The 144179-nt window shown below is 40.3% G+C and overlaps 4 protein-coding genes and 5 non-coding genes across 14 annotated transcripts; 1 reads left to right on the plus strand and 8 right to left on the minus strand.

The window, feature by feature from the left end:
* Positions 1-14030: 14030 nt before the first annotated feature.
* LOC115774611 (moronecidin-like) lies at positions 14031-32782 on the minus strand. Its single transcript, XM_030721967.1, has 6 exons — positions 32740-32782; positions 32510-32610; positions 31812-31830; positions 31659-31720; positions 24239-24243; positions 14031-14120 (listed from the first exon to the last, which is right to left on the minus strand). Exons 2-6 carry the CDS (start codon positions 32607-32609, stop codon positions 14031-14033), a joined length of 276 nt encoding a protein of 91 aa, XP_030577827.1. The 5' UTR covers position 32610; positions 32740-32782.
* A 13077-nt stretch (positions 32783-45859) lies between these two features.
* On the minus strand, positions 45860-45932 carry trnaa-agc (transfer RNA alanine (anticodon AGC)). Its single transcript has one exon. It is a non-coding gene; the product is annotated as a tRNA-Ala (tRNA).
* A 15316-nt stretch (positions 45933-61248) lies between these two features.
* On the minus strand, positions 61249-62875 carry LOC115774704 (moronecidin-like). Its single transcript, XM_030722088.1, has 4 exons — positions 62811-62875; positions 62574-62674; positions 61719-61737; positions 61249-61614 (listed from the first exon to the last, which is right to left on the minus strand). Exons 2-4 carry the CDS (start codon positions 62671-62673, stop codon positions 61494-61496), a joined length of 240 nt encoding a protein of 79 aa, XP_030577948.1. The 5' UTR covers position 62674; positions 62811-62875; the 3' UTR covers positions 61249-61493.
* A 32929-nt stretch (positions 62876-95804) lies between these two features.
* On the plus strand, positions 95805-95877 carry trnaa-agc (transfer RNA alanine (anticodon AGC)). The gene has a single exon. It is a non-coding gene; the product is annotated as a tRNA-Ala (tRNA).
* Positions 95878-96494: 617 nt separating this feature from the next.
* trnaa-agc (transfer RNA alanine (anticodon AGC)) lies at positions 96495-96567 on the minus strand. The gene has a single exon. It is a non-coding gene; the product is annotated as a tRNA-Ala (tRNA).
* Positions 96568-96984: 417 nt separating this feature from the next.
* Positions 96985-97057, minus strand: trnaa-agc (transfer RNA alanine (anticodon AGC)). Its single transcript has one exon. It is a non-coding gene; the product is annotated as a tRNA-Ala (tRNA).
* Positions 97058-97316: 259 nt separating this feature from the next.
* On the minus strand, positions 97317-97404 carry trnay-gua (transfer RNA tyrosine (anticodon GUA)). The gene is given in 2 exon segments: positions 97317-97352; positions 97368-97404. It is a non-coding gene; the product is annotated as a tRNA-Tyr (tRNA).
* A 1371-nt stretch (positions 97405-98775) lies between these two features.
* tmem214 (transmembrane protein 214) lies at positions 98776-114990 on the minus strand. The gene is made up of 17 exons (XM_030721879.1): positions 114736-114990; positions 106643-106836; positions 106271-106421; positions 106012-106146; positions 104986-105068; positions 104636-104741; positions 103889-103970; positions 103571-103672; positions 102968-103109; positions 102424-102515; positions 102196-102244; positions 101942-102049; positions 100933-101050; positions 100754-100850; positions 100322-100490; positions 99840-99991; positions 98776-99198 (listed from the first exon to the last, which is right to left on the minus strand). Exons 1-17 carry the CDS (start codon positions 114887-114889, stop codon positions 99069-99071), a joined length of 2064 nt encoding a protein of 687 aa, XP_030577739.1. The 5' UTR covers positions 114890-114990; the 3' UTR covers positions 98776-99068.
* Positions 114991-119478: 4488 nt separating this feature from the next.
* Positions 119479-129249, minus strand: LOC115774425 (microtubule-associated protein RP/EB family member 3-like). 6 transcript variants are annotated; one of them, XM_030721707.1, is made up of 8 exons: positions 129133-129249; positions 126166-126233; positions 124897-125021; positions 124513-124658; positions 123876-124035; positions 122254-122387; positions 121510-121662; positions 119479-120248 (listed from the first exon to the last, which is right to left on the minus strand). In XM_030721707.1, the coding sequence occupies exons 3-8, from the start codon at positions 125015-125017 to the stop codon at positions 120180-120182; spliced, it is 783 nt and encodes a 260-aa protein (XP_030577567.1). In that variant the 5' UTR covers positions 125018-125021; positions 126166-126233; positions 129133-129249; the 3' UTR covers positions 119479-120179. The 6 variants fall into 6 exon arrangements, with proteins under 6 accessions (XP_030577567.1, XP_030577564.1, XP_030577569.1 ...); XM_030721704.1 differs by having other exon boundaries at positions 124897-125024; XM_030721709.1 differs by lacking the exon at positions 129133-129249 and adding an exon at positions 128797-129106.
* Positions 129250-144179: the final 14930 nt, after the last annotated feature.

A 144179-nucleotide genomic window follows, 5' to 3' on the forward strand; every position in this document is an offset into this window, starting at 1 on the left:
TAGTTGGTCAGAACATGACTTGGTTAAATTTTATTGTGATGACCTTCAAGAGCTGATGCTTAATGTCACAGTTCCTTAACAATTTACAGTGGCTTGCAAAAGTATTCATACCCCTTGAACTTTTCCATATTTTGTCACATTACAACCACAAACATAAATATATTTCACTGGAATTTAATGTGAAAGACCAACACACAGTGGTATACAATTGTGAAGTGGAACGAAAATTATACATGATTCAAAACATTTTTTACAAATAAAAAACTGAAAAGTGTGGTGTGCAAAAGTATTCAGCTCCCTTTTCTCTGAGTGCAACCAATTGCATTCAGAAGTTGCCTGATGACTGCTAATGACTAAAAAGAGTCCACATGTGTGTAATCTAATCTCAGTACAAATACAGCTGCTCCATGACGGCCTCAGAGGTTGGTTAAGAGAATATTGGGGAGTAAACAGCATCATGAAGTCCAAAGAACACAGCAGACAGGTCAGGAATAAGGTTGTATGTTGGGCATCCAGCTCAGTGAATTTAAGATGGAAAAGTTTATTCTGGCTCTGGTAATGATGTTAACTTTGGAGTTAACGTTTTAGTTTTTTATGGACTGAAAAAGTTTTGAGCCACTGGATGAGCTCGAGTTCCTGTTGTGCAGAATGTGTCCACCAGCCTTAAAGTTAGTAGACATCCCCTTCTACATTTTTCAAAAATGTTTATCATACAGTTTAGGAGCAAAACAAACTGCAAATGTTAATCCAAAATTATACTGAACTTGAACAACAAAAAATATAAAAACCTCAGTGAAGGCATGATGTATCTAAAAGTGGAACTGGAATTGGTTTTTGGCCTAGAAAAATATATGGAGGGGATCTGTTATGTCTGACATAGCTTTGGTTATTGTCTCCAATATGGATGTCACAGACTTTAAAAAACTCACATTTCTGCAGCAGTTGTGATGTCACTGACAACAGGATGTTGTGAACAAACACTTGGATGTTCTTTCAGGTGACCTCATTTGAAAAAGAGAAAATCCAGGTTTACCCACTTTGTCGCATGTTGCACCAAGTGACAATTTAAGATGACAGCAACATATTTTCACCCAGAGCATCACAAATGTCTTGTGCGTGTTGGATCTCAGTGTCTTTAGATCTCAGCAGCCCATCAGGCATGTACAACTAAAGACACATATTGTAGATCTGTAGGTGTCTGCTGGAGTCTCCTCATTCCTGAGATGGTTTTAATGCACTCTCCATAGTTTCCTGCATGTCAGGTTATTTTAACAGCATCCTCCTGTTTCTATTTCTATCTAGTTTTATTGTTTCTATAAGGGCATAAAGCTCAAGTGTGGCGTGTTGGATCTCAGTGGGTTGATGTTTAAAACTTGGTCACATTCTCTTTTTTTTGAAATCACAGCACTTTAGCTGAGTCATAAACAATGTATTTTTATTTTTAAAGTCCAGTTTAATCTTATACATATTACTTTATGAATGGTTTGTCTTCTTCTCGTGTTTGTCTGTGCTGCCTGGAGCTGCTGTGAAAGTCACTCACAAGCATTGTGTTTGGTGTGGAATGAGCTAATAATGTCCCACTACTGAGTGAACTACTGCAGACCTACTTTATGAGCAAATGACACAGCAGCTCAGGAGACTACTAACTATAGAAAAATCCCAATATCATCAGAAACACTGTATCTAATATGTAACTGTTCTACATCAGAATAACCTGCAGGAGGTGCCAGTATAACTCAGTTGGTTGAGCAGCTACTGCAGCGGCCTGAGCTCAAGTCAACTTTGGGCCATGTCCCCTACTCTCTGTCCATTTCATGCATGCTCTGCTTTCCTGTCATAAAAGTAATAAAGGCCAAAAATAAATCTTAAAAAAAGAATAAACTCTAGGATGAAATTCAACATGCAGGCCTGGCAAAATTTACAGCACACTGACACCATAAATGTTCCTTTCTTTTTGCATGCTAACAACCCTGATGGGCGAAGGCAAAAATTATATAAAAAGATCTTTTCAAAAACTGTACAAATTGCCAGACAAAGGACACTAGAATTAATCTGAATATGCAGGCAGAGAGTCACTACTCTATCTGTAATGAAAGGACAGGAGCACAAGAGTGTGCTTCCATAAGTGTGTGCTGGATAGTTCATTGTTATTGGAGAGTTGGGCACAATAAAATTAGCAACTTTGAAAAACTTTATTTGGAAGGCAGAGGAGGTGCCAAACAGTCCACTCAGGCTGTACATAATGTCTGCCATGTGCATGTGTAGATGTCTGCTTACCATATGCATGATTTAGACTCTAGTATACCCAGCTGATATCATTTTGTTAACTGCATGTGCAGTTTCTCATCCTTCATAACCAGCTAGAAACAACATTTACACAGAAGACGTTCCATGTAAGATGCATAAGAACAACAACTCGACAAGCATGTGCCGCTCCATAAGAACAACACTACAGTGATGTTTCCACCCTTTGACTGAGCAAAAAGAAGGCAGATACTTTCAGTGGAACAGAACCTGTGTACTCTACATATTTAGTCACATTTTGGTTAAAAATGAATTTGTGTATGATATAATTGGCACACTTATAGGCAGTGGAAAAAAGGAAAATGCTAGTGGTAAGGATGGTTTGAGATTTTGCACAAATATTTTTCACTATTAAATTTTGGACACATTCTGCACAGCAGGAACTCGAGCTCATACAGTGGCTCAAAACCTTTGCAGTATAAAGAAGAAGCTCCAAAGTTAGCATAATTACCAGAATAAACTTTTCTTTCTTAAATTCGATAAGCTGTATGCCCAACATACCATTAAACATACTCATGGCTGATGGGCTGTGATGTGCTCATGCATGTTCTTCATTAGCAAGCTGTGAAGCAAGTGTAAAAAAAATTAACAGTAAGACTAGAGAAAGATGAGTTTATTATTGTAGGAATAACAAAACCAGTGCTACAATGCAGAAAACACAGCACAATACTTGGTGACTGACTTTATCATTATCTTTCATAAGATCCACTGTATTTCAAAGGGGAAACATTTTGTTATGCTACTCCATTTGTCTTACAGCTTTAGTAACATGCAAGTGATATGGAGAGGTTTTAAAATGTTTTGCTTTGCTATCAATTAATCCATATCAGTATAGTCAAGTACAGCTGAAATAGTGGATCACAGAAAATTAACTAACAATTATTTTATAATTATTTGAGGCACTATTTCATTTCTCAGAAGTGAGGATATTGCACTTTTCTTTCTGATTATTTCAATACCCCTTTCTTCATAACTTGAAGTTTAAATTTGTTTGGGGAACTGATTGCACAGCATTGCCTTACATTTTACCTGTGGTTTCGATGTTTCCTTTCCCACCAGTTAACACATGCTGAGTTCATGCATGTCCTCCTGTGGTAATCTCTGCCTACACTGATAACACTCTTGTAGGTTTTGTGACTTTGAAGACAAAAATATTTATATATTATATATATAATGGCTAGTTGTATTTTAATACCTGATAATCAATTTGCAAAAATGTTCTTTTTATTATTTTTTTTATCTTGCGATCAAAATATACTGTTTGAGTGACATGATGGTAAACTCTTGAATCAGTCAGTTATTCCCATTTGTTGTCAGTTATTCCTAACTAGCTCAAACTACAGTAGCCCATGATATACAGGGTAACCGGTATTACATGAGTTAACCTGAAATGAAGTAAACAAAATGCAAGAGAACCTGAGGATTGTTTACTAGATCATTTCTAGCTATTTATGTGAATTCTTGTCCTCCTCAGTTATTTGTGGTAAAGTGCAATTTGACAGAGCCAGCAGAAAGGGGGCTCACGCCTGGACATCAACAAATGTATAAGAGAATATTCTAAAAACATACTTCTGGGAAGAGTAAAGTGCTCTGGAAATCATCATATATGATCTGATAACATGATTATATAGGCATATTTGTATGAAAATATTTGTTTACATCTTGTCAAATATAGAACACTTCTTAACGCTTCCATGAATAAACAAATGCAAAAAGAGTGAAAAATGATTTATATACAGATTGATAATATGTAATACTATTTCTAGAAAACTGAACCAGAGAAAAAGAAAAGCAGAGAGAGACTATGCTAAAAGCTATGCTACTGGGAACTGTGTTTCCTCATCTGATGACTTCATGATATCTGTGCATAACTGCAAAAACAAGATACTTTCAAGAGATAAACTCTTGTAATTCTCTCATTTTTTTGACATAACCTTGAATAACACACACTTTTGTGATCATTTAACCAGCTAACTCCTGATGTGTTTTAACTGTAGTATTACTCCAAGGACCACTTCAGGAGTCAGGACCCACTGTTATTACTGTAAATGCCTTCTCGTCATAATGATTGATAATACATCACAAAATATACCAAATATAACAAAGTGGAAAACATTGGGAAAGACAGCAACTCAGCCACAAAGTGGTCAGTGGATGCTGAGGTGCAGAGTGCACTAATTTCTGCACTGTTAATCAATGCAGACCTCCAAACTTCATGTGGCCTTCATTTTAGCTCAATATTGCATAGAGAGATTTGTGAAATGGGCTTCCATGGCCAAGCAGCCAAATCTCAGATACTCACCTGAGGTAGTTAGAGCATAAAAGGAAGCCAGTTCCTTTTAGAGGTGTGTGTTGGTGTTCGTGAATCTTAAGTCTCATAATTAAGGCCAAAAGTTGGTGGATGTGTTTTATTCCAGCCTCATGCCTTTTTGTTTAACCCTCCAGCTATCGTCAGCTAAACTGACATATGGAAATAGCCAGCCATTAGCACAGCAAAGTAATTTCACGTAATTATCTTGTCTCAACAGTGATTATGCCTCAGTTATATCCCATTGTAATTTATGTAAACTGGTCATAACAGGCCAAACACTAGGGGTAATAATGTGGAAACAACCAAATCCCTATGAGACAAAACCAATTAGCAATAATATAGTAATATTTTAGTAACAATATAACATGCTAGCTGTCGTGAATAATTTTTATATACTGACTTGTGGTAGCAACCTCATAATCATAAAATAATATTAACTGATGGTTTAACATATTAGGATAGTATTATCATATTATAATAATGGAAATAATCCTACCATATGTCCCCAACATTCTTCTTTGTTTGAAGATAAATATTATGTTTACTGGTGTGGTTTATTACCTACAAAGACCTGTGGTCATTTTTGTTTAACAAACAGAAATCAGGGCTGCAACATTGATTACCAGGTTATTTGCTTTAGTATGTTAAATTTATATGGAATTAGATAGAAAACGGAAGTTGTGCATTTGGCAGCTCCTCCGCTAAGCATCATGGAAGGACAGGCCTCTGCACGGCATGTACCACCGGCAGATTGAAGAAGTGGCTGACATAGAAAAAACCTACCAATGGCTGGACTGACAGACAGCACAGAGGCACTAATCATGGATGCACAGGAACAAGCTGTGAGCACAAGATCGATAGAGGCTGGGGTCTACCACACCAGGCAAGACCCCAGGTGCAGGCTGTGCAGAGATGCCCCTGAAACAATCCAACACATAACAGCAGGGTGTAAGATGCTAGCAGGCAGGGCAGACATGGAACGCCATAACCAAGTGGCCGGCATAGTATACAGGAATATCTGTGCTGAGTATTACCTGGAAATCCCGAGGTTAAAATGGGATACACCCCCAAGGGTAGTTGAGAACAACAGAGCTAAGATCCTGTGGGACTTCCAGATACAGACAGACAAACTTGTGATGGCTAACCAACCGGACATTGTGGTGGTGGACAAAGAGAGGAAGAAAGCCGTAGTGATAGACATTGCAATAGCAAGTGACAGGAACATCAGGAAGAAGGAACACGAGAAGTTCGATAAATACCAAGGGCCCAGAGAAGAGCTAGAAAGGATGCGGAAGGTGAAGGTACCAGTAGTCCCCGTGGTAATCGGATTACTCGGGGCAGTGACCCCCAAACTGGGAGAATGGCTCCAGCAGATTCCAGGAACGAGATTTCTGTCCAGAAGAGCACAGTCCTGGGAAATGCTAAGATACTGAGCAGGACCCTCAAGTTCCCAGGCCTCTGGTAGAGGACCCGAGTTTGGAGGACAAAGACCCACCCACAGGCAGTTTCTATAATTTTTTTTATAATTTATAGAAATTAATGCACATATATTACCATTTTATTGCCAGCAGGTTATCATATTGGTACCAAAATATTATTATACTGTTACTAATGGGTTTTGCTATATAGGCATACATTTGCTTCCACATTATTACCCATTAGTTGCTGCTCTGTTATCACCCAGTTACATAAATGTCAGTGTAAGATTACTCAGCTACAACCACCGTGCTATTTCTTAATATTCTTATTATTTATTACTACCTTTTTTTCCACCTTATTACTCTGTTATTACTACATTATTATGAGATGTAAAAGGAAGTGCTACCAAGATTTGGGCTGATATAATTATTTTTTATTTCATGTATTTAGTATGTTGTGATTTTGTGGCTTTTGTCACGACGAGCCTGTTTTTCCAGATTCCTCTTTGGGAAACTTAAAGAGATGCAAAAAGCAGCTCAGTGCCTGCAATGATCACCATCAGCATCAGTGTGAGTCTGACTAGACTCAAGAGAGTACTGGAAAGTACTGACATACTCAGCCACTCATTTTATGAAAATATGTTTGATAAATTACTTCACTGATGACGAAACTTTGTTGCCTTCAATTTGGTGATATGTCTGTTTCTGAATAAATTTTGCTTAAAGGATGCCAAAACATCTCTCTTGTCTTGTATTAAATTTTTTTTTGCAAAGTAAGGTGATAATCCAGAAGGCTGTAAAGAACTTTTGTGTCCCTATCAATAGCACGCAAAAGATACAAAGAGCTCGTAAAATAATCATCTTTATTGTAACCTACGATATCTAGCAGTAAAAATAATGAATTAGTAGAAAATTGACAATTTTAATAACTGAATCATTATTTCATTCTCAAGCTTGTCAAAACTAAAGATATTCTACTATTCTTTGTATTATTACTTTAAATATGGACAGCTGGGCTTTTTAATTGAAGAACGCTATAAAATATTTAAGTTTAAAAAATGCCAAAAGAACTTTGAAACAAATGTTTGTTTGTTTTTTAGCTGTTTGACTTTCAACTCACTCACTGTTGGTTTCTCTGCTCTTGCAACACAGATCTGTGTTGCAAGAGCAGATGAAACAGAGCACAGTGGAGTAATCAAACTATTAACGTGTCTTACACAATGATGTGACCATGAAGAACTGAGCATGGGAAAGTAATCAAACTATGAATATGATACAGCAAGGACTTTGCATGGTCATTGCTGTTATTCTATCAAAAGTATAACACAAAGATGCAAGCATGTATTGTTAAATACAGATAAATCTCCTGGGGCAGATGAACTGTTTTGAATGTACAGACTGGCAGGAACTCTGCAGGCCTCACGGTGAGGACATCGACGACCTCACCCACTGCATCACAGACCACATGAACTTCTGTGTGGAGAACACTGTGCCAACCAAGAAGGTACGGTGCTTCTCCAACAATAAACCGTGGGTGACCCCAGAGCTGAAGGCCCTGCTGAACGAGAAGAAGAGGGCCTTCAGATCCGGAGACCAGGAGGAACTGAGGAGAGTGCAAAAGGATGTAAAATACAAGATCCGGAGAGGCAAAGAAAGCTTCAGGAGGAAGATGGAGGAACAGCTCCAACATAACAAAGTCCGAGAAGTCTGGAGAAACATGAAAAAAATCTCTGGCCACTTTGAGGACAATGGAGGAGCCACAGTGTCTGCTGACCGGGGGTGGGCTAACAACCTGAATCTATTTTTCAATAGATTTGACTCTGGGTCGTTGACCACCTCCCCCACCCCTCAGCTCCCATCTGCCCCCCTCTCTCCTGGTGCAATGCCATCATTGCCTGCACTCTCCTCACCCTCACCCACAGCGGAGCCAGCCCCATCACCCACCCCAACCCAGCCTCACATCCACCTCACACCTGATCAGGTGAAGGAAGACAGCGGGTCCAGATGGAATCAGCTCCAGACTGCTCAGGGACTGTGCAGACCAGCTCTGTCAGGTGGTCCTGCACATCTTCAACCTTAGCCTGAATCTGGAGAGGGTTCCTGAACTGTGGAAGACTTCCTGCATAGTTCCAGTGCCAAAGATCGCACATCCCAGGGAGTCCAACCACTACAGACCTGTGGCCCTGACTTCTCACCTGATGAAGACCATGGAGAGGCTCATCCTGCACCACCTCCGCCCGCTGGTGAGCTCAGCGCTGGACCCCCTGCAGTTCGCCTACCAGCCCGGCATCGGGGTGGACGATGCCGTCATCTACCTGCTGCACAGATCCCTCTCTCACCTAGAGCAGGCGGGGAACACTGTGAGGGTCATGTTCTTTGACTTCTCCAGTGCTTTCAACACCATCCAGCCTGCACTGTTGAGAGGGAAGATGGAGGGAGCCGGAGTGGACAGTCAGCTAACGGCATGGATCATCAACTACCTCACCAACAGACCACAGTATGTGAGGTGCCATGACTGTGTGTCTGATGTAGTAGTCTGCAGCACGGGGGCGCCACAGGGCACGGTCCTCTCACCCTTTCTGTTCAGTCTGTACACCTCAGATTTCAGGTACAATTCAGACCATTGCCACCCACAGAAGTTCTCAGATGATACGGCCATCATTGGATGTGTATCAGATGGGAACGACCAGAAATACAGGGGGGTCATCAGTGACTTTGTCGGCTGGTGTGAGAACAACGCACTGCAAATCAACGCCAGCAAGACGAAGGAGATGGTTATAGACTTCAGGAGGAAGCCACCCCCTACAGCACTGGTGAACATCCAGGGAAAGGACATTGAGACAGTGGTCTCTTACAAGTACCTGGGTGTTCATCTCAATAACAAGCTGGACTGGAGTACAAACACAGACGTCCTGTATAAGAAGGGCCAGAGTCGACTACACCTGCTGAGGAGACTGAGGTCCTTTGGTGTCTGCAGGACTCTGTTAAAGACCTTTTATGACTCAGTGGTAGCATCTGCCCTTTACTACGCAGTGGCCTGCTGGGGGGGTGGATGCACCGAAAGGGACAGGAGCAGGATCGACAAACTGGTGCGGAGGTCTAGCTCTGTGTTGGGATGTCCTCTAGAGTCTGTGATGGTGGTGGGTGAGAGGAGGATGTTAGCAAAGCTGACATCCATCATGGACAACCCCCATCACCCTCTGCATGAGACCGTGGGTGAGCTGAGCAGCTCCTTCAGTCAGAGACTGAAACATCCTCACTGCAGGAAGGAGCGCTTTCACAGCTCATTCATCCCAACAGCAGTTAGACTGTATAACACATCATAATGTCTTGAGTCACTTGAACACTTTACCTCCTCTGCCATCACTTTATCCATACAGTCCAGATACATTTTATTTATTACACTCACCCATATAATGCATACCGTGTAAATATCAAAAGTAATTCCTTCATTAAAAAAGAAAAAAAGCCCATTTACTGAAACAAATTGTTGACCAATTAGTTTATTGCCAATTTTGAGTAAAATTATGGAAAAAAATATATTTGAACAAATTAATACTTATTTTGTTGAAAATTATCTTTTTACATAGTACCAGCATGCTTATAGAGCAAAACATTCCACTACCACCACACTAATCCAAATGACAGATGATTGGATAAAACAGATGGAGAATAATAATATAATTGTAGCAGTGTTATTCGGTTTTTCAGCAGCTTTTGATATTATTGATCACAAAATTTTATTAAAGAAACTTGGATATTACAGTTTTGAAAAATCAGCTTTGAAATTTATCAGGAGTCACCTTAATGATAGAAAACAGCTGGTTTACTGTAATGGTTGTTATTCAAACATGAAAAGCGTCCAATATGGAGTACCACAAGGCAGTTATCTTGGTCCAATTTTATATCTGATATTTACAAGTGACTTACCATTAGTGGTAAATAAAGCAGGCATTTTGATGTTTGCTGATGACACAACAGTATATTTAGCTGCAAAGTTTATAAAAGAAATTAAAACAGAACTTGATCAAGACATGAAACGCATAATCAATGGGGTGGATAGTAATAAACTTATTTTAAAAGTTCAGAAAACAATGAGTATTGTAATTAACACAAATTATTTGTTAAGAAATAAACCTCAGTTTGACCTCTCAATAAAGGAAGTATGTAAAACAAGTGGAAGTGAAGCTATTGGGAGTCATTTAGGATAATAAACTCTTTTGGGATGAACACATTCAGAAAGTAATTTCAAAAATGGGCAATAGTTTATCTGTAATCAAAAGGTGTTCTACATACTTAACTAAACAAATAATCCCAAAGGTTATTCAAACTCTTGTATTGTCTTATCTAGACTACTGTTTGGTTGTGTGGTCCAATACATCATTTAGAAATATTAAAAAATTACAATTAGTGCAAAATAAAGCAACAGGGGTGGCTCTAAATTGTGGTATTAGGACAAATATTGGAAAAATGCATAACCAACTCTCTTGGTTAGGAGTGAAGGATAGAGGGTTATATACACTGATTACTATGTCATTAAAGCAGGAATTCCAATGATGTTGTATCAAAAATTAAAATTTAGCAGAGATATTCATAAGTATTCAACACGGCAAGTGGCCAGATTATGCTTTATTTTGCCTAAATCTAAGACTAATGTGGGTCAATGTAAAATTATATTTAGAGCTATGAATGAAATGAATTTATTGCCATTGCAAATTAGACAAAGCAACAACAGTAGTTTTAAGAACAAACTGAAGATGTATTTTTAAAAAACTCAAGATGAATTTGATGAACATAATGAAATTGGTATAACGATGACTATTGTTTTATAGAAGTGGTTAAGGTATTGTCTACGTATAAGCTGATATATTTTTGAATGAGTGTATTATCATATATGTATCAGTATATGTATGTATTGATGCATGATTAATGATTATGTGGTATGAGTACTGACGTATGCTTAATGATGATGTGGTGTATTATTAGATAGAAATTTTAGTGTTGAAAGCTAAAATTGTAAAAGTACAATGTTCTTAATAAAAATGTAATTGTTTTTATGTAAATTGACCCCAGGAAGAATAGCTGACGCAGCATGCTGCTGATGCTAATGGGGATCTAAATAAACAAACAAACAAACATAAACCACCACACAACCTGGTTTTCTGCTTGTTTCTTTATCCTTTTTTAAGTGTTTGGTTGCTGGTTTCACTGAGATGCATTTTTCTTTATTTTAAGGGATTTTGAATATTGGAGAAGCACACATGTATGTCTTCACAAAAGCATGCAACAAAGTGCTGATGATGTATCAGAAGAATAGCAGGTTACAGACATCTCAACCTGGAGCTGGTGGTACATATGACATCTCAGCTTGGTACCAGTTTCATCTACAGGAGTGGGACTCCTGCCAGTACTTTCCAGGCAGGAGGCAAAGAGGAAGACCTCAGAGGAAGTTCATGGATGTCGTGAAGGGGGACGTGCAGAGGGCTGAAAGAGGAAGATGCAGAAGATAGGGAGAGATGGAGGCAGACTGACTGTGGTGACCCCTAAAGGGAGCAACCGAAAGAAGAACACAGTGTGTTATAGGAATATACTATTACTATTAATATTAGTTCGTATATTAGTATAAAGATCACGAGCTGCTCCTTTCCTTTCCCATACCTTTATTGTCCCATCATTCTTGTAAAAGTGAATCTTGTTTTTGTTTTCCAAAGAATTTTTCACCAGATCTGTGCAGGCTCATTTACAGTTTTTCTAAATTGCCAAAACACTAAACCCTGTTGTCTGAACCTGCTGTCAGTGCCCTGAACCCATTTATTGAAATGGTCACCTTTTTTGCCAGAACCTTAAGCACTTTTCTCCTAGTTAGACACGACTTGCAAACATATTTTCACCCACTGAAACTGCATGTAACTGCATGTTCTTTTTGTAGAATTGCCAGATTGCCACATCAAGAGGATTGCCAAGAGATCCTTCTTGTTGACATGGTCCGTCAGAACAATGCAATAAAACTGCATGAAATACAGCAGAAGATCACTGAAAACCATGTGAATTTTGAAGGCATTAACAGTGTCAGCCTTCTCACCATTGCTCGTGTCCTAAAATGCAACAGAATGCAGATGAAGCAACTGTGCAGTGTACCCTTTGAGCACAACTCAAAGAGGGTCAAGGAGCAAAGATTCCAGTATGTACAGGTAGGTGTTCAATACTGCATAGGTCTGTCTTTCTGTACCACTTACAAAGCTATATGTATTTTTCCATAGAGTGTTTCAACTGGATTCCTTAGAATGACCACATGAATATATTTATATGGATGAAGCTGGGTTCAATCTGACCAAAAGGAGGAGAGGCCGGAACATGATTGGCCCATGAGCCAGCGTGGTGGCAATGTCACTTTATGTGCTGCCATCAGCAATAATGGGGTTCTCCACCATCATGCCACATTGGGGCCATACAACACTCTACATCTCCTGAAATTTTTATGTGATCTTCAGGATATTGTGTTAGGGCGTCAGTAGCAGGATCATGAACAGACAGGGCATCCTGGCTATGTCACTGTGTGGGGCAATGTGAGTTTTCACCATGCCATGCAGGTCAGAGAGTGGTTCATTATAAACCAAGAATTCCTGAATGTTTTCCTTCCACCATACTCTCCTTTCCTCAATCCAGGAGAGGAGTTCTTCTCTTCATGGCGTTGGAAGGTTTATGACCGGCAACCCTACACCAGGGAAAATCTCTTGCAGGCCATGGAACTGGACTGCAATGACAAAGGTGTGGATGCATGCCAAGCATGGATCCGGCATACCAGGAGTTATCATGCTGCCTGGCAAGGAGTTTTGTTTTGAACAAGCATTTTTGTAAACAGTAAAGATTATTTCTAATGAGTTTATGATCTGATCGTTGTGTTTTCCTTTTTTTCTATGTTGTGTGTAATGACTGTTCAGTGGTGTTTTTCATTTAGATTGACTAGGTGGCTGATCTGACAACACTGTTTGCTTTTGAGCACTGTTTGAACTGTTTTGAGGCAATAGTTTGGTTTTGCAGGAAGAGTCAGAGGTTTTATGAATGTAGTTTGAAAATTGAGTTTTACAGTTTAGAGACATGGAGGGATGGTTTCAAGAAATGTGTCCTGGCAATTGAGCAAAACTGTAGGTGTTTACGGGCACAGTGTAGTCTGGTTTGAAAAGCTACCAAATGCAAGATCAGTTATTTTATGTTTTTAATTTGCTGTGGAATAACAAACAAACAGGTCTCACCTAGCCATGAAACAGCTCGTCAGTAGTGATTTTCCAGTTAGTTTTAAGCTTCTGAAATAGGGAATTATGCTTAAAAATGTCTATAATTCCATTTTGTCACTTCTTGTAGTCATTTTGTCACTTACAGGTGAAAGTCTGCACTTTATTCACATCTTTGGCAAAATTACAAAAAAATGTAGCAGTGTACAAAAATGTACGGAAAAAATAACTATGACCTAAAGAGCATCTCCCTATACTTAATTTAATTCATTTAAATGTTTTTGTTTCTTGGCCAAGTGCAAAAACATTAATCTAGGAAACATAATATAATTTAAAGGATATAATAGTTTGTGCCATTCAAGTTACAGAAATAATAGCAAAAATGTGAGATAAAAGCAAAATGAATTTCATTAAATCAGTTCATATAGCATTCACAGAAATAGTGGCTATGACTATATGAAGGTATTTCCATAATGATTCATACAGATCTAACCTTCAAATCAGACAAGGGACAAATATTTTCATGCATAAAAGGAAGATTTATTCTCTTTCATCAAAATGCTGGCCAAGCAAAAAAAAAAAAATAAATTGTTTTACACATTACAAGTGTTGCAGAAGATTTGATCTTATTGAGAATTTATTCAAAACAGCTGATATGTCTTTTAAAATATAAGATTCAAGCATGTTATAAAGCCATGGCAACCCCAGCAGGTCATTGTTTTAATAGTTTATGTTTTCAGAGGAGCAGTAAGCATTTCTTTTCAACTAAAATAAAGCATTGAAAGCAGCCCTCTCTTGCTTGAGCTGCTCTCGGTTAAACAAGCGCTGGTTTAGCTGCTGTTGCTGCTCGAACTGCTGTTCCCCATGTCTCCTTCTATGGATGTGCCTGTTGGTCAGAGAGACAATTGACAGTTAAGCTCCAGATGCAACACAAGTGGTACTCAATCGTTTGAAGTATAATTGTAGAAGCACAAGTTCTTATCAGTGGATAGCCTTGTCAGCTGAATAAAACAGAAAACAGAGTTTGAATTCCACACATCACATCATAATGTGTATATATACATATACACATATATATACACACACACACACACACATATATATATATATATATATATCCTCCAAAACACCCCAAAGTGGCTCAATAATATTTAGATCTGGTGATAGTGTTGTAGTACTCGAGATCGGTCTTGGTCTCGAGACCGGTCTCGAGACCGGTCTCGAGACCGCTTTTTGATGGTCTCGGTCTTGTCATGGACTCGACCGCATTTGGTCTCGGTCTTGTCATGGACTCGGACCTTGCGGACTCGGGATTTTATTTCAAGACCAGTCAAGACCACAGCTGTGGAAATATCACTAAATTGCCAGAATACTGTCCAATTTATTTGTTAACATCTTTGCTTTTATTGGATGCAAAACGTTCTGATTCAAATCCAACAAAGATTGCGCTCCTCTGCCTCTCAAAGGAGCGCACCTCACAGACTCCGCCCCAGCTAGGTCGCTGCTATTATCGCTGCTTACGCCTGTATCATTTCACCGCAGTTTGCAATCTACCACAGAGCACGGACAGTTTCATTCACAGTGTGTACGTTTGATCTCACTATGGTCACGCGTGTGCTGCATAAATCGAAATAACAACCGGCATGAACACGAAGAGAAGTAAGAGGGAAAATGACGATCAAAGGAAAATTTCAGGCTTCCGATTCAACAAAAAAAACCCAGCATGAAAGGTAAATACCAACCTTCATGTATTTTGATACACAAACTAAAAATTTAATGCAAGTTTTAGGGCTGCAACGATTCTTGGAATAACACAATTCGATTATTAAAAATCCTCGACACAAATTTGTTGCTTTGATGTTTGGTTTCAGCTCTGCAGCTCAGGTGTCTCCGTGTAAGCGGAGCATTTCCAAAAAAACAAAAACGAGCCTTTAACACGAGTGGATCGCTGAGATGTTTTTTCACGCCCCCACTTCTCTGTGCTGTGAGTGCGCATGTTTGAATGTGCGGGTGTTGTGCAGAGGATGTCAGCTGTTATTTTTTTCTTTACGTCAGCTGTAGCCACCAGAACAGATCTATAACCACAGTGTACTGGGGAAAGGGGGGCTGCCATTAGCACTAGCAATCGTTCGGTGCCCCCCCACCCCCTTCAGTACAGAGGGGCTCCGTCAAAATGTTTTTATCAACCACCTGATCAGCAACATGAAGAACAGAGAACTTTGTAGCTGCTCCATCCACCCTGTTTGTTTCACACAGAGAAACATCTGCAGTACGGAAGTTAAAATATGCTGATGAATTGTTAAAATGAAAAATTATTTCTTATCCAATTACTTGATTAACTGACGGAGTAATCAACTGAATACTTGTTTACTAAAATAATTGATAGTTGCAGCCCTACTTGTATTCAGAAAGCCATAGTCAAACATTAGTTTTCAGCACCCGTAGAGCTATGAGAGGCCTTCAAGAATAAAATACTACAGTTCCCAGCAAGATGATGTCACTTCCTATTGTTGCATTAAAAACGTGATAGTTTATGCTCACAATATGGTGGCTGATATTCAAATGTAGGAAATGCTATTAGCAGCCGAGGAATCTGGATTATGTTTTTGTTGTGTATTTTTTTATGTGATTTCTGCAAACACAGTGGAAGGAAACGGCACTCTGGGACACATTAAATGCGTGATGTATAAATGTAACTTTTCTGGATTATATGCAAAAATGATCATTCTATCAATCTAATAAGGCCTGATTTAGAGTTCTGCATTGATCCTTTGTGTATAACTGAAAATCCTCTCTGAAGCAAACCTGACATGCACCTCGAGAAATGTAACTACACGTCCAAAAAAACTGATTACTGCTTTCTGGTTATGTCTTAGGCCCCATCACTCAATTAACAAGTGGGAGCGGCATTTAGTGGTTAGTATTAGCTTACTAATTAGCATTAGCATTAGTGCTGGGGTGAGAAATATTTCTTGCTAGAACCCGGAAGTTACCATGGCCACCACCAATGGTAACAGCAGAGAAGTAAGTAAGTTGTTTCTCCGCCATTAGTACATTGAGCTAGTGGTGGGCATATCGATCCTGATATCGATAATATGGATGCCAACGTTGGTATTGGTATTGATCAATATCAGTGTGATGAGATCGATACTTTGGCTTGAGTTTCTCTCCTGTATGCAGTGCTGCGGTTTCATCAAAGATGCAGATTGACTGTCTAAGTGTCGCTCCTGTCACAGCACAGAGCACTTTGCTCCTCCCCTCCCCACAGTGTTTTGTTATACTGTCATGTGATGCATAACATATTTTATTTGGGAAAAAAAAGGATTTTGCTATGAAACATTTAAAGCAAATTTAAATTTGTAGAAAATTAGTGAATGAAGGAACATTTTTTATTAAATTTTTTTATTATACTTTCTGAAAAATCTACCTGGAAAAAAGTTTGCATTTGTTCTTGAGTGATGATTTTGTACACTTAATTTATAAAAAAAAATCCAGACATCAATTTATGGGGAAAATTGTTTTGTTCTATTGTTTCAGAACAATAACTTTTATTTTGATAAAGTATTTTCTACTTACATATAAACTTTGCCCAATTCTATCCTGGGTTTTAACTAATTAATGATCCAAAGGAAAAAAATCTCAAACCAGTTAAACTTCATGGAAATTCTTCATAATTATTAAAAAGTATTGGTATCAGTGTCGGTGATAATGGCCCTGTGTTTACTTTACATAGGATCGATACCAAATTATGAAGTGTTGCACACAACTACACTGAGCAGCATACACCAGGAGTGATTGACAGTGCTAAGACCCTCCTCCTGGCTCTGACTGGTTGTTTTTGACTGGGAGCGGTTCAGGGAGGAGGTGGATGAGCTCCATTTTTTTCGCAGATTATCGGTCTCATACTGTCTGACATGGTGACAGTTTTAACAAATATGTAAAAACCAGATTTTTTATAAAAGTTACATCCTGCAGCTTTAATCTGTATAAGATTAAAGGCTTTAGTTCTTACTGTTGATGAGTGTTTGCCATTTTTTCAGTTTTACACATTTAGCTATGTGGTTTTGAAAAAGCACCCATTTTTACAAAGGTTGTTGGTTTAAAAACAACACAACTTTATGCATAGTTTATGAAAGGCAGAGAAAAGTTAAGACTATTGTGATGAACTATGAATAATTGTTTTACATTCTGTGATAAATGATGGAAGTCACCCAGGAGTATTAAATAAAGATGGTTATATTTATTTGAGCTGTGAGTGTTTAATATCAGGATGATTTTATGGGAATGTGGATCTTTCAGATCAATTTGAGAAGTGATTTTGATCATGTTTCACATTTTATTGTGTCATGTAGTGTCAGGCACTGGTCTTGGTCTTGTCTCGGTCTCGCCCCCCCTCGGTCTTGGTCTCGACTGGTCTCGGACCCTAAAAGTCTTGGTCTTGTCTCGGTCGCGATACCCTCTGGTCTTGGTCTTGTCTCGGTCTTGGGTTAGGTGGTCTTGACTACAACACTATCTGGTGACTGTGCAGGCCATGGGAGATGTTCAACTTCACTTTCATGTTCATCACACCAATTTTTCACCAGTCTTGCTGTGTGTATTGGTGCACTGTCATCCTGATACACGGCACCGCCTTCAGGATACAATGTTTGAACCATTGGATGCACATGGTCCTCCAGAATGGTTCGGTAGTCCTTGGCAGTGACGTGCCCATCTAGCACAAGTATTGGGCCAAGGCAATGCCATGATATGGCAGCCCAAACCATCACTGATCCACCCCCATGCTTCACTCTGGGCATGCAACAGTCTGGGTGGTACGCTTCTTTGGGGCTTCTTCACACCGTAACTCTGTGGGGAAAACAGTAAAGGTGGACTCATCAGAGAACAATACATGTGTTCACATTGTCCACAGCCCAAGATTTGCGTTCCTTGCACCATTGAAACCGACGTTTGGCATTGGCACAAGTGACCAAAGGTTTGGCTATAGCAGCCCGGCCGTGTATATTGACCCTGTGGAGCTCCCGACGGACAGTTTTGGTGGAAACAGGAGAGTTGAGGTGCACATTTAATTCTGCCGTGATTTCTGCACCCGTGGTTTTATGTTTTTTGGATACAATCCGGGTTAGCACCCGAACATCCCTTTCAGACAGCTTCCTCTTGCGTCCACAGTTAATCGTGTTGGTTGTGGTTCGTCCATCTTGGTAGTATGCTGACATTACCCTGGATACCGTGGCTCTTGATACATCACAAAGACTTGCTGTCTTGGTCACAGATGCGCCAACAAGACGTGCACCAACAATTTGTCCTCTTTTAAACTCCGGTATGTCACCCATAATGTTGTGTGCATTGCAAAATTTTGAGCAAAACTGTGCTCTTACCCTGCTAATTGGACCTTCACACTCTGCTCTTACTGGTGCAATGTTCAATTAATGAAGATTGGCCGCCAGGCTGGTCCAATTTAGCCATGAAACCTCCCACACTAAAATGACAGGTGTTTCAGTTTCGTTGTCCAACCCCTATATATATATATATAATTTTGTTTTCCTTTTTCAGTTCATAATCCTCCAACCAAATCTGAGAATGGCTGTTATGTTTAAATACATTCACAAAGCTGTCTTTTTCAGAGAGAGTGGTACTCATCCTGTCTAAGGTCCCCATGTAAAATCATTAATGTACTTCTTTATGTTATTGTCCAAACTTGAACACAGGTCGAGTCTTTCTAAGATTTCAAACGTGTGTGTATCTGTTTATGTGTTTCATAAACATGATTTATATTAAAGAAATCAGTTAAATAAACTGATAAACATAATTTAAGTGAATTTAATCATTCATTTAAACAAAATTTACATTAAATACATTAATGTTGTTACAGTAATTACTCATCTTAATTTCTACATTTTCTGCCAAGGTGTTTGTTTTGAAAATATGAACAGAATTAGTTACTGCAAAAATTTCTTCGTGGGAAACGAAAGGGACGTCTGAAGGTATCCCCAGGTTCGGCCAGGTTTGTCCAGTGTCATATGTACCACCAGCTACAGGTTGAGATGTCTGTAACCTGCTATTCTTCTGATACATCATCAGCACTTTGTTGCATGCTTTTGTGAAGACATACATGTGTGCTTCTCCAACATTCAAATCCCTTAAAATAAAGAAAAATGCATCTCAGTGAAACCAGCAACCAAACACTTAAACAAGGATAAAGAAACAAGCAGAAAACCAGGCTGTGTGGGGGTTTATGTTGTGAGAACACAGCCACTCTGAAAGTCAACGGAATAATCTGAGGCCAAACATCATAACAGAAAGTGATGAGAGCCACAGAGTATAAACCAAACTGGATGTGTGATAGCTCCTGTGACATCATCAACTGTGACAGATTACACACAGCTGGCCACCATATTGTTTCACTCCCACAGCAACATGAACAAACAGCTGCACATTTTTATGAGGCTACTTTTCCCTCCTGAAAGCAATTTAGTTAACCAATTACAATTAGTCATATTCCACTGTAAGCGGGGCCAAGGGTTGCTAGCTGAGCTGAATATAATCTCTTGTTGTCTGAGTCAATGGAGGAAGCTCTGGATTAGTATGCAAGGATGAATAGATGCATGCTCTAATATCTGTAATAAAATGTTATAGTCAACAGTATCAAAAGCTGCACTGAGGTCTAACAGGAAGAGAACAGAGATGAGTCCACTGTCAGAGGCCATGAGAAGATCATTTGTAACCTTCACTAATGCTGTTTCTGTACTGTGATGAATTCTGAAACTCTTCAAATAAACCGTTCCTCTGCGTATGATCAGTTAGCTGTTTTACAACACCTCTTTCAAGAGAAAAGGAAGGTTAGAGATTGGCCTATAACTAAGACAGCTGGGTCAAGTGATGGCTATTTAAATAACGATTTAATTACTGTCACCTTAAAAGCCTGTGGTACATAGCCAACTAATAAAGACAGATTGATCATATTTCAGATTGAAGAATCAATTATTGGAAGGACTTCTTTGAGCAGTCTATTTTCTCTGCACTTCTCTCTTTGTTAGAAAAATAAAGTATAAATCAGTTAACATTTCCACAGCTCATGGTTGTCCCTCAACATTTAATTTTCCTAAAGCTTTGACCTGTGTGCGTATGATCAAAGCTAATAATTACCTTAACCACATAAGTCATTATTTTCACAAATGAAAAGAAATCAGCAAAAGAAATGCACATCAGAAAGTACTAAAACTCATTGCACTGAGAGATGAGTTCGCATGTCTCAAAACTCAAACATAGACAAAACTTATTATAGGCTGACATTTATTAAAATCTATTTTTAACACTGGCCACAAAAATATGTTAGGGATGTCAAACTCATTATAACTGTATCTATCTGTAGCCTTTTCTGGAACACTTCTGATGGAAGTAAATTAACACTGCATGGGAAGTGTGATCAAGCCTTTACCTCCGTTTGTCTCTTACTCACTTTGCGTCAAATTGTTAATCAGCTTCAATGTGTGTACTGTTGATAAGTGAACTTGCACAAGCACTGTGGGTTGACATCTGACCAGATGACCAGCTGCACATTTCCTCTGTTTCTATGTGTTTCACACCACAATGAAATTAGGACTCCTTTTGAGGTCAAGCTTTCGACACAGATGTTACTATTGTTTAACATTTTAGTTACAATTTAAATAAGAGCTCTCAGTGTTAACAACTGGGGCTTTTACAAAAGAACACCTTCCTATCAGTAATGTCTAAAATAATATATTGTACAATGTGAAAACTACAATTAGCTTTATAGAACTGGTAATGACACAACAGGCGGAAAACTAGAAACACTTGGTAGAAGGTTCTTTGTGTCATTAAGTGAAAATGCTGTTAACTACACTTGCAAAGTTCCTGCAGAACCTACAGTAATAACCACACATGCTCAGAAAACGGTATGTCCAGAAATCAGAGAAAACCCAGTGACTCTTGTGTGGTTTCATGGATGGCAAACAGCAGCAGTGGCAGACCCTCATCCCACTCTGTACTGGACTCAACACAGTATTCACGTAGCATGGATTTCAGTGTCTGGTGAAATCTCTCCAGTGCACCCTGACTCTCTGGGTGATAGGCACTAGACACTTTGTGCTCAATAGCCAGTTCTAACATGACCTGGGCAAAAACTTTAGATATGAAATTAGAGCCTTGGTCCATTTGAATACTTTTGGCAACCCAAAAGTGGAGAAAAACTTGACCAGCACTTTCACCACCACATTTGCCCTCAACGAGCGCAGTGGGACGGCCTCAGGAAAGCATGTGGCACACATTATGGTTAGCATTTATTGATGACCAGTCTTGGTTTTTGGGAGTGGACCAACACAGTTTATGATAACATATTCAAAGGGCTCACCCATTACAGGGACGGGATGTAAAGGAGCTGGGGGAATGGTCTGGTTTGGTTTACCAGCCACCTGAAAAAGTAGCGGAGCACTCTACCATGAGTTTTCCTGATTCCTAAATGGCCAGTCAGATGCTGATCATGGCCCAGACTATTGGGGTGATAGTACTGTATTATCCAATAGAGCACTTGGCTCTCAGACTGCTGGCTTACTTGGGGTTCTCATGATCCACTAGTTCTTTTTCATTCACCTCTTTTCACTCTGTTCATACACCACTCTGCATTTAATCATTGGTTAATGTTTTTTAAAAAAAGACCCAAAAAAACTTAGCAACAAATGTTTCTCTTTTTTAGCGGTCTGACTTTCAACTCATTCACTGTTGGTTTCTCTGTGTTGCAAGAGCAGACCAAACAGAGCACAGGGGAGTAATCCAGCTGTTATTGTGTCTTACACAATGATATGACCATAAGGAACTGACCATGGGGAAGTAATCGTGAATACTACAAACACTGTGAATACTGATACAAGAATGTTGAATCCTCATTGCTGTGCTTACATCAAAAGTACTACATAAAGATGCAAGCAGGTATGCATTACACCCCTGAGAGCATGACACAAGAAAAAAAAACACCAACAGATGTTCTATCTTCTTTTTTTGCGTGCTTGCATATAATTTTATTTTTTAAAATACAGTCATGACATAAGTAATGTTCTCAAAGGGGCACTATGAGGATCAGAATCCATACTACAACAAAATAGTTGTTTTAATGGTCTCTTTCTTCAGTTCAGTATCTCTGTGGCATCAGCTGGAGGCAACACTGGGCTGCATCAGACAAAAGACTAACTCTACCTCTCACCGTATGACAGCAACTGTTATCAAATCCAGAGATAAGTTTGGAAGAACATGCAGTTCACTTTACAAGCTCTATACTTTGATATATGACACATGACTATGCAATTCTGTGGAAAACTAAGTACACCTGTACTGCCTCCATAGAATTTAAGAGCATAACCAGCAGCCAGGTGCTACCCCTGTTGTGGGGTAAGGGGCTGCAATACAAAATTTAAAAGGGAGTCACATCAGGAATAGACAAGAACATGTACAAAAAAGACTTCAAGGGCTTTATTTTAGCACCATTTCCCCCCTTTTCTACTGTTTAGATGAATACTTACATTTAATCCCTTTAATGCGTTCAATGTCCATTTTTATGCAGATGCCACACAGTAACATACTGACTCTGTCTTAAGAAATTAAGGAATTCTCTTTGAGCAAATTAATACTGAAATCTTTCATGTATTGATGTAGAGATTATTAAAGAGGAAATTTGCAGTTGCTGCTCTGTCAGTTAATATGAGAGTCAACTAAAGGTCTGTCATGTGTAAAATTTCTATGCCATACAGTGTTGGGGTCATTACAAAAAAAAAAAAAAAAGTAGGACACACATAGGAGCTTTCTTTTAGTGTTTAGGTATGAACAGAAAGCAAATTCAAAAACCAGCTCAAAGAAACTTCAAAGCGATCGTCACAGTGAAGCTTCCTTAAAAGCATGAACAGGTAGAAATGGAGGCTGCAAGCCGGACTGCTCTTCACTGCCTTTGTTACTATTGATGATCAGCCTTAGGTTGCTGGGCTGGAGTCAGCATGCACTCAGCTTTAACATCACTCTGGGTTCTTTTGTGTTAGCATGCTGTCTGCGCAGATGCTTGCAAAGAGCTGAAGTTTGTTAGCAATGTAATGTGGTTGTTTCTGCCCTGGACACAATTTGCACTTTACCATCGTGCTCGTATTCTTTTGTACAATAAAGATAAAAGTAATGTCCATATTGCCACTCCTCAAAATCTGTAGACCGCTCCACTTCTTCCTACACACAAACTGAAATTAGTTGATTGTAGCTCACTGTGGGCGGGAAGAAAAAAATTATTTCTGTTATTTTTTTCCTTTCTGTCAACTTGTTGTAACTTTTGTAATTTGACTGTAATTTAATGACTAAATTTAGTCCAGTAACATGTTATATTACTGTGTTATTCAAAAAATATAATGTGAATACAGAAGGGCATGATACCCGACACTGCATACAAATCTGGGACTGAAGTTGGTGGCATGTCCAATTGTCCAATCTTTTGGTTAAAAAAAAAATCATTATAGTAATATAGAACTTCTGCTTGATATAAACATTAATTTAAAAATGATTATCAAAACCTTTTACCATTATTTTAGGGTCAGTGAAAAATTACTTAGTCTAATTGTGTTAGTGTAAACTGAAATTGCAAATAGAGGCTTTTTTAGTTGCCTTTCATAATAGTTTAGCACTTTTAGTACTGTATGTACTGACTCCAGTTGACAATTATCTTGGCTGAAAATACTAATGATTTCTTACTCTATGTGTTTATTTTAAATAGCTGGAATGTTTGTCCATAGATAAGGAAATTTCTACTATTGATATTATTATTGGCATTGTTAACCACTGTGGCATAGTTTTGTCTAAACTCAAGGGGCCTCTCTGAAGTTTTCTCTCTTTTTTTTGAAAAAAAGATGAAAAATAAAGGTTCTGAATTCAGTAGAAATCAAAGAATTATGATCAATAGCTTGGATGCGTTTTCTGCTTTACTTGAGCACTTTGACTTCTGAAGAAGAGTAAAAAGGAACTACACTGCTCAAAAAAATAAAGGGAACACTCAAATAACACATCCTAGATCTGAATGAATGAAATATTCTCATTGAATACTTTGTTCTGTACAAAGTTGAATGTGCTGACAACAAAATCACACAAAAATCATCAATGGAAATCAAATTTATTAACCAATGGAGGCCTGGATTAGGAGTCACACACAAAATTAAAGTGGAAAAACACACTACAGGCTGATCCAACTTTGATGTAATGTCCTTAAAACAAGTCAAAATGAGGCTCAGTATTGTGTGTGTGGCCTCCACGTGCCTGTATGACCTCCCTACAATGCCTGAGCATGCTCCTTATGAGGTGGCGGATGGTTTCCTGAGGGATCTCCTCCCAGACCTGGACTAAAGCATCCGCCAACTCCTGGACGGTCTGTGGTGCAACATGACGTTGGTGGATGGAGCGAGACATGATGTCCCAGATGTGCTCAACCGGATTCAGGTCTGGGGAATGGGCGGGCCAGTCCATAGCTTCAATGCCTTCATCTTGCAAGAACTGCTGACACACTCCAGCCACATGAGGTCTAGCATTGTCCTGCATTAGGAGGAACCCAGAGCCAACCGCACCAGCATATGGTCTCACAAGGGGTCTGAGGATCTCATCTCGGTACCTAATGGCAGTCATGCTACCTTTGGGGAGCACATGGAGGGCTGTGCGGCCCTCCAAAGAAATGCCACCCCACACCATTACTGACCCACTGCCAAACCGGTCATGCTGAAGGATGTTGCAGGCAGCATATCGCTCTCCACGGCGTCTCCAGACTCTGTCATATCTGTCACATGTGCTCAGTGGGAACCTGCTTTCATCTGTGAAGAGCACAGGGCACCAGTAGCGAATTTGCCAATCCTGGTGTTCTCTGGCAAATGCCAAGCATCCTGCACGATGTTGGGCTGTGAGCACAACCCCAATCTGTGGACGCCGGGCCCTCATACCATCCTCATGGAGTCGGTTTCTAACTGTTTGTGCAGACACATGCACATTTGTGGCCTGCTGGAGGTCATTTTGCAGGGCTCTGGCAGTGCTCCTCCTGTTCCTCCTTGCACAAAGGCGGAGGTAGCGGTCCTGCTGCTGGGTTGTTGCCCTCCTACGGCCTCCTCCACGTCTCCTGGTGTACTGGCCTGTCTCCTGGTAGCACCTCCAGCCTCTGGACACTACGCTGACAGACACAGCAAACCTTCTTGCCACAGCTCACATTGATGTGCCATCCTGGATGAGCTGCACTACCTGAGCCACTTGTGTGGGTTGTAGAGTCCGTCTCATGCTACCACGAGTGTGAAAGCACCACCAACATTCAAAAGTGACCAAAACATCAGCCAGAAAGCATAGGTACTGTCATGGTCCTGGGCCGGTGGCCCAGTGTTTTGCGTCAGGTATAGTTCTGTTTATTGTGGTTCTTGTCTCCCCAAATTTATGTGGTGTTCCTTGGTGTTTAATCTCTGTGTACTCTGTTTGGTTCTTTCCTGTTTTATTTTGGTAGGTCTTTTGTCTGTGCACTTTGGGTTTAGTTGTGCTTCCTGTGTTTCCCTCCCAGCTGTTTCCCATTCGCCCATTACCTGCTGTGTATATATTGTCTTGTGTTTTCCATGCTCGTTGTCGCGTCATTGATGGTTGTTGTCCACTGTCCTGTGTCTCGTTCTGTTCATGTACAAAGTCTGGTCTGTTTCGCGTCTCTCCCCCATCTGGTGTTTTTCCGGGGAGAGCTCATGGTTATGACTTTTGTAAGATATTGTAAATAAATGTGTGTGAGAGTACTACACCCGCACCGAGTCTGCATATGGGGGTCCTCCTTCCTACCCGCGCAGCGGCCAGCCATGACAGGTACTGAGAAGCGGTCTGTGGTCCCCACCTGCAGAACCACTCCTTTATTGAGTGTGTCTTGCTAATTGCCAATAATTTCCACCTGTTGTCTATTCCATTTGCACAACAGCATGTGAAATTGATTGTCAATCAGTGTTGCTTCCTAAGTGGACAGTTTGGTTTCGCAGAAGTTTGATTTACTTGGAGTTATATTGTGTTGTTTAAGTGTTCCCTTTATTTTTTTGAGCAGTGTATATAAGAACCATTCCATTTACCGTGTGTCTTATACTACTATATGTAGTATTACCATAACTTAAACTACCAAGAGTCCCAAATGTCTAAAGTCTTATGATGAAATTCTGTAAATAAATTACTTACTGTTGTTTGTATGGAAGATGCCACCTTTCAGGCAAAAGGTCAGCAACTGCTCACCAAGTGGTTGTGAAACTGAGAAGAGTTCCATGCAAACCAGAAATGGAGAACATTCACTTCAACCATTTTGTTGAATGTTATCAACCATTTTTGATAACATTTAATTTAACAATAATGGATTACACAGTACTGGGCGATAAATTTAATTACAGTAGAAGTCTTTCTGAATGTGCTTTCAATAAGTTTAAGGGAGGGATTCCTCTGCTGTTATCTTCTTCAATCCCATGTGCCAACACAATGCAGAACAACTACCTAAACTTTAATCCCACAGAGCCATTATCTTTTTAATAGTGCTACATCCATGCTACATACATGTTGTGCACCTTAACGCACACTGTAAAGCAGATAATGGGTAAGCTAGAGAGGAAATGGTGTTACACTCATTTATAAGAGCTTTGTTTGACTTGGAAAGATAGTTTGTTCTATAAAAAAGCTCTCCATGAAGCTGGGCCATCCTGTCACTCATCCCTGACTGATGAAAATAAGAACAACCCCAGGTTTCTTTTCAGCACTGCAGCCAGGCTGACAGAGTGAGAGTCCTGTTGAGTCGAGTATTCCTTTAACTAGCAATGATTTCATGAATTTGTTTACAAATAGATTTTAACAATTACTGAAAAAAATATTCACAGCCATCCCACAGATGCATCGTTAAGGACAAGAACTTTAATATCTGCTGGTATTTACTTGGACTCTTTCTCTCCTATTGATTTTTCTGAGATAATCTCAATACATTCTTCCTCTAAACCATCAACGTGCCTTTAAGACCCCATTCCTACAAGACGGCTTAAAGAGGGTTTACCATTAATTAACCTTATAATCTAATAATATAAAGTGCTTTGAGTTGACTGCTGTTATGAAATGGGATTATATTATAAAAAACCTGAACTGAACTGAAAAGTAAAAGTTACACCTTTTGAAACATGTTTCGGCAGTAAGATAAATAAATATAAAGCGCCTTAAGGGGACTGTTTGTTGTGATTGTGTGCCATATAAATAAAATTGAAATGAACTGAAGGACACAGGTTTTACTTTGAAGGGTTCTGATATGCTGGGGGAGTTGTTGGTGCAGCACATCTTTGTGACTGATTTGAAACAGGAAAAAAACTGACACACAAATCCCTAAATGCAGGAAAGGGGAGCAGTGTAGTATAAACAAAAATAATGCAACAGTAGAACAGAGGCCAAAAATGCGATATTTTTATGACAGCGCCATCAATCTAACCTTTGTTAACCTTAGCTTATGTAAGTCACTTAAGACATGGTAAGGTCTATCAATAGTAAAACCACTAAGGGCATTGTAGTGGGTATTTCTGTGTTGTATTGCTCAGAGATAAGAGTTATTTCTTCTTTCAAAAGTCACTCCGCCTCATGTTAATGACTGACTGTAATAGTGGCAGAAAATGTCCCTGCCATTGCATACGCTTGTTCTTTTGTATGCATGCTTAACCTATAGCCAATATTTCTCAACACTTTGTGGTTCAATTTGATGTGTTAATAAGCAGTAATTGGATTTTGTCATGGCAAAGTATTCTTCATTTTACTATTGCAAGTGTAAGACAAAGGAGTGTTAAAGCTAACATCTGGAAGACACAACATCAATCAGCAGAAGATGTTTTACATTTTTGCTTGATTAATAATATGATTTAAAAAATTATCAAAATAGTTTTCCAGTAATTTTATGTCCACTAAAAAAATTAATGTCTAATTGTATCAATCGTTTGGGTTAATCTGCCACTTATATATGAGGAAGTGATAGGAAGGGTGACCTGTGTGAGCTCACATGACAGTGAGGCTTTGTGTACTCTTCCTGTAGCTACTTTGCATTCAGTCCAGCAAAGTGCTTTTGGAGAAATTTTTTTCGTGGAGGTATAGTTTGTTTTTGATATATTATGTTTTAGAAAAAATGTTGACACATGACATCACTAAATTGTACTGACTGTGCTGCTAATTATGTTTTCTTCTTTAGTGTGTTTTAGTTAGCTGGAAAAATTCTCCATAGTTAAAAGAGCTGCTATAACAACAACAACTGCACAAACAATAATTAAAAGTTGTAGTAGTAGTGTAATGCAGCTTTTCTGTTGAGATGTGTCTGCTTTTCTTCCACCAGGGTCATCCATGGAAAACTTTTAAACAAAAATCAGCAACAAGCTCAGCAGGTTAACAATCCTGCAATCGTTTACTACCAACGTCGACTTGATGTTGACTAGATTCATCCACTGAAGATATGCTTTGAAGGAAAAAGAAAAGCTTTGCGGCCTTTAATATAAGCAATAAAATATTAAAAAATGCAGCCAATTATTTCTTGAAAATATATTTTGTGTCACTTTGCTTGATAAAGTAATCCTTCATCCTTTCTTTCTGTGAACTGTCAGATGCTTAATAAATTCATAGCATGCAGAAATTGTGTGGCTTGTCTTGTTTTAATGTAATTACAATACATCAAAAGAAGTCAGTTAAGGTGGTTCGGGCATCTGACTAAGATACCTCCTGGGTGCCTGAGGTGTTCTGGGTATGTCCTACCAGGAAGAGGCCCCGGGACAGACCCAGTACACACTGGAGAGATTATATTTCTCAGCTGTTCTGGGAATGCCTCTGTGTCCCGTCAGATGAACTGGAGGAGGTGGCTGTGCAGAGGTAGGTCTGGGCTATCATGTTCAAAATAAAATTCTCAATACAATTAAGCAAACTATACAATATATGCATCACTGCAGCCACAGCCTCAATCCGTTTGCCAGCTTTCCTCTCCCAGGCTCCACTCAGCAAGTTAAATGTATCAGACAGCAGTATTTAACAATGCACACTTTCCTTTAAAAATATAAAACATGTGCAGTACATTCAAACTAATGTTTAACAAAACATTTGAAGATATCACAGTCTTATCTCTTTAACATGACACAATTTTGTTCTTCCTAATGATACCTCATAAAAAACACTAAGGCACAATAAACAGGCATGAATCATCACACATGAATGACTCAAATGTATATTACAAAGCATTTGTATATCAAAGGACAAAAGACATGCTGTGGAAGAGAGCCGGATATTAATAGTAACTAATGTTTAAATGCAGTGTGCTGTATAAAAAGAGCAATAAAAGGTTAGCGGAAAAAAAACACTCAGTGCATCATGGCAACCTCAGCAGCTTGGGCCCATTGCAGCATAGCTAAGGGATGGTTGAGGGTGACCTGATCCAGCCCTAACTATAAGGTTTATCATAAAGGAAAGTTTTAAGCCTAATCTTAAAAATAAAGAGGGTGTCTGTCTCCTGAATCCAAACTGGGAGCTGGTTCCACAGAAAAGGGGCCTGAAAACATATGGCATAGAATCTGAAGACTAAACAGTATTACCTGAAAGCCCCCTCCTGTCTGATCATTTCTTAATGACATTTACATTTACTCTAATGGATTACACAGCAGTGGGGAATAAGTTTTATTACAGTAGAAATCTTTCTGAAAGTGCTGTAACTAAGTTTAAGGATATAATTCCTTCAGATAAGATGGGGTCTGATTTCTCAAGGCGTCTTTTGTGAGAAGAAAAACTTTTAATTCTATTATAGATTTAACAAGGAGCCAATATAGAGAAGCCAATATGGGAGACATATGCTCTCTCCTTCTAGTCACTGTCAGTACTCCAGCTGCAGCATTTTGGATCAGGTGAAGGTTTTTCAGGGAGCTTTTAGGACAGCCTGATAATAATGAATTACAATTGTCCTGACTAAAATGTGCCATAAACTTGGGAACAACCAAGATGACCATATTTAAGATGAAGAGTCTTTCCTGAACAAAGTCCATGGATCAACTTCAAGTGCTTTATCAGGGAATTAGTGTTCAACTGAGGGCTTTTGCAGGTAACATCTTAATTGCAACCAACGGCATCAACGGTATATAGAGATCTGTTCCAATATAAAGCTTTTATTATGGAATTTGAATAAGGAGCGCAGTACAAAGCTAGTAAAACAGATTCTTTGGAACAGTTCTTAAGTGGAAAGCCCAGGGAACTTTCGTTCAGCTCCCAGCACATGGCTCCTGAATGTGGCTACATTGTGGCAAAACATCTTCTTCAAGAACATTCTGGGAGATATCTATTGATCTATTGTATATATAGACAAAGCTTTAGCCCAGCCATCAATAAAGTCTGAGGATGTTAAAGTTCTAAAAGCTTATGCTTTATTCTTACATGGATAAAGCATAAGCTTTTAGAACTTTAACATCCTCAGACTTTATTGATGGCTGGGCTAAAGCTTTGTCTATATATACAATTCCAAGCTGCCATGCAAACTCTGGGAACAATGAAGAGCAGTTGCTTGTGGCATTATGGAAACATACAACCAGAGACCTCATTACATTGATGTGGTTGTATTTCTCGAGAATCTTTGGTGTCATTCGGGCACATGTACCACAAAATATAGCTTGTTCAAGACCTTCCAGCAAGTTCAAGCTACAGTCAAAGACCAGAGTGAAAGAAAGTGGTTTTACTGCTACAGTAACATCAGCGGATTCCTCTGAAGATAAAACTATGACAAGTAGCTCAAAGATACCAAGTCTGTACTGTCATTGTGCACTGTTTCTGTTTTTTCTTTGTTTTAATTTTAGCAATACCTGTAACAATACTTTATGTTTTTTGTTGGTGATACATGCAGCTACAATGTGTAGTATACAATTATTCAAATGTTCATGTGTGTGCACTTTGGAAGATTTGACATTCTGGTTTTTTTTTTCATATTTCATTTTCCTGGAATGAATTGTTAATATCCACAGAGCTGATCTCTCCCTGATTCATACACATCTATCCTTCAAATCAGACAAGGGACAAATGTTTTCATGCATAAAATGAAGATTTATTCTGTTTCAGCATTACATCAAAATGCTGGTCAAGCAATAAAGTTGTTCTACACATTATCAAAGTGTTGCAGAAGAATTGACCTTATTGAGAATTCATTCAAAACACCTGATATGTCTTTTTAATGTAAGATTCAAGCATTAAAGCCATGGAAACCCCAGCAGGTCATTTTTTTTTATTAGTTTGTGTTTGCAGAGAAGCAGTAAGAATTTCTTTTCGACTAAAATAAAGCACTTTAGACCCGCTCTCTGAAAGCAGCCCTCTCTTGTTTGAGCTGCTCTCGGTTAAACAAGCGCTGGTTTAGCTGCTGTTGCTGCTCTAGCTGCTGTTCCCCATGTCTCCTTTTCTGGATGAGCCTGTTGGTCAGAGACAGAATTTGACAGTTAAGTTCCAGATGAAACAATTATCAAGTATTTACAGTATAATTGTAGAAGCACAGGTTCTTACCTATGGATAGCCTTGCCAGCTGAATAAAACAGAAAACAGAATGAAATATCCTAGTTTGAATTCCACACATTATAATGCATTAACTTATAATATATAGAAAATAATAGAAAATGTGAAATGCTGTTACAACACTCACAGGGAATGTGTGTGTAATTTTCTTACATCCCCCAATTTAGATTTGTGCCTTGAGGCACTATATGAATAAATTTTATTGATATGAATTGAATTGAAATACTGGTATTTAATACCAGTACCAAATATTTTTTGGCTAGTAGCAGGCTTTGAGGAAGCTAGCTATTAGTATTTTGGGGTTGTATTGGGATTAGGCTTTGTAATTCCACAAAAGAATGGTACACAATAGAGACAGAATTTTAATAAAACAGAGTTGAATTAATTAGGCAGATGTTTCACAATTATTTTACACAACCACAATTGTTTGTTTTTTTCAGTTCATGAGCCTCCAACCAACTCTGAGAATGACTGTTATGTTTAAATACATTCACAAAGCTGTCTTTTTCAGAGAGACTGGCACGCATCCCGACTAAGGTCCCTATGTAAAATCATTAATGGGCTCCTTTTTGTTACTGTCCAAACTTGAACACAGGTAAAATGTCAAATGTGTATGTATCTGTTTATGTGTATCATAAACATGATTTATATTAAGAAACTGAAACATAGTACTGAGAGTCAATCGTTACCGTGAATAATTCCACCGATAATGTGGGAAATAAAGGCATCCCCGGGTTCGGCCATGAGGACAACCATCGACAGCACAAGGAACAGCACTGTGCACTTCATCCTAGAAATAAGAACCAAAGAAATCATAGTAGAACATTATACTTAAATGAAATGTCTGTTTTCTGAGTTACCAAGGTTGTAGTTTTTTAAGCACGTAGATTTAAGTAAATAATGGCATATTAATACATACCTTTTGATTGAGAGGGAACTCAACTGTTGTCTGAGGAAAGTATGTGATGTAAGGGCTACAAGGCTACAAGTAATCTCTGTGTGTTTGCGCATCGCTTTATATATCAGGTAATGAATCATTTATGTGTTGCTTGTGCAATATAGAAAGGAAACAGCAGAGGATTACGTGGTATTTTGCAATGCATAAATAACTAAATGAATAATCAATGAAGCAAAGTCACTCTCCACAGTCTATGATCATGTAATTATCTTTGTGCTCAGTGTCACACATTTGAACAAAATATCCCACTGTTTACAATATACTGATTAGGTGTGCATAGATTAATGTTTTTGTTCTTGACCCAAATACAAAAACATTTAACTTAATTAAGTATGCTCTTTAGCTCAAGGTAAGTTTTTGGACAATACTACATTTTATTTGTAATTTTGCCAAAAGGTCGATTTCTGAATAAAGAACAGTCTTTTGGCTTTAATTGGCAAAATTATCACAATAACTGATAAAATGGATTTATAGCCATTTTTAAGCATAATACCCTATTTTCAGAAGCTTAAACTAACTGGAAAATGACCACTGACAAGCTGTTTCATGGCTACGTGAGACCTGTTTCCTGTTACGGCAAATTAAACACATAAAATAACTGGACTTAATTTCAAATGGTGATCTTGCATTTGGTAGCTTTTCAAACTAGATTACACTGCGCCCCCAAACAGCTAAAACGGCCTGCACAGGTCTGGTGAAAAATTCTTTGAAAAACAAAAAACAAGACTCACTTTTACAAGAATGACGGGGCAAAAAAAGTACGGGGAAGGAAAGGAACAGCTCGTGATTTTTATCATAATATTATACTAAATAATATTAATGAATCATATTATTAAGGCAGCACGGTGGCGTGGTGGTTAGCACTGTTGCCTCACAGGTTTGAATCCACCTTGGCCCGGTGGATCACACATCAATGTAATGAGCTCTGGTTGTATGTTTCCATAATGTCATGAGGAACAGTTCTCCATCATTCCCAGAGTTTGTATGGCAGTTTGGAAATCACCACTTTCATATTGCTCGGCAGAGCCAACTTCTGCATATAATGAAGCTTTTCTATCACATTATAGCATCCATGTAAGAATAAAGCATAGGCATTTAGAACTTTAACATCCCCAGACTTGCCAGGCTAAAGATTTGTCTATACAGTATATTCAATAGATGTCTTGTACATGTTCCCACAGCACTTAAAGTTGATCCACAGACTTTGTTCAGGAAAGACACTTCATCTTAAATATGGTCATCTTGGTTGTTCACTAGTTTATGCCACATTTTCTGGATTTCAAAAACATCTTAGTAAAGCACATGAACCTTGTTCTGATCCTGGTGAAGGCCCATCAAAAAAACTTCCTGCTGACTTGCCATCAGGCTTGCCATTGCACATTTAATCTGTTATTAGACTGTTATCCACCTACCTTGGATGAAAAATCTGATCCAATTGTAACACATTTCCAATTAAATGTGATCGCATAAGTCGGATCAGTTTAGCGCTAAAGTCGTCCTCAGCTCCCATCATGTCCACTTCCGTGCATCAGCTCATTCATGCACAACTACACACACCAACAGCGCCTGGTGATCACTTAAGTATCTATACAGTCAAGTCATGTCTGGATTGGCTGCACTTGGCAAATCAGTTCATTTCAAAGGAGACAGTCATGGTAGGCGCAGGAGTCAAGTGTAAGCTACAACCTCACACTTACGAGCAAAAATATGAGATGATAAACTCCAGGGATGAAGCAGAAAGCCATTGCTATGAAATTTGATATTAGACCCCAAATTCGTCTAATATTTTGAATAATTTTGAAGAATCATATTTTATCCAACTTACACTTAAGACGGAATTTTTACAAGTCGGATAAAATTCCATGGGCCTCTTTTTTTGTATTCTATGAAGAATAGTTTATTCGACATTGCTCTGTCAGCAAACACTTTTACAGAGCGGATTGATGCAGTATATATGTAAAATAGAGTGTTCACCAACAGAGCAACAAAGTCAAATAAACTATTCTTTTCAGCATATCAGCAATTTTCAACATGCAATCCTTGAGAAACGGCCCTTCACAGAGTGGCTTTCCCACTTTGGCGATTAATTCAGTGACCACATCACCTGCTTCAGCTGCAGCATCAGCATCCTCACCAGCTTAGTGGAAAGGTTGTTGCTGAGATAGCAGTCCTCTTTGTAGATGCTTGGCTAGTTTTTTCCTGTCATCTACCTTGTTCTTCTCATCATGCTGTCCGCGTTTAGTTGCATAATACTGCTTGAGATTAAAGTCCTTCAGAACGGCAAGTTTCTCCTCACATATGGATACATATGGTTTCCACCAAACTCAACAAAACAATTATTGAAAAAAAATTTGGGAAATTCTCTGTGTTCATCATCCACTTTTCTTTTGTGTGGAAACCAACATTTTCTGCTGCTTCTTCTTTGCGTTATCTGCCCTGATCTCATCAGAAAGTCCACTTACTTTGCAACTATTTTGCATTTTAAAAAATGCTTTTTTTTTTTTTTTTTTTAATACATCCATCCATCCATTCGCTTCCGCACATCCTGTTAAGGGTCGCGGGGGGGCTGGAGCCTATCCCAGCTGTCATAGGGCGAGAGGCAGGGTACACCCTGAACAAGTCGCCAGCCTGTTGCAGGGCCAACACAGAGGGACAGACGACCTTTCACACCACATTCACACCTATGGGCAATTTAGATTAGCCAATTAACCTAACCCCAGTAAGTGCATGTCTTTGGAATGTGGGAGGAAACCGGCGTACCCGGAGGAAACCCACGCAAGCACGGGGAGAACATGCAAACTCCACACAGAGAGAGAGAGCGAGGCCTGGGCCAAGGTGGAATCGAACCCAGGCCTTCCAGATGGTATTCTAACTGTGAGGCAGCAGTGCTAACCACTACGCCACCATGCTTTTTAATACAATACTTCATAATTTAAATTACACAAGAAATGGTTGTCTTAAATTGGAGTAGGGCAAAGTTATAAAAAATTAGTTGATTTTAAAAAATGAATTTAAAGGGCCAAATTTTATCAGAATTTTGTCATCAATTTGCGGGTAGAAGTCTACATTCCCTATCATCATCAAGTCACATGGTCCATTCACATTCAGGTGCCTTCAATGACCTGTAGGACCAACCATTAACACAGAATTACATACATAATATTACTGTCACTGAATTAGCAAGCTGGCACGCATTTAACGTTTAGTATTAGTATGCTAATTAGCATTAGCAAGCCAACACGCACACCGGGCTGAATTTTTTTTTTTTTTTGGCTAGAACCCTGGTGATGTTAAAGCCGAGTATGTGCAGACCCCTGCTCAGCAAGCAGAGCCTGATCTTCAATAGGTAACAAAGGCGTAATGAACAGTCAGGCTAACAGCCTCCATTTCTACTTGTTCATGCAGCTTCACTGGGGTGATCGTGAAGTATCTTTGGGCTGGTTTTCAAATTTGTTTTGTGTTGTCAGCTGTGTGATCATACTTAAACTCTAAAATGTTTCAGTGTAGCATAAAGCAATACTGGACAGTTGGCAATATCAAGGTGCAATACCACATTATATACATTTTATATCTTCCTTTGTCTGTGCTGTATCTTTGCTTATTATTTATCAATTTATTAATTTGTTTGTACATTTCTTGTATATTTCTGACTGAAATTTAGAAATTTAGAATGCAGTTAAGCAAAATTACCATTTTCTTTCTCTCTCTTTTTTTGTGAATGTATGTTGATTAACGCTAGTAGTAAAGGCTATGTTTACTGACAAACTCATGATCTTTCCTGTGGCTGCTTCATGATCAAAGTCATTTCAGTTTGTTTGCCGGTTAATTGCTGCTGTGTGATTCAGCAGTGGTAAGAAATGCTCAATTTGTATTAGCAGTAACTGATGCAACACTTCCTGCAGACATCCAATTTCTTACATGTAGATACAGGACAATACTACTGTGTTAACTAATACATTGATACAGACAGACAGTTATTGGCTATTTTCTGTATCAAAGTAAGTTTTTGAATACAAGACAGAACAGGGTCCCAGGGGGGCTGGAGCCTATCATGGGTTTCCAGGCAGGTGTGGCACAATGATGCAGTGGTTAGCACCATCACCTCACAGCAAGCTCTTGGTGTAGAGTTTGCATGTTCTCCCTGTGCCCTTTCCCGCTCCATGTGCCTGTGCAGACTTGTTCGGGGTGTACCCTGCCTCTCAAACAGTGAGGGCTGGGATAGGCTCCAGCCACCCCGTGACCCCAAATTGTAAAAGCAGAACAAAATGAATGGAGACAAAACAGAGGTTTTAACATACTGCAAGGGAAATTTATATTTTATATATATATATATATATATATATATATATATATATATATATTAGGGCTGGGACTTTAACATGTTAATTTCGATTAATTAATTACGGGGAAATTAACGAATTAAAAATTTTAACACACTTTGCACCGTGGAACGTTTCTCAGTGCACGAGTTCCCGGCATACAGATTATATCGACGCACAATGTCCAAATTCAGGGGCCGCATCCTGCGAAGGACCCGGCCCACGTCCTTCAGAGCCCACGAAGACCACAAAGGGAGGATGTGAGCGGCTAGCCTTCATATCAGCTGCCGTCACCTCTGCGTAGCTCATGTCGCCTAGCAATCGTGAGTGCGAAGCACAGCTGTGTAAAAGCAGCTGGTTAAACAGAGAACGAACTTTTTCTCCTTTTCGTGGTTTAATTTTAAGTCTTTTATTGAAAATAAGCTGTTAAAACAAGCATGACACATTTCAACATCAAGGAATACAGCTGAGAGAATGATTGATTAATTTTCAACTATATTAAGTGAGACATTAATGTTGAATAAAACTATCCAGTTATGATGCTTAACTTTAATTTCAGGAGTTTGCTTATCACAGGAGCACTTCCACCCTTCATTGGTCTGTGTAGTAGACTGGTGGGAAAATAAACAAAATTTTGAAGTTTAAGCTTATGTATATTGATTCATTCATCAACCAAACTTAAATTAATATTTCTCATGTCAAATATTGAAATGCGATTAAAATGCGATTAATTTCGATTAATTAATTACAAAGCTTGTAATTAATTCGATTAATTTTTTTAATCGAGTCCCACCCCTAATATATATATATATATATATATATATATATATATATATATATATATATATATATATATATATATATATATATATATATATTAGTTCAAAACTATTTTCACAGGGTTTCAGTCTTTCACCACTTCCTTCTGTTCAAATTTTCAGTTTTTAGGATTTACTCTATTATGCCATTATAAATTAAATAATTATTTTTTGTTGTGTAAACATTGTTTATTCTTCACTATGATCCTGGGTTTAGGAATTTGTATGTGTTTAGTCTTTCTTACCTGTAGTCTCTAAGTAACAGTGCCACCTAAAGATTCTGCTGCTAGGAGGCTGAGGGGTAGTTCTAGAAGCTGACAATATTTTTGGTTTGCAAACATTATTTCACTTACAGTGGGTACGGAAAGTATTCAGACCCCTTTAAATTTTTCCCTCTTTGTTTCATTGCAGCCATTTGCTAAAATCAAAAAAGTTAATTTTATTTCTCATTAATGTACACTCAGCGCCCCATCTTGACAGAAAAAAACAGAAATGTAGAAATTTTTGCAAATTTATTAAAAAAGAAAAACTGAAATATCACATGGTCATAAGTATTCAGACCCTTTGCTGTGGCACTCATATTTAACTCACATGGTGTCCATTTCTTCTGATCCTCCTTGAGATGGTTCTACTCCTTCATTGGAGTCCAGCTGTGTTTAATTAAACTGATTGGACTTGATTAGGAAAGGCACACACCTGTCTATATACGACCTCGCAGCTCACAGTGCATGTCAGCGCAAATGAGAATTATGAGGTCGAAAGAACTGCCCAAGGAGCTCAGAGATAGAATTGTGGCAAAGCACAGATCTGGCCAAGGTTACAAAAGAGTTTCTGCAGCACTCAAGGTTCCTAAGAGGACAGTGGCCTCCATGATCCTTAAATGGAAGAAGTTTGGGACGACCAGAACTCTTCCTAGACCTGGCTGTTCAGCCAAACTGAGCAATCGTGGGAGAAGAGCCTTGGTGAGAGAGGTAAAGAAGAACCCAAAGATCACTGTGGCTGAGCTCCAGAGATGCAGTAAAGTTCCACAAAGTCAACTATCACAGCAGCCCTCCACCAGTCGGGGCTTTATGGCAGAGTGGCCCAACGGAAGCCTCAGTGCAAGACATATGAAAGCCTGCATAGAACACATGAAGGACTCCCAGACTATGAGAAATAAGATTCTCTGGTCTGATCAGACAAACATTGAACTTTTTGGCATTAAGTCTGAGCAGTATGTGTGAAGAAAACCAGGCACTGCTCATCACCTGCCCTATACAATCCCAACAGTGAAACATGGTGGTGGCAGCATCATGCTGTGGGGGTGTTTTTCAGCTGCAGGGACAGGACCATACCTGTCAAGTCTCCCGGTTTGGCTGGGAAATTCCTGTATTTTACCCCTCTGTCCCGGCGTCATCCTGTATTTTTATTTTCCCGTATTTTTCCCGTATTTTCAGTTTTCAATTTTCATTTTTTTTAAAGCATTCCTGTGCCGCTCCAAACTGAATTGTCACCATCACTAGGTTAGTGCCGACAATTGGAACAACCCCGTAAAAACAAATGGACCTCAGTGCGCCCTTTTCACAGAGTTCGGTGACGTGTTTCTGGTTTAGTTTAGCAGCATAAACAAAGCCGCGCTAGGGTTCAGTGTTGCCAACTTAGCGTTTTGGGGTTTTTTTTGCCCCATAAAGCAAAATAGCGACAGCGAAATCCTCCGCTGTCACCATGTTTTGTCTACATAAAGCCTTCTTACTGCGTCCCTTCATACGCTTTGGCATCGCCCAGACCTCACTTCGTCTCCACCCTCCAACCCCTGAACCTCACTTAAACACCAAGCCTGCCTACCCGCTCCCTCCCTTTGAGACAGCCGACAGCGAGTTTTCTTACACAAGTTGGCAACAGTGGCCCAGAAAAAGGAGGAGGACTGAATGTAGCTAGCAGTCTCACCCCACAGTGTTTTCATTAAATTTGATATTCTAACAATAAACAATACAGGACCAAATTTATCTATGTAATGTGGGTCTAGGCAAAGCATTAAAGTTATCAAGTTATTTCATAAAGTTTATTTTTATATTTATGGTGCTTTTTTTTTCTTCACTTTTTGTCTCTTCAAAGATGTTTTTCCTCTCTCTTGCAGCCTCGATTGCAACTACAGTACATCCAAATGAACAATTATGCAAATTAGCTGATGACATCATATAGTGACCTCTATTTTCAGCAGCGGAAAATTTCCCGTATTTTTAAATACAAAACTTGACAGGTATGGACAGGACGACTGGTTGCAATTGAAGGAAAGATGAATGTACAAGAACTTCAGTTTGATCTGAATTTAGAAGCAGGAAATTAGAGGTCATCCAGGTCTTTATGTCTTTAAGACATTCCTGCAGTTTAACTAATTGATGTGTGTCACCTGGCTTTATGGATAGATAAAGCTGGGTATCATCTGCATAACAATAAAAATGTATGCAATGCTTTTTAATAATACTGGAAGCATGTATAATGTAAATAGAATTGGTCCCAGTACAGAACCCTGCGGAACTCCATAATTAACCTTAGTGTGTAAAGAAACTCCCCATTTACATGAACAAATTGGAGTATATTAGATACATATTATTCAAACCACTGCAGTGCAGTACCTTTAATATCTATGGCATGCTCTAATCTCTATAATAAAATGTTATGTCAACAGTATCAAAAGCTGCACTGAGGCTAAGAGTACAAGCAGATATGAGTCCACTGTCAGAGGCCATAAGAAGATCATTTGTAATCTTCACTAATGCTGTTTCTGTACTGGGATGAATTCTGAAAACAGACTGAAACTCTTCAAATAAACCGTTCCTCTGCAGATGATCAGTTAGCTGTTTTACAACTTTTAAGAATTTTTGAGAGAAAAGGAAGGTTGGAGATTGGCCTATAATTAGCTAAGACAGCTGGGCCAAGTGATAGCTTTAGAGGAAGTAACTATTGAAGTTAACTCTGAAAGATCAGTCTGAGAGAAAGTCCAAACAAATATGAGCAGATTTGAAAGCAGCTGAACATAAAGATGTCTTTGAGATGGTTAGACACTGCAGGAGCAGATCTACTTTAGTGTGCTTGCTCATAAAAAAGTTCATGTGTTTCTGTATGCCGTACAAGGTGGATGATTCCTATGCCTGTTCAGATTAAATACACTGATACTAAGCGATCTCTACCATGTCCTAACAAACCAACAGGCAATAAGAAGCCAAAACCTGAGCAAAAAAATCTACTTGTGCATAGTATCACACCCAATAATATAATAACATTCACAGTGAATGGAGAAGACCAAAGAGTTATAATAAAATAAACTGAAAGCAAAAATGAGAACCCCCAAATATCAGTAAGAGAAAATGAGAAACTATGTTCATTTAACAACTTTAATATGAAGAGCTTTTAAAATGTTATACTTTGCTATAAATTAATCCATCTGACAGTATAGTTGAGTACAGCTGAAATATTGGATCAGCAGAAAATTAACTAACAATTATTTTATAATTATTTGAGACATTATTTCATTTTTCAAAATGAGGATATTGTACTTTTATTTGTGATTATATCAATACCCCTTTCTTCATACCTTGAATTTAAATTTGTTTGGGGAACTGACTGCACAGCATTGCCTCACCACTTTAGCTGTGGTTTTGATGTTTCTGTTCCCACCAGTTAACACATGCTGAGTTCATGCATGTCCTGCTGTGGTAATCTCTGCCTACACTGATGTAACACTTTTGTAGGTTTTGTTACTTTGAAGACAAATATTTATATATATATATATATTATTCGTATAATGGCTAATCAGTTTTATGAAATCATTCTTTTTATTTTATTTTTAATCTTGCAATCAAAATTTACTGTTTGAAGGGTTTGAAATCATGTCAATCATTGATTATTCCCATTTGTTAGTAATTCCGAACTAGCTCAAACTACAGTAGCCCATAATATAAAGGGTAACCAGTATGATAAGAATTAACCTGAAATTAAGTAAAGTGCAAGAGAACCTGAGGATAGTTTACGACATCATTTTTAGCTGTTGATGTGAATTCTTGTCCTCGTCAGATATTTGTGCAGTTTGACAGTCAGTTTCCATGGCTGAGCAGCTGCATTCCAGATCCTCATCTGAGGTAGGTAGAGTTTAAAAGGAATCCAATTGCTTTTAGGGGGATGTGTTGGTGAACTCTAAGTCTCATAACAAAGCACGTTAATCAAATATGTAGGACCGCTTTTTTGCATTTGCTCAATATTTCCAAATTTAGAAACATCCTGTCTCAGAGTGATGCTGAAAAGCTAATTCATGCATTTATTACTTCTAGGCTGTGTTGTAATTTATTATTATCCATCTGTCCTAAAAGCTCCCTGAAAAGCCTTCAGCTGATCCAAAATGCTGCAGCTAGAGTACTGACAGGGACTAGAAAAAGAGCATATTTCTCCCATATTGGCTTCTCTTCATTGGCTCCCTGTTAAATCTAGAATAGAATTTAAAAATCTTTCCTCAAGTTCTTGAATAATCAGGCCCCATCTTATCTTCAAGACCTCATAGTCCCATATCACCCCAACAGATCACTTTGCTCTCAGACTGCTGGCTTACTTGTGGTTCCTAGGATACTTAAGAGTAGGATGGGAGGCAGAGCCTTCAGCTTTCAGGCCCCTCTTCTGTGGAACCAGCCCCCAGTTTGGATTCAGGAGACAGACATCGTCTCTATTTTTAAAACTAAGCTTAAAACTTTCCTTTATGATAAAGCTTATACACTGCTCAAAAAAATTAAGGGAACACTTAAATAACACTTCCTAGATCTGAATGAATGAAATATTCTCATTGAATACTTTGTTCTGTACAAAGTTGAATGTGCTGACAACAAAATCACACAAAAATCATCAATGGAAATCAAATTTATTAACCAATGGAGGCTTGGATTTGGAGTCACACACAAAATTAAAGTGGAAAAATACACTACAGGCTGATCCAACTTTGATGTAATGTCCTTAAAACAAGTCAAAATGAGGCTCAGTATTGTGTGTGTGGCCTCCACGTGTCTGTATGACCTCCCTACAATGCCTGGGCATGCTCCTTATGAGGTGGTGGGTGGTCTCCTGCGGGATCTCCTCCCAGACCTGGACTAAAGCATCTCCTGGACAGTCTGTGGTGCAACATGACGTTGGTGGATGGAGCGAGACATGATGTCCCAGATGTGCTCAATCGGATTCAGGTCTGGGGAACGGGCGAGCCAGTCCATAGCTTCAATGCCTTCATCTTGCAGGAACTACTGACACACTCCAGCCACATGAGGGTAGCATTGTCCTGCATTAGGAGGAACCCAGGGCCAACCGCACCAGCATATGGTCTCACAAGGGGTCTGAGGATCTCGTGCTACCTCTGGCGAGCACATGGAGGGCTGTGCGGCCCTCCAAAGAAATGCCACCCCACACCATTGCTGACCCACTGCCAAACCGGTCATGCTGAAGGATGTTGCAGGCAGCAGATTGCTCGCCACGGTGTCTCCAGACTCTGTCACGTCTGTCACATGTGCTCAGTGTGAACCTGCTGTCATCTGTGAAGAGCACAGGGCACCATTGGCGAATTTGCCAATCCTGGTGTTCTTTGGCAAATGCCAAGCATCCTGCACGGTGTTGGGCTGTGAGCACAACCCCCATTTGTGGACGTCGGGCCCTCATACCATCCTCACGGAGTCGGTTTCTAACTGTTTGTGCAGACACATGCACATTTGTGGCCTGCCGGAGGTCATTTTGCAGGGCTCTGGCAGTGCTCCTCCTGTTCCTCCTTGCACAAAGGCAGAGGTAGAGGTCCTGCTGCTGGGTTGTTGCCCTCCTACGGCCTCCTCCACGTCTCCTGGTAGCACCTCCAGCCTCTGGACACTACGCTGACAGACACAGCAAACCTTCTTGCCACAGCTCGCATTGATGTGCCATCTTGGATGAGCTGCACTACCTGAGCCACTTGTGTGGGTTGTAGAGTCCGTCTCATGCTACCACGAGTGTGAAAGCACCACCAACATTCAAAAGTGACCAAAACATCAGCCAGAAAGCATAGGTACTGAGAAGTTGTCTGTGGTCCCCACCTGCAGAACCACTCCTTTATTGAGTGTGTCTTGTTGATTGCCAATAATTTCCACCTGTTGTCTATTCCATTTGCACAACAGCATGTGAAATTGATTGATCAGTGTTGCTTCCTAAGAGGACAGTTTCATTTCACAGAAGTTTGATTCACTTGGAGTTATATTGTGTTGTTTAAGTGTTCCCTTTATTTTTTTGAGCAGTGTAGTTAGGGCTGGATCAGGTGATCCTGAACCATCCCTTAGTTATGCTGCTTTAGGCCTAGGCTGATGCACTGTGCTTTTCATTCACCTCTTTTTACTCTGTTTGTACCCCACGCTGCACCTTGAGGTGACTGTTGGTTGTGATTTGGCACTATATAGATGATTGTGGCTGTGTAAAATAAGTGTTTTAAATGTGGGTTCCAGTATTTCTGAAAGTTGATTTATAAAAGTTTATAAAATTGTGAAACATGTGCCTAATTAAGTCAACTGTTTTATTAAAATTCCCTCTTGTGAGTGCCAGTGTGTTATGGAATTACAAAGCCTAATCACGATACCCCACAAAAGTACTAATGGCTAGCTTCCCCAAAGCCTGCTACTAGCTAAAAATAGGTTTTATATTTGTGTGCTGGTCTCAAATACCAGTACACAGATCTAATTTAGGAGATGTAAGAGGTATAATTAACCACACACTCCCTGTGAGTGTTGTAATAGCATTTCACATCCTCTATTATTTTGTCTATACATTATATGCATTATAATGTGTTTTCCTTCTGTTTCTGTTTTATTCAGCAGACAAGGCTAACACTCGTGTTGCATCTGGACCTTAAATGTCAATTATCTCCATGACCAACAGGCCCATCCGTGGAAGAGGAAATGAGGAGCAGCAGCAGCTCAACCAGTGCTTGCTTAACTGAGAGCGGCTCAAACAAGAGAGGGCTGCTTTTAAAGAGTGAGTCTAAAATGCTTTATTTTAATTGAAAAGATATGCTTGCTGCTTCTCTGCAAAGATTTAAAAAAGTGAACTGCTGGGGTTTCCATGACTTTGATGCTTGAATCTTACATGATTTATAAAGACATAACAGGAGTTTTGAATAAATTCTCAATAAGGTCAAATCTTTTGCAACACTTGTAATGTGTAGAACAACTTTATTGCTTGACCAGCATTTTGATGTAATGCTGAAACAGAATAAATTTTTTATGCATGAAAACATTTGTCTCTTGTCTGATTTGAAGCATAGATCTCTATGAATCATTATGGAAATGATGTGAATTGTTGTTCAGACCTTCATACAGTCAGAACCAGTTTACAAACATTTCTGTGAATGCTACATGAACGGATTCAATGAGATTCATTTTGCTTTTATCGTGGACAACCAGTTATTTATGTAACTTGAATTGTACAAACTAATGTATCCTTTGAATTGTGTTTCCTACATGCAGGTGTAGCAATTCATATCAGCCATAACAGTTTTCCTTGGCTTGTCATGACATAGATATGATTGAAAAAGTACAAGTCAATAAAATGCGTTTGAGTGGTCTGGACTATGAGACATGTAACCCTACTCACATGAACATGTGCAAATAAATAGATAAATGCCTCTTAATGCATGCTACTAAATAATCAAAGACAGACAATATCCAGTATTTCTATACAAGATATTGTGTGGCTCAGAGTACACAAAGTGTGCAGCTATATCAAGCACATGCACAAGCATGCAACATGGGATGGATGGATAGATTGATGTTTATTGTAGATAGCAGCAAGAAAATGGTACAAAGTGAGAGCAACAATGAGAGCAACACTATACATATATAACAGTGATTTAAAAAAATAATGTAGGTAAAGAAAATCAATGTGAGCGCAGCTTTTGCGTTGTAGCAGTTATTTAGATACTGGAGGATGCGGGCATCGATCCCGCTACCTCTCGCATGCTAAGCGAGCGCTCTACCATTTGAGCTAATCCCCCTGTCTCGCGGAGCTGACGTCATGTGATGACCTGGTTAAGTACAGCAAAAAATAAAAAAAACATTCCAGGTCATGACAAAACTCAGTCACAGCAGTGTGATGAAGTGATCTGTGTTAAAACTTCATATGAATCTTAAACTTTATAATATGATTGTACATTGTGGCTCCCCAACAGCGCTCTGAAAGGGAGACTCCTACGAATACATGGAACAACTTCAAAAATAACAGTCCCAGATTTACTAACACTACACTGGAGTACAACCCACTTTTTGTGTTAAAAAGCTGTTGTGCCTTACAAGCGTGGGCACAGCAGGTGTTTTTACGGCAGGCCTCATTGCATGCGCGTTTGTTGGAGGTTCCACAGCGCGAAATCTTTGGGTCAGCTTTCAATGAATCATACAGACGTGATTTACTGAGGGTTGCTGCACGCATTTTAAAGATACATTTAAGGACGCGTTATTATGGTTGTGAGATTTGTCACAATTGGCTTGTTTATTTATTTGGAATAAGAGGGGTAATGTTACCGGAAAGTGTACGTAACTGTGACGAGCTGTGAGTGTCTTGCTAAAACTTTGGCTCTGCCCTCCAACTCTTCACTGTCCACAAAGAGATTTTATGTAATTTTGTTTCCCTTCTCACTGTCGGAGCCATGGGTACCACATAAAAATGTCTGTCATAACGCAGCTGATAACGACTGCGTTAGCGTCTCAGACTTGAAGTACCTCACAGTCTGCAGAAAAACAAAAGAGCAATGCGCGTATTTGCGCACGTGGCACAGTAACAGTTACTACGTGGATCTTGGGATCTGATGGTAAATAATGTTTTTTGTTCTTGTGTACATGGCATAAATTAATGCTTACACTCAGATTTCAAGTTTATACGGTGGAATAGTTTGTAAAACTGCAGTTCTCCTCTGGATAGTTCATGCGCTCCGCATGAGTCTCAGTCCTCAGGACCTCACACACAGTCTCAGCAATTTATTACAGACAAATAAGAAACACGTTTAACAAACGTGTGAAACCTGCGCTTGCACTACATTATTTTGGCTAATACGTCACCCCTCCCTCACACTCCCTCGCCGGTGCTCGTTTTACGTGCTACTACCATGGCAGGTAAATACTGAAATTAACTGAATACATCTTTGTATATAAATTATCGCAGCCAATAGAATCACCCAAAGAAGTTTCCACTCCGATAAGCGCATCTAACTGTTCTGCACAGCCGAGAAATAATACTGCACACAATTACGCACAATATTTTAATAGGCAACACAATAATTAAACCACTGTCCCGTGATAGGACGTATACGTCAGACACATACACACAGGTGAACACATTTATTATAAAACCATTGAAAGGTATGCCACACGTTTGGCCAGATTTCTAGAAATAAGAGTTGCTCCATCTACAATGTATTTGTTATAGATGCCAATGTTCCTTTATCATCTTTGTTACTCCATCATCATTTAATCGTTTGTAAGCTCAACAGACATCTGTATGTACAGAATATTTTGTGGATATAAATGTTACATATAGCTGTTTTTCTCCCTGTTGTGTCATTACCAGTTCTAAACAGCTAATTTTAGTTTTCACACTATAACATATTATTATTATTATTATTATTATTATTATTATTATAAACATTACTGATAGGAAGATGTTCTTCTGTAAAAGCCCCAATTGTTAAAACTGAGAGCTCTTATTTAAATTTTGTGACTAAAGTGTTGAATGATAGTAGCATCTGTGTCGCAGCTTGACCTCAAAAGAAGTCCTAATTACACTATGTGCTCTGAAACACGTAGAAACGTAGAAGAAATGTGCGGCTGGTCATCTGGTCAGATGTCAAGTCACGGTGCTTGTGCAAGATCATTTTATCAAAAAAACACACATTGATGCTGATGAACACTGTGACACAAATTAATCCCACAGTGAGTTTAGAGACAGACAGAGGCAGTAAAGTCTTGAACACACTTCCTGATAATTTACTTTTGTCAGGGGTGTGCCAGAAAAGGATAGAGATAGATACAGTTGACATATTTTTGTGGCCAGTGTTGAAAATTGTTTAATGTCAACCTGTAATAAGTGTTGAGTCTATTTTTGAGAGCTCATATCTCACTGCAACTCTGAGTTTTGATACTTTCTGATGTGCATTTCTTTTGCTGACTTCTTTTCATTTGTGGAAAAAAAATGACTTGTAGTTAAGGTAATTATTAGCTTTGATCATACGCACACAGGTCAAAGCTCTGGGAAAATTAAATGCTGGGGGACAACCATGTACTGGAGAACTGGAGAGGTGGGTGGGTCGATCTAGATACTGATCATATCGATGCCCATCTTTGCACTTTCCATACAAAGAAACTCAACTTGTGTCAGGGACTGCCTGTTCTCTGTGCTTGGATTTGTGCTCTGCTCTCCTTCTTTGCTCTCTCCCTCTCCTCGGTGGTCTGTGTAGCTGGAGCCGTGCCGTGGTATTTCCAGAAGCGGGGTTTCCCTGGACCCTGATTGCACACCTGGAGATGATGATCTCACCTGTGGCTCATTATCCCTTGTTTGCTGTGACTTTCAGTCAGCACCGGATTGTCAGAGTAGTCACTTTAGTATATGAGCTCCTGTATTACTGCCTGCACCATCGAACGTGAAAGCTGTGTCACGCACCTGCTCTTTCTCTGCCTGCACAGAAATACCAACGCCTACCTGAAAGCGAGTTTTCCCCCTGAGAGAGACGAGGGCGAGGGCTGGTCTTGGAGAATACATCTTGGAAACCTGAACCCCCCACTGGATGTGGAAATTCCCTGTTCTGTCCCCTGAATCAGTATTGGAAAATAAACTTGTGAACTTTTCAACAGAATCCTGCGTTTTGAGTCCCACTAGTTCACTGAACACTATGACAACTTGTTTTGTTAGCTGTAAAGTAACCAGTCACAGAGAAAGTTAGAAACTAAAGTATCTTATTCTAGGGTCATGTGCGCTGATCAGAAACGTGTAACCTACATGGAATACCCAGTTTATTAAGCTGCAGTTTTGCCCACTGCTGTTCTTCTAATTAGAAGTTTGCAAGCCATTTCTTTTAATTCATTGTTTGTTCTGTGGCAAAGTGGTCAGGCAAAAAAATAGTTATTAAATAAAAAAAATCATTCTGGTACAGGGTAATCATGGTGAGGTTCTAACCTGGTACTTTCAAGGTGTACCTAATAAAGTAGCCATGGAGTATACATCAAATTGTTGATAGACCAACTAAACAATAGGAAAACATTATTTTGTTCACATTTTCAGTACACCGTTGAGTTATTTTTATCAGAATCTTGCCATAAAAGGTTTTAGTTCATGTAATAAATTTTAAGAGACTCGGTCTTGCCATCTAAGCTCACAAATTGTATTATTAAAGATGCATCATATTAATAACAAGCTTCTTTTTCTATTTTTTCTTTATTTCTTTTTTTTAACCAAAACACAGAAAGTTTCTGCGTTTATGTTGTGTACAATCCAGTAGCTCACGAGTTTAACCCATCAGCTTAAACAAGAGGTGAAACTTTTAACTTTGGAAAGTACTTTTGCCATATTATAGTAGTTTTTTTCAATTGCAGCATTCTGCTTCCACTTCGGTTCATCTAACTTGATGTAGCTTGCATAATGTTTTTAATGTGTTCATCAGTTTTTAATATCAGTTTGAAAAACTGTAGATCTACTATTTTATGAAATAATCAGTTGCTTGATTTACCTATAAAATGTCATACCTATAATGAAAGGTAATAAAATATTAAAAGTGACTTATAGTGTCCCACAGTCCAAAATATTGTATAAGGAGGGGAAGATGAAAAAATGTTTAAAAAGTTTAAGTGATCATTATCAATTTATAGTTGCTAGTAAATCAGCTAATTGTTGCAGCTTTAAAAATAATAATAATAATAAAAAAAATACATGTCAGTAATTTTTGGCCTTAAATTTATCATCTAAATGTCCTTACCTTTCTGATTAGTGTCATGCAGCATAACCATTAATGAAAAAAAACATGCTGACATATTTTTGTAGAAAATGGGGAAAAACATTATTATTCAACATTAAACTATCACATACTTTTAATTTGTCTTTGGTGAAGTGCTTATATCTCTCTCTCTCTCTCCAGTTACCCAGTGTAGACGATTTTAGTTGTTTTCATTTTTTTAAAAATGTGCTCATTAATCACGCTTTAGCGTGTTTGTGGTAAGACTTTATCATTAAGGGACTGCAACTAGCAAAAGTTCTTTGGTAAACTAAAGAGAATACAAGCAAACTGACTCCTCACACTTTCAACACTGCACATTCACTCATTCATTGTGTTACACTTGATGTTTGAGGTAATGCTATTTCTGCTGTCCCTTTCTACTTCTTTGGGGGGGTTTTCACCATTGGTTTTGTTACATTTTAGTCTTTACACATCAGCTGCACTGCAGAGTTTGTGTGCTGGTTTGTTTGTTTGTGTTTGTTTTTATCATGCCAATCAGTAAAGGTGACCTATAAAGTTCAGCAGTTACTATTTTGTGTTGTTATTAGGCATTTATTACTGTGCAAAAGGTTTTTACATAAAAGCTCCAAAAGGAGCTCTTTTAACTCTTAAAAGGAAATAATGATGTGATTTTATTAGAGCAGTGTATTTACCTGTAGGTGTATTTACTTGTAGGTTCCTACTTTAAACATCAGACTAAAACATTTTTGGAACTAATTTCTGACTTAGTTGAAGTAAGAACTCCCCCGATGGTAAATGGATATAACACTTTTCTACTCTTACTGAGCACTCAAAGTGATTTTTGCACTGCAAACAAATCTCACACACAAACACACACACCATTATATACAAAATAAGGCATAGAATATGGTGTGCCATGTTTGTCTAGTGAAATCTAAAAACAGATATAATTTTAAATCTACAAAAGCCTTAATGTGTCTCTTTTGTTTGCATATATCTTTTAAATTGCTGCCATCTTGTGGCTGCAGTTGCCTGTTGTCTCTGGAAGCAGACTGAAGCCACTGAGTCCTGTGGCACGTGTCCTTCTCTTGGGCATGTCTGTGTCCTGTGAACAGTTGAGTTTGTCAAGCTCATGCTTGTTGTTTGTGTATGTGCGTTGTGGAAAAACCTCTGGTCTTTGATGGGGAAACTAATTGGAGGCCAGTTTGCTAGACGAGCTTTGCTTTCACTGCTCTGAGATCAGTTAGAAGCTGCACGTTGAGTTTTTTTTTTTCAGCTCCTCAGTGGAGACGGAGGCATTTTTCTTCTCTCCCCAACCCTTCCTCTTTACCCTGCTTTATAGATTATGCATTATAGAGTCTCTCTTCACACAACTTCCGAACTGGAATTTATAATTATGGATCTGGTCAGCTGGTCTCTCAGCGCCATTGTTTTTGATAAAAGTTTCACCTGGAGGAGATTGGGGAAAGGAGAACCCTATTCCCTCTTATCCAATTGACATTCCTGGCTACGCTACTGTGTGGGTGGAAGATGACTTGCCTGGCCGTCCTGTCAATGGAGGACATACACATTTGGCTTATTGACACTAGGATCTCTCCGAACTGGACCTGGAGATACCTGGCTTGTCGTTACAATTCGGGAAGTCTGGTCAGCTGTATGGGCCTTGGTTAGGCTGCTTATGACGGGAACGCAGGAAGCAGAGCCGTACCGAGGCTGCATAGGGCCCCCTGGTCGTCAGGGGGCCCCAGGCTTGCCCACATTTGTCATGAAACTTTTTTGGTTTGTTTTAATTTTTTGCAAATGCCAATTTCCTTAAAGAAAGAAGAGATTATTCTAACTGTCCACTAACTGTCCAGATTTGTACACTTGTAACAACACTAATTTAATGAGTAGGCTACACTCTAATATTTCTGTCTCAGAGTGATGCTAAAAAGCTAATTCATGCATTTATTATTTCTAGATTAGAGTATTGCAATTTGTTATTATCAGGCTGTCCAAAAGCTCCCTGAAAAGCCTTCATCTGATCCAAAATGCTGCAGCTAGAGTACTGACAGGGACATATTTCTCACATATTGGCTTCTCTTCATTGGTTCATAGTACCGTATCACCTGAATAGAGCACTTCGCTCTTTCAGGCCCCTCTTCTGTGGTACCAGCTCCCAGCTTGGATTCAGAAGCCAGACACCCTCTCTATTTTAAAGATTAAGATAACTGTTGGGTTTTCTCTGTAATTATTGTAGGGTCTTTACCGTACAGCAGGGGTGTCCAAACTCGGCCCGCGGGCCGCTTCCAGCTCCACCCCCTACTTCCGCTCCACAAATTGATGTTAAAAATAACATACAATTTGGCCCTTTAAGTTCCTTTTTTGACATTTGGCCTTCCCCTCCAATTAAGAGGGTTAAGCGAAATGTCAAAAAAGTAATTTAAAGGGCCAAATTGTATGTTATTTTTGACATCAATTCGTGGACCAGAAGGGGGCGGGGCCAGGAGCAGCCCACGGGGCGCAAGTGTGGGCACACCAGCCTTACAGTATAAATTGCCTTGTTGTGAGGTGGCACTGTATAAATAAAATGGAATTGAATTGAAAGATTTAATTGAAAAGGCTGAAACAATAATACATCCTAAAACATTTAATAATCAACCATAACCCTCCAGCATTAATAGCCATTAAGTTCAGGGGACAATGAAATGGTATGAAGGGGGCCCCAAATAAAATCTTGCTTAGGGCCCCTTCAAGGCTTGGGCTGGCTCTGGTACCCTGACAGTATCTACTAATCCTAATGTAATAAAATATCTATTACAAACATGATTTTTAATTAAAGAAGGTTTTATCTTGGAATTTCCCCATGTTATCGAGAAAGCAGGGCTTGTTTTTGCTTATTTCTGGCTATTGGGATTTTTCCACATTTTGCGTAAGCTTTGTGTGATGAGTAACACAGCGCCCACGCTCTTTCTTAGTTGCGAACACCACATTATTTTTTCCATGTTAAAGCATGGAGTGGTGACAGTGTGATCAGCTGACACTGAGTTTTTGTTGTTTTTGATTTACTGTTACAAGTAAGAAAAGTGTGATGCTAGTATATATTTACTTATCTATTACTGCATTAATTCTAATGTTTTTTAATTTGTGAGACAGTCACACACATAGGCGTAAGAACCGGGGGGGGGGGGGGGGGGGGGGGCTGTGCCCCCCAATATTGGAGACAGACACATTTGTCCCACCTCAGAGTATTTACGGATCTGTTAGGTTTCCAATATGTGGCCCCCCAATAGTAAACTCATTCCTACGCCATTGCCTTTATCATATTACTGTCACATCACCATGCTACCTGTGTCGTGTATTGTGTGGACCCCAGGATGCAGACTCAGACAGAATTGGACTGAAAGGTGGTGAATGAGGAAAGAGAAGAAGCAATAAACTTAGCTATAGTGGAGTTGGCCAGGTGCCAGAACTAAGTACAAAACAATGGCGCAGGGTAGTGATGAGAGTGTGTAACAGAAGCTTCGATACGTGCTTTGAACCCTGAGCTTACAACGCCAGAGAACCACTGCTTCGCAGCTTGCTTCAAGACGAAAAAAATCACGTGACATATGACGTCCGAAGCAGCAACTGCTTCGGTCTCGGAATGAATCAGCTGACTGGTTCAGGTGATTCGCTGGTTACAAGTGAAGGAGCGAGAGCGAGACAGTGAGCCAGGTTCATATTTGCACAGTTTTACCGTTGTTATAGCCAACAGTTACTGCTGAGTTATGAGGCCAGCCTTTGCTGGCTCATCCTTTCAACGTGATGCCGGACGCTGTCGTATCAAGATTAACGCAAAAGCGGTAGTTACACAAGCACAGCCAGTTAATGCCATGTTTTCTCAGCACTCTGCTCAATAACACAACACACACATTCATTCATCCTTATTTGTAAATAGAACCTGATATCATGATATTTGGTCATAACGTGCGCGCCTGTTCAAAAACAGTGGAAAAACTCTTATTCCTAAATAAAAACCTCTGAATTCCATCCCTGAATTTCATGACTGAGTTATACAAGCACAACCCATCTTCCCTGCACCTACTTTGTTTCCTAAAGCACACTCTCAGATACTTGCCAACATGTCTACTGAATCAGCTGAACATATATTGACAGTGTTTGTTGTCTACTCTTTCACCACTAGATGTCACTGAAATGAACCTTTGACTGAATGAACCCATGTTCAATAAAGCAGTTCAATACTGCTTTATTGCTTGATTTGAGCATGACTAGCACAGGGACACGGACACGGACACACACACACACATACGGACACACACACACATACGGACACACACACACATACGGGGACACACACACACACACACACACACACACACACACACACACACACACACACACACACACACACACACACAGAGGGAACACTGACGACAACGCGACAATGAACAGAAGAAAACTGAGGGATTAAATACACATCAGGTAATCAGGGCAACAGGAAACAGCAGGGCACAGCAGGTGAAGCAAATGAAACTAATAACAGGGGAAGCAAAACTAAACACAGGGAACACAAGACTGTCAAAACAGGAAGTGACTAAACAAGGTATACACATGTGAGGGAGAAGAGTGGCATAGGTAAAAGAAGCCACCACCACCCCCTCAAAATTATTTGATTTTATTATAAATGTTGTGGGAGAAAATATGTTGGGTCTTTTAGTTGTATATAAACAAACTGTGTTCCAGCGTCAGACATGGTACTACACGAGCAGCTATTCTCCTGCTGTGCCACAAGGGGGAGCATCCGCATGGAGAGCAAGCTACGCAGGGGTAAAGAGGGCTGGGCCACTCCATGTAGGCAGTACGCCTAGGGTGAGCCCAGAGGGAATATGAGCTGCGAGTAACTGTGCTGTGTCTGTGTGTTTACAGCATTAAAGATGGGCGTACTACAAAACACACTGTTTTATGGATTTTAATTCAAGTGTGCAACACACAGACTTGACACGGGGACCTGGCACACAGAGAAAACTAAACAGGGACCACGGCACAGGGAAAGAGACAAAGAAACTCAGACACGGGAGAGAGAGACGCAGACTCAGTGGCGGTCCTAGCCTGTTTGGCGCCCTGGGCGAGCATCCCTGCCGGCGCCCTCCCACCCCCACCCCAACCCCCCATAGCAATCGCGCAGCAGCGCCTACCGCACTACTCCACTTGGGGGGTAATGAGCACCTGCTGTGTGGTGCATGTAGCTTTCTGCCATGGTCTGACAGACAGCTTTTAACTGAAGGTCTCCCCACCATCACAGGCACACTCAGAATTTCTTTTAAATTTTATTTGAAAAAACATGGAAGAAACTGAAATATTACACAGCTTCTGCTTACCTTCATCTTTGCTTATTTCTCCTGTTGTTCTTTTCTCTTTTTCCTAAACTGCACACCTGATGGCTTTGACCTTTTCCTTTCCATCTGCCGTAATTTGCACTGAAGCTGAATAGGTTATAACCACCACCCATCCACAGGGTTGTTAGATCTGACTGACAGTTGCCAGCCCAACACAACAAAACCTCCATTGAAACTCATGTTAATAGCACCAGGTGTGATATATATTTAACTAGAAGCACTCAGAGAGCGCAAACCTCCGCCAAGGCCATAGGGTCACTGACGCTGTAATACGTGTATCTAAATACTTTGAAATAATCTTTCATCTTTCCCAGACAACAATAACCCCCTATCCCGCAATAGTGTGTTACCTCGACCAGATCGCGGCTCCTAACCTAGTAGGGAGACCTCTGGTCTCTACTTCGCTTGGCTCGTGGCTGGTAACTAACTTGCTCATCCATGTGGGTCACCTTTAGCAAGGCGGAGAAATGCAGCAAGTCGAAGGATTTTAGCAACAGAACTTTTATTCCTTTTTCCACCGCCACCGAACACACTTTTTCCCTCGCGCTCGTCTCCCACGCTAGCCCGCATACACACACACGGGGCAGAGAAAAGTGTGTGGTGTCTCTTAAAGGGGAAGGCTCTGCCTGTATCCCGCAATACTGAAGAATCCTTAAAAAAATTCCTGGATCCAGATCGTGATTTGGATCGCCACCAAAATTTAATCACTGCTTCCTCTTGTCATTTCCAACCGCTCCACAAAATTTCAGTGACATCCGTTCATAACTTTTGGAGTAATTCTGCTGAAAAACAGACAGACAAACAAACAACGCAACCGAAAACATAACCTCCTTGGCGGAGGTAAATATACAGAGCTTTGGGTGAGTTGCCTTTATTTATAATTCAGCAGTTACTGTTGGCTGTAACCAGGCCAAAACTGTACAGGCATGAACGAATGAACCCGGCTGACTGTCTCACTCTCACGCCATCACTGCTTCACTTGACTCGCAGGAGAAGGGGGCGGGGCAGCGCTGTGTGTGTGTGACGATCTAGTGAAGCAGTGACAGCGAGACAGAGAATCCCCCGCCTGCCCCTTTCCTTCTGTTACAACCTGTCTGACCATTGCAGAAAGCTACATGCAATACACAGCAGGCAGAGGGCGCCCATTACCCCACAAGTGGAGTAGTGCGGTAGGCGCTGCTGTGGCGATCGCAATGCATTGGGGGAAGGGGGGCGGTCATGCCGCCCTAGATGAAATGCCGCCCTGGGCGGCTGCCCATGTCGCCCATATCAGAAACCGCCACTGCGCAGACTAGTCACAATACTGGGAATAAACCTCAATATGAAAACACAGGAGGTCAGGGTCAAGACAAAAGGACAAAACAGACACAAGAACACAGACGCAGGGGAGACAGGAACAAAGGAAACAAGAAAACCACAAATGTTAACAAAGCCAGAACTAAGATGAACAATGAAAACCAAAAAAAAAAACTAGGAAATAATAAAACTTAGTGAAAACAGAACTAAACACAAAACGTGGGCAGATGGCCCATGATGTTTAAATTAATTATTATTTTAAGTTAAAGGAATACTCAGCTCAACAGAGCTCTGACTCTGTCAGCCTGGGTACAGTGCTGAAAACAAACTTGGGGTTGTTCTTATTTTCATCAATCAGTGATGAATAGTAAGATTTCCTAGCTTTACAGACAGCTTTGTTTTTATAGAGCAACAAACTCTTTTTCCAGGCTAAATGAGCATCTTCTAAATTAGTGAGATGCCATTTCCTCTCTAGCTTACGGATGATCTGCTGCTGCGCATTTGTGAATTATACCACAAAGTCAGGCACTTCTGATTTGAGGCTCTCTTTTTCAGAGGAGCCACAGTATCCAACGTCATATGCAGTGAGGATGTAAAACTATTGACAAGATAATCTACCTCACTGGGAGCAGAGTTTAGGTAGCTGCTCTGCACTGTGTTGGCACTGAAGAGTGCAGCACAGTGAAGCTGACAGGAAGGTATGCAGTACAACACAAGAAGGGCTGTACTTGTGGTACTCTCCCTTTTTTATACACACACACACACACACACACACACACACACACACACACACACACACACACACACACATACACACACACACACACACACACACACACACACACACACACACACACACACACACAGTGGGTACAGAAAGTATTCAGACCCCTTTAAATTTTTCACTCTTACTTTCATTGCAGCCATTTGCTAAAATCAAAAAAGCAGAAATGTAGAAATTTTTGCAGATTTATTAAAAAAGAAAAACTGAAATATCACAATATCACATGGCCATAAGTATTCAGAACCTTTGCACAGTATTGAGTAGAAGCACCCTTTTGAGCTAGTACAGCCATGAGTCTTCTTGGGAATGATGCAACAAGTTTTTCACACCTGGATTTGGGGATCCTCTGCCATTCTTCCTTGCAGATCCTTTCCAGTTTCGTCAGGTTGGATGGTGAACGTTGGTGGACAGCCATTTTCAGGTCTCTCCAGAGATGCTCAATTGGGTTTAGGTCAGGGCTCTGGCTGGGCCGGTCAGGAATGGTCACAGAGTTCTTCCAAAGCCACTCCTTTGTTATTTTAGCTGTGTGCTTAGGGTCATTGTCTTGTTGGAAGGTGAACCTTCGGCCCAGTCTGAGGTCCTGAGCACTCTGGAAGAGGTTTTCTTCCGGGATATCTCCGTACTTGGCCGCATTCATTTTTCCTTCAATTACAACCAGTCGTCCCGTCCCATGCTACTCTCCTGTAGCATGATGCTGCCACCACCATGTTTCACTGTTGGGATTGTATAGGGCAGGTGATGAGCAGTGCCTGGTTTTCTCCACACATACTGCTCAGAATTAACGCCAAAAAGTTCAATCTTTGTCTCATCAAAACAATAATATTCACTTCAATAATGCATAATTCTTGATGTGATTTGGGGCTAAATAAATAACATTGAATTGGACAGCAATCAAAAAACAAAGACTAAGAAATTAGATGTATAAATCTTTAAATTCAAACATTAATAAAGCAATTGGGCAAACAAAACAAAATTTCTTGTCCTGCCTTTTTTTTGTATGTCCTGTGATTAGCGTTGCATTTCCTGTTTGGGTGAAACAGCTGAATTATTTGCAGCAGCTGCTTCTTCGAGGAGCAGTGCTGTTTACTCACTGTCAGAGGCCATGAGAAGATTATCTGTAATCTTCACTAATGCTGTTTCTGTATTGTGATGAATTCTGAAACCTGTATGAAACTCTTCAAAACAAACCGTTCCTCTGCTGTTGATCAGTTTCAAGGATTTGTGAGAGAAAAGGAAGATTGAAGATTGGCCAATAATTAGCTAACACAGCTGGGTCAAGTGATGACTTTTTAAGTGATGCTTTAATTAATGCAGCCCTTAAAGCCTGTGGTACATAGCCCATAGACATGTTGATGGTTTGGAGGAAGTAACTATTGAAGTTAACTCAGAAAGATCAATTGGAGAGAGAGTTTCAATACATACCAGCAGTGCTGAAAGCAGCCAAACAAGAAGACGTGTGGTTGAGATGGTTATGAATCATTTTTTCTCTAATGGTTAAGAATTTTATTTGTGAATAAAATCACAAAGCCTCTAGAAAAAAACATTTCCTGCAGAAAATGCAATGTGAATGCTGAACGCTGAAAGATTTGAGCTGAAATGCCTAAAAAGGCTTAAAATAGCTCAAACTTGATTTGCTTAAAGAGTTTAACCAATTTGAAAAGCTAAAATAAAGAAAAGAAAAAGTAAGCAATGAAATGACAGAGTGTGGTCAGTGGATACTGAGAGGCATAGTGTGCAGAGGTCACCAAACTACTGCAGTCAATCACTACAGACCTCCAAACTTCATGTGGCCTTTAGATTATCTCAAGAACAGCACATAGAGAGCTTCATGGAATGGGTTTCCATGGCCGAGCATCTGCATCCAAGCCTTAGATGACCAAGCACAATGCAGAGTGTTGGATGCAGTGGTGTAAAGCACACCGCCGCTGGACTCTAGAGCAGTGGAGACGTGTTCTCTGGAATGATGAATCACTTAGTTCCAGTGAAAGGAACTCGTAATGCTTCAGCATACCAAGACAATTTGGCAATTTCATGCTCTCAATTTTGTGGGGACAATTTGGGAATGGCCTCTTTCTGTTTCAACATGACTGCACACCAGTGAACAAAACAAAACAATATATATAACAATAAAACCCAATAGAGGGCCTTTGGTATGAATTTGAGCAGAAACTGTGAGCCCGGCCGTCTCAGTCAAAATTTCTTAACATGATTGGCCGGATGAGCTGTTCTTCCAGCTGTGTTTTTTTGGCCTACAGGGCAGTGATGGAGGCCTTGAACCTGTTCTTCACAGAACCCTCCAGTTCGCCAAGCTTGGCCCACAGAGTTCCTTGTTTTGATACTCCCATTGTTGGCGAGCATTTTCACTTTTCTGGGCTGTGCTGCTCTCTGAATTCAACTCTGTAGTCAGAGTGTCTACCTGAGGGAGAGTGAAAAGGGCGCAGTAAAAATCTGCACTGGAAAAACAGAGAATCCAAGTGGACAGGGATCGAAATGTGTGCAAAGTGTGCACACAGGCTGTGGTTCCTCTGACATTTGTCCATCTTTAGTTTTACAGTGATTTGTTGGGAAGAGTTTAAAGCAATTACAGTTAACAAGCTGCAGTCAGCTAAAGCAATGTTATCTTTATACTCTCTGCTGTTTGCACTCTGCTATGGTGATACAAAGAGCAGAATAGAGAAAATATAATTCTAAATACAATCAAACAGCATTAGCTGAAATTAAACAAGCGCACATACATACATACATATATACATATATACATCTTCAGTGGTTAGCAGTGAATAGGGAAACATTGATGTGGCAACTCACTAATTAAAAATTCTTAAGGCTCAATAAACATAGTATTAGTCCTCCAGTGAAAACAAGGATGAGTAGGGTGGCTGTAGCTCAGGAAGTAGAGCGGCTCATCTACTGATCGAGTGTCTGAAAGTGAATTCACCAATCAGAAATAAGCTGCTTCAAGCTGCATCTTTACCACAGGTTACCACACAAAAACTGTAGGTCCTGGTGGAAAACGTTTTACACTATGAACAAAAGGAGATGTTACTAAAGCAGTATGTATGTTTTTTATGTCTATACCACAAAAATTGAGAGAGAAATGGGGGTTTAAAAAGTGCCTCAGTTTTGGCTTTTGCCCTAAAAAGAAGAGAAAAATTAACACTGGAGTGATTACTAATGTGTTTATTTTTAATTAAGTATTTTTAAATGTAGTGCATTCAACCCCCCAAAGCTGTGATGTGTTTGAAACAATTCTTTGTCTTGAAGTTTCCCTTTCTGGGTGCCGAGACAGTAGGGTTTGATTCTAGCGTGTTTCTCTCTATTTCATTGTTACAAACCTGGCTAGTAAGAAAAAGGTTTATACGTGGCAGTTTAGCGGGAGATTACTAATGTGATTTTTAATTAAAGTATGTTGTTGTTTTTTTTTTAAATGTACTGCGTACAATGAGTAGTGGTACAATGTTTTTCAGTGTTAAAACATGGAGTGTCGCTGTGTGATCAGCTGACACGGTGTTTTTTGTTGTTTGGATGAATGTGCAAAAAACTCATGGGAGTGTTCATGTCAGTGTTTATGTGTTCAGCTACAGACTTATCAGCTATGTTGTGCTGGTCTCTCATCATTATTATTAGTTTGAGATGTGAATTACACACATTGTCTAGTATGAAGGGTGGAACACCGTGACTGTCATGGCTGTAGCAGCTAATGGCCTGCAATATATATATATATATATATATATATATATAATCAAAAATGTAAGATAAATGGAAAATGAACTTATTGTTATTAAATCAGTTCATATAGCATTCACAGAAACTGACTCTGACTATATGAAGCTCTGAACAACAATTCGCATAATTTCCATGTTTCATACAGCTCTTTCCTTCAATTCAAACAAGGGACAAATGTTTTCATGCACAAAATGAAGATTTATTCTGTTTCAGCATTACATCAAAATGCTGGTCAAGCAAGTAAGTTGTTCTACACATTACAAGTGTTCCGGAAGATTTGACCTTGTTGAGAATTTATTCAAATCACCTGCTATGTCTTTTTAAATCATGTAAGAGTCAAGCATCATTTAAACTCATGGCAATCCCAGCAGGTCATTTTTTAAAAATTAGTTCATGTTTGCAGTATACATTTCTTTTCAACTAAAATAATGCATTTTAGACTCGCTCGTTGAAAGCAGCCCTCTCTTGTTTGAGCTGCTCTCGGTTAAACGAGCGCTCGTTTAGCTCCTGTTGCTGCTCCAGCTGCTGCTCCTTATTTCCTCCTCCATGGATGAGACTGTTGGTCAGAGACGGAATTGATAGTTAAGCTCCAGATGCAACAGTTATCAAGCAGTATAATTGCTATAATTGCAGGATAATTGTAGAAGTACACATTCTTACCCATGGATAGTCTTGGCAACTGAATAAAACAGAAAACAGAAGGAAAATATTCCAGTTTGAATTCTAGACATTATTATGCACATCATATAATATGGAGAAAATAATAGAGCATGTAAAATTCTATTACAACACTCACAGGGAATGTGTGGCTAATCATACCTTTTACATCTCCTAAATTAGATCTGTGCACTGATATTTGATACCAGTAACAAATATAAAACCTATTTCTGGCTAATAGCAGGCTTTGGGGAAGCTAGCTATTAGTACTTATTTGCAGTATTGTGCTTAGGCTTTGTAATTCACACTGGCACTCATCAGAGACAGAGTTGAATTAATTAGGCAGATGTTTCACAATTTTAGAAACTTTTACAGATCAACATTCAGAAATCCTGGAACCCACATTTAAAATATTCTTATTTTACACAACCACAATTCTTTCTTTTTTTTTTTTTTTCGTTCATAAGCCTCCAACCAAATCTGAGAATGGTTGTTATGTTTAAATACATTCACAAAGCTGTCTTTTTCAGAGAGATTGATACTTATCCAAACTGAGGTCCCCATGTAAAATCATTAATGTGCTCCTTTGTGTTATTGTTGAAACTTGGAACACAGGTAATTAAAATTAAAAAATGAAAGTAAAATTTCAAACTTGTGTGTATCTGTTTATGTGCATCATAAACATGATTTATATTAAAAAATCCAGTTAAAGAAACTGATAAACATAGTATTGAGAATTTAATCATTCAGTTAAACAAAATTTACATTAAGTACTGTAATGATGTTACAGTAATTACTCATCTTAATTTATACATTTTCTGCCAAGAAGTTTGATTTGAAAATAAAAGAATTAGTTACCGTGAACAATTCCACCAAAAATGTGGTGAATAAAGGCATCCCCAGGTTCAGACATGAGGACAACCATCGACAGCACAAGGAACAGCACTGTGCACTTCATCCTAGAAATAAGAACCAAAGAAATCATAGTACACCATTAAACTTAAATTAAATGTCTGTTTTTTGAGTTACCAAGTTTGTTTTTATTATTTTTTTAAGCACCTAGCTTTAAGTAAATAATGGCATATTAATACATACCTTTCTGATTGAGAGGGAACTCAACTGTTTGAGGAAAGTGTGTGATGTAAGGGCTACAAGGCTACAAGTAATCTCTGTGTGGCTGCACATCTCTTTATATACCAGTTGATGAATCATTTATGTGTTGCTTGTGTAATATAGGAAGGAAACGGCAGAGTATTATATGGTATTTTGTAATGCAAAAAAAAAAAAAAAAAAAAATCAAGGAAGCTAAAGTGACTGCATAATCTATGATCATGTAGTTATCTTTGTGCTCAGTGTCACACATTTGAAAAAACATCCCACTATTTACAATATACTGATTAGGTGTTCATAGAGTAATGTTTTTGTTCTTGACCCAAATACAAAAACATTTAACTTAATTAAGTATGCTCTTTAGCTCAAAGTCATTTTTCCATAAGTTTTTGGACAATGCTACATTTTATTTATAATTTTGCCAAAAGGTCAAGATGTAAATAAAGTGCAGCTTTTCAGCTTTAATTGGCAAAATTATCACAATAACTGATAAAATGGAATTATAGCCATTTTTAAGCACAATAATCTATTTTCAGAGGCTTAAACTAACTGGAAAATGACCACTGACAAGCTGTTTCATGGCTACGTGAGACCTGTTTCCTTTTACAGCAAATTAAACACATAAAATAACTGGAGTTAATTTCAAATGGTGATCTTGCATTTGGTAGCTTTTCAAACTAGATTGCACTGCACCCCCAAACAGCTAAAACGGCCTGCACAGGTCTGGTGAAAAATTCTTTGAAAAACAAAAAACAAGATTCACTTTTACAAGAATGATGGGGCAAAAAAAGTACGGGGAAGGAAAGGAACAGCTCGTGATTTTTATCATAATATTATACTAAACTAGAAGCACTCAGAGAGTGCAAACCTCCGCCAAGGCTATAGGGTCACTGACACTTCCTCCTCTTGTCATTTCCAACCACTCCACAAAATGTCACCGAAATCTGTTTATAACAGTTCCATCTTTATTGGTTCAAAAGTTGTTGCATAAAATCTCTTTTTCCATAATGGCGGTGTTCTTCTGGATCTAAGATTAAGATTAAGATAGTGTTTATTTGTCACATGCACAGTTATACACAGTACAATGCACAGTGAAATGTAGTTTGTACCTGCAACCATATATACACACACATATAAATAAGAAGAATAAAAAAAAAAAAAAAAAAAAGTAATTCACACTATACACTATACTCTATATACTATACACTATACACACTTTTATAAATTATAATATTTACATTGCGCAATAATGGTCCAGTTAGGGCTCAGAGTTGAGCAGACGGATGGCTTGTGGGTAAAAACTCTTCTTCAACCTTTCAGTCTTAGCCCTCAGGCAGCGGTAACGCCGGCCTGATGGGAGCAGGGAGAAGAGAGAGTGTCCGGGGTGGCTGGGCTGTTTTAGGATCTTCATGGCCCTCAGCCTGCACTGCTTGGTGTAAATGTCCTGCAGGTTGGGGAGGGTGGTTCTGATGGCCCGTTCAGCTGAACGAACCACCCTTTTTAGGGCCATGAGGTCCTGCTTGGTGCAGTTTCCCATCCAGGTGGTGATGCTCCCACGCATGATGCTCTCGATGGTGCAGGTGTAAAAGTTCCTGAGCACCTTGAGTGGGAGCTTGAAGTCTCTCAGCCGCCTGAGGAGGTAGAGACGCTGTCTGGCCTTCTTCACAGTGATGTTTATGTGATGAGTCCAGGACAGGTCCTGTGAGATGGTCACTCCCAGGTATTTGAAGGTGTCCACTCTTTCCACCTCAGCACCACTGATGACAAGTGGATGGTAGTCCCTCTGCTGCTTCCTGCTGAAGTCCACGATCAGTTCCTTCGTTTTGCTGACGTTGAGCAGGAGGTGGTTCTCCTGGCACCAGTTCTCCAGGCGGGAGACCTCTCTCCTGTAGGCTGTCTCCTCATTGTGAGAGATTAGTCCCACAACAGCAGTGTCGTCAGCAAACTTGATAATGACGTTGGACTCTGACGTGGCCTCGCAGTCATGGGTGTACAGTGAGTACAGCAGAGGGCTGAGCACACAGCCTTGGGGGGATCCAGTGTTGAGGGTGAGGGAGGATGAGGTGAGGTGACCCACTCGTACCACCTGTGGTCTGCTGGTCAGGAAGCTGTGAACCCACCTGCACAGGGATGGGCCCAGGCCTAGGTCCAGCAGCTTAGAGACCAGCCTGGAGGGAACTATGGTGTTGAATGCTGAGCTGTAATCTACAAACAGCACTCTCACATAGTTCCCCTTACCAGTGTCTATGTGTGAAAGGGTCTTGTGGAGGAGGAAGGATATGGCGTCATCTGTGGATCTGTCTGGCCGGTATGCAAACTGTAGTGGGTCGAGGGTGGTGGGCAGTGAGGAGGTGATGAATGTCTTGATGAGTCTCTCAAAACACTTCATCACCACAGAGGTGAGTGCTATGGGCCTGAAGTCATTGGGGCTGCTGGGGTGTGGTTTCTTTGGGACAGGGACTATGATGGACTTTTTAAAGCAGGTGGGAATCACACACAGTTTCAGTGAGAGGTTGAATATCAGTGTAAACACAGGTGCCAGCTGGTCAGCGCAGGTCTTAAGGACACGTCCACTAATACCGTCTGGTCCAGCCGCTTTCCTGGTGTTTACACGTCTAAACGCCCTCCTCACGTCGCGCTCCGTCACAGTGAGTGTCTCCGCCCCTCTGGCCGGGAGCGCAGCGGGCTGTCGGCTTCCCGACTCAAAGCGCGCAAAGAAGATGTTGAGTTCATCAGCCAGAGAAGCGTCGGCACTCACCGGGTGTGTGTGTGGTGCTTTGTAGTCCGTGATGGTGCGTAGTCCCTGCCACAGTCCCCTGGAGTCAGACTGTTGTAGTTGCTGTTCCAGTCTGCGGCCGTAGCGATGTTTTGCCTCTTTCACCGCTCTGCGGACGTTGTATGATGCAACCTTGTAGTCCTCCATGTTCCCAGAGGCGAGGCCGGAGTTGTAGGCAACGGTGCGGGACCTCAGGGCGTCGCGGACAGATTTATCCACCCACGGCTTCTGGTTGGGAAAAGTCCTGATGGTCCTCCTAAGTGAAGTGTCTTCAACAACTTTCCCAATAAATCCCACAACAGTTTCCGTAAACTCCTCGATGTCTCCGCCCGCGCTGCTGCGAAACATGTCCCAGTCGGTTGAATCCAACGCACCCTGCAGAGCGGCCTCTATTTGATCAGACCACCGTGTCACTTCTCTCACAGCAGGGGGTTCCTGCCTGAGCCGTTGTTTGTATTTCGGCATGAGAAGGACAGAGGTGTGGTCAGACTTCCCAAAAGGCGGAAGAGGCTTTGCTTTGTAGCCCTCTTTGAATGGAGAATAGCAGTGGTCTAGGGTCCTCTCTCCTCTGGTGGGGCAGTCGATGTGTTGAATCAACTCCGGTATCAGCTTTTTCAAGTTTGCACTGTTAAAGTCCCCGGCTACGATGAGAGCCGCATCACGCTGGTTAGCCTGATAGGTGGAAATCGCCTCATGTAGCTCGGATAGTGCAGTGTTTGTGTCCGCCTGAGGTGGAATATAGATGGCGCTGAAGATGACCGAAGTGAACTCGCGGGGCAGGTAGTGGGGACGGCATTTCAGGGTTAGGAGCTCCAGGTTAGGTGAACATGATTGTTTCAGAGGGACAACATTCCTACTGTCACACCAGTTGTTATTAATCATTAGGCACACACCTCCTCCTCTTGATTTTCCAGACTCACTCGTTCTGTCCGTGCGATGAACACTGAAGAACTCCGACGGCTGTACGGCGTGGTCCGGTATGAGGGGGGTCAGCCATGTCTCCGTGAGACAGATGATGTTGCAGTCCCTTATGTCCCTCTGAAACTGTATCCTGGCCCTGAGTTCGTCCAGCTTGTTATCCAGTGACTGGACATTAGCCAACAGGATGCTCGGCAGTGGCGTTTGGTGCGCTCTGCGCCTCAGCCTCTCTCTTACGCCGGCTCTTTTCCCTCGGGGCCTTGTCCGTGACCTGGGCGCTCCGCGCCGTCCTTTGTTTGAGCTGGCCCACTGGAAACGCAGTATCTCCTGAGGCCAAGTCGGGTCGGGAGAAAAAGGTGTCAGAATACAGCCAGAGTGCTGTATTCTGATATTAAAAAGAGTCTGTCTGTCATATGTGATATGACACAGAGCAGGCGGATTTATAAAGTCCAAAATTAGAGCTAAACCTAATATATACAAACAAAGCGTAGGAGCAGGTACGACGGCTGCTGACCTCACCGGCGCCATCTTGAAATCCATAACAGTTGGATCCATAACATAACAAATCCTAGTTTCTGGTACAGGACCTGTGATGTCCCTTATTTTGCCATAGACATCGTCAATATCATACTGGAGGTCATTAATTTTGGTCATAACCACAATTAATGACCTCCAGTGGTTATGACCACAATTAATGACCTCCAGTGGTTATGACCACAATTAATGACCTCCAGTGGTTATGACCACAATTAATGACCTCCAGTGGTTATGACCACAATTAATGACCTCCAGTCTGATATTGACGATGTCTATGGCAAAATAAGGGACATCACAGGTCCTGTACCAGAAACTAGGAGAAAAAATGATGCATGCTGGGCAATCACTAAGATTGCTAATGAAAAGGCTGAACTCTTTCTCAGCGGAAATGGTCACCATGGAGACATACCCTGGCCAGATGCTGAGTCAGTGTTTGACACCACAGTGTCCAGTGTCAAGTCAACAAACACCAGAAAGCAAAAACTGTTTCTGAAATGTCTAAAGAAGCTTCCTGCGAGACACTGCAAAAGAGACAGCAAGCTGCAGCTGAAGTGGCAACCACACAAGAGGTGATCAAAATAATGGAAGCACAACATGAATGTGAAAGAGAAATTCTGAATCTAGAGGCAGAGGACCACAGATTAATAGCTGAAAAGGAAGCTGAAGAGAAGGAAATTGAAGCACAAAGAGCTAGAATAAGAGCTAAGTATGTATCAGAAAGTTCTGTCAGAAAGTTGAGGTTGGAAGAGAAAAGGAAGGAAGTAGAGAGGCTGATGGAAGTCAGGAAGCACAATGCAGCTCAAGCAAGGCTCCATGTCTATCAAGAAAGCAATTATAGTGACGAAGCAAAATCCCTGCAACTTCCTGCTTCCCTGCAAAATCAACAAGTCCATCACTCACAACCAGTCAACTCTGCTCCTTGCCCTCAACCTTTCACACTCCCTTCTCTGCAGCAAACCACGTTTTCCCAAATCCCTGCCACTCCACAGACTCCCATCACCCAAGCTTTTGCCACTCAACCAGCCATACTCACTACATCTTCCAGTGACTTAGTGGCAACCCTTGCTGAAGCAATTATGGCCAATCGTATACCCATCCCAGAACCTGCTGTTTTCTTAGGAGACCCACTTAAGTACAGTGACTGGAAACTGTCTTTCCAGACACTAATCGATCGCAAGAACCTGCCAACTCAAGAAAAACTCTTCTTCCTACGCAAGTATGTTGGTGGCCAAGCCAAAAGAGCCATTGAAGGGCATTTCTTAGTTGGAACAGAGAATGCATACCTTTCTGCATGGGCTATACTTGATGACAGATTTGGCAATCCATTTGTAATTGGCAAATCATATCGTGACAAAATACAATCGTGGCATAAAATCGGCCCTAAAGACAGCAATGAGCTGCGTGAATTTGCAGACTTTTTGTGCAGTGTTGAATCAGCCATGCCCCATGTTCAAGGTTTACAATCTCTAAATGACTGCATTGAAAACCAAAAGATTGCAGCCAAATTACCAGATTGTGCATGTTCTATTCCAGCGTGAACTCAACCAAAGTTCCAAGATGAATACAAAATATTCCCTGATTTCAGATATTTTGTAGAGTTCCTAAAGAAAGAGGCTAGAATTGCATGCAACCCCATCACATCATTACATGCAGTGAAGCCAGCAGAGTCAGAAGGATCGAGGCTGACAGGTCAAAGTAAATTCAAGTCTCAATGCAGCCGCAATCCTGGAGCCAAGACATTCACTATAAGCTCCAGTGAAAGGACAAGCATGATGTGCAGCTTTTGTAAAAAACAAGGCCATACGCTCCACAAATGTCGCAAGATTATGGAGAGGCCAGTTGAAGAAAGGCTTAAGTTTGTACAATTGGAGAAGTTGTGCTTTGGCTGTCTTAAGCCGGGCCACTCCTCTAAAGGCTGCACAACCAGGAGTAAATGTGACAAATGTGAGAAACGTCATCCAACATGTCTGCACCAGGATCGAGAGAAAACTAACCAAGAACCAAATTCAAGACCCAGTCTAGAACAGTTAATGGAAAGCCACTCAACAAATGAAAGGTCTGAGTCACAAACAAGACAAGAATCTAATCAAGCAACCTCTAACAGAGTGATCCAGGAAAGGAGCAATAGTCATACTTCATCAATTGTTCCAGTGTATGTTTCAACACTTCCTGAACCAGATAAGGAAGTTCTAGTGTATGCGTTGCTTGACACCCAGAGTGATACTGCCTTTATCCTAAGGGATGTAGCTGAGGAGCTGAATACCAAGAAAGAACCAGTGAATCTCAAAATTTCGACAATAACGTCAAAAACAAAGGTCATTTCATGTCAAAAAATGACAAGACTGCAAGTAAGAGGCATCAAGTCTGACACAAAAATCAAGCTTCCAGTAACCTACACTAGGGATCACATACCAGCAAATAGATCCCACATATCTACGTGTGAAACTGCAAGGTCTTGGCCACACCTCGAACAGCTCGCAGATGAAATGCCTTCTGAGCTTGACTGCGAAGTGGGATTGTTAATTGGTTACAACTGTCCTGAAGCCCTGCGTCCTAGAGACGTCATTAGTGGCGAGGAAGATGAGCCATTTGCACTGAAAACAGTGTTGGGCTGGAGCATTGTTGGTGGTGACAACTCCAGCCATGACTATGAAGATAAAATAGGTGTGAGTCACCGTATTATTGTGAGTCAAGTTGTACCAGAAGCTAAACAAGTCTGTAAGCTGAGGTCTGAAGTCCATTTTGTGTTTAGAAACCAAGTTACAGAAATGTTTCCTCCAGCAGACATAATCAAGGTATTTGAGTCAGATTTCTCTGAGAAGACCAGTGAAGAAGTTTTGGTGTTACAGGAGGATGATCAGTTCCTGACAAAACTGAAAGAAGGAATTCGACAGAAGCAAGATGGGCACTATGAAATGCCACTACCCTTTCGAAAAGAGAGCCCTAGCCTGCCAAATAACAAGGTTTGTGTTGAGCATTGACTGAAATCCCTGAAGCGACGGCTGACAAGAGACAAACAGTACCACAGTGACTACACAGCCTTCATGAAGGACATGATAATCAGAGGTGATGCTGAAAGGGTTCCAGAGGAGGATATAAACAAACAACCAGCATGGTATATCCCTCATCACGGGATCTACCACCCCCAGAAACCAGGCAAGATCCGCGTTGTCTTTGATTGCTCAGCGAAGTTTGAGAACACATCCCTTAACGAACATCTGCTCACTGGACCAGACCTCACAAATGCCCTCATAGGGGTCCTTTATCGTTTCCGGAAGGGACGAGTGGCCATCATGTGTGATGTGGAACGAATGTTTCACCAGTTCCATGTTGCACCAAGGGATAAGGACTACCTCAGATTCCTGTGGTGGGAAGAAGGCAACATAGAAACTCCACCATCAGTGTTTCGGATGACAGTGCACTTATTTGGTGCAGCCTCATCTCCAGGATGCGCAATTTTTGGACTCAAACACCTTGCTGCACAAGGTGAAGGCAGGTTCAGTCAAGACACAATAAGGTTTATACAACGCAATTTCTATGTTGATGACGGCTTGGCAAGCGTAGACTCTGAAGCAGAAGCCATCCAGCTTGTCCTAGAAGCAAGGGAGCTCTGCAGCACTGGTAGGCTTCGCTTACACAAGTTCATCACTAACAGTAAGGAAGTGAATGACACAATTCCTAAAGAGGAATGCACAGAAGGTGCAACTGACTTTGACATGGCCCTTGGCGAACCCAAGATGGAACGGGCACTTGGAGTACAGTGGTGTGTGGCCTCAGACAAGTTCAGATTCAGAGTGCTAGTAAAGGAAAATCCTTTTACTAGAAGAGGAGTGCTTTCTACAGTGGCCTCCATTTTTGATCCTCTTGGATTTGTGGCCCCTTTCATTCTGATTGGGAAGAAAATCCTTCAAAGAATGTGCCAAGATAAGGCAGGCTGGGACGAGCCTCTTCCTGATGACCTCAGGCCTCATTGGGAAGCTTGGCTGCAAGACCTTCATAACCTCTCTTTAATAGAGATACCACGGTGGTATATACCATTTACGTCTAAAGAAGTTCAGCGGTATGAACTACAGCATTTCTCTGATGCAAGTTCATCCGGCTATGGGGAATGTTCGTACCTCAGAGCAGTGGCTAAGTCTGGAGAGGTCCACTGTGCTCTTGTCACAGGAAAGGCAAGAGTAGCTCCAACAAGGGTGACAACAATCCCACGATTGGAACTTTCAGCAGCAGTTGTAGCAGTAAGGATGAGTGACCGTCTCAAGAGAGAGTTAGAGTTGCAGGAAGCTCAGCAATACTTTTGGACAGATTCCAAGGTTGTTCTTGCTTATGTCAACAATGATGCAAGGCGGTTCCATGTATTTGTGGCTAACCGAATCCAACGTATCAAGTCAAGCACAGAACCTCATCAGTGGAGATATGTTCCCTCTGAGAGCAATCCAGCAGACCACGCCTCCCGTGGGCTCTCTGTAAAGGAACTTGTGGACTCAAATTGGTTCTCAGGACCAAGCTTTTTATGGCAAGACAAACTTCCTGAAGATGTGGGGATTAAGATGAGAGAGATTGATAATGAGGACCCGGAACGTAAAGGGACAAATGTCCACACTATCAAGGCCAAAGAAAGGAGTCCTCTGTCAGACTGTTGGCAAAGATTCTCAAGTTGGAAGAACCTGGTGAAAGCCATAGCAAGACTCAAACGCCTGGCGAGGAAGGCCAAAGGGCTGGAAACCAAACTCAATGACACCACTACACTTGAGGAAAGAAATGATGCTGAACTGTTCATAATTCGTACAGTTCAGGAAGAAGTGTTCCATGAGGAAATTAAATCACTAAAGAAGAGGAAAGAAGTGGCAGTGAACAAGTTTTCCAAGTTGAACAGATTAAATCCATTTGTTGACAGCCATGATGTCTTAAGGGTGGTAGGAAGATTGACACAAGCAGCACTTCACCCTCATGTCAAACACCCAGCCGTCCTTCCTAAGGGACATCATGTTTCTCGCTTGCTCATAAGGCATTTCCATGAAAGGGTGCAACATCAAGGTCGTGGAATGACCACTAATGAAATTCGCTCCAATGGAATTTGGATTCTTGGATGCAGTAGTGAAGTGTCATCTCTCATCTACAAATGCATAAAGTGCAGGAAATTTAGGAAGAGCAATCAAGAACAAAAAATGGCTGACCTACCTCCACAAAGGATGGAAGCTACCCCTCCTTTCACATACTGTGGAATGGATTGCTTTGGGCCATTTTATGTTAAGGATGGCAGGAAAGAGCTGAAGAGATATGGTCTGTTGTTCACATGCATGTGTTCAAGGGCTGTACATCTGGAGGTTTTGGATGACCTCACTACTGATGCCTTTATGCAGGCGCTCCGGTGCTTCATCGCTATACGTGGCAATGTGAGTCAAATTCATAGCGACCAAGGGACCAATTTTGCAGGTGCAAAGAAGGAATTCCTGCAATTAATGAAAGGAATGGAGCAAGAACGCATGACAGAATTGGGATGCAGCTTTGTCATGAACCCACCTTCTTCCAGTCACATGGGTGGTGTTTGGGAGAGATTGACACGAACCATAAGGAATGTTTTAATGTCAATCATAGAACAGTCTGCCAGAAGGCTAGACAACTCTTCCTTAAGAACATTCATGTATGAAGCAATGGCTATAGTGAATAGTCGTCCATTGACCACAGAACACCTCAATGATCCAACAGGGCCAGAACCATTAACGCCAAATCACTTGCTGACAATGAAGTCTGCAATCATTGCACCACCACCAGGAGAGTTCATGAGGGAGGATCTTTACCTTCAAAAGAGATGGAAAAGAGTGCAATTCCTGGTGAATGAATTTTGGACAAGGTGGCGAAAGGAATACCTGCTGAGTTTACAACTGAGAAGCAAGTGGAACAGAGACAGGAGAAATGAGAAGATTGGTGACATCGTTCTGCTTCTAGATGATGCTGCACCACGTAGTCACTGGAAGATGGCAAAGGTAGTTGATGTCTTGATGGAATGGTGAGAAGAGTCAAACTACTGATGAGTGATGCAACACTAGATAGCAGGGGCATACGCACAAGTAAGCCAGTCTATTTAGAGAGGCCCATACACAAGACAGTGCTATTACTTGAAGCTGATTTAAGTTTAAGCTAAGTTGTTTAACTTTACTTCACAAGGCTAAGTTTGGTTCTTATTATGTTTTTATGATGTTCTTTCAGTGACTTGATAAGTTTATTTTATGATCACGATTTGCGTGATGGTGGGAGTGTATCTGCCGCTATAGGCATCCTGTTTGAATTGTGCAGTGTTTGTCAGTGACCACTGTGTGGCACCAAGGAGTCTTAGTGTCGTGTATTTAATTTACTATTGTTAAGTTTAATTTCGTTTTAAAACGTTTGTGTTTGATTGTATTACAGTTCTATCACAAGAAGTAATCAAATTTTATGGATATATATATAAGTTTACAATTTTTAATTATTTACTCTGAAGTGTGCATGATCTGTATGTCTCTTCCTGTTGGCGTTGCTACGCAACAGCTGGTGTAAACGGCTGGTAAAACGGTAGAAGGAGTAGCGCTAAGAAGACGGATCACTCAAACAGACTTTCTGAGTTAAAGGACAAGAATATTGAAGAAAACCCCTCTCTTAGCTCACAAGCGGGCAAAAGTGGTATGATTTAATAGTTTATTTGAATCATTTGAGTTGTATTTTGTACATAATAATTAATTGATTTGTTTTCTTTGAATATGTTCTGTCTAGTTCTACGGTGTTACAGGGTGTTACAGGGTGTTGAAAGGTGTTGAAAGGAGTTGCAAGGTGCTGTAAAGGTGTTGTAAGTCGGTACCTTGTGTGCTGAATAAACATCTGTAGTGAAAGGAATACGGACCTTCGCTTTTGTGACTGGGGGAGGAACACAGTGCATTATGTGAACCCCCCAGCAGACTAGGCCTATAGCAGCATAACTAAGGGATGATTCAGGGTCACCTGATCCAGCCCTAACTATAAGCTTTATCATAAAGAAAAGTTTTAAGCCTAATCTTAAAAATAGAGAGGGTGTCTGTCTCCCGAATCCAAGCTGGAAGCTGGTTCCACAGAAGAGGCGCCTGAAAGCTGAAGGCTCTGCCTCCCATTCTACTCATAAGTATCCTAGGAACCACAAGTAAGCCAGCAGTCTGAGAGCGAAGTGCTCTATTGGGGTGATATGGGACTATGAGGTCTTTGAGATAAGATGGTGCCTGATTATTTAAGACCTTGTATGCGAGGAGAAGAATTTTAAATTCTATTCTAGATTTAACAGGGAGCCAATGAAGAGAAGCCAATATGGGAGAAATCTGCTCTCTCTTTCTAGTCCCTGTCAGTACACTAGCTGCAGCATTTTGGATCAGCTGAAGGCTTTTCAGGGAGCTTTTAGGACAGCCAGATAATAATGAATTACAATAGTCCACCCTAGAAGTAATAAATGCATGAATTAGCTTTTCAGCATCACTCTGAGAAAGGATGTTTCTAATTTTAGAAATATTGCGCAAACGCAAAAAAGCGGTCCTACATATTTGTTTAATATGTGCATTGAAGGACAAATCCTGGTCAAAAATGACTCCAAGATTTCTCACAGTGTTACTGGAGGCCAAAGTAATGCCATCCAGAGTAAGTATCTGGTTAGACACCATGTTTCTAAGATTTGTGGGGCCGAGAACAAGAATTTCAGTTTTATCTGAATTTAGAAGCAGGAAATTAGAGGTCATCCAGGCCTTAATGTCTTTAAGACATTCCTGCAGTTTAACTAATTGATGTGTGTCATCTGGCTTCATTGATACGTAAAGCTGAGTATCATCTGCATAACAATGAAAACTGATGCAGTGCTTTCTAATAATACTGCCTAAGGGAAGCATGTATAATGTAAATAAAATTGGTCCTAGCACAGAACCCTGTGGAACTCCATAATTAACCTTAGTGTGTGAAGAAGACTCCCCATTTACATGAACAAATTGGAGTCTATGAGATAAATATGATTCAAACCACTGCAGTGCAGTACCTTTAATACCTATAGCAAGCTCTAATCTCTGTAATAAAATGTTATGGTCAATGTGATAGGTTGATTTTATTATTCTATTGATTATTAATCAAAGTTCATAATTGAGGTAAATATCTCCATGGGAATTGTTAAGAATATAACCTATCATTCTTCCATCGGTGATCTACTTGTTGAGCCTTTTTGTTAATGTGTGGGATATGTGATCATTTAGTCATACCTTGCACTGCAGGAGGGGGGCACTCCGGCCGCGGTGCTTCATTCTCAATGAAGCTGCTGAAGGAGAAGCATCGCGTTCGAGTGTATTTATTGATTTCCTTTCCCCTTCTCAGGTATGTGATGAGTGTTTGTGCTCCTAAGCTGTGGAGATATGTGCCGAGTTTTGTTTGACTCTCTGTAGACTGACTCACTACCTGTTCAAGACGTTTTGAAGTGTTATTTCTTTTGCATTTCTTGTAGCATACTGTTGGCTAGCTAGCTGAGCTAAGTGCTCTACGCTGCCGCTAGCATAGTGCACTGCGCCGCCAGAATGTGTGCATACGGTGATGGCGATGCATGTGCGTGTTAGTTCTGTTTGTACTGAACAACTATTGTAGAGAGAATAGGAATAAGGAAAAATGTCTGTTGATGTGTGTATATAAATGTTATTTTCAACACTTTGGAGTTTGATGATTTAAATTTGTGTTTAATAATTTGCTTGGGCATTTATGTCATATTTGGGTTTACCTGCAAGGGAGGACGGGGAAATTATACTGTACCTTGGTTGAAATCATTATTTACCTGTGAAGACAGATGAAGGAAGATCATTTTGTGATATTGTCCTAGAACTGACTGATGTGTACTTTTGTTATAGTGTTCCATATTAATGTTTTGTATCTATGTGTATACTTCAAAATAATTATATATTCTCAATGAAGCTGCTGAAGGAGAAGCATCGCGTTCGAGTGTATTTATTGATTTCCTTTCCCCTTCTCAGGGTGTAACATCAACAGTATCAAAAGCTGCACTGAGGTCCAACAGGACAAGCACAGAGATGAGTCCACTGTCAGAGGCTGTAAGAAGATCATTTGTAATCTTCACTAATGCTGTTTCTGTACTGTGATGAATTCTGAAACCTGACTGAAACTCTTCAAATAAACCGTTCCTCTGCAGATGATCAGTTAGCTGTTTTACAACTACTCTTTCAAGAATCTTTGAGAGAAAAGGAAGGTTGGAGATTGGCCTATAATTAGCTAAGACAGCTGGGTCAAGTGATGGCTTTAAGTAGAGGTTTAATTACAGCCACCTTGAAGGCCTGAGGTACATAGCCAACTAATAAAGACTGATTGATCATTTTTAAGATTGAAGCATCAATAATTGGAAAGACTTCTTTGAACAGTCTAGTAGGAATGGGATCTAATAAACATGTTGCTGGTTTGGAGGAAGTAACTATTGAAGTTAACTCTGAAAGATCAACTGGAGCGAAAGAGGCTAAACAAATACCAGCAGTGCTGAAAGCAGCCGAACATGAAGATAAATCTTTGAGATGGTTATGAATAATTTTTTCTCTAATGTCTAAAATTTTATTTGTAAAGAAATCCATGAAGTCATTACTAGTTAAAGTGAAAGGAATACTTGGCTCTACAGAGCTCTGACTCTTTGTCAGCCTGGCTACAGTGCTGAAAAGAAACCTGGGGTTGTTCTTATTTTCTTCAATTAATGATGAATAGTAAGATGTCCTAGCTTTACGGAGGGCTTTTTTATAGAGCAACAAACTCTTTTTCCAGGCTAAATGAGCATCTTCTAATTTAGTGAGATGCCATTCCCTCTCCAGCTTTCGGGTTATCTGCTTTAAGCTGTGCGTTTGTGAATTATACCAAGGAGTCAGGCACTTCTGATTTGAAGCTTTCCTTTTCAGAGGAGCCACAGTATCCAATGTCGTACGCAGTGAGGATGTAAAACTATTGACGAGATAATCGACCTCACTGGGAGCAGAGTTTAGGTAGCTGCTTTGCACTTTGTTGGCACATGGCACTGAAGAACATAACAATGAAGGAATTAGATCTTTACACTTAGTTACAGCACTTTCGGAAAGACTTCTACTGTAATAAAACTTATTCCCCACTGCTGTGTAATCCATTAAAGTAAATGTAAATGTTACTAAGAAATGATCAGACAGGAGGGGGCTTTCAGGGAATACTGTTAAGTCTTCTGTTTCTATGCCATATGTTAGGACAAGATACAGAGTATGATTAAAGTGGTGGGTGGGCTCCTTTACATTTTGAGAGAAGCCAATTGAATCTAACAATATATTAAATGCAGTGTTGAGGCTGTCATTCTCAGCATCTACATGGATGTTAAAATCACCTACTATAATTATTTTATCTGAACTAAGCATTAAATCAGATAAAAAGTCTGAGAAATCAGACAGAAACTCTGAGTAAGGACCAGGTGGACGATAGATAATAACAAATAAAACAGGTTTTTGATTTTCCCAATTAGGATCGACAAGACTAAGAGTCAGGCTTTCAAAAGAATGAAAACTTTGTCTAGGTCTTTGATTAATTAATAAGCTGGAATTGAAGATTGCAGCTAATCCTCCTCCTCGACCTGTACTTCGAGCATTCTGACAGTTACTGTGACTCGGGGGTGTTGATTCATTTAAACTAACATATTCATCCTGCTGTAACCAGGTTTCTGTAAGGCAGAATAAATCAATACGTTGATCAATTATTAAATCATTTACTAATAGGGACTTGGAAGAGAGAGACCTAATGTTTAACAATCCACATTTAATTGTTTTATTTTTTGGTGCAGTTGATGAAGCTGTATTTATTGTTTTTGAATTTTTATGCTTAAATAGCTTTTTGCTGATTTTAGCATTGTTTTTTGGTGGTCTGGGAGCAGGCACCGACTCTATGGGGATGGGGTTTTGGGGGGATGGCAGAAGGAGAGAAGCTGCAGAGAGGCGTGTAAGACTGCAACTCTGCTTCCTGGTCTCAACCCTGGGTAGTCAGGTTTTAGGAGGGTTAATAAATTTGGCCATATTTCTAGAAATGAGAGCTGCTCCATCCAAAGTGGGATGGATGCCGTCTCGCCTAACAAGACCAGGTTTTCCCCAGAAACTTTGCCAATTATCTATGAAGCCCACGTCGTTTTTTGGACACCACTCAGACAGCCAGCGATTCAAGGAGAACATGCGGCTAAACATGTCGCTCCTGGTCTGATTGGGGAGGGGCCCAGAGAAAACTACAGAGTCCGACATTGTTTTTGCAAAGTTACACACCGAGTCAGTATTAATTTTAGTGACCTCCTATTGGCGTAACCGGGTGTCATTACTGCCGACGTGAATAACGATCTTACCAAATCTACGATTAGCCTTAGCCAGCAGTTTCAAATTTCCATGAATGTCGCCTGCTCTGGCCGCTGGAAGACATTTGACTATGGTCGCTGGTGTCTCTAGCTTCAGTTTGTTCCTCGGCGGGTGTGTCGCCGAGTGGAGAAAAACGGTTAGAGACGTGAACAGGTTGGTGGTGTACCCGGGGCTTCTGCTTAGAACTACGCTTCCTCCTCACCGTCACCCAGCCGGCCTGTTTACCCTGCTGCTCGGGATCTGCTGGGGGGGAGCTAACGTCGGCTAAGCTACCATGGTCCGCACCCGCTACAGGGGCCTGGCTAGATACAGGATTTTCCAGGGTGCGGAGCCGAGTCTCCAATTCAGAAAGCCTGGCCTCCAGAGCTACAAACAGACTACATTTATTACAAGTACTGTTACTGCTAAAGGAGGCCGAGAAGTAACTAAACATGTGACACCCAGAGCAGGAAAGTGCAGGAGAGACAGGAGAAGAACCCATGCTGGTAGTGAGTCGGCTAAGGGCTAAGCTACTAGCTGAGCTAAGCTAGCGAATTTCTAAAAACAAATAAAGTGAATAATGTGAATACAGGTGATTCAGCAAAGAGTATGCTATTTAAAGTAGGTGAAGATTACACTAAAATATGTTATTATCCAGATAAATCGAGTTATACAGATATAACAGCTAACAGACAGCAAAACACTGTGCTCCGAAACAGGAACATGAAGTGATACAATGCCGCAGTGAGAGCCAACACCAAGTGACAGCCTTGGTGTTTAGCAATCTATTTACAGATTTTAATTGTAAGCCTTTAGACATCTGACAGTCTGGTAGCATGAAGTAGTATCACATTATTGTGTAAAGCACTTAAGTCCATAAAAGTCATAGTTTACCATTCTGTGGCGTGCTGTCCATTTTTGTTACACTCCCTTAAGAGCATCACTATTTTTCTTGTTTAAAAGATCAGAAATTTGATGATGGGTGATCTCTTTATGTATATAAATATAACTTTAGTCTCACATAAAAAAAAGGTAAACCATTGGTATAAATAATGGTATAAATGTAGTATAAATGCAGTAAGTCACATTAGAAACTATTTTGTTCTAATGTGGACTCTGATCCTCAGAGTGCCACTTTGAGAACATTGTTTATATCATGACTCTATTATTAAATAAATGAAATTATATCCAAGTTTGCAAAAAATAATAGCTTGAACATCTGGTAGCAATCTTTTTCTCTTTGTGTTATGCCATTCTGGCTCTCACTGGTATACTGCATACACCATGCTTGCTTGTTTGTGGAGTATTTTTTATCTAACCACACCAATGATGGTGCACAGTATTACTTCCCCATGCTTAGTTTTGTCTACTCTTGCAACATAGAGACAACAGTTGGCAAGCTAAAAGTCATATAACCAAAAAAGGGAAATATTTGTTGCTCAGGTTGTTTTTGCTGTTTTTTGTTTTTGTTTTTTTACTTAAATATTAAAAGATTTTAAAGCATTCTTCAGTTATATAGCACTATGAGCAAGCACTTGGCAACAGTGGGATGAAAAAACTCCCTTCTAACAGGAAGAAACCTCCAGCAGAACCAGGCTCTGGGAGGGGCAGTCATCTGCTGCGACCAGTTGGGGCTGAGGGGAGAGAGACAGGACAAAGGACAAGCTGTGGAATGAAGAGGTCTTTGAGATAAGATGGTGCCTGATTATTTAAGACCTTGTATGTGAGGAGAAGAATTTTAAATTCTATTCTAGATTTAACAGGGAGCCAATAGAAAGAAGCCAATATGGGAGAAATCTGCTCTCTCTTTCTGGTCCCTGTCAGTACACTAGCTGCAGCATTTTGGATCAGCTGAAGGCTTTTCAGGGAGCTTTTAGGACAGACAGATAATAATAAATTACCATGGTCCAGCCTAGAAGTAATAAATGCATGAATTAGCATTTCAGCATCACTCTGGGACAGGATGTCTGGATGCCATCCAGAGTAAAAATACCTGGTTAAAAACCACATTTCTAAGATTTGTGGGGCCAACTACAAGAACTTCAGTTTTATCTGATTTTAGAAGCAGGAAATTAGAGGTCATCCAGGTCTTTATGTCTTTAAGACATTCCTGCAGTTTAACTAATTGATGTGTGTCACCTGGCTTTATTGATAGATAAAGCTTGGTATCATCTGCATAACAATAAAAATGTATGCAATGCTTTTTAATAATGCTGGAAGCATGTATAATGTAAATAGAATTGGTCCCAGCACAGAACCCTGTGGAACTCCATGATTAACCTTAGTGTGTAAAGAAACTCCCCATTTACATGAACAAATTGGAGTCTATGAGATAAATATGATTCAAACCACTGCAGTGCAGTACCTTTAATACCTAAGTGCACAAGCACAGCTTTAAGTCCACTGTCAGAGGCCATGAGAAGATCATTTTTTAACCTTCACTAATGTTGTTTCTGTACTGGGATGAATTCTGAAACCTAACAGAAACTCTTTCGTTCGTCTGCAGATGATCAGTTAGCTGTTTTACAACTCTTTCAAGAATTTTTGAGAGAAAAGGAAGGCTGGAGATTGGTCTATAATTAGCTAAGACAGCTGCATCAAGTGATGGCTTTAAAGGAAGTAACTATTGAATTTAACTCTGAAAGATCAGTATGTCTAAACAAATATGATGAGAACTGAGAGCAGCTGAACATGAAGATGGTTATAAATATTTTTTCTCTAATGGTTAAAATTTTATTTCTGAAAAAAATTCACGAAGCCATTATTAGTTAAAGAACAGTGGAAATATGAGTGATGTACATTTCAAAGAGACAAAGACACTGCAGGAGCAGATCTACTTTAATCTGCTTGCTCATAAAAAAGTTCATGTGTGTTTCTGTATGCCGCACAAGGTGGATGATTCCTATGCCTGTTCAGATTAAATACACTGATTTTAAGCAATCTCTACAAGTTCCTAACAAACCAACAGGCAATAAGAAGCCAAAACCTGAGCAAAAAATCTACTTGTGCATAGTATCACATCCAATAATATAATAACATTCACAGGGAATGTAGAAGACCAAAGAGCTAAAATAAAATAAAATAAACCAAAAGCAAAAATGAGACCACCCAAATATCAGTAAGAGAAAATGAGAAACTACGTTCATTTAACAACTTTAATATGAAGAGGTTTAAAATGTTATACTTTGCTATAAATTAATCCATCTGACAGTATAGTTGAGCACAGCTGAAATATTGGATCAGCAGAAAATTAACTAACAATTATTTTATAATTATTTGAGACATTATTTCATTTTTCAAAAGTGAGGATATTGTACTTTTATTTGTGATTATTTCAATACCCCTTTCTTCGTAGCTTGAATTTAAATTTGGGAACTGTCTGCACAACATTGCCTCACCACTTTAGCTGTGGTTTTGATGTTTCCGTTCCCACCAGTTCACACACGCTGAGTTCATGCATGTCCTGCTGTGGTAATCTCTGCCTACAATGATGATAATGCTCTTGTAGGTTTTGTTACATTGAAGACAAAATACTTGTATATATTATACGTATAATGGGTAGTTTTATTTTTATACCTGCCAATCAGTTTTACAAATTGTTTTATTTATTTTTTTAATCTTGCGATCAAAATACACTGCTTGATTGACATGATTTTAAACCCTTCAATCATTAATTATTCCCATTTGTTGTCAGTAATTCCTAACTAGCTCAAACTACAGTAGCTCATAATATACAGGTTAATCAGTATGACAAGTATTAACCTGAAATGAAGTAAATAAAGTGCAAGAGAACCTGAGGATAGTTTACGACATGATTTTTAGCTGTTGATGTGAATTCTTGTCCTCCTCAGATATTTGTGCAGTTTGACAGAGTCAGTTTCCATGGCTGAGCAGCTGCATTCCAGATCCTCATTTGAGGTAGGTAGAGTTTAAAAGGAATCCAATTGCTTTTAGGGGGGGGTGTTGGTGTTGGTGAACTCTAAGTCTCATAATAAAGCACATGTTAATCAAATATGTAGGACCGCTTTTTTGCATTTGCACAATATTTCCAAATTTAGAAATATCCTTTCTCAGAGTAATGCTGAAAAGCTAATTCATGCATTTGTTACTTCTAGGCTGTATTGTTGTAATTTATTATTATCCATCTGTCCTAAAAGCTCCCTGAAAAGCCTTCAGCTGATCCAAAATGCTGCAGCTAGAGTACTGACAGGGACTAGAAAGAGAGAGCAGATTTCTCCCATATTGGCTTCTCTTCATTGGCTCCCTGTTAAATCTAGAATAGAATTTAAAATTCTTTCCTCACATACAAGGTCTTGAGTAATCAGGCCCCATCTTATCTCAAAGACTTTATAGTCCTGTATCACCCCAACAGATCACTTCACTCTCAGACTGCTGGCTTACTTGTGGTTCCTAGGATACTTAAGAGTAGAATGGGAGGCAGAGCCTTCAGTTTTCAGGCCCCTCTTCTGTGGAACCAGCTTCCAGCTTGGATTCAGGAGACAGACACCCTCTCTATTTTTAAAGACTAAGCTTAAAACTTTATGATAAAGCTTATAGGTCCGGCTGGATCAAGTGACCCTGAACCATCCCTTAGTTATGCTGCTATAGACCTGGGCTGCTGGGGGGTTCCTATGATGCACTGAGTGTTTTTCATTCTCCTCTTTTTACTCTGTTTATACCCCACTCGCACCTTGAGGCGACTTTTGTGATTTCACACTATATGAATAAAATGCAATTGAATTATGCATTGTTTGCTTATTATTTATTGTGATGGTCACATTAATGTCTAAAATACATTGGATTAGTTTCAGACTTCAGATTATTTTTATGGGTCATTATTTTAATTGTGAAAAGAGACAACAAGGTGAAAATTTACAGGTGGGCAAGCTTGAACAGGTGTGGATGACAGCCTCATCTTGAAATAATCGTTGACTAATCGGCTAATTAGTCGACTACCAAAATAATCTAGCTGCAGCCCCATGTGCAGGCTCTTTTAGCTCTTTTCTGGCATCGTGTAATCTAGCTTGAAAAGCTACTAAATGCAAGATCACTATTTGGAATTAACTGCAGTTATTTTATGTATTTAATTTGCTGTGAAAAACAGTGAAACAGGTGTCACCAGGTCATTTTTCCAATTAATCTTAAAAGTGGCTATAATTCCATTTTATCAGGTATTGTGATCATTTTGTCAATTAAAGCTAAAGGTCTGTAGTTTATTCACAGCTTGCCCTTTTGGCAAAATTACAAAATAAATGTAGCATTGTCCAAGAACTAATGGAAACAAATCACCAAATGAGCTAAAGAGCATCTTCCTATACTTAATTGAATTCAATTAAATGTTTTCTTATTTGGTTCAAGTCCGAAAACATTAATCTATGAACACTTAATCAATAGATACCAGTAATGATGTCCCACTCCTCCTTTTTTAATTGCATTATACAGTTCACAACACATCATAGTACATATAGGGCCTTGGGGCGCAGGTGTGTCACACAGTAGTTAGTGGGTGGCACTGCTGAGGTGGCCCCACTTATCTGTTCACTGCTGCCTGCTCCTCAATTTTATTTATATTTTAGACATTGAGGGCCTTGGGGGGCAGTGTGGATGGGCGCTGTTATTCAGTGCTCATATTACATCTGTCCCTCCAATTTTAATAGCACTGCAGTTTTCACACAGCCATACACATTCTTCTCAGTACATACACTCACATCACCCCCCACACGCTGAGTAGGAGGAGGGGGCGGGCGGGTCTTCTCACACCCCAGTTTCATGCACCCCGCCTGGGATGGGGACTGGCTCGTTGTTTGGGGCTGGGTTGGCTGCTTCCCTGGGTTGCTGCTGGCTCTGTGCTGGTACCCGCTCTCCCACACTAGGTGTCCATGTACCAGGGTTATTATAGTTAACGAAAACAAACGAAATAATGAAAACTGAAATTGAAAAAACATTGTCGTTAACTGAAATAAATAAAAACTATAATTAAAAGGAAAAAACGATAACTAATTAAAACTGAATTGTGAGTTTACAAAACTAAATAAAACTAACTGAAATTATCGATAAACTGACTTTCATTTTAAGCCTTGTGGATTGATATGAAATCATTGTTTCCGCTCTCGGAGTTTAAGCTGGGAGCGCCACAGGACAACTGTGTGTGTGAGTGCGCATGTGCGTGCGCTCACCGCACTGGTCCGCAAAGTAATTGCTGCGGTCTGCCGAGAAAGCGGCAGAGTCCCGTATGGAGGTTCTTTGAGTACAAACACCTGCACACGACCACAAGGTAATAACACACACAATCCAGCTACACAAGCATAAATGCGGACATGAGGTCGGCAACTTCTGTAGGTTGTGTACAGAGGCCGCAAAGACCCTGCAGGTTTAATTAGCGAGCATCTAACCAAGCTAGCTCCAAAACAGAAGCAGCTTCAGGTGGTGAGAACATCAGGATGCAGCTGGATTTGAGCTTTGACTCCTTCAAAGAGTTTGTTTTTGTTTAACACCACATGTAGGCGTTATTAATCTGCTGCACTGATGCTGAAGTTTATTGTGGAGTTTATTGTAGAATTTATTGAGTTTGGGAGTTCATGTTTTTCTTTGTTTCTCCCTGTTGATGTTCATGTGTGTCCTTAATATTACACAAATTTAGCATGTCTTGTGAACAGTTGGTTGTAGACTATATTTCTTTAAACTGTATCTTTTGTCAAGTTTTCATTACACAATAGTCACTTTTGCGCCTTGAATCTTGCACCTGATCAGGTATGGAAATACTAAAACTAATACTGAAACTAACTGAAACTAACTAAAACTAAGCATGAAACCAAAAATAAAAACTAATAAAAACGAGCAAAACCACTCTGAAAACTAATTAAAACTAACTGAATTAGAGAAAAAAAAGTAAAAACTAACTAAAACTAAACTATAATGTAAAATCCAAAACTATTATAACCCTGCCATGTACATCACGTGTGTGTACATGACTGTGTGACTGGTGCATGTGGATGTGTGTGCGTGTGTGTGCATGAGTGAACGACTGGTGCGTGTGTGTGTGTGTGTGCGTGCATGTGGGTGTGTGTGTGAGAGCATGAGTGTGTGACTGGTGCACACGGTTACCATCGGGATGTGTGGCCCCAGGTCTTCTGAGCTCCTGGGCTGTGGATGGCCTGGGTCCCCTGGGTCCTTCCCTATTTGCCTCTGGATCGTGGGGGGTATGGTTGCAGTTTCTTGCCCTCATTATTGAGTACATTGCATGACAGAGGCGCATACACACACAATACTACAAACAATAAAATTGTATGTGTGTGTGTGTATATGTATGTGCATGTGGGTGTATGTATGGATGTGTGAGTGTGTGAGTATATTTACTTTTCTTCGATTTCTTTTTTTTTTCTTCTTTCTTTTTTCTTCCTTTTGCCCCCCCCCTCCCCCACCTCTTGTTCTTGCCCCTTCCTTGTTGCCTGTCAGACTTGGCATAAATAACTAAATAAAAAGATAAATAAATAAAAATACAAACATTAACAAGAATAGCCTATAGAAAACATATAGAGCTGTTCTTGTTAAAGCAAATATGTTTGGTACATCAGTGCATTCGTATCATCATTCCAATTGTGAAAAATGCCAGACATGACAGGCTAAAAAAAAAAAAAAAAAGCAACATACGCTCCCATCCAAACAATGCCTTTTTTCAGGGAAGGCGCTGCGTATTTCAGCAAGACAATGCTAAACTGCATACTACATCTGTCCTGTCTCGCCGCCGCCGCTGGGAGCATGGTCGGCCTCCAGTCCTGTCTCTTCGTCGCCGCCACCGCCGCTGGGATCGCGGCCGGCCTCCAGTCCTGTCTTATTGCCGCCGCCGCTGGGATCGCGGCCGGCCTCCAGTCCTGTCTCATTGCCGCCGCCGCTGGGATCGCGGCCGGCCTCCAGTCCTGTCTCTTTGCCGCCGCCGCCGGGAGCGCGGCCGGCCTCCAGTCCTGTCTCTTTGCCGCCGCCGCTGGGATCGCGGCCGGCCTCCAGTCCTGTCTCATTGCCGCCGCCGCTGGGATCGCGGCCGGCCTCCAGTCCTGTCTCATTGCCGCCGCCGCTGGGATCGCGGTCGGCCTCCAGTCCTGCCTCTTCGTCGCCGCCGCCGGGAGCGCGGTCGGCCTCCCATCTCGTCTCCCCGTCTTCACCGCCGCCGCCAGCGCCGGCACAGCCGGCCTCCAGTCCTGTCTCATTGCCGCCGCCGCTGGGATCGCGGTCGGCCTCCAGTCCTGCCTCTTCGTCGCCGCCGCCGGGAGCGCGGTCGGCCTCCCATCTCGTCTCCCCGTCTTCACCGCCGCCGCCAGCGCCGGCGCGGTCGGCCTCCTGTCTCGTCTCTTCACCGCCTGCCCGAGGTCATCCGTCTCCGTCGCATGCCACGCAGCCGCCCGCCTGAGATCATCCGCCGTCGCCGTCGCTGGGAGCGCGGTCGGCCTCCTGACCTGCTTTGTCGCCGTCGCTGGGAGCGCAGTCGGCCTCCTGAGGACCCTTCTGTTTCCTGGCCTGTGAGTTCTGCCCCTTGGCCGGGGCAGCCCCCTGAACATTATGGACTGTTTTCTGGCCTTGTGCTGTTTTTTGTTTGGGCCCTGTGTTTTTTGATTTTGGCTCTTTGTGTTTTTTGTTTTGGTTCCTTGACCCTCCTGAACTGCTTCATCTGTCTCCGCATTCATCCCCTGGACTTTGTTTTGGACTGCTTTATCTGGCCTTGAGCTGCCGCCTTTTGTTCTCGCTCTGTATTTTTGTTTTGTTTTGGACTTTATCCCTTCCCTGGCAGACCCCCTGAACTGTTTTTGATTTCTGTTTTGTCTCCTGGGTTTGGTTTGTTTTGCTGGAAACAAACCCAGCATACGCTGGGTGTTACCCCCCTCCCCCCTGTCATACGCTTTGTACACTCTGGAAAATGTAGATATTTGTTAAGCATTCCTTACCAAAGTCACACTAAAACATTTTGACAGATTTTTGAGCACAGTGTACCACATAAAATTGGTTCAAGGTCAGTAAACGCAACAAGAATTCATACATAAGGCGCACCGGATTATAAGGCGCACTGCTGATTTTTGAGAAAATTTAAGGATTTTAAGTGCGCCTTATAATCAGAAAAATACGGTAATTTCCATGTTTCATACAGCTCTTTCCTTCAAATCAGACAAGAGACAAATGTTTTCATGCACAAAATGAAGATTTATTCTGTTTCAGCATTACATCAAAATGCTGGTCAAGCAATTAAGTTGTTCTACACATTATCAAAGTGTTGCAGATGTTTTGACCTCAATGAGAATTTATTCAAAACACCTGCTATGTCTTTTTAAATCATATAAGAGTCAAGCATCATTTAAAGTCATGGCAATCCCAGCAGGTCTTTTTTTTTTTTTTTTTTTTTTTTTTTTTTAATTGGTCCATGTTTTCAGAGGAGCAGTAAGAATTTCTTTTCAAGTAAAATAAAGCATTTTAGACTCGCTCGTTGAAAGTAGCCCTCTCTTCTTTGAGCTCTCGGTTAAACAAGCGCTCGTTTAGCTCCTGTTGCTGCTCGAGCTGCTGTTCCTCATTTCCTCTTTCATGGATGAGCCTGTTGGTCAGAGACAGAACTGGCAGTTAAGCTCCAGATGCAACAGTTATCAAGCAGTATAATTGCAGTATAATTGTAGAAGCACAAGTTTTTACCCATGGATAGTCTTGCCAACTGAATAAAACAGAAAACAGAAGGAAAATATTCCAGTTTGAATTCCACACATTATTATGCATATCATATATAGAAAATAATAGAGGATGTGAAATGCTGTTACAACACTCACAGGGAATGTGTGGTTAATTATACCTCTTACAGCTCCTAAATTCGATCTGTGCTATGATATGTGATACCAGTAACAAAACTGGCTAATAGCAGGCTTTGGGGAAGCTAGCTATTAGTATTATTTGCAGTATTGTGCTTAGGCTTTGTAATTCACACTGGCACTCATGAGAGACAGTTGAATTAGGCAGATGTTTCACAATTTTAGAAACGTTTACAGATCCATCCATCCATCCATTTTCTTCCGCTTATCCGGGGCCGGGTCGCGGGGGCAGAAGCCTAAGCAGAGAAGCCCAGGCTTCCCTCTCCCCAGCCACCTCCTCCAGCTCATCCGGAGGGACCCCAAGGCGTTCCCAGGCCAGCCGAGATACATAATCTCTCCAGCGTGTCCTGGGTCTACCACGGGGCCTCTTCCCGGTGGGACATGCCCGGAACACCTCACCCAGGAGGCGGCCAGGAGGCATCCTAATCAGATGCCCGAGCCACCTCAACTGGCTCCTTTCGATGTGGAGGAGCAGCGGCTCTACTCTGAGCCCCTCCCGGATGGCCGCACTCCTCACCTTATCTCTAAGGGAAAGGCCAGCCACTCTTCGAAGGAAACTCATTTCTGCCGTTTACAGATCAACATTCAGAAATCCTGGAACCCACATTTAAAATATTATTTTACACAACCACAATTCTTTCTTTTTTTCAGTTCATAAGCCTCCAACCAAATCTGAGAATGGTTATGTTTAAATACATTCACAAAGCTGTCTTTTTCAGAGAGATTGATACTTATCCAAACTGAGGTCCCCATGTAAAATCATTAATGTGCTCCTTTGTTATTGTCCAAACTTGGAACACAGGTAATTAAAATTAAAAAATTAAAGTAAAATTTCAAATGTGTGTGTGTATCTGTTTATGTGCATCATAAACATGATTTATATTAAGAAATCCAGTTAAAGAAACTGATAAACATAGTATTGAGAATTTAATCATTCATTTAAACAAAATTTACATTAAGTACTGTAATAATAATGCATTAGTCTTATATAGCGCTTTTCTAGACACTCAAAGATGCTTTACAATTTCATGCACTGTTCATTCACACCTCAATCGTACCTGGTGGTGGTAAGCTACTAATCTAGCCACAGCTGCCCTGGGGCAGTCTGACGGAGGCGTGGCTGCCAATTTGCACCTACGGCCCCTCCGACCACCACCAAACACACAACCACATTCACACTTAGGCAATGTGTAATGATTTTACAGTAATTACTCATCTTAATTTATACATTTTCTGCCAAGAAGTTTGATTTAAAAAATAACAGAATTAGTTACCATGAACAATTCCATTGATAATGTGGTGAATAAAGGCATCCCCGGGTTCGGCCATGAGGACAACCATCGACAGCACAAGGAACAGCACTGTGCACTTCATCCTAGAAATAAGAACCAAAGAAATCATAGTAGAACATTAAACTTAAATTAAATGTCTGTTTTTTGAGTTACCGTGTTTGTTTGTTTTTTTTAAGCACCTAGCTCTATGTAAATAATTTCACATTAATACATACCTTTCTGATTGAGAGGGAACTCAATAGCTTGAGGAAAGTGCATGACGTAAGATTTTTTTTTGGGGGGGGGGGGGGGGGGGGTGATTTGGGTGAGGTGGAGATGGGAGGAGGGTTGTACGAATAAGTCTGCTGGGGAGAATGACAGGTAAGATTGAGATTTAAATATGCAAAGTGAAGACCTGATTGGCTTGAAGAACGTGGACAGAAAGACGATTGGACTACAGCAATGATATCAGCTTTGAGTTTCACGGCATGGAAAAACAAAAAGTGATGTGAAGAATAAACTAGCAGCCAAAAACCCAGGAAAGCAGACAGCAATGAAAACAGATCTTCCTTAATGAACTTATGCATAAGCTTCGTTTACATGGCTAGGTGAGACCTGTGTCCATGTTATTTCATGGCAAATTAAGCACATAAAATAACTGGAGTTAGTCCCAAATAGTGATCTTGCATTTGGTAGTTTTTCAAACTAGATCACACTGTGCCCGAAAACAGCCAAAAGACCCTGCGCAGTTCTGGTGGAAAATTCTTTGGACAAATAAAACCAAGATTAGCTTTTACAAGAATGATGAGATGAGAAAAGTTTGTGCAAGGAAAGGAACAGTTTATCTTTAAACTAATATTATACTACTTAATATTAACAGTATTATTGCCCTTTATCATATTGTGTTCTTCATTTGGCTGCTCCCTTTAGGGGTCACCACAACAGATCTGTCTCCATCTCTCCCCATCTCTGCCATCTTCTGCTGTCACACCAACCCTCTACATGTCCCCCTTTACAACATCCATGAACTTCCTCTGTGGTCTTCCTCTTTCCCTCCTGCCTGGAAAGTACTGGCAGGAGTCCCACTCCTGTAGCTGAAACTGGCGCCAAGCTTAGAGGTCATATGTACCACCAGCTACAGGTTGAGATGTCTGTAACCTGGTATTCTTCTGATACATTACTGGCCCTTTTTTGTCCGCATATTTGTGAAGACATGCACGTGATCTTCTCCAATGTTCAAATAGCTTAAAATGAAGAAAAATGCATCTCAGTAAAACCAGCAACCAAACACTTAAAGAGACAAGCAGAAAACCAGCCAGTGTGGTGGTTTATGTTGTGAGGATGCTCCCACTCTCAAAGTCACCAGAATAATCCAAACATGAATGTGTGATACCCCCTGTGACACCATCAACTGCGAGAAATTACACAAAGAGCTGCATGTTTTTATTGGACTATTAACCCCCCTGAAAGCAAATTAGTCAACCTAAAAGCCGTTCATTTGTGTTTGCTTTTTTTTTTTACTTTGTTCATTCCCTCACATCCATTCTGATAGTTTCAGCAGTCTCCCTCCAGGACTTGGCGGACATTTTTGAGTTCTTATATTCATGCTTTGATTATTATTCCTGTTTGTTATTCTCTCACCGATAAAGTCAAAATTTGCAGTGAAAAGTAGCCATAGTTTCAGAGGGGTTTCCACTGCTGCCTTGCACGTATCTCAGATGGAGTTTGAGGTTGGTGCACTTTTTCCACTTGAGAAGTGTTCCACACATTTGCCACAAGGAGACACTCTCTTCTGTCTGTCTCGATATCGTACTCAAAGAAATACCATATGGGACTCTGCCACTTTCTCCCAACTTTTGCTGTTCCCATTATTTTTGTCACACTGAGGTGCTGGATGGTGCTCCCAGCTAAAACTGCTAGAGCCTAAGAAAAAGATTTCATATCAATTCACAATATTTTTAAATAAACTGACAAACAAAAACAAAGGGCATTTTATCTATAATTTCAGTATGTTTTTGTTTTGTAAACACAAAATCTAGTTTCAGTTATTGTTTTATTTTATATTTATTTATTATTTTATCTTTTATTACCATTTTTTACTTATTTCAGTTAACAAAAAGGTTTTTTCGGTTTCAGTTTTCATTATTTTGTTTTCATTAACTATAATAACCTTGGTTATGGCAACATTATATCATGACTGTATTATCAAATGGATGAAATTATGAGTGTGAGAAAAATAAAAATGGTCTTGGTGGTGTAAGGAGTACAGTTTTGTGTGTCTTGTGGTGGTTTTGATCTTTACTGCAGCTATGATGAAGCAAAATCCTGCCTGTATCAAGATTAACAGCTTGAATACTTCCCCACGCTCTGTTTCCGCTTCTCTTGTTACTTAGAAGAACCAACACTAAAAAAGTTCAGTCATACAACAAAAACAGGGAACTAGCCATTTACTAAGTTATTTTTGACTTAATTTTCATGTAAACTTTTGAATTTTTAAGTTATGAAGCACATCCATCGATCATATATATATATATATATATATATATATATATATATATTAGTGGCTTGCAAAAGTATTCATACCCCTTGAACTTTTCCATATTTTGTCACATATTTTGTCATATTTTGTCACCACAAACATAAATATATTTCACTGGAATTTAATGTGAAAGACCAACACAAAGTGGTATACAATTGTGAAGTGGAAAAAAAATTATACATGATTCAAAACATTTTTTACAAATAAAAAACTGAAAACTGTAGTGTGCAAAAGTATTGAGCCTCCCTGAGTCAGTACTTTGTGGAACCACCTTTTGCTGCAGTTACAGCTGCAAGTCTTTTAGGGTATGTCTCCACCAGCTTTGCACATCTAGTGACTGAAATTTTTGCCCATTCTTCTTTGCAAAACATCTCAAGCTCAGTCAGATTAGATGGAGAGCGTTTGTGAACAGCAGTTTTCAGATCTTGCCACAAATTCTCGATTGGGTTTAGGTCTGGACTTTGACTGGGCCATTCTAACACATGAATATGTTTGGTTTGAAACCATTCCATTGTAGCCCTGGCTTTATGTTTAGGGTCATTGTCCTGCTGGAAGTTGAACCTCCGCCCCAGTCTCAAGTCTTTTACAGACTCCAGCAGGGTTTCCTCCAAGATTGCCCTGTATTTGGCTCCATCCATCTTCCCATCAGCTCTGACCAACTTCCCAGTCCCTGCTGAAGAGAAGCAGCCCCAGAGCATGATGCTGCCACCACCATATTTGACAGTGGGGATGGTGTGTACAGAGTGATGTGCACTGGCAAGGGCCCGGTGACGGGCCGTTTGTAGTCCCTTTTATATGGCAGGCTAGACCCTCCCATTTTTATTGACACGTCATTCGGCCAATCATGTAACTGGCTGCACCAAATCACCTGACAAAGCTACGTGACGCCCTCTGAGTATTATTGGCTCTGGGAAACCCATTTCTTAACATGATTGGCCGAATGAGGTGTCAGTCAAAATGGGCGGGTCTAGCCTGCCATATAAATGCACTTCATTCGGCCGGCGGACCAGACGCAGCCAGTTAATAGGCTATGAAATGGGTTGTTCAGAGCCAATAATAACCAGAGGGTGTTATGTAGTTTTTGTCAGGTGATTTTTTTGCTGCCAGTTAAGGGGTTAATTCTCCGCCACACATAGCGTTTTGCATTTTGGCCTAAAAGTTCAATTTTGGTCTCATCTGAACAAAGCACCTTGTTCTACATGTTTGCTGTGTCTCCAACAGCTTCTGGCAAACTGCAAACAGGACTTTTTATGGTTTTCTTTTAACAATGGCTTTCTTCTTGCCACTCTTCCATAAAGACCACATTTGTGCAGTGCACGACTAATAGTTGTCCTGTGGACAGATTTCCCCACCTGAGCTGTGGATCTCTGCATTTGGTCCAGAGTCCCCATGGGCCTCTTGGCAGCATCTCTGATCAGTGCTCTCCTTGTTCGGCCTGTAAGTTTAGGTGGACGGCCTTGTCTTGGTAGGTTTACAGTTGTACTCTTTCCATTTATGGATAATGGATTGAACAGTGCTCTGTGAGATGTTCAAAGCTTTGGAAATCTTTTTATAGCCTAAGCCTGCTTTAAACTTCTCCACAACCTTATTCCAGACCTGCTGCTGTGTTCTTTGGACTTCATGATGCTGTTTACTCCCCAATATTCTCTTAACCAACCTCTGAGGCCGTCACAGAGCAGCTGTATTTGTACTGAGATTAGATTACACACAGGTGGACTCTTTTTAGTCATTAGCAGTCATCAGGCAACTTCTGAATGCAATTGGTTGCACTCAGAGAAAAGGGGACTGAATAGTTTTGCACACCGCACACACACACACACACACACACACACACACAAACAGCGTGTGGCCCTTTGCCCAGTGCTTTGGTTGTTTCCCCAGTTTAGGTTTCCTTAGTTTCGATTTCCCTGTCCTTCTAAGTTTTGTTCTTATGTTATCAGTTGTAAATAAATACTCATTTTCTGTTAACCATGTCTGCCTGCCTCTGAGAGCTCTAAACACAGAAATAGAAACTAAGGAAACCTAAACTGGGGAAACAACCAAAGCACTGGGCAAAGGGCCACACGCTGTTTGTGTGTGTGTGTGTGTGTGTGTCCAGACCCAGGTGAATGCCTTCTGTGCGTTACAATTACAGATATAACGTGACAAACAAAATTACATCTAGTGGTATTATCTCGTGTGCAAAGTTAGATACTTTTTAGTTTTATATTTTTCATTGCACTTTTTCCTGATATTTACCATGACACCTCTTCCTTAGTATGACTTAGGTTGAACTCATGATGAAAACCTGACAGTGTCCCCAGTTAGAAGGCCTGGTTGTGCAATCAGTTCCCCAAACAAACTTAAATTTTTGTTATGAAGAAAACCAACCCTTTAAGCAGCTGCAGTGACTCGCTAACTTTATAAATAACTTTCCTTGGTAATCACCCAACGCCTGCTGTACTTACAGTACAGTTAAAAGAAATGAACTGTCAGCATATAAAGAAGTTATAAAGAAAGAGGTATTGGAATAAATACAAAGAAAAGTAGAATATCCTCACTTTTGAGAAGCCTGAAAATGAAATCTTTTAAATAATAATCAGATTATTGTCAGTAAATCTAAAATTGTGCTAGTTACTAAAGCTGTAAGATAAATGGAGTAGCGTGTTTGTTTTTAATAGCATAATTATTATGGAAAAGGAGGAAAATCTTGGGAAATATGAGTGTTTATAATCATTGTGCTGTGCAGAAACGATGTGTGACTCTCTCTTGTGTGCTGACCTTGATGAAAGGAACACAGCATTCTGAGGGAGACCAAGAGGGCAGAAAAGAAATAATTTAGAGCATGTTTTATTGTTATTATGCCTGCTTCTCAGAGGTGTCCACAGCTGATTAGTATGTGATAGAAAAATCGCACCAAAAGGATATTTAAAATCAAATATTGTGTTTGACACTCTCAAGGCTGATTGGAAGAAGCTTGTGCCAAAGGGACCAGCCACTGGACCAGTGAGGGAAGGCCAAGTCTAAACCACGGCTTTCCCCATCTCTTTTGAACCGATAGGGCTTGTAGACAGAGGTAATATAAAGTGTTGAGTTGAGCCTGTAAAATTTGCTCTTCTCGGGGAGGGGTCACAGCTGACTGGTTTTATGGTCTGTGGTTTCCTGAACCGAGGGAGCCCATGTGTAAGTAAAAATCTTCTGCTTCTTTAATATATTAAATGTTTTAAATGTGAACTAAAATTATTTAAATTTCTTTCTTCACAAAAAAAGATTAGACACAGTCTAACACAATCAACTGTGCTAACATGCTAAAATGGAAAATGATCAATAAGTATCTTGTCTTAAACTAATAAGTATTGCTTAAACAGGTGAAGGTTTTAAACCACAGCTTTAAACTACAAAAATGCCAAGTGATAAACCCACCTTTACATCTCTATTACACAAGCTTTGCAGATTATAATATATTTCATGTGCAACATCTACACGAATTCCCAGATGTAATACTTATTAGAGCTGATAAGCTATCTGATGCAATAAGTACATCTTCCTGATTGTTCCCTTCTGTCCACTGTAAACCCAGCATTATGGCCACCAGTTCTACAGTATATATAGTATACAGTATAGCCTGTTTTCAGTAAGTTAAAGTTATTTTAAATAATGTATCTAACAGATTGATTAATCGCTTTTTGTTACAACATGCAACTTGAATCAAGTTGGTACTCGTTTCTATGGTCGCCATGAATCACGTGACGTTTTTTTTTTAAGTACTGGGGGATTAGCTCAAATGGTAGAGCGCTCGCTTAGCATGCGAGAGGTAGCGGGATCGATGCCCGCATCCTCCATAGATTTTTTTTTTTTTTTTTCATTGTTTGTTTCATTAGTTTTGTTAGTATTACTGGTCAACTGGTCCAGTGTGACATCAATTTGTGTATAGGTGACTGAAGTATAATTCTCTTATGTGTCTGCGTGGCTTTGTGGCCAGAATACACTGTGAAACCAGGTGATTTTCCATGTGCTGCAGCCTAGAAGTCATTCCAGCTGTTTAGATCCCTGGTTTCTCCTGCCTCCCTATCCCAGTACTGCTGATTACGCTCGGAGTTTCCAACTAATGATGATAAGGTAATTATCTCATAATAAGTCCTCTATTTCTGCTTTTTGTCCTTTGTACATTCAATGTTACAGTGTTTTGTTTTGTTTTTAAGTAGAAACAGATGTAACCTCTCTCTTCTGCCTGAAGGCGGCAGCACAAACAAAGCTTTCAAGGAGAGAGAAACATCCACCCGGTAGATTGGCTTAATAAACGGTTTCTCTTTACAGAAGTAAGAAAGGCACCTCGTGAATGACATGGCACTTTGAGACTGAATGTTACAATCACCGCGTCTGTTGATGCATACACATATTTTAAGTTTTTTCAAATGTCAAAATTTGGTGTGAACTGACCAAATGATAATAAAAAGAGTGGAGGATGCGGGCATCGATCCCGCTACCTCTCGCATGCTAAGCGAGCGCTCTACCATTTGAGCTAATCCCCCTGCGCTGCAATCACAGGCCTCGACAGCCTATGTAAAGACACCCACGTTCCGTGCCTGATAACGTGAATAAAATTGGTCGCAAAAGTATCTCATTACGCGTCGTTATGTTTGTAAATTTATAAGGTGAGGCAGTAACCCTCTACAATGTAGGTAACAGCAAATAGAGCTTTTTTAAAATTGTCTTTTCTCTGCTGATGTTCTACATAACAGTAAGTGCATTAGACATTAGAATTAGAAATTAGATTGAAATAAAGTTTGTAATGTCATGTAATAATATTGCTTTATTATTACAGTAATATACCACACGGATCAGTTAGCTTTGCACAAAAATAGCTGGTAGAAATGTCTTCCAGAGAGTTACTTTCACTTCTTTACTCTGGGTACATTTCAGAGCCTGTACTTTACACTTCTAAAAATTGGAGGATGCGGGCATCGATCCCGCTACCTCTCGCATGCTAAGCGAGCGCTCTACCATTTGAGCTAATCCCCCACAATGAACGCAATCTGTCGCAACGCAGTTAGATATATACATGAGTTTAACGCCTTTAGCTTATATGAGCCCCGTTCAGAAACAGCTCACGCTTAATAACGCTCGAAACGTCTAGTTCCACTTTATTAACGGGTGCCATCAAGGTTGCTGCACACATTGCTGAATTAGTGTCCATATGGCACTCGTTAGCAACTGTGCTAGTTCGGATATTTACAGCAAATCTGATGCTGCTGTTTGATTACAGTTTGAAAAATTTACCTCCTTCGAGCCGGATTCGAACCAGCGACCTAAGGATTTCTCCTGTATTCCTCTACAGTCCTCCGCTCTACCAACTGAGCTATCGAAGGGGCTGATGTCACTAATCTCAGCATGTGACTATAATCGGCAGCTCTATTCTATGCAGGGAGTAGGACAAAAAGTAGCCAGAATTTGGGAATAAAGCGGATGAAGAGCCCTGCCTGCAGTCTTGACCTCAACCCCACTGAACACTTATTGGATCTGTCCCCTGCGGGGTTCCGTACCAGAATGACCTACCCAATCACATTTGATACTCACTTCAAATTAAAAAAGTCCACTTTGATGGAAAAATGCCACTAACTCACGAATAAGACAGGAGACATGAAATCAGCTAATACCTCAGCATCTGCCTTTCTAATGCACATCAGCACTCCAAACCAGAGAAAGTATAAGAAATTTTTTTACTGATTATTCTCTTTATTAACAGTTTTTATGCTCATGTGACCAATTAAATTATAGTTAATTCAGATACTTAAAAATAACAGCTCAAATAAGTGCAGCTGTTTCTGAGAGGACTGCTGAGTCTAAAACAAGTTAATGTGACTAAAAACGCATACCCAGGATACTTTCTCATCTTGACCTTTGATAACACCTGAAGAGGGCTGAGATGATATAATTACATTTCTTCTTGAGAGAAGACATTTTTACCAAATTCTTAAATACATAAGTTTTCAAAAGGGCAGATTTCAATTCAAGACATGAAAAAAAAAAAAGAAAAAAAAAAAGCCCTGTAGATAACATCATGACACTTGTGCAAATCAGCTTATAAAAACAGAGCTGTGGGGTTGGAGTCTTTATTATAAATCATTTACATTACAAAGTAAGACGTTAGTCGCTTCCATTTTATCCAAACAATTTGTGTACAGGGAGCGGTTAGTGAAATGTCCAGGGGAGGGCGTTTCTCAGATTTCAGCGTATAGATTTAAGATGTTGGCATCACTGATCCACACAGACACAAATACAGAATCGCATCAACCTTCAGGTAAACGACGTTAGTGCTTCTCGTAGCTCGGGTGAGGAGCTACCGCTGGCAGAGGAAGCATAAGAAACGGGACAGACAACGAAGCAGCAAAGACGAGACGAACAGATTTAAGAGATGACTCCTCGACCTCACTCTGGAAGAGCCAATCCACCCGCAGCTGTGACTCCTTCGTTAGGTTTGATGAGGACTTTGCACACAGAGGACAGAGCGTTGAAGATGAATTGACCCTCTTATGGAGTTTACCTCATGAGGTCTTTAGTGGCTTGGAGAAGCTTCTGGTCTTTTCCCTGCCTTTTTGCCAAGTTTCATTAACACTTTTTTAATATTATTTAAATAAAAACGGTTTATAAATCATCTACAAACCTAGATTTTCTATAAATTACAGAATCTGCTTAACCCAGAGGTTTAAGCAGTAGTTGAAATTTGCAGTATAAAACTCGGAGGTGGGGGTGGGGGGATACGACCTCTGTATCCAGCAGTGACAAAAAAGTTGATAGAAAAAACAAAACCATCTAAACAAAAGCAAACTGATAAAAATGTAACCAAAACGAGACAAAAAGGGGTCTTTTTGAGTTAGTCTGTTTCCATCTGACCCCGCAGCATCCAGTCATGTCTTCAGACAGGAGCTGGCAGCCTCACGCTGGGTCAGAGTGTGTGTGTGTGTGTGTGTGTGTGTGTGTGTGTGTGTGTTTACAGTATACAGCTTTCTGTGTGCATATTGTGTGTATTGTGTTATCCTGCTCGAGTCAGCAAATCCTGGGCCCACGTCTTGATGGCCGAGGTCGTGTGTTGGAGCAGCTGCCATGTCGAGTTGGTGAAGGACAAAGCGTGGCCCTGCAGACATGATACAGACACCTCCCCGCTGCAACAGAAAGAGTAAAAATAAATAAAATAAGAACCACTTAATGCTGCTTTAAAGAAAGAAAACAGCATCATTCAAACAAGTTTGAAATATGCTTCAGTTGGTGCAATCAAAAAAAATTTGGCTGCTAAGCTTCTGATGATGGGTTCAAATACCACCATATAAATACTGGTTCAGGTATGGAATGAAAACGTGAGACATGCATGAGCCAATTTCTTGAAATGGTCATGATTTTCAAATATTTGAATATTCATTATTTTGTTGGGATGGGGATATATCCCTCTATAAATCACCACCTTAGCATTCCCAGGTTATTCTAGAAGCCATGTAGCTAGGGGTAATTTCAAGGCTTAGTGTTGAGAGTTCAGGCTAAGTGTGATTCAAAAGAAGATGATACAATGAGCCTTAATCAATAACGACCCCCCCCCCCCCCCCCCCCCCCCCCCCCCCCCCCTATGAGTGTTAATTTTGCTCATAGATTACTCTAATGCAAGTTGTATTGTTCATCTTGTTTAACCTTACAGACCGCTCAAAACCATCATTGTGAAACCAGCTCTGGCTGGTAACTTGTGTGGCCACTACACCTGCAGGGAGGAAAATAAGGAAGGACACATGTTGATAAAACTGCTGTTAGTACTGACTTGCACGAGTCCTCTAGGTTTGTCCATGCCCTCTGTAGCAGGTCAGATATGTACACCAGTGCTGGCAGGACATAGTTTTGATGGAGGAAGATGAGGAGCTCCTTCAAATATGCCAACACCTGGAACACACTCTCAGGAGTGTTGGTGTTCACCTGGGCAAAGAGATGCACCACAATCGGAGTCAGAGCGATGCTTCCAACATTTTGTGAAATCTACAGCAGGAAGAAGCTATCTGGGAACAAAGGGGTTTTGAGGAGTTTCTCATATAATGCTCAGTATTTTAATTAAAAGGGAAAGAAAAAAAGAAAATGGCAACAACTGCAGTAAATCCATAAAAGGATTAAATGATGGGGAAATGAGTCTGAATCACCTAAACAAATCTGCTCTTTGTTATTGTAATTATTTAATGGTGGAAATATTATTATTAAAAACTAATTTAATAATCCAGCTGCTCCCCAGCCCCCCAAAAAAGGCAGCCTTACCCATTCTATGACAAGCGGTGTGGTTTCTTTAACCCAGACGATAAACCGTGTGGTGTTTTCAGAGATGAAGACGGCTGCTGCGTTTGCTTTTTCCGAACCTTGTTCCATTAGTGGACCCAAAACCCGCACACACTCAGAGTAATAATACGGAGTGTTTGTTTCCAACCAGCTACAGAAAATGCACAGACATAATAATCATAACCATAATCTTAATCAGAAGCAAAAGAAGGCAGCATGTAAAATAAAATATAGATGTAATAGCACAACAGTGAATAATAGGGTAGCCTAATAAAAGATAGCTATATTAATGTAGCATTCAAAAAATTAAGATGAAAAAATAAAAGGCTCTGTGTGCCTCTGCATTAACAGGAAGTGAGTCGGGAGCCTGTCTGGGGATATTTTTAAGTGTCAGGTGACTGAGAGTGGTCGTACCTGAAGCCCTGCTTCGAGTAGACGGTTATTTTGCTCCAGGCCTGCTGAGATACAGCTGTGATCCCTGAGGAGCGCAGGTACCTGGCTGTGGTGGAATCTGAAATACAAGATAAATACAATAAACAGACCACCCATATAAGGACTGGAGATTATGATGACAAAACGGCACTCTGACAGACCTGAGATGGAGCCATGAGATCTGATGTCGTGGGCAATGAAGCCGGCAACGAACACAAACAGAACCAGGAGCAACTTGGACCAGGGGAACCCGTGACCACGCATCTTTACCTGCAGATTCTGGAGACCATAATCCAAGTGTTATTTTCATTACACAATATATACCTCATAGTTGCCCCAGAAGCAGGGATAATGTAATCCAAGGGTTATTTTTGATCACGCCCCAAGTAAAACGCTTCCCTAGATCCAGTTTTTTGTACCTGAGAATGTTGTAAAGAGAAGATGGACATGCTCATCAATGCATTCATCTCTTCAGTACTGACTTCTGCAATTCACAGTGTTCTTCATTCAGTAAATCTGCCCTGGATTGTGTGGAAGCTACCCACTAAGCCCAACAGTCATTCCCATATCACCCTTATGTCTTTAAGAGGCTCCCTGTCCTGCTCAGGATCCAGTTTAAAATCCTCACCCTTACCTACAGAACATCACACAGTCAGGCTCCCTCAGCTTCTTCAAGTTCATGCTTCATCTCACTCAATCAGGTCAAACAACCTAAATGACCGTATGCTCTGTTCACCTGCCTGAGGAGGCAGTGATGCCAAACCTGTGCACCTGTAAATTGGTTAAGGTCTGTGATTTCTGTGGTTGGTCAGCTAAAGAGAAATCCACTCAGCAACTTCAGCACCATGCTAGTTTGTAGTTTCTGCTTTTGAGCAGGTTCCAATTTTGGCGTGATTATTTTACTGCTCTAAACAGTGTTTTAATCATTTCTAAAGTCCTATATTGTCTTATTTTTTTAAGCACTTTGTGACTTCTGTCAGTGAAAAACATTTTTAAGTAAATATTGCTTCCTTCCATATTCTGGGGCTGCATCATAATTTAGTAATACACCATTTTCCTGTCCAACTCCAGACTTTTTTGGAATCATGAGTTGAGTTTTTAAAACACTTTGTTAACCATACAAAGGTTACAAAGGTTGCATTATGACATTCTCACATGACTGTGGCTCACCTGGCACAGACTATTGCACTCCTGAAGTTCATAAGATTCAATGGTGTCTCTCATTTCTTCATTGGTCACTCTGAAAGACTGGATGGTTTCCTCGAGGTTCTTCCTCAGCTTAAATTTAAAAAAGTCCAAGTAAAGCACAATGATACAAGTAAAGACTAAAACATGAGTGTAAACAGCCTTTAATCCTTATATAAAAAGTATCTCTGGGAGGTGCGTTTGGTTTATGAACCATGACATGGTGAGAGGACTCGTACCTTTGGTGGGAGGATATTCCAGGACTTCAATAAGTGGTTCAAAAGCAAGCTGAGGAAGATGAGACAGGAGTGAAAAGTCAGATTATTTATTAGGATGAAATCATCATTTATACAATTTATCCATCTTCTGTGGCGATATAATCATTTAAAAAAAAAAAAACAAAAAAAAAAAACATGGGCAGTTTTTTTTAATTAAACAGTTTAGAAGAAATAAAAAGTGCCCATTACCTGGACTGGGGGAGGTGTTTGGTGTAGAGCTGCCTCCACACTCCTAAACTCTGTACATCCACACACAGACACTCAGTCATACTGCTGAGCAGCTGCAAGAAGCATAAGACAGAGAAACACAATTTTTATAGTTTTCCTCATAATATATTCTTTACCGTCAGAGTACAGCCAACCAGGGGATTTTTATCAATCAGTGGTGACAACAATTTTGTTACAGGTTGTGTTTTGATGTTTTGGCTGTTGTAACACAAGAATTTCCAACTTTTAGAATAAATACAGTCTATCTTATGGTTTACACAGACTTCTTAGTATTAAATTTAATAAAGCAGACCAGGAAAGATTGCTGTTAGCAACAATAAACAGCCGGTTAATCAATGGAAAGAAGCTGTAAAGGCAGGAGACGTGTTGGTGTTTGTCAGCATCATCTCGACTGAATGACACTGATCCCCATAATGAGGTTATTAAAATTTATGAGTAAAAAAAGAAACTCTAGACTGTCAGGTCTCTGTAGCAGCGATAACGTATGCAGATCTGTCGGTCTCACCTCTCTCTTCATGTCATTGGGACAGTGCGGTGTGGCTCTGGACAGGAATGACGGCAGGTATGTGTGCAACGTGTTCTCGGGCTTGGCTCCAAATGCGAGGACCTTCAGTCGAGGATACAAACGCCTCAGCTGCTCCTGCAGACTGTATGCAAATTTAAATGGGGTTATCAGAACTATGAACTATAAATATGATCCATGCTTTTACTTCGAAACAAGGAATAAAAAAAAAGGCAGCAACATTAGCAGGATTTGCATACTTCCCTTAGTGTTTGCAATTAATTCATTTATTTTGCTCAGTAATCACACATATTACACAGGCAGTGTAAATCAGGGGTGTCAACCTTGTTTTAGTTCACGGGCCACATACTGTAAAAAGCAAAATTATTGCATGATAACCTATATTATCTTTAATAAGTGTAAAGAAGTACATACTGAAAACATTCACACTTTAATGTTTAATGATAAAAGATATTTAACAGTAGTCGCAACATAAAATTGTGCAATTTGAACAATGTGTCAGCTCTCACATGTACAATTTACAGATCACACTGGACGTATAAATCTCATGAATGGGGGTCTTTGTTTGCACTGGTTTACACTTACCTTGATGACAGGGCGTTCTTTGGCATGAAGGCGAAATCGAGCAGAGGAAAGAACTCTTTAGGACCCATGATACCAAATCCCTTTGTCAGGTTTGAATGAAGTCTGGGAAAAGAATAAAAACATTTAAAAATATTCTTCAGGTTAAAAAAAAAAATTAATAAAAATATGGTCCATGTCGCTCAAGTTAAAAGTGTTACTGATAATTATTATTATTTCTGCACTGTTTTTTAAGTACATTATGTCCAAAGAAATTGAAAAGCCAATATTTGTTTGTCACACATGCACAGTGTAAACAAGTGCAGTCAATATAAAACTTACAAGAGAAGTCTCTCCAGATAGGCGATGGCATACGAGGACAAAGACTTCACTCCCAGCACAGGGAGCATGATGCCCAGCCATACTGAAACACAAATATTTTTTATATAGCGTGTGTGTGTGTGCGCACTTGTGGCTCTCTCTATAGTAATTTTAAATTTCCCCATTTTTATTGCAATTTTAATATAAGCATACAAGTCTTGCACATGTGAGAGTCCAATGATGTCAAAGTCAAAGAACGATGAAGATGTCAAAGAAATTTTCAAAGAGATTTCCACTCATTTTCCCCCTCACACCCCGCTGTTTTATTTTTATTATATGGTATAGTTTTACATATTAAGCTCTGCAAACTTCTCCAGAATTATGCAGTTGTGTCTTCACTTGCCTTTGAGCACCCAAACGGCATTAAATAATCTTATTTTGCAGATGAAGGTTGTTACATAATTTTCTAAGAATATTCATCCTCCAGTGCCCACATGCTGCAGATTCACAGTCTCACCAAATACCAGGCGAAGACTTTGAGCAGCAGCTATGAGGGGGAATATTACTGCTCTGATGTGCACTGTTGCTTCAGTGACCTCCAACCCAGAATTTGTGTCTTCACACATTATTGAGAAAGTGGGAGAAAAGGGGAGATGGACACAGACAAATACAGGGCAGATGCCAACACGTCCAGAGCAGTTTGTGGCTTTATAGATATGCAGTAATGTATGTAAATGATTCCTGCCACACTGTAAAAGTCTTTATTACCTCTTAGACCCTGGCTGAGGTCATAAAATCCAGCTTGGCCCAGAGCCCACATGATGGTCAAACACTTCACTGGACGATTCTGAACCGACCGCAACAATTCCAAATACTGCAGAGCAAGAACAGAGAGACGGGACAGTATTACAACATTATAATGCAATGTTATTCCAACAGACAAATCCAGCAGTACACTGGAAAACTGCCAGTTTGGAAAAAAAAAAAAATCACCAGTTTCCTGAAAACTTAGCAAAAGCAGAACTAGAGCTTTTAGTGTATTAACCTTCAGAGCAGGAAAGGGTAGTAAAGCACTAATTTGCTGGTTATTTGCAGGACTAAAGGTCACACACACTCACCTCTGGCAGGTTTTGGGTGGCTATTTTGGGTTTGTCCTGTAGAACTGCCTGAATACAAACTCTGTAGCCATGTAAAGGGTCTCCTGGAAGTAAGAACAACGAGCTTTAGGTACTTTTTCAACTTTCAGTTTTTTTAATTTTACCCAAAAACTACAAAAATATCCGAGAGTATCAATTGATGACCTTGGGATCAAAAATGCTGACTGGTTCAAGTTTGTTAAATATTATAAACATGGGGAATGTCAGGTTTAAGTCATGACTGGTGATAACCCACAACCCTAGCTTTGAACCAGAACGGCCAGGTTTGTGTCAGAATGATTATTTTTTTTGTCCTCTGACAGTTAAGACTTTGGAGAACAATTAAAACAATGCACGACTTTCCCTTACAGCAGTGCACTTTCACTCCTCACCAAAACCCTACTTAGTTTACCTTGAGCAAAGATGACTAAAAGAGATGCCTTTGCCAACAAGATCAACCTAGACAAAGTAAAACTTGTAAAAAGTTTCTGTATGTGAACCCATGAGAGGATCAATAGTCGCCTGCAGCTGCCTTTCTTTGAGGGTCTCTCATCCCATCTGCTTTTTGCGGCATTCACTTGGCTGCTGGATTCAGTCTTCTGTTGCTAACCCAGGACACAAGTCTGGTAACCACCCGGGCCTCTCTTCACCCGACTGTGGCACCGTGGAGGCGAGATGGGCTTTATGGTCAAAGACACCCACTAACCTGGGCCTAAAACACCCTGCAGAAAGACTGCATCCCTCCCCACCCCTCACCTATTTATCCCCTTGTTTATTTCTGTGCTTTTCATTCAAATTATAAATAAAGTTAAAGAAAAATGGTAAAATGACATGTTTTTAAATTCAATATACACATTATTTTAACCTAATGAATAGTCATGTTTATTACTGAGATTAAGAAATATGACTAGCCTTAGTATGTTGGCACATTTTTCCCCTCAGTCTCTCGATGTCCGACTGAGTAAAGTGACACCAATAAAAGGATGTCAAAGCTACTCGTGGGTTTACCTGACTGTCTGTCCAACTCCCTGAGCATAGTGGAAACACAGTGGTTGAAGAAATCTGGCAGAACGTTGCTGCAACGTGTGATGAGGCCTTTGATCACACCCCTCAGCTCTTTTCCTGTAAGGCAGTATGGGTAATCTGGGGCAGAAAAGACAAACAGAAAGACTTAAGTACTGATAGCCGGGTGTCACTAAATCCTGAAGTGTTTAACTGGGTAATAAATAACTGGATATTTCAAAATAAAAGCCTGAGCCTGACTGACCATAAGCGTAGCTGCTGAGCGTGGGCTCTGTGTCCGGGGCAGTCAAATGGTGGTTGAGGTATCCCGCCAGGTCTTTGATCCAAACCGAAGGGTTCTCTGGGAACAGGGTCTGACTGTTGGCCAACTGCTGCTTCAGATCTGCAACATCCAGCTGAAGACAGAACAGGAGAGCAAACATATCAGAGCTGGATTCCCCAAAAAAAGAACACACCCTTTAAGCAAAGACTAGAGATAGTTTCAGCATGTGACAGTTTGATTTGAAGAAGTTACAATGCTGTTTTGTGTAGAGATCATCTGGGCTCATTTCTTACATTAAATTTCCACTGAGCTTAATAACAATCAAGAGAAGTACGTGAAACTTCTTTTACTGACCTCTTTGAAGGCTTCCTCGAGGGTTTTGTGAGTCACGGGTGAGACTGTATTGTTCGAGTGTGACTTCTTGGATGGTTTACTCGATGAGGGCTTCTTGTTTTGAGGCTGAGCTGCTGGAGGAACCTGCTCCTTGTTCTGTTTCTTTCCCATCTTCTCCAAATTGTCATACAGAGTCTCCGACATCTTCACAGGCGCTGGAGGATAAAACAAAGCAGCTGTAGTTAAATGCACTCTCTTCACTATCCTCACTGTCTCCGGAAAATTAAGTTACTCCCCTTAGTGTTTTGCTTACCCCCAAACACCCTCCCTCCCCGGCTTGCGTAACGGGCTGTTATCCAAAGCAATATTTGTGCCACACTCTGCACAATTCACAAAGGCCTGGAGTTAAGCACCAGCAGCATTCCAGCTCTACCCTTGTGTGTTACTTGTTGAAACAGCCTTGTTAATATACTACATCTCAAGTTAACCTACTCTTCTAGATGCAATTTTTAAAAAGCAATCACCTGGGAATTTGATTCCCAGGATGTCAAAGCTTCTTTAAAGAGTATGACCTTAGGCTGTATATACAGACAGATCATGACAGCGCCCCAGAACTGAAGCCAAAAATCTGAGGAAATCTTGACGTTGTTTACAACTTGAGTCTGCGTAGTCAGGACTGTGAGGGTGGAGATGTGGTTTCGTGGTTCAAGCTAACAGTACAACTGGGGGAGGGATTCAATAGGTAGCTATTGAATCAGACAGCAACCAGTTATTTATTTTAATCTAGAAAACAAATTCCCACAGCAGTCCAAGAGGCCTGGCTGGGCAATGTGAAGTTCGAGTGATACATGCTTACGTTTGAGATGGACAGAAGGGAGAACCTTGACACCACCCACCAATCATTACTGCTTACATTACAGCGCCCATTTTCTGTGATCGACATTTTTATCCAGGGAGAGAAAGTGGCAATATGTTGACCGCCATCTTTTAAGTTTTTATTTATTTTCCTTCATGGTGGTTTCATATAATGAAAGTGACACCCGCAGCATGGAAGAAATCAGCCACATTTACAGATCGAGGCAAACTAAGCAAGTAGTTTAGCTGCTTACAGACTGTTTTAACTCTAACCTAGTCTCTATAGCTTTGTTGCTATGCAAAACACACCAGAGGTGGATGGAAGGAGTTGACAAGATCACGTTTCATTATTTTTAACAAATTAAAACATACTCACACATGCTCCTAAATTTGCTTCAGTCGGCGCTTTTCTATTTTTAGTCTTAAATGTGAGTGAAACACACGTGCTGTCCAGCGCTGGTCAACCAGCATTGACTTCCTACTGTGTTTTCCACACTTCCTTTAACATGAAAGCAGGCTGCTCACTAAGAATAAAATATCAGTTAGTGAAGGTTTGTTTCGGACCGTTTGCTTTACAGGTGAACTCAAAACTGTTGTTGCTGCAAACGTCGTCACTGGTCACTGGTCCAAACAGGCCAGAAGCTGACCAGTCAACTTGTCCAACACACTTCTTTACTGGCCCAAAGGAACAGCTTAAAGCACGCTTTGACTACATAACACCAAGACACAAGGTAGCAAAAAACTCAATTTAAGCAGAGTATTAAAGCTTCTGTGTAACTCATGCTGCAAAAACTTCTACAGTATTTACCTACATGTCCACACAACTAGAGCAGATGCTCACCAATGATTATTTGAGCTGTCCATGTTGCTAAGAAAATTAAAGTTATGTGTGGTCAGTGTGCCGACTGTGATGCTAAAACGGGGCTTGTTTCAGACTCTGGATTACGAACTCGATCACATAACTTCCCTCATTTCAAGTCAGGGCTACTCTTCACTGGTTAAAAGGAGGCGTCACACCCAGACATGGATCAACAGTTTAACAGTGTGATAGGAAAACAGCTGCACAGTATATAAGCAAAATGCCTGAATGTGTTTTCATCATTTGATCTGGAAAAAATGCTATAATAACAGAGTGTTTAAAGTCAGGAAAGTAACCACCATCGTGGCTTTATGGGAAGACCTGATTATATTTAAATTTTGTAATCCTTCTTATCTAGTGCCCAACTGTTTTCTAATGGCATGCAGGACAGTTTCATCTGTATTCTTTCAGCTGCAGCCTTGGAGGCAAAAAAAAAAATAGCACGAGGCCTCAAAAATACAGGAAATTAAATGTACTTCAAATGACTTTAACTCTGAAAATGAAGGTAAAATTATGCAAGGCTTCATTACCAATGTTACTGCACCCAAAAAAAAAAAAAAAGCTAATAAATGGATGGATGGAATAAATAATAAAACTCAATAAGGTAATTTTGAGAGGGTCAGGTGGGAGGCACTCCCTGATGTTTCATGGAAGGAGCCTGCTGAAATGGTAGACTCTCTGGTTCATTACATAGATTTTAACAAGGTGTAGAGCAGGGGTGGCCAACTCCAGGCCTCGAGAGCCAGTGTCCTGCAGGTTTTAGATGTGTCTCTGCTTCAACACCTGAGTCAAATATAGAAGTCATTAGCAGGACTCTGGAGAACTTGACTGCATACTGAGGAGGTAATTCAGCCATTTGATTCAGGTGTGTTGGATCAGGGACACATCTAAAACCTGCAGGACACCGGCTCTTGAGGCCTGGAGTTGGCCACCCCTGCTATTTTCTCATTACATCAATATGACTGACACATTCCTGCAACCTTAACTCAGAGTGTGTATGCTGCGGTCTGTAGTGAATAAGGACTTTACTTAAACTTTGCACCATCGCTGTACAAGCCAAGCCAACTTTATTTATATAACACTTTAAAAACAGCAAGTGCTGACCAAAGTGCTTAACATTAAAACACAATAAAATATGAAAGCATTAAAAACATTAAACATAATTAGAATTGATAAGTAAAACAAATGAGTAAAAGTCAATAAAAGTCAACTCTCTGGGTTTTAAGAAGTGACTTAAAAACTACAAGCCCTGTAGTAATTTAGAAACTGAAGACTTTTCCTGGAAAACTAACTAGCATCTGTTAAAAAATAAGATGCACATGACTGCAACAGACTCAGGGAAATGACAGCAGTCCTTGGAAATGACAAACAGTCCAAACCAAACAAAGGAGTGTCCTAACAGATGATCGGCTTAGCTCAGCAAGGTGCACATGACAAAGAGGAGGGAAAGCGTTCTGAAATTTTAGATATAAGAACCAAAAAGCTGCCAAATGTTCGCCTGCAGACTGGATTACTGGTTTTACAACATACTGCTCACACTTATTTTTCTGAATTAATCATAATGCATCTTTATTCTTTATCTATATTAGAAAACTGGTCTCTGGTGATTCACACCTTCATCAACCTATGCCTTCTCTAAATGTGGGAATAATATGGCATGAGTTCGTACATGAGAACACGAATCCACGGATTAAATGTGACCATTTCATGAACTGTCACGAGACTGCTGCTACTTCCTCATCCTGCAAACTGACTTCAACTCCACCATCTCGGACATCAGCTGATAATAACAGTCCTTGTTCTGCTCTACAGCTTCTGTTAACTTAGCATAGCCACACTTGAACCAGTTAATCACTTGCTGCAGGTTCTGGTTCTGCATCTTGCAGGGGTTCTCCAGAGCGGAGGAAGAACTAACGTCTCCAACTTAAGTCCAAGATAGTGGATGCCAGAATATAGTTGCATGGGTCTAAATCCATTTGCATGGCTTGCTTAAGTAAAATCTATCAGTGGGAAGCACTGGAATGTAGTTAGTATTCCAAACATAAACCTGAATATAACATCTATAACGTCTAGCAGTCATCCACCTTATGCTTTACCTTATGCTGGGTCAGCTGTATTATGACTGGGCTCGAAAGCTCCACAGTGGAGCTAACACTAATGGGATCTCGGGTTTTACTGTGTACAGTCAGGCTGTGGTGGACTCCCTGTTGATTTTAATAGCAGACTTTTTTTTTTTTTTTATCTCAGTTTTATATGCTTACTGTCATGCAACCCCCAAAGGCCCATTTTGAGTCAGGAAAAACACTGAAGGGTTCATTTGTACTCATTCTGTCACACCTCCTTCCTCACTGGGCATTTTCAATTTTTATCCAGCAGTGGTTTGTTTTTGTTTTTTAAAAAGGAACTGAGCAAGTTTTATAAGACCAGCATGCACCAGGGAAGGCCTATGGGTTTTTTTTTTTAAATAAAAATCACAAATTTTGTTTGGAAAATTTGAGTTCTTCTTTTCCCATGATGCATCAGTGGCCTTTGAATATGAGTTCTGATTTTTCCTGAACAGCCACTCCAGTGACTCTGTCATTACTTAAAAATATGTCGTAACAGATTTTGGTGACATTTACTACAGGAAGGATATTAGCAGAAATCTGTAACACAGGAAAGCTTTTAGATTATAATTCCTATCAAGCAGCAATACCCAAAATAATAAATAAAATTCAATTTCATTGCCCCAATCCATCAACAAAGCCAATAATAGCTGTAATGACACATTTTTAAGCCTCCTTAATTTTAAGCCTGGTTATTCTCATATGTTTAGATGTGTGGGAACAAAAAGTTCAACATGGTTATCATACAAGCAGTTCTTTATTTGTCAGGGACCAAAATACTGATCTCACAAGAGAAAAGATGCCTTGTATCAGATTTAGCCACTAGTTAATTCCCATCTGCAGTCCCTGGGCAGGTGCGCACAATTATAAATATCAGTCTTAAAGGGCTTCTTCAATAATGCAAAAGGCAAATGCAGACACATTTTCCACTCTTCTCTGTGACTTTAGAGGCTGAAGCTTGGATCGTCTTATCTGTTGAACACTTACATAATGTCTGATTTTGCTGCAGTACTTTTCTTGCTCTAACCACACACAAAACCCCCCCAGGCTGAACTTGAAACTTTTAAATGTGCCAAAACCACAAACTCAACAGTAACGATCTCATGATCAGGTCCTGATGAAAGCCTTTAACAAACAAGAAATTTGGCAAAATGGCTTTCTGACTGTGTGATTAGATCGTTTGTCTGTTGTTGTTTGGTGTTAATCTAATGAGTGTGATAGAGCTAATTAAATGCTATGATGGTTGGAGAGTTCATAGAATAAATAGATAAGGGTAATTTCTATCATTTGGACTAAATCTTTACAGCTCTCCACTGAATTAGCCACAGTGATCAGACTTTGGACAGGATGACTCACTGATAAAAATGAAGCATAAACAAACAGCTCCAGCAAAGTGAGATATAATCCTTCAAAAGATTGAGTGCAGCATTTTCAGGCTGGGTTACCGCTTTATTCCACAGAAAGTACTCAGGTGTAAATTTAAAGGTTAAAATCGATCATAGTTCAGTAGCTGACATGCTGGGCCAATGAAGAGAATGGTAAGGACAAAACGAGCTCAGCTCACTGGCTCTTATTAACCACAGATCAGAGCACAGCCCAATGTTTGCTATGTGAAAGTGTGATAAAGCACGCACGCACGCACGCATGCACGCACACACACACACACAAAAACATAGGAAAAGTAAAAATTAAATAACAGAAATACTGAAAGTAGATTTTGAGTTCCAACTTCAGCAGGGCTTCATACTCAGTTAACACACCACAGCAGGATTAGTTTAACATTATGCTTTAGCAATGTGCCCTGAGGTGTAACCTGAGGTGCCACCTGAGGTGGCTGGAAATTCAGCCTTAATATCATCTAACTACATGTCTAAACGTGCCACAATAACCGTGCTGAGTTAGGTTTCATTTTTACCTTCTCTTACAGTTAAAAAGCACACTAAGAATTTTGGTTAATGCTGGATTGCAAAAGTCCAGAAGCTGCGATTCTCCTGACCCCTGCGACAGTAAGAACTGGAGGACAAGCTCACAGTCGCTGACTGCCGGCAGCTGGAGATGTACGGGTCAACTGCTCTTTCAGAGAGAGATGGAAAAACATCAAGGCTTAGAGAAAAGGGAATCTGTGCTAAGTTCTGAAATGTTACTGTAACTTGATTGTAGTTAGCTGTTGTACTCCACCTTCTCCCACTGGTTGTTATGAGAGAACATTTACAGGTTTCAAAAACACTGACTGAACTTTAGTCAACAACAAGTTGGCAGCAAAAAAAAAAAAAAAAAAAAGGGTCTCCTTGCTAGCTGTTGAGGCATACTCCTATCCAAGAGGCTTCAGAGGTTTACCTGAAATACACACACACACAGAGCAGTAGCTACTCTTTGACTCGGACCACCCACTGCAACACAAATGTGGAGTCATCAGGACCCTGCAGCACCGGGCAAAAAATGTTCCCTCTAAGGGAGAAGGATAAGAAAAGGGATGCACACAGATTAATAAAGCACTTAAGACACATGGTCATCCTAACTGGGCCTTCATTAAATCGGCACAGATGCATAGGAAAGAACCTCAGACACCAAGCACAGAGAAACAGAACGAGACAACACTGTGTGGGAGAAACTCAGAAGAATTTTCTCCAAGCTTCCCAGTGCTCTTCAGATCCAGTAACGTACAACAAAAATTAGTTCATCCCGAGGACAAAACTGTCAAATACACGCTAAACAACACAGTGTATGCTGTGCTATGCAGTGAGGAGTGCAGAGTTATGTAAGAGAAACCAAACAACCACTCCACAAACACGTAGCACAACATAGGAGAGCCGCCTCAGCAGGACAAGACACAGTTGTACACCTGCACTTAAAGGAGAACGGACACTCTTTCACGGATGCCAATGTTCATATTTTGGACCAGGAAGACAGATGGTTCAAGAGAGGAGTGAAGGAGGTCATCAAATAGATTGCCACCAGAAAGAGGAAGGAAAAAAAAAAAAAAAGAGGGGATCCAGAGTGGTAAAAGTCCCAGGACCTGACCACATGCTGCCAATGACGTTGGTTATGTTGTAACCCCGACAAAGATTTACTACAGAAGTGTAAGTCAGCTGTAAGAAAACCTGCACAAGAGCAGCCCCAGCTCAAAATGAAGAACTTAAGGCTGAGGATGATTACAGTATATGAGCAATTACGCTTTAAGAGCAATGCTTCCAGTTTTTCCTTTAGAGAAGATGAATAACGAAAAAGGGGAAAAAACCCTGATCGTGACTGCAACATTACTAAAACAAACGTCATTAAATCTTTCACCACACTACTTCATGCTTTAACCCGGCATTAAGCAGCTCCACATGGGTTCAGTGTTGGACCCACCAGGTCACCTGTTTACATCCACCCCTTTTTATAATAATAATAGTAATGAAGTTAATTTGTATAGCACTTAGCAAAACCAGCCTTACAAAGTGCTTCCCAGAAAAACAGAATAAAGGCAGAAATTATAAATAACTAGACTAAGTATCAGTTGGTACAGGAACAACAGTTTGAGTAAGTATTCTGGGGTTAGGCCATGAAGGGCTTTAAAAGTGATAAGTAAAATGTTGGAATCAATTCTGAAAGTAATGGGCAGACAGTGTAGAGTCATTAAGACTGCTGTAATATATTCAGCTTTCTTGGTTCTTGAAGTTGTATGAGGGTCCTGTATGTCTTCTGGTTTCTGAACATTTGCGTTTTACAATACGAGGTTAAAACAAATCAGAATTTGTTACCCAAGTAAGAAAATACAGTTAGAAAATTAAAGTAATCACAAAATAGAGTAATGAGTTGAATCAATTTAGAGAAAAGACGATAAATGTGATATGAGACATAAAGCAGAAGTAAAGCATATGCAACGCGAGATTTAAGTGGCCACGTTGTTAAATATTTACCTCAGAGCAGTGACAGCAATCATTGCAGTGGAGGTAAAAAAGAAGCTAATGTTGCTTAACGTCATATCGATCGGCTCCAAGATGATAAAAACACGTTCAAACGCGATCAAAAGCTCAACTGAAGAAAACCCAAAGGTCAAAAAGCTGCTCACACCTGCTGACAGACCGCTCAGTGCTGACGCTCACTTTGTTGACACTGCTAACGAGCTAACTAGCAGCACGAAGCAAAGAGACCGCTCAGTTGCTAGTTTAAAACTCACGACACACAGATTTAAAGTAACCCCACTCAGAGCCGACCTGGTAAAACCACAGACTGCGTGAGATCAAATTAATACCAAGAAATAATGCGTGAAGCTGAGCTCTACCAGCTAGCAGCGGGCCGCGCTCACTTACGTCGGGACGGCAGGTTGGATTCGCCCAAGGCTTTCCTCCCTCCGCTGCCGGCTTTCTTGTCGCCCGCAGTCTTGCCTCCGCCGGAGTTGCTGCTGTTTTTCTTGCCTTTCTTCACCACCTCCCATTTCCCAACCGAGCCGTTATTTGAAGCCATGTCTCCGGGTCCAGATTGGGCTGCTATTAGTTCGAGCACCGTGACTTCCTGCCTCCTTCCTCCCTGCTGCTGTATGAACTAGGGGACGCTGCGTCACCAACTCCGAGGGTTTAACCGTCCGCGTGCCACGTCTCTGTGCTGGCGTGACGTGAGAGTGACGCGTTTGGACTGTTAACTTTCATTTCCGCGGTGAACGGGACACGTTTTTACAGGTTATAATGATTTTATTAAAGTCGTCTTCAAAACTGAATCCCAGATAATCCCGATTCATTTCGAATCAATTTATTTTACATAGTAAAATATATAAATTTTTTTATATAAATATAAAAAATTATACCTGTAATTTTGTGTAAGTTAACTACTTTTAGATACCTTTTTTTTGGTAATTTTTCAAGCGAAACAGTCACATTTTATTCTTTTTTGTTAACTTAATAGTAAAATTCATATCTTTGGAGTTTGGGAATATTTTCTTGTGTTTTTTACTTCCACCACACCTGTCTCTAGCATCCTCATGTCACAAAAACCTTCTGCATCCACGAACTTTTGCTGTGGTTTCTTTTCTTCCTGCCTGGCAGCTACTCTCCCTCCTCTGTTCATGTTCACCTTTACCAGTCGCAGCCCCTACTCTCACCTCCACACTCTTGCCTTTCCTTCTCTCTCGTTGCCTCATAACATGACTTCCCCTTTCCTCTTCCTTTGTCTTTGGCCAACAGTAACGCAATTTCCCACTGGCACTTTGTTGCCCTGGCTGTGACAAATGTTAAAATCTCATTCTTGATGCTCAGTGCTCTGTCTGATTTGGTGGCATGCAGTACAGGAGCTCCAAAGGGACTGCTGCCTCCATTCCTGTTCATCGTATGTAAACAGACAGAAATACTCTGATAATCCTGCAGTGGTTGGATGTATTAGTGATGAGCAGGAGGACAAGTACAGAGCACTGGTGGATGGTTTTGTGGAGGAGTTTGCAAAGACTCATCTGCTTCTGTACATGAATAAGACCAGATGGTGATCAACTTCAGAAGGAAGAGGAGGGCTACATGACCTGTGTCTATTCTGGAACAGGATGTTGATGTTGATGTGGTGGAGGAATACAAGCACCTGGGCATCAATAACCGACTGAACTGGAAGACCAACAATCTGTATACAGAGAGGATATGAGGAAGCTCCATTTACTAAGGAAGCTGAGATTCTTCAATGGATACAACAAAATGAAGAAGATTTGTGGTACTTCGTACTTTGCTGTGGTCTGCTGGGGGAGCAGCATCAGAGCTGGAAACACCAACAGACTGATTCAACTCCACTGCCCCAAGGACATACACAGGTGATCTTTCATGACACATGCAATCAGCCTCTATAATTCTAGCTTATCAGGTGTTACACTCATCTGTTTTAATGTTTGAATTAGAACTGATGGAACAAGTAATTTGGAGTCATCGCAGCCTCTGGAAAATGTTTTTCACTATTTCAAGAGACAGTGATTGTAATAATATATACTATTAGTTAAAGACCTAAATGTGTGGCATAACTGCATCATTAAGGTACATGTTTTTAAAAAAAGAGATAAAATAAAATATATAAAATAATATGTCACTGTCCACTTTTATCCATTTAACTCTGAGTCAATATAAATACATGATTTCTTATGCATCCAGAGCTATACTGCTCTTAATTTCCTTATTTGTATTTTATGACCAGGAAGCTGAACACTGGTTACTCAACTGATCAGCTTTGTGTAAAAACATTCAGCTCATTTAAATCTGCCTGTGAAAAGTGAATTATCTCATCCATCTCTGATAAGTGCCAGGTCCAATTAAACCGTCAGCCTGCTGCAGTTTTCTGTTTGGCTGCTGTCTCTGTGGAGCAGACGGTCGAGTACTGCCTGCAGCGTCGCTTAGTGTTTGGCACAAACCACCCGAATCCTTCTGCAGACCTCCTCTATTCAGTGTTAAGTGAAAGCTTGACTCTGGTTGTCTTACGGTGCCTTTCTCTTTTGTATGTACTTATCAATACATCTCACAAGTGATCCAAAAATATTTTTCCAAACAAAGGCTTTCTTGGCAACACAGTGGCAGACCTATGCATCCTTGTACCAGCTGTAATCAAACATCATAGCACAGAAACAGCTCTTACTAAAGTCATCAGCGCCCTTATGATCAACAGTTATTCTCAGGCTTTTGGTCTTAGTTGTAGTTGGTCTCACTGCTGCGTTCAACACTGTTGATCATGACCTTTTAATTATAAGGCCTCATGATTCAGCTGGTTTAGCGGGTCAGGTTCTCCACTAATTTTCATCATATCTTAATATTATCATATCTTATAAGTTTTTATGTTTCAATTAGTAGTTGTTGCTCTGCACAAACAAAAATTAAATCAGGGGTTCCTCAAGGTTATGTTATTGGTCCATCATTCTTTAACCTCTACATGCTCCTGCTTGGTACTATCAGAAAGAAACATAATATGTCCTACCATTTTCATGCAGATGATACACAGCTGAGCCTATCATTTTACTCTAATGATCTAACTTCTATTCTCAAACTAATGAGCTCCGTTGATGACATTAACTGCTGGATGTCTAGAAAGTTTTTAGAAACAACACGGAAATATTGTTGTTGGTCCACAAAGTCAAGAGACAGAAAATTTGTTCATATTTATCATCAATTTCTTGAAACACAGTGAGTGAATCAGGAACCATGGCAACATTTTGAACAGTGATCTCAGTTTTGATAATCACGTCAACGTTACCAGAACTGCTTTCTGTCATTTAAAAAATAAATCTAAGGTTAGAAAATTCCTATCTCAAACTGACTCTGAGAAATTGGGCCATGCATTCATAACAAGCAGGTCAGACAGTTGTAACGCTCTGTTTCCAGGACTATCCAAATTATTAGTAGGATGACTTCAGCTCATTCAGAATGAAACAGCCAGAGTTTTTACAGGTATGTGGAAATTTGAACATATTACCCCAGAACTGGAGTCACTTCACTGGCTCCCAGTTCAACACTGAATTAGCTATTAGTTTATAAAGCAGTCAATGGTTCTCTTCCCCTGCAGTACATCTCTGATTTGCTCAGTGTCTATAACCCAGTCAGACCTCTCAGGTCATTAGGTGCAGATCTTTCAATTGTTCCCAAAATTAGAGCTAAGTGTTTAAACCTACACAAGTTTTTATGCTCTGTGTTAAGCACACTGAGTTTAAGGAAATGTGCTATATAGATGAAATTGCCATTGCCATATATCCAGTATGTGTATTTATAAATATTTGGACAATGACCTATAACATTTTTGCCTCTATACAGTAGACTTTAAATCAAACAATCAATATGTGATTGAAGTGCAAGCCTTCAGTTTTAATTCAGAAAAATAAATATTAAGAATTCCAGCCATTTTTATACAGTATTCTGTGTTCAGAGGCTCAAAAGTAATTGGATAGCCGCCTTGAGGCAACTGTTGTGATTTGGCGCTGCATAAATAAAACTGAACTGAATGAAAAACAATTTCTTGGCTTTGTTCTTATTTCATCTCAAATTAAGCAGATAAAACATGCAGACTTAATCCCAAGTACTGAACTTATATTTAGTAGCTTTTCACCAAAACTCTCCATTTGAGGTCCAAAGAGATATCAGTGCAATTGACTGTTTGATTTAAAATCCTCTGTGGTGGTATATGGAGGCAAAATTTAAAAAACTGTGTTGGACCTGACAGAACGTAGATGTGATGTGAGAAGTGCGCTACTAATTTGCATAGTCAAAAATGATATAAAAAGATAACACTGCTCCTTATGAATAAAAAACAGCAGCAGGATGGCAGGCAGCACACAGTGATGACGTCTGTTATTTTTCTTAAACCTCATAGCTTTATTTCAATCCAGCGGTAAGTCCAAATGATGCATGTTTATCACACGGCTGCCATGGCAAGGTGAGAGAGGGTCTGATGTTTTCTTCTCTCAGACTGATCCACTAATGGCAATCACACTCAGCCTGGCTGTCAATCACAAAAAACAAACCTTTAGTTCCTTGGCAGCCACTGTGGCGTTTTAACGCTATGCAGCATATGAAAATTAAATTAAATACGGCAACAGAAGAGTAATGATAGCAGCTAAAATGTTTAACTCAATTAACACGGTCAAACATTAGTATTTAGTAGTGTCTCCTTCTTTTACATTTGTTCATTCATAAAATTTAAATAAGTTTAAACTTATGCCTCTGACTTGGCCATTGAGGAATTCATTGCAAATAATAATAATAATTAAAAAAAAAAAACTCTTTTAAAACAAGTCTACAAAATATAAAATTGCATCTTCCTGTCTCATTCTGGCTGCAGCCAGGCAGGTTGGCATTTTGGATCATTTCAGTCGGTTTGTTTCGCTACATTTAGTGCAAGACCTTCAATTTCTGCAAATCCAAAACCACATCTTGTTTTCTTCAGAAACTGTTTAGAGCAGATTAAAAAAGATAAATAAATAAAAACATAAATACATCATGCTGGTTCCTAAACAAGCTGTCAGGACAGTTTCACGAGCAAACCCTCCGCGGTGGAACGACTTAATGAATAAGAAAATATCTGTGATGTCTTTACTTCAAAATGGTGACTTTCTTTTTTTTTTTTTTTTATGTCGTACATGTGAGCAGTTCAAAGTCTGTGATATGTCTGTGGGCTAAACGTTCACATGTGTCACCATATTTGGCACATAGGCCACTCTCTGGAGAGGCTAAATGCCTTTTTATAATCTCAGTTTGAGACACTTCCTGCCAAAATCTCCTAAAACTGATCACATTATGTGGAAAACATTGTGTGGTTTCATATATAAACTCAGCAGAGAACCCTGATCAACGTGTGTGTCCATGTGTGGTCAACAATCAGAGTGCACGATGGGAGAAAGTGACCTGCCTCCTCAGACAGATTCATAGCACTCCAGTGCTGCATCCCTAAAATCTCACTGCTGTTATCCGTAAACCTGCGACACACCAGCAGGATGGAGAAGCCCCGCAGTGCAGCTGTCCTGTTGGGTTAGAACAAATCAAGTAAGCCAAGCCAGGCTGCTGGGTCCGAGTCCAGACCGGTCTGGGTTAAATGTCCTTTGCTTGTAAGAGTCTGGGAAGGAAGCTAGGCTGTACTACAAAGATGTCATGGAGATGGACAGCCGTGGATAAGAGGGGAGAAGTAAGGGAGTCTGCAAAATGTTAAACTAATTAGAGGAGAAAAAAAAGGGGGGGCAAAAATGACAATTATGGTCAGATTAAAGGATGAGAGGTTGAGTGGTGATGACGGTGATAAAGAGGAGAGGAAGAGCTCAGTACTCCTCCTGGTTTCCCCGTGCTCCTTCATCAATTTCCTCATCTTCTGGTGGTGCAAATCCCTCCTGAAAAGACAGATAATGTCAGTGTTTCAGGCTTTTCCAGCTGGGTGTCATTTTATGACAGTTTTTTCCTACATTTGTTCATAATCTCATTATTTTTAAAGACTTCCTCCTTGAGGCACTATAATACACAGCCATTTACTCTGACCTCTTTGTACCTCACTGAGGTGCTTTAAATCATACAGACAAGCTGCTTTCTAATTTTGTATCAATCTAATCAGATTTAAGTACAAAATGCTGGATTAGACAAAGTAGTAAAATACAGTTTTATAGGACAATAATGATGACATATAACAGGTCCTCACTAACAGGCAGACTGTGAGATTTTTCTGTTAACACTACAGTCTTTAAGTCTATTTTATGTGTAAAATGATTTTTGAATCTCTCTGACATGGGTCTTGTGTCATGCAGAGTATAGCCATCACCTGTCCCCACTCCCTCACTGGCTTCCAGTCACACTCCACTTAACAAAAAGTACCCAAGTACACTTGAGTTTGTCTCAGCATCTCAACCCTACCTCTCTCACATTTGCTAGTTTTAGGAAGTACTTGAAAAGCACTCATACAGAACACACTAAAGTCTGTGATTTTATGCATCTTGTGGTTTAACTGGAGCCATTTTTGAAAGCGGTGACAAGCTGCCCTCTCTCATGTCCTAGAGATCTATTAATCATAATTATCATTATTGTCACACATTATTGTCACAGCTGTAATTTAAGAGGCATCAGAGGTCTGTGTGGGCACTACATGCCCGAGTCTATTTGAACCTCACCACAGCCTGCACAGCATTCACATAAGTTAAACAAACTGGACTTTTCTCAGGCATGGTGCAGATCACCCTAAAATGTTTAAAATTCCAGAATCAGGAATTACAGGAATTATAATTAGCTGATTACCTGGGAAAACATGCATGACAAATGTTCAGATTTTCAGCCAGCAGTGCAGATTAAGTCCGAACGGAAGCTGATTTTCCCTGATAAACATTTGACTATTCAAACACTTGAATATTCTGTCAAACAGCAACAACACAACAGCTCTCACTTTTTGCAGGTGACATAAGTATGTGATACCTTCAGTAAGGAAGATAAGGAAGAAAACTGAATACTGTGGGAAATTAATTTTCTAATAACCAGTAAAAACATCGCCTGGTTTCCTGTATATTATCGCAAGATATTTTAGGAAAGACTGAGCCCAGTCCACCCACTCAAATTGCTGATCTGTGCTGCACTTCATGCATGTAAGTAAACACTCTGGCTTGTATTTACCTCTGTAGCATACAGTATGTCTATGATTTTGCTGAGGACTGGGTTGTTTTCACTTTCGTGCTCCTGACAGATGAGCTCAATGTCTCTCAGCTTCCCAAAGTAGAAGTCCCTCTCCTTCTCCAGCCCGTCTATGGTCATCTTCAGGTCGAGCACCTACAACCAGAAGAAGAGAAATGATGAGACAGCTGAAACAGCAAAGTGGTCTGACATTCAAAATAAAAGAACAAATAGATACAATACAGAAGAGATAACATGCTCACAAAGCTGCAGACTTTCAGGACAAAAAAAAAAAGTATGCATAAATTCAGTATGCTAATGTCCTCAATGAACTGACAGGATGTGAAAATTTGTTGACTCAGTCCATAAATCACTGCATCCTGATTTTACCATGAGGAACTCTGACCTTGTGATGACTATTTCATTATGGGAAACCTTTTCAGTATTTTCAGCAGGACACGTAAGCCAACATTTCCAATACTCTTAACCTTTCCCCACACATTGCTGGTGCTGAATCAAATAACCACTTCAAAGATTGGTCTCACTGCCAAAAAGCTGGCAGCACAAAATTTCTAGGCTCAAAGTTGAAACTACTGACATTTGGTAGAAAAGCGATTTCTGAGACACTTCCAAATCACCACCACCTTCGTGAATGCTGAAGGGTTTGATTAATTTATGCAATTTTGATGTGAGAGCTGCACAGGAGCTTACAGTGTTTTCTTGGGAAAGCAATCAGGGCAGTGATACCTGCTGGTTGAGCTCTATGAGCTCAGCATCTCCTCCATTACGTGTCACAGGAGGGTTCCTCCGGGCTGCTGCTGCTATCTGCCTCTGTGGGGTGGGGACACTCTTTGGTGCTGTGGGAGATGTTCTCATGGGACCTAAACGACACAAGCAAATGTTTACACATATATCCATAAATCTAATCATTTCTTCAGCCCTTAACTCCAAACCCCAAGAGTGTCTGCATTCAAATTTTCAGTCTTCAGTTTTCAGTCACTCCTGCCTGTCCAGTGGCTCATGCTTTACTCACTTTTCACATATGTAAACATGACCCAAAGTATGATTTAGAGCTAAGTCCTTCTAGAAGTAAGTTTACTAATTGGCAGCTATCTCTAGCAATATCTGAACCTGAAACTGCCACAAATCTCTACTTTGTGTCTGCATCAATGAAACAATATGACTGTCTAATAGGGTTCAGCCGTTGATTGTTTTTTGGGGGGGCAGCGGTGGGGCATAATCCTCCCACAGATTTATATTCAGGATCCTTTAAAGCCCCCATAATGGTCCACTTTAAGATATATTACTGTTGGTCATGCCTGCATACGCCTGGTTTGGAACTCTGTTTTTAATGCTGACTCACCATAAAATAACAAACCTCAGAGAACACAGGCTGCTGTGCAGCTCTGATGTTTAACACATTGTAGTTTGACTAAGAATTAACATCCATATACTACTCATTTTATTAGGTATACGAGTTCAACTGCTCATTAATGCTAACAATAATCAGCCAACCACATGGCAGCTACTCAAATGAATTCAGGCATGTAGACATGGTCAAGATGACCTGCTTCAAACCAAGCATCAGAATCGGGAAAAAAGTTGATCAAAGCGACTTTGAACATTGCACAGTTGTTGGCGCCAGATCGGTTGGTCTGAGTATTTCAGAAATTGCTGATCTGAGATTTTCCCACACCATCTCTAGAGTTTACAGAGAATGGTCCAAAAAACAGAAACTATCCAGTGAGCGGCAGTTCTCACTGGAAATGCCTTGTTGATGCCGGAGGTCAGAGTAGAGAGAATGGCCAGAGTGCTTCAAGCTGGAGGGCAGCAGAAACTCAGAGCGTGTTGTGCTTCAGAGATGCAGAAGAGCATCTCTGAAGCACAACACATTGAACCTTGAAGCAGATGGGCTACAGCAACAGAAGACCACACTGGATACCACTCCTGTCAGCTAACAACAGGAAACTGAGGCTGTGCTCACCAAAATAGGGCAAAAACTTCATGAAGCCCATGATGACCTACAATCTTGGATATTTCCTTGTAGCTTTTCCCATTATTAACACCATACATGCTGGGAAAAAACTAAAATTGTAATAAGACAAGAATTGATCCACTTAAGAATGAAAGAGAGATGATCAGAGCCCCAAATGCTGCCCACAACCAGCCAGAATAGAGCAAGCCATAAACCAAGTAACTCGCACTGCACACACATGCTGCATGGAGGGGATGTTACCTGAGCGAGAGAGCCTTTTAGGTTTGGGATGAATGGGTTTACCTGGGTTAAAGGTGGGGATGTGGTTGCATGAAGAGGTGAGAGCAGTGAAATGAAGGGTTTAAATTCGCACACAGTAATACATGGGTTATACCTGGATTAGGCGGAGGCGGCGTTCCTTCCTGGCCCTGCCGTGTCAGCAGGGGGTCGTATTCTTTCCCGTCATAGTTGGCGTCGAAAAACTTCTTAAACCACTGAAGGAACTCAAAGTTGTCCTGGAACTTCCCCTTCACCAACTTCTCCACAGGGATGATCTGAGAAGGACAAAGAGGAAACAGGAGGAAGGACTGTTACTGGAACTGCTATAATCAACAGTAAGCGAAGTAAACAGTGAAATGTTTTTAAATAGCAGGAGCAAAGATAACTGTGGCAAAACACATTCTTGAAATGTCAAGAAAGCCCACACTACAGGAACAGAGTGAGAAACTCCAGCACTCATCTTTAAGATAGTTAACATGTTATTGCCTTTCCTCACTGCTCTTTTGTCTGTCAAGGCAAACGTTCCAAAAAATTAATATTCATAACAATAAAAAAGACAACTTTATCTATAGTACAATTAAAAACTATCTATAGTACAATTAGAGGCAATGCCATTTAGCCTGTAAAACAATATACACTGACTTAGGATGCATTCATAGACGCTAAAAAAATTGTATTTTTTCGGATATGATGGCACTGTATCATTAGCCTGAAATCATAAGAACAAATAACAGTTGGTTTTCTGCTCCCACCTTGTCCACACTCATTCTCTTGAATGCAGCCTGTAAGACCTTGAAATTGTGGATGTATTCGTGCTCCAGTTTTGCGTTGAACTTGACCTTCTTCAGCAATATGCAGCCTGGAAACAGCATGTCCATGAACTGGCAATAAGCAGAGCCTGGAAAAACACACCAGAAACAGAAAGTGAAGAAAAACATTTAGTTTAGAGAGTACCTTCACACCCAGCCTAACTCCACCCACTGGATCACTGTGTAAAACACAACAAAATCTCCCAGACCTAGACAAGGGGTGCAGGCTGTTGTATTGGATGTTACTGTAACACACTGCAAAAGCGCTTCTTTTGCTCAGTGGTTTGACTTTAATTTGAAGCTTTTTCATGAAAACCGTGTGCTTACCTGAACACAGCTGCTCGATCTTTGTGTAGCTGAGCTGTAGAGAGTCATTGACCCATGCCAGCATGTCATGGCGACTCAGGTTCTCTATGGTCATAGAGGTGGAGTAGACATTCACCGCCATCCTCCTGCTACACACACACACACGCACACAAACACACACACACATCTGATTAATGTAAACTTTTTTATATTTATATAATATAAAACTAAGTGACCATATATAAATGAGAATATGTGTATACACTTAATGCTCTACAGTCAGAATGGCAATAAGAGGCATGTTTATGGAATTCTTTTGCTTTTTGCCAGAGGTGGGAAGTAACGAACTACAAGGAGTACTGTACTTAAGGAGATTTTTCAGGTATCTGTACTTTACTTAAGTATTTATTTTTCTGACCGCTTTTTACTTTTACTCCCTACCCAAATATCTTTACTTTCTACTCCTTACATTTTCAAAACAGGCTTGTTACTTTAGGTTTAACATCGAAGGGAAGCTTTTTTCTGGTCACTGTGCACCTTCAAACATCAAATCAATCTGAGCCTAAATGGAGGAACAAAAACACACAAAAGCCAGTCCTGCTGGAGTAGCCTCCATTAGCGAGGCTTATCGCATACATGAAATGATAAAACCCTATTATTTAGAGGACAGGAGAGGAAGAAAAGAGCTTATATTTAAAAGTAAGGACTGCTCAGCAACGTCTGATAAAGTGAAAACTTAAAGCTTTCTTGTAATGTCCTCTTTTTTAAAAATCAGATCTTGGATCTGTATATGATGTGAAGTTATGTTTTTTCATACTGTGAAACATCCTGAAAAACAAACTGAGGTATAATAACTTTATGCTATTCAAAGCTTGCATGACTATACTGCAGTTTAGTGCAGGATAAACAGGTTAGTTTGCTGTACTGTATTTACAGTAACGCTCTGTCGGTCCACAGCAGCAGAGGTGTTTGTCATCAGTCAGGTTACATCAAGTCTAGCAGAGATGACTTTTAATTGAAGCTGACAATGCTTAGATTCATTCACTAAATGCAGTACTTCAACTTTTACCAGAGTATTTTTTAACACAAGTACCTGTACTACTTAAGTACAGAATGATGGACAACACAGGCACCGTCTGGTAATTCCGAATGACCTATTACATCTCCATCTTCATGTTTTAGCCCTGCATGTATGCTTTTTCAAGGAGGCAGAAGTGAGGAAAAAAATAAAAATGAGGCTCAAGTTAACTTGCTTCATAATAGAATATATAATAGCATGCATTTACTCACTTGTGCTGGGTGTGTGTTGGTGTGTACTGTTAAGAACTGGGTTGTGCTTGACCACCTTATAGAAAGACCTGGAGACAAAAAAAGAGTATTATGTAGAGCACGTGTCAAACTCAAGGGCCGAGATGATTTCATGTGGCTATGATTAATGGCCCGCCAGAAAATAGTAAATATCCCTGACAGAATCTTCCTAAAGGGATTAATAAAGTTTCATCTAATCTAAAAGCATTCTATTCTATATTTAATATGCCTCATTACATGTGCATTACGCCCTGCAACAGGCTGGCGACCTGTTCAGGGTGTACCCCGCCTCTCGCCCTATGACAGCTGGGATAGGCTCCAGCCCCCCCGCGACCCTTAACAGGATGAGCGGAAGCGAATGGATGGATGGATGGATGGACATGTGCATTACAATTTAAAGATCAAAGTGGGTTTAGACATGCAAAAAACATTATTTTGAAACAAAACAAAACAAAAAATTTTCACCCACAATAGAAATGGACCGAAACTGAACAGAATCCGAAACAAAAAAAAAACTACAAATCATAACAACTGTAACACCTCTGCCTTTAACTGAAAGGTCATGAAGTTTACCCCCTAGCAGGGGTTACAGAGGGACATGTCACAGAAAAACTGAGGCCGGGCCTCTAATCCCTGCCCAGTTAATCCTGTTAGCCCAGGTTCAACATGCTTTGCCCATCGCAGTTCAGACCGCCTGTAGGTGTGTCAAACAAACATAAAAACCAACCCAGCAGCAACACATCACACTGACAGTATGAGATAAGGAAAAATCCAACAATACCACAGCATGTCCTGTGAGTTGACGGCCTCCAAAGTAAACACAATATGAGATGTTGTGCCGAACAATCACTTCCTGTCTACAGCCAGTGAATCAGCCAGATATTCCAGTATTTCAGTGTCTGAACACAGAGAGTCCTCATTTAAAATAGTTCAGCTACTCTGTGAACTGTAATCAGTGAAATAATGAGGTCTGCTCTGTGACTCTTTCACCCACTCATTATGCAAAGTGGACAGTTATTCAAACAACATTTAGGTCACTGCAACCTGTGAGGCAAATTATTCAATAGTTACACGACACTACAACAACTCACAGCTGTATTTATTTCTTATCAGCACAGCTAAAATGACACCCGAGCTGGCCACAATTTTTAGGTCATGAAAGGAAATGAAGCTTAAGTCATAGTCAGGTGAGACATGTAAGGATACTTCATAAACACACCTGCTGTCACAGCCATCAAAACTTGAGTACAGACTGATTGATCACTAAAGCTATGTAACATTATTCAGCTTGTGACTTCTTGTCTGATGGTACTTTTGGACACTAATCTGATTGATCTATATTTAGATTAATAATCAACCCAAATTATATCACCAGTTAGTATCATTTAATACCTAACAGATCCACTTGTGTGAAGATTTAAATGCTTTGGGAGCACCACAATACACACATAAAGAACAGACATGCATACACAAGAAAGAGGCTTAAGTGGACTAGTGATTCTGATTCTTTACTAAGTTGTTTATATGTAGACACAACACTGGTTCATCCCTTGAGTTAGGTGTGTGTTTTATGTTTGAATGATTCATAGGTCAATGTTAAGTGGCTTAACAAACAAAAAGACATTTTTCTGAAAATGGTCAGGTACACAGACTGGACTGAAAATTTGTGAAAAAGCAGCCAATGTCCAAAGAAAAACTTTAACCTTCAGAAAAGTTGGTGAACTACTGATCAAGAATACTCTAAAAAATTACAAGAAAAATATGTATGGATGAAACTTCAGGCCAGTGATGGTCTTTCCATGAAACCACCTGTTTGAATGGTTTAAATGTAAAGAATAGATGTGGTTTTAGTTGTTCCCATCCATTTTTCACAGAAGCAGCACAACTAAATTCAAATGAAAGCTGTCTGCAGACAAACTGCTGGTTTAGTATGTCATGATAGTTGCATTTTCAGATTTCTTGTAACATTTGCTGAAGGCTAACAACACTTGTCCTTCCTCTCTCTAGCAGAGATATCTGAAGGCGTTCAGGTTTATTTATTAACCAAAGCTTTAAAATAAATGTATTTTAAGGCTTTAGTTAGTAATTACCTTTCTAATATTGATTTATCACATATGAAATACGAAGTTACGACTAAATTATGTTGATAGATTAACCTATAAAGTGATTGCACTGGTTTGTTTTGTGGTCCACTAACGTCTGATCTACTGGAGGAAAAATGTTACAAACAATTAAATAACACAGCATAAAATGTTCCTAATTAAAAATTAACTAACAATAATTTCATATTTTATACGGAAGCACTTATGGAATAATACCGTATTTCAGAGATTTCAAAGGGTCCTTTGTCAATAGGTCTTTAATCAGATAATGAGATAAATCTGATAAAACTGCACTTTTATTATCAGCAGAGGTAGTTTTGCATTTTATAGTCTGGTCTAAGCAGGCCATAAACCTGTGGTAATATAATAGTTATGAACCACGGTTAACGGCTGAACTTTGCTGCCGCTGTCGGTCGGTCTCACGGCTCCAGCTCGGTGTTTTGACAGTTGACGTTACAACCGTTTCACCGCTGCCTCTCACCGCTCAGCTAGCTCCCGGCTAACTGCTCACCTTGTCGTGACCACCGCTGGTGGTGGGGTTCCGTGGGTGTTTGGCTTCTGTTGTTTTAAATAAGCCCATTTCTCCAGCTTATTTAATTTCCTCACACTTGTACCAGCTAACTTAGAACACATCCGAGAGTAACTGAAAACGCGACTTTTCCAAGCTAACGTTACCCCCCTCTGGAGGCCTTTTCGATAATACACACACGCACGTTACCAGCGAGCGGCTGGCTGTCACCTACGGGACGGCTGGAGACTTAATCCCGTGAAAGAGTCACAGAGACGGTCAGACAGCACAGACTGGGCCCTGTGGAAGGCCATTTTCAGTAAAGTTGTTGTTACTCACTGAGGAAGCCGCCGTCCCGTTGTTTCTGCTGATGGGCTTTCCGTTGCTATAACCCCGACTGTTGCCCCTGCAAGTTGCGCGAGACTCCGACCCACTAAGCCACCAGCACTGCGCATGCGCGGGGCAGTGTCTGCATTTTACAGCGGTTTCATTGAAACTGTGCCCTGAAGGCGGCCATGATGGAGACAGGTTCTAGCACAGTGACTGCGACGCAGTGTTTTGTTTTGTTTTGTGGAAGAAGCTCGCAGTGTAGCATTTAATCAGGATAAATACAATACAAGTTGCCTGAAAGATGTTATAAAAAATAATTTAGTAAGCGGCAGTCTGAAGTTGCTCCCAGTTGATGGCATGGTAATATTCGCTCACTGAAGTAATGACACCAACCCTCTTACACCTTCACCGTATTCCCTTTCGCTTCTCATCTCATTGGTGCTTTCATGCTGTTGTTAATAAAGTTGTGGTCCCGGTACTTCACCGTGTAGAGAACAGGACCGAGCATAATCAGTAATGTGGCAGATAATTTCAAATGCAACTTTTCAAACCGCTTAATGTTACGAAACAAACTGCTTCTGGGGAGTTTTTGTCACACAGTGTGTCTGAGTTTGAAGTTAAGTTTACAGCTGTGTTTTCCAGGTGGGATAAAACGTCAGTGTGCAAAACTCAGAGATGGAGAAAGATGTAAGAAAGAGAAGATAAGAGGTTTACAAAGGTAAGGACTAGTGACATTTGATAAACTAAAAATTTCTATGTAATATCCTCATTTAGTTTCGATTTTTTTTTTTATCAGATATTGGCTCTATACATGATGTGTTTCTGAAGTTATGCTATTGTGAAACATCTTGCAAAACAAAGTGTGGTGTACAGCAATGTGTTGGTCTGGTGAAGGAGGAGGCTGTGACCTTCGTGGTCAACTCAAGTGTAGGAGAGATCAATTTAAATTTAAAGTGATGATGATTAGATTTACTATTTATTAAAGAAGGAGCTGGATCTGAAAAACTGTAAGATTTCAATTTGGTGATGTCAAAGAAAGAGCTGAAACCCAGGAATTTAGTTTTCTGTTTTTCAATTCTAAGCCAGCTCCTCTATCTGGAAGGAAGGAAGAAAGGAAGGAAACTCATTTAATCACTAAAGCAGTCTCAAATCTTTTATTGCCAGTTTACAGCTCATAAATGGAGTTAAGAGAAAACAAAGGTCAAAACAACAAACAAAACAAAACTATAGAGGAAAAGAAATTCCACCTTAACTGAAACTAGACAAGGCAGGGTACACCCTGGACAGGTCACCCGCCTGTCGTAGGGCTAACACAGAGAGACAGACAACCATTCACACTCACATTCACACCTATGGGCAATTTAGAATTACCAATTAACCTAATCTCAGTAACAGTTTTTTTATTTTCTTAAATGTTATTAAAATGCTCTGACTAGGAGACACGCTGGTCCTGTATTATAACTCAAAATACTTTCATCTGAATCAATTGGTTTACATTCAGGTGTGGTATGGATCTGAGGAGTTCATGAGTATCAGCTGCCATCTTTGTTGGCTTTGATCCACTGACTCAGAGCTCATAAATCATCTCTCCACACATTCTTTAACTCCTCATAGTTATCAGCTGACTGATATATTATCAAGTCTCTGCCACACATAACAACAGAAGATCTGTTTGAAATGAATTTGTATAAACAGAGAACAGGAAGTCAGCCAGGCAACTTCCTTGTGGAAGACCACAGTCTATCTTTCTCCAGTGAGAAGTACAGCCATCGTAGTACACTTTCTGTTTTCTGTCAGAGAGAAAACTTCTCATCAAAGAAAGAGCTGGATCTGAAAAATTATAACATTTCAAATTGGCAACCAGCAGATCAGGACTGATGGTGTCAAAGAAGGAATTTAAATACAGGAATACAGCTCCTACTACTTTCTCATTGTGAGATGCTGTGAGCCAGTCATGTCTCATATCATCAAGAGTGTTTTGATGATGAGTGAACAGGTTGATCTCATGAAAGTACTGCTTCATCTGCTGTATGAGAACTTTCTCCAGGATCTGACTTAAAACAGGAAGGACACTTTCTGGCCTGAAATCAGCGTTTAACCTCTTTGAAACTAGTAATATTTTGGATTTTTTCCACTGAGATGGAAACACACCAGAGATGATGCATCTGTTCAGAATGTGACATATGGGAGCAGAGATGTATGGAGCTGCGATTTTTAGCAGTTTAGCATCTATTTCATCTGCACCAGGAGTCTCAGACTCTGGGAGTGACTCTAACAATTCCCTAACCTCGTCATCATCAACTGTCACAAAACTGAATGAACACTGGTTGTTTTGCATGATCCTTGGCAAAGGCAGGTCTACATGACTCACACATTGAGATTTATCAGTATAATACTGATAATAGTCATTAAGGAGATCTGTGGGTGCATCCAGCTCCTCAGATTCAGTGTGTACATTTACTTCTTTCTGTTTCTGAACTTCTTTAAAATCTTTTTGTGTAATTTCTTTGCTTCCTCTGTGTGTTTATTCTTTTTTGCTTCATCTCTTCGTAATATTAAATGTGTTATATTGTTGCCCCACCAGGGTGCATCATGACTGTTGGTTGTGCTCCTCTGTAACGGAGCATGTCTGTCTGCTATTGGCATAAAGGTGTCAGTAAACTTGCTTAAAGCCTTCTCAGGGTCACATTCATTCTTTACTTTGCTCAGCTCAGAGGCAGCTGTCTTAATATCTCTGATGAAATTGTCTTCATTAAACTGTCTGTATGACCTCTGAGTGATTATCTTTTCAGGTACAATTCTTTTGTTTACAGTGACAGTAACAAGATTATGATCACTACAGCCTGTGATGGTTGAGGTTGGAGTGTCACACAGCTCTGGAATATTTGTATAAATGTGGTCGATACAATTTTGGAGCCTGGTTTCAGTGTTAACTATCTGCTTCAAACCACACTCAGCAGAGAAACGCTCAATTTTCTTTTTTTGAGAATTTGAGAACCAATCAATGTTAAAGTCACCCAGCAGGAAAATGTCTTTTTTTGTTTGGCCTTCCTCTGACACCTTCTTTATTATGCAAAGTTTTTTCAGATACTCTTCTTTGGATTTTTGTGGGCAGTAACAACATCCTACCCAAACCGGTTTAGTATGTGGCAGGTAAATCTCAACCCAGATAATTTCTTCATCAGACAGATTTAAGAAAGACAGTTTTTTAACTGGAATGTGATCTTGAATATAGAGAGCTACACCACCACTACCCCTACACATCCTTCCATCTTTCCCACGTGACCTCTGACCTTTATTTCTATCCTTCCTGAACAACTTGTAATTCTTTATTTGTAGTTTGGTGTTGTCAACGTTGTTGTCTAAATGAGTTTCAGTGAGGGCTAACACATGTATTTTATCACGTGTTAATATGTGATGAATGTCAGGAATCTTGTTTCTCTGACTGCGTATGTTCAGATTAGCTATACGTAAGTTTTCATGTGTGGGATCTAAACTGGCCATAGTTTGAAACAGAGGACGTCGTGTTCCTCTGAGGTCCTGGTTTGTCCTGCTGGAAAATTTCCTCTCTGCCTCTCTCAGCACTGAGCGGAGCATTCAGGGTTCCTTCTCCCTCAGCTGTTGTGGGGCTTGTTGTTCACTCCTGGTCCACGCTCAGTCTGCAGCACAAACACACCACAGTTATTACACCAATGCACTGATACAGTGTTAAATGCATTTTATATATATATATATATATATATATATATATATATATATATATATATATATAACACATTTAACAATATATACATTAACCCACATTAACGTGGTCCTCAATTGTAATGGAAACAAAACAAAACGGTGGCGGATCGTGCCGAGTCGAGTCGACCCGCACTGAGTAGGTACTAATGGAAACGTGGTATAACATCCAGAGGGGTCAGGTGAACATGTCCACACACACACACACACACACACACACACACTCACACGCACACAGTTGTGGTCAGAAGTCTGAAGATTACATACGCTTGCATGAATGTCAGGGTAATTTGGGGCTTTTAATGATTTATTTGAACTGTTCTTTTTCCAGAGTAGAATGATTATACAGCATAGATCTTATCTTCATCTATTAACTTCTAGTTCGTGATCATGATTGACTACAACTGGTAGTTTCTCTTTGCCAGCAGGACAATGGGAAACTCTAAGGAACTCAGTGAAGATCTAAGAAGGAGAATTGAAGTTTTAACCTTGGGAAGGTCTCGTGGAGCCATTTCTAAAAAAAATACAGATTCCAAGATCATCAGTTCAAACAATTTATGTAAGTACATGTTATACAGATGTGTCACCACTTTGCCAAGTTCTAAAAGAAGAGCCAAATTGTCACCCTCAGATGAGAGGAAATTAGTCAAGATGTTCAGGAACAACCCAGGAAGCACCAAGGTGCAAACCTGCCATGAACTGGAAACCGCTGGAACACCAGCGTTACTGTCCACAGTGAAGTGAGGTTTACATTGCAGTGAACTCAGAGGGTGCTGACCAAGAAAGAAGCTCCTTCTTCAAAATTGACACCATCAAACTCAGCTGAAATTTTTAGCATGTCCACATGGACAAGCCAAATGCCTTCTGTAGAAGATTTTGATGAGACAAAGACTGAGCTATTTTTCCATAATGACAAGAGTTATGTTTGGAGGAGTAAAGATGAGGCTTTCAAACCTAAGAATACTGTATGAGCTGTCAAGCCTGGTGGTGGTAGCATCATCTTCTGGGACTGTTTTGAAAGTAATACATTATGAAAAGTGGATGAACTAAAGAAGGACTACCTCCAAATTTTTCAACCTCACCTCAAATCAACAGTTAGATGGTTGAAACTTTTATACAGCCAATCATCCTTTTTCTTCCACTTATCCAGGGCCAGGTCCAGAAGCCATAACCACCTTCTACAGCTTATCCGGGGGCACACACAAGGTGTTTCCAGGCCAGCTGAGAGATATAATCTCTCCAGCATGTGTTGGGTTTGCTCCGTGTTCTCTGGACTTACCGAGAACACCTCACCAAAGATGTGCCCAGGAGGAATCCTAGTCAGATGTCTGAACCACTTCAACTGGCTCCTTTCAGTTTGGAGGAGCAGTCAAGCAAAAAAAATGAGCAGTCTAGCAATTTGAATGAATAAAGTCCAAATTAAGAAACATTTTCTGTTTTAAAGGGGTGTATTTTAACCCAAAGTATTTTTCTAACAGGAAACAATCCAAACAGCATGTAAAAAATTTTAAAATCTTCTACTGTGGACTTGCACTGCCGTTTGTGGTGGTTTTGGTGCTGGTGGAGAGCACTGTTCAACATGGCAGTCCAAAGTCTGCTACAAGTGTTCTTTTGATTTATCACCCAGCTTTAAGTTTGATTTAAATCAAACTGGTGGATCATTTGATAATCTGACTGAGTGTGACCTCACCTGAAGTTTGTGTCGATGTTATCAGACTCTGATTTGACTCTCATTTACTAGCTCAGGAGCTTCTATTTCAGTTTACCTGCATGGTGGGAATATTGTGGTTATTTGGAGATACAGGAGGTGCACATGTTAATAAACATTGCAAGTTCTATATGATGAAAACATGCACTCTGCTTTAAGGACCTGTTAGGTTACAATGTTTTCACAGAGAGGAGTCATTGAGAGGCAATGAAGCCATGATACCATCTAACAGTGAGCTTTAAATTAAGATCTGAGCTCAGATGGAAGAAGGATAAACTTATGGTCTCTTTTGATGCTCCTAAAAACCTGCGATTAGCCGTTTACAGAGCAGTGACCGGAGCAATAAAATTGTATTTCTCTAATTTAATGTGCTACAGCCCTTGAACAACTCTGTTGAAGTGCATGAACAGTAACAATGGCTGCTTTCCTCTAAATGGAATGCAGCCATTGTCTTAATTGTTTTTAGTATTACTCCCTCTGGTAAACCAGAAACCACACATCATGGCATTCACTCAGTTAATGCGATCCTATTTTTGTCAAGAATATCACTGAAGCATAAAAAATTACATTAGTTCAATGTCAAGAATCAGTACTTCTACACTGAAATAAAACATATTATTTTCCCACTTACCAGGTGAATGAATTTCTCCTTATAATGGTGCAGAGGTGAAAGGACTCCCTCGGTCAGCCTCAGTGAATCATGTGACTTTCAATCAGCTGTTTTACAATTAAAAAAAATTATCTGTTTCAGATTAAAAAGTTTCTGCAGTTTCTGGTTATAGTGATGATGGTTAGATGAAAATCCAAAGGAAACATATGTTTCATGTTTGAACTTTAGAAGACAAGAAGCTTCGACAATTTCACCTTTAAATGGTGCAAAAGAGATCAGACGTCCTCACTCCGGGTTATATCTGCATCAACTACAGGGCATCTTTATATACCACCAGACTGTAAAGAAGAATGCAGTTCATCAGGTTTACAGGTGAACCACAGCTGTACAAACATCTCTCAAAGATAAAAATCTCTGATAAAATCTAAAGACTACATATGTTTGATGTTTGAGCTTTAGAAGACACGAAACAATTCAAGCACACAATGCCCCAGCATCATACAGTGTTTCTCAGTGTTAAGCACAGTGCACAGGTTCATGGCATAAAGTTAAATTCAGAATTTAATCATATAACTTTTTTCTTTTTTTACATCATGACATGTTATATAAAAACAAAACTACAGCTGATTAGAAGGATTTAAATGGAGCAGCAGTCATAAAAGGCAGGTATAATTATGCAGTGGTAATACTTTTACCTTTGATATGATACTCATAATAATGCAAAATACTCCAACAACAACATGATACTGAATTCAGGACTTTTACTTTCACAAATATTCTCACATTCAGTTATTATGATCCTATTTCCTCCAGGAATAAGACTTCTTTAGCATCAAAAAATCAGACAACTTCAACATCAAGTGCTTCTGTGATTAAATAAAACATATAATTTCCCACTCACCAGGTAAACAAGTTTCTCCTTAAAATGACACGAAGGAAACTGGACGTCCTCGCTCAGGTATGTGTTGTCCCTGACTCAACTTCTGACTGATGATATCAGAGCTGTTACCATGGCAGAATGCAAAGGAGACATATGTACTGACTGGTTTTGTAGTTCTACCTGGTACAGGTGTCGCTAAGCAGCCGGCAGCCACGGATGTTTTTAGGGATGAATCCAGTTGGTCAGCCATGGCCTATTTAAAGATGTTACTTTATGTTTCAGGATGTCATAGACATTTGAATTCCACCTAATTCCAACCACAAAATCATTTTCCCCACTGAGCACTTTGCTACTATTTTAAACGATATTCAGCCATCAAGGCTAGAATCAAAAAGTGAAAGTGTAGCATTTTTTTTTTTTCAACAAAGCAAACATGTCTTTTTGTTTAATCTGACATTTAATTGTCCTTTCATTTGGTTGTGATTGTGATCAGACAGCCACACAATAGAATCATAATCTAGTTTTACCAGTTGTCATTTCTGTATTTCACAATGATGTTTCTTTCTCTGTATGTGCTGCATGCAAATAATCTGAGCTTATTTGCTTCCATCACAGCCGAAGCAAATGAAGGATTAAACAGAGATTCATAACTAGAGCGTACAAACTGGCTTTACCTTGACTATGTGTACTTGAATCCAATGTACAGGCTGTGATAAGTTGTCCTGTGCTGCTGCTCTCCTTTACCGCTCTTGGTGGATGAAGTTAATTCAACAAGGTGTAACCCAGTATTTCACGAGCTATCTTGACTGATTTCCATCCCCTAAACTGACAGCATACTGTTTATATCAACCTTATACTGACAGTATACAGTTGGTGTAAAGGCTGAATTCAGTGAATAAATCTAAACATTGCCAGCTTCAATTTAAATTCATTCTGCTACACTTTCAATTCAATTCACTTTCATTTATAAAGCGCCAAATCACAATAAACAGTCGCCTCAAGGTGCTTTATGAACCAGACTGATGACGAACACCACAGTTGCTGTGGACCAACACAGAGCTTTACTGTAAATACAGTACAGCAAACGAACCTGTTTGTACTGTACTAAACTGCAGTATTGTCATGCAACCTTTGAATAGCACAAAGTTAGTATACTTCAGTTTGTTTTGCAGGATGTTTCACAGTATGAAACAACATAACTTCACATCATATACAGATCCAAGATCTGATTTTTAAAAAATGAGGACATTACATGAATGCTTTGAATTTTTAGTTTATCAGATGTCCCTCAGCAGTCCTTACCTTTAAATATAAGCTCTCTTCTTCCTCTCCTGTCCTCTAAATAATATGCTTTTATCATTTCATGTATGTGATAAGCCTCAGTAATGGAGACTACTCCAGCAGGACTGGCTTTTGTGTGTTTTTGTTCCTCCATTTAGGTTCAGATTGGTTTGATGTTTGAAGGTGCACAGTGACCAGAAAAAAAGCTTCCCTCCGATGTTAAACCTAAAGCAAGGAGCCTGATTTGAAAATGTAAGGAGTAGAAAGTACAGATATTTGTGTAGGGAGTAAAAATACAAAGCTGTCGGAAAAATAAATACTCAAGTAAAGTACAGATATCTGAAAAATCTCCTTAAGTACAGTAACAAAGTATTTGTACTTCGTTACTTCCCACCTCTGGTGAAACGCCATTCTGACTATAGAGCATTCAGTGTATACACATATTCTCATTTGTTTATGGTCACTTGTTACATTGAGAGACATTATTTCACTTTATAAACAGATGTTTGGAAAATTCTTCTTTTTTTTTTTTTAGCTAGATTTCATCTGGGTGGGCAAAACCCAACAGTCAAAATGACCCCCTATGAGCAGCATTTGGTGACAGTGAGAAGGAAAAACTTCCTTTTAACAGGAAGAAAACCAGCAAAACCAGGCTCAGGGAGGGGCAGTCATCTGCCACAAAAAAATTCACAATTACAGTGATATCAACATGGAGGGTTTTGGGGGGGCAGTATGGGCAAGCACTGACGACCAACAGTTGGCGCTTGTGGCATAACTGTCCCCTCAATTTTAACTGCACCCTGTACACCTCATTCACTCACAAACATTAACACATAGACCTACAAGTTGGGGAGGAGGAGGGGTGGATGGGTCATCTTACACCCCGATTTCTTGCGTCTCGCCCAGGGTAGGGGTCGGGTGGTTCCTTGGGGACCGGGCTGGTGGCGTCCTGGGGTCGCTGTTGGCCCTGGGGTGGTTTCCACTTGCCCCGCCTTCAGAGGGTGGGTAGCTATGGATGAATGTGTGTCTTTGTGTATTTGTCACCGTCTCCGTGAGTATGGGTGGGTGAGTGAATGTGTATGTATGGCATATCTGTGTGTGGGTAAGTATGTATGGGCATGTATGAGTATCTGTGTATAAATGTGTACACGGGTGTCTGGGTGTGTTTGTATGTATGGCTGGACCTGGGTCTGGGCCTTGTGCCTTGCCTCCTGGCCGCTCCTTGCTGGTTGCCTCCCCCCCCCTACCCCCCTGGGATGGGGGTGCCTCGGGGTTCCTGGGTGGGGCTGGATGTTCTGGCGTGGGTGCTGGCCTGCCCCCCTTGGGGGTGCGGTGCGGGGCTGCGTTGGCTTCTTCGGCGTGGGGGGGGGGCTCTGTGGAGGGTCGGGCGGTCCTTGGGTGCCGTGGGCCCGGGGACCCTGCCGCCGGCCAGTGCAGGGGGCTGGCCGCTGGGGGGGGCTGGCTTCTCATCGCCTTGGGTTCCCTGGAGCCCTTGCTCCTCGACTGGGGGGGCTCCGTCTGAGACCACCCTCTCCCGTCTGCTGGGGTAGGTGTGCGGTTGTCTTTGGACTGAGTGGCCGGGGGTCTTCCTGGCTCTTGGTGGGCTGCTGGTGGCCTGGGTTTCCGGGGGCTTTCCATACCTGCCTCTGGCTTCTGATGGGTGGAGCTGCAGCGTTTTGCCCTCATTGGTAAGTACGTTCCATGACACAGACACAAACATGACACAGACACAAACGCCCACTCAATCACAACTCAACAAAATTGTTGGTGTGCGTAACATGCTTTGTTAGTTTTGTTTTTCACACACAAATTTATTTTTGCAAGTATTGATAGTATTTTTTTATATGTTAAAGTGATGAACTATCTGATTAATAGACTTGTGCTCTTTCCCCTTTTTTTTGCTCCCTTTCTCTCTCCCTTTTTCTTCTCTTTATTTTCCTCTTCTTCAGCCTGTCAGCTCTGGCTGTTACATAGTATGTGGAAAAATAACTCAGATAAATAAAATAAAGGGTTAAAACATCAACAAGAAGAGCCTATTGAGAACCTATAGAGCTCATCTTGAAATAGCAAATATGTTTGGCACAACAACGCATTCAGATCACAGTTCTGCTTGCAAGATCTACCAGACATGACAGGCTTAAAAAAAAAAAAAAACATTTTGGGGGGAAAAAGTTATGTCATATTTATTTACTGTGTGTGTGTGTGTGTGTGTGAGACTTTGAGTTTGTATAAATAAATATAGGAAACATCTTGCAAAACAAAGTGTAATCATTTGTGTTACTCCAAGGTTGCATGAAAGTACTTGGCAGTAGTTTAGTGGAGGCTGAACTAGTTCCTCTACAGTTTTGCAAAGTAACCAAAATTTGGACTGCAATGTGTTGGTCTGGTGTGGAGAAGGCTGTCACCTTCGTGGTCAATATAAGGTTAACTCAAGGGTAGGAGAAATCAATTTAATTTTAAAGCAATGCTGAATATATTTACTTCTTATAGAAAGAGATGGATCTGAGAAACTATAAGATTTCAATTTGGTGATGTCAAAGAAAGAACTGAAACCAGGAATTCTTACTAAATTTAGTTTTCTGTTTTTAAATTCTAAGCCAGTGATGTTTCATGTCAAATGCTCCTCTATCTGGATGGATGGATGGATGGATGGATGGATGGATGGATGAAACATCACAGGGATGCTTTTAAGGTCCCAGAAGAAGAAACTCAGGTAATCACTGAACCAGTTTGAAATCTTTTATTACCAGTTTACAGAGCATGAATGGAACAAAGGTCAAACCAACAACCAAAACATAACTACAGAGGAAAAGAAATTCCCCTTAACTGGAACTAGACAAAATAAATTGTACAAACCTACAAGTGTGACAGAAATATCAGAAAAACAGAGAAAAAGGCCGTGGCAAACAAAAATGGACATTCTCCTTTCTGGTAAATGCAACACATAGTGGAAAAAAATCGTGAATCATAGTGTGGATTAACTGAGGGCACACTGACAAAGTGATTGTAATAACCTAAAAGTACTGACATTGTACTTAAGTAGAAGTACAAGTACTTATGTCTGGTATAAGTTGAAGTACTCAAAGTAAGAAAGTAAAAGTAGCTCTTTGCAGGACGTTTCTACCAGCTATTTTTCTGTAAACCTAACTGAGCCGTGTTATATATTATTGTAATAATATAAAATAATATTACATGAGAATACGAAAGTTATTCCAATCTAAATTTTAATTCTAATGAATGCACTCAGCTTGAATCAATTATGTAGGACACAAACTGTGAAAGGGAATTTAAAAACAGCTCTATTCTCCTCTCACCTCCTGTCCTCTTTCTTACATCTTTCTGAGGCACCATCTGAGGCACCGTTTACACGATGCCGTTTCAAAATGTTTTGATGCGTTTCGCCCTTCCGTTTACACGACAGTGGAGTGAAAACGATGTGTTTCGGAAACGGAGTCCAGAGTGGAGCATTTCAGAAACACACCGGCTTGCGTTCTTGTGTAAACGCTTGAAACTGGGGTGATTTGAAAATGGGCGACTCGCACATGCGCACTATGGTTGCGACAGCCACAGTTTTCCACGCATGTTCAAATTGATAAACAGTACTCGTGGATTTACGAGTGCTTTTCTTGTGCTTTTCTTGTGTTTTTACCGTTTTGTTATTCAGCGTTGTGTGCACCAGCGATCCAACCTCATCATCAGGCCACACAAAACTTCTCACATTGGCCGTTTTGTAAGTAATGAACAATTTGCGCGCTTCCTACTGTGTCCCTCCACGCATGTGCCTCTTGCGTAAACAAGCTTTACAAAGAGAAAACCACCGCCAACTTGTGGCCTGGCATAGGAACTACATCATTTTCATCGTTTCATATGTCATTGTGTAAACGCAGATCGTTTCTGAAACGCTATCGTGTAAAACGGAAGGCTGAAACGCATCAAAACGACACCGTTTCCAGTGGAAATGGCATCGTGTAAAAGGGGCCTTGTTATTGTTCCTTCATTTAGGCTCAGATCGTTTGATGTTTGAAGGCGCACTGACCGAAAATAAAAACTTATCTCAGACGCGTTAAACCTAAAGTAACGAGTCTGTTTGAAAAATGTTAGAAGGAGGAAGTACAGATGCTTGTGTAAAAATGTAGGGAGTAAAAGTAAAAACTAGTCAGAAAAATAAATACTCAAGTAAAGTACAGATACCTGAAAAATCTAATTAAGTACAGTAACGAAGTATTTGTACGTGGTTACTTCCCACCTCTGGCAAAGCACAACCCAAACCTACATCCTAACGAAAGCAACAAATTGTGAAGAGCCCTAATAACTCACCTTCTGAGTCTTATTACTGAGAGAACACTAAAGAAAGAACATAATTATCCAGTTCTCAGAAATTTATAGAACATTGACTGCTCATACAGAAACATCCATCCATCCATTGTCTTCCGTTTTATCCTGTTCAGGGTAATGGGCCGGGGGGGGGGAGAGGGGGGCTGGAGCCTATCCCAGCTGTCACAGGGTAAAAGGCAGGGTACACCGTGTACAGGTCGCCAGCCTATCGCAGAGCTAACACAGAGAGACAGACAACCATTCACACTCACATTCACACCTGTGGGCAATTTAGAATCACCAATTAACCTAACCCCAGTAACAGTTTTTTTTGTGTTTTTTTTTACCAAAACAGTTTTTATTTTCTTAAATGCTCTGACCAGGAGACATGCTGGTCCTGTATTATAATTCTAAGTAATTTGATCTGATTAAATTGGTTCACTTGTGTGTGGTATGAGGAGTTCATGAACATGAACTTTCTCAAATTTGATTTTCATTGGAACCACCGTGTTCTCTTTGACCCACTGATTCAGAGCTTGTAAATCATCTCTCCACACATTCTTTACCTCCTCATAGTTATCAGCTAACAGATATATTATCAAGTTTCTGTCACACATAACAACAGAAGATCTGTTTAAGAAGCGTTTCAGATCATTTATGTAAACAGAGAACAGGAAGTCAGCCAGGCAACTTCCTTGTGGCAGACCACAGTCTATCTTTCTCCAATGAGAAGTACAGCCATCGTAGTACACTTTCTGTTTTCTGCCAGAGAGAAAACTTCTCATCAAAGAAAGAGCTGGATCTGAAAAATTATACCATTTCAATTTGGCAACCAGCATATCAGAACTAATGGTGTCAAAGAAGGAATTTAAATCCAGCCATACAGCTCGTACTGGTTTACCATTGTGAGATCCTGTGAGCCAGTCAAGTGTCTCATCAACAGTTATTTGATGCTGAGTGAACAGCTTGTTCTCAGGAAAGTATTGCGTCATCTGCTCGTCGAGAACATCCTCCAGGATCTGACTTAAAACAGGAAGGACACTTTCTGACCTGACATCAGCATTTAACCTCTTTGAAACTAGTAATATTTTGGATTTTTTCCACTGAGATGGAAACACACCAGAGATGATGCATCTGTTCAGAATGTGACATATGGGAGCAGAGATGTATGGAGCTGTGATTTTTAGCAGTTTAGCATCTATTTCATCTGCACCAGGAGTCTCAGACTCTGGGAGTGACTCTAACAATTCCCTAACCTCGTCATCATCAACTGTCACAAAACTGAATGAACACTGGTTGTTTTGCATGATCCTTGGCAAAGGCAGGTCTACATGACTCACACACTGAGATTTATCAGTATAATACTGATAATAATCATTAAGAAGATCTGTGGGTGCATCCAGCTCCTCAGATTCAGTGTGTACCTTTTTCTTCTTTTTGAACTTCTTTAAAATCTTTTTGTGTATTTTCTTTGCTTCCTCTGTGTCTTCATTCTTTTTTGCTTCATCTCTTTGTAATATTAAATGTGTTATATTGTTGCCCCACCAGGGTTCATCATGACTGTTGGTTGTGCTCCTCTCTAACGGAGCATGTCTGTCTGCTATTGGCATAAAGGTGTCAGTAAACTTGCTTAAAGCCTTCTCAGGGTCACATTCATTCTTTACTTTGCTCAGCTCAGAGGCAGCTGTCTTAATATCTCTGATGAAATTGTCTTCATTAAACTTTCTGTATGACCTCTGAGTGATTATCTTTTCAGGTACATTTCTTTCATTTACAGTGACAGTAACAAGATTATGATCACTACAGCCTGTGATGGTTGAGGTCGGAGTGTCACACAGCTCTGGAATATTTGCATAAATGTGGTCGATACAATTTTGGAGCCTGGTTTCAGTGTTAACTATCTGCTTCAAACCACACTCAGTGGAGAAACGCTCAATTTTCTTTTTCTGAGAATTTGAGAACCAATCAATGTTAAAGTCACCCAGCAGGAAAATGTCTTTTTTTGTTTGGCCTTCCTCTGACACTTTATTTACTGATGGGCATATTTCTTCAAAATACTCTTTTTCAGATTCTGGTGGGCAGTAACAACATCCTACCCAAACTGGTTTAGTATGTGGCAGATAAATCTCAACCCAGAGCATTTCTTCATCAGACAGATTTAAGAAAGACTGGTCTTTAACTGGAATGTGATCTTGAATATAGAGAGCTACACCACCCCTACCCCCACGTTTCCTTCCATCTTTCCAGCATGACCTCTGACCTTTATTTCTATCCTTCCTGAACAACTTGTAATTCTTTATTTTTAGATCAGAGTTTTTAACATTGTCATCTAAATGAGTTTCAGTGAGGGCTAACACATGTATTTTATCACGTGTTAATATGTGATGAATGTCAGGAATCTTGTTTCTGAGACTGCATATGTTCAGATTAGCTATACGTAAGTTTTCATGTGTGGGATCTAAACTGGCCATAGTTTGAAACAGAGGACGTCGTGTTCCTCTGAGGTCCTGGTTTGTCCTGCT

This window comes from Archocentrus centrarchus, chromosome 24, assembly GCF_007364275.1.
Source record: "Archocentrus centrarchus isolate MPI-CPG fArcCen1 chromosome 24, fArcCen1, whole genome shotgun sequence".
Classification (NCBI taxonomy): Eukaryota; Metazoa; Chordata; class Actinopteri; order Cichliformes; family Cichlidae; genus Archocentrus; species Archocentrus centrarchus.

Bases quoted from the DNA above. Each gene is read 5' to 3' on its own strand.
- LOC115774611 (XM_030721967.1), bottom strand. From the start codon at position 32,609: ATGAAGTGCACAGTGCTGTTCCTTGTGCTGTCGATGGTTGTCCTCATG.
- LOC115774704 (XM_030722088.1), bottom strand. From the start codon at position 62,673: ATGAAGTGCACAGTGCTGTTCCTTGTGCTGTCGATGGTTGTCCTCATG.
- tmem214 (XM_030721879.1), bottom strand. From the start codon at position 114,889: ATGGCTTCAAATAACGGCTCGGTTGGGAAATGGGAGGTGGTGAAGAAA. The intron at 101,051-101,941 runs GTGAGCCACAGT...TATGGTCTCCAG, and splicing joins AGTGCAATAGTCTGTGCCAG to AATCTGCAGGTAAAGATGCG. The intron at 100,491-100,753 runs GTACGACCACTC...CATTTTCTGTAG, and splicing joins TACTCGAAGCAGGGCTTCAG to CTGGTTGGAAACAAACACTC.
- LOC115774425 (XM_030721707.1), bottom strand. From the start codon at position 125,017: ATGGCGGTGAATGTCTACTCCACCTCTATGACCATAGAGAACCTGAGT. The intron at 124,659-124,896 runs GTAAGCACACGG...GTGTTTTTCCAG, and splicing joins GATCGAGCAGCTGTGTTCAG to GCTCTGCTTATTGCCAGTTC. The intron at 120,249-121,509 runs GTAAATACAAGC...CTGTCTTTTCAG, and splicing joins ACATACTGTATGCTACAGAG to GAGGGATTTGCACCACCAGA.